Here is a 144,179-nt window from a genome sequence, read left to right on the forward strand (position 1 = left end):
GCCTGTGTACATTTATACGACATAGAGAGTCATAGTTTAAGTTGGGGTTACCTATAAGGTACAGTGAGATGGGTATATGTGACCCCTCCCAGTGGTTTTATGCACAAGTCGGCGCAAATGAAACTCCACAATTGACCAAAATACAATTTTTTTTTAATCATTTTTGGTGGTTTTCGTTTTTAGCCACATTAACACAGTTTGAATGTTAAAGAAGGTTTTTATTCCAACAGAAAGTCGTTTTAGTGTCATTAAATCGTTGCAATTACATTGCAAAAATGTCTTTGTATTTATTTATCTGCGCATTTCAGGGGTGTGAACATTCCTACACGTATTTACATAGTTGTTTCGATTGGCCGTAGCTATCTTTGTTCTCCAGTTACAGTAGCCGTGTAGTGTGTTTCTGTGACAATAGTAAACACAACATCATCATTATTATCGTTAACTTGATATGATGCTGTTGGATCTTGTAATAAAAGTATAAATTAACTGATTACCCGTCGTCGTCCACCGAAGAAAAAGCAAGTCGCTGCCAGTTTTATGTTTGTGTTTGTGGTCTCCACACCACACACAGCTGTGCGTTCTGACGAGATTGTCTTAGTTGTAAATCCATTCTTCTGCCTGGCACAGATACCATTTTTGGGTTTCTGATGCGGTGGTCCAAAGGCGAGAGCTCTCTACCGACTGTCTTTGTGGTGAACTCAAATCAAACTTTATTTATAGAGGACGTTTTAAAACAACCAAGGTTGACCAAAGTGCTGTACAACAGTGGCAAAACAGAGAACAGGCAAGAGAACACAGAATATAAATGAGAAAACACAATAAAAAATGACAAATATAAGCATGAAAGCATAAAATGCACTCAGGAGGGATTAAAAGCCAGGGAGAAAAGATGAGTCTTAAGGTGAGATTTAAAAACATTAATGGATGGGGCAGAACGAATGTGAAGGGGCAAGCTCTTCCAGAGCCTGGGAGCTGCAGCCGCGAAAGAGCGTGCGCCCCCTAGTGCTTTTGTTGATTATGCAGCCCTCTAGCAGTACCTGATCCACGGAGCGCAGAGCTCTAGCCGGGGTGTAGGGTTATATGAGATTGGAGAGGTATTCGGGGGCCAGCCCATTTAAACATTTAAAAGTAAATAAAATGTTTTTAAATCAAGGGAAATCAAAGGAAGCTGAGCGTCCGGAGCTAGCTTTAGGAGTGAGTCAGTAAATGAGTTGGGCCGCATTTATACCTATATTATATAATTGTGTGCCGGTATCGTGAAAATAGCCGAACTACAAGCTCATATATATGTGTGTGTGAGAGAGAGAGAGAGAGAGAGAGAGAGAGAGAGAGAGAGAGAGAGAGAGAGAGAAATCCTAAAGTGCGCACATGTGTGAATGTACAGTATGTGTGTGAGACAGGCAGACGGAGAATGTGTGTCTGTATGAGTATTAACACTTCAACTCCAGTTTGTGCACCTAAGCATGCTCTCCGATGACTCCCTGGCATTTGTCTGCTGCGTCATGGATCACAAAGCCCTGCTGCAGAGCAGCATTCATTTTATCTTCTGAATGTGTTTATCTGACCTGTTACTATGTACCGTGATTATACTAGGAGGAAGATTTCTTTCCAAAAAGTGTACAGAAAGTGTTAAAATTATGTTTTTAAGCCTCGCCCACAGCTGTTCTTGTATGATAATGGGGGAGAGGTTAGGGTTATGATGTCACTAAAATGGTGTTATGGTGATTGAGCCTTTTGACTCAAAGGCTTTCAGAAACCAAAAATACACACGGAAGACATTTGAATATTATAACCACACCTGGGGGTCTATTAGAGTAATGTTAACTCCATAGATACATGCAAAACAGTAAAAGTACAAAAATCACGGCACACATTTTGGGTGGGAACCCCTTTTTGTGTTTCAAGCATTCTGTTATACTTTAGCTATTGAAAAATAGCAGATCTACAAGCTCTGAACTTGTAGGTCTGCTATTTTTGAAAAATCGTAAAAATGCGGCACAAATCTTCTTTTTCTTCTTTCAGAGCGAACGTTTTTTTTATTTCGACGTCGGGCCTAAATGGGTTAATTACAGTAGCCCCCCTTTCTCTTTGTGTTTTCCTTGCAGGTTCTTCTCGTGGTCACATCCCATTCGCAGTGACGTGACAAGACGTGCCAGCGTTTTGGCGCGGGGCGGAGGAGAGGCTGCCAGGACAGGAGAGGGACGGTTGCCAACTGTAACATTCCTGTCTCAGTCATTCACATGCACCGCCAAGTCAACCCCAGTGTGAACCTGCTCAGGACTGCGGTAGGTCATGAGTAATGGATCTGAGAAGAGGCCGACCTCATGTCACCCACACTTAGTTTATAACAGTGGTACTCAAACTTTTTCATGTCAAGGACCCCCAAAATGATACTCTGTTAAGGTCCATTTGATTCCATTTGTACACTCTGAGTTACAGACCCATAAGGGTCCAAATTTGATTCCTAACTATCATTTAGCTGCATGGGGACCCCCCTGGAACTCACTCAAGGACCCCTAGGGGTCCCCGGACCCCAGTTTGGGAACCACTGGTTTATATACGTCGTACGTACGATGTCGTCGCTCTCTGAAAATAGCCGTGAGCTCGTACAGTAGATCAGCTATTCATCAGTGACAGTGATGGGCGTGCAATCAGACTGTTGCATGCCCATATATGTTGTATGAAGTATGAATCAGGCTATGAATGCTTTTTGAGTTGTTATAACCGCGGGTTACACTTATACTATATACTATATACTGTGTATATAAATGTAAATTATACGATTATTTATTTTTATTCCATCTTTCCCCCCCCTTCCTGGTAAGGCTCGGCTGCAAATTTAGCTAAGCGCTAATTTGAAGGAAAAAGCAAAGAAAATTTTAACATACTGTGTAGTATTTCTATCAGTTAATAAGTCACCTCAGCGCTTAAGACTAATGGGGTTGAGCAGGGCGGACTGTAGTGTGTGTGTGCGTGCATGCGTGCGTGCGTGAGTGCGTGCGTGCGTGTGTGTGCTGTGTGTAGTAGTGCTGTAGCCTGCAGAATAAATGAACTGTTTTGGGTGAAAGTCCCCTTTAATCATTGAAACGAGTCGATGATGAGGTCACTGGAAGCAGGACGTAAAGACCTCCGGGGTGACGAGTGACGGATGGCGTTGAGGGATGTCGGAGTCAAGTTCAAGGGTCGCTGTGGTTGATCTCTGGGTGTTGTGTGTGTATATATACACGTATGGATGGAGTTCCTGTCGGCTGCTGTGGGATTCTGGGTCAACATTCATGTGTGTGTGTGTGAGAGTGTGTTGTCGTCTTGTCGAACTCATCATGTGTGCGTTTTGGGAAGGTTTCGAGTTTTGTGATTTCACGGTTCAACTCTGGGTCGTGGTAAACATATGCAAAGCAGTGGTGGAAAGTATCTATTAAGTACAATTTGAGGTATTTGAGTATTTCCAATTTCCAACAGCCTACTTTTTTAGTTATTATTATAAGTTTTTATCCCACAATTTTGTAACCCATTTTTTCACCCAGTGTCAATTATCGAATGTAATCCTGGTCGCTACACTTCCTCTGTCAACCTGGGGACTGACCTCATGCTTCCTTCTATGCATGAGGAGTCCAAGCTGCTTCTTTTCACCTGACAGGGGGGAGTTTCCCCGGCCGGACGCAGCTCATGGAAGGAACACGTTATTCCGACCAGTTCCTTTCCCCTCCATCAGGCGCCCCGGCTGCCCAGGGGGAGGCAGTTTAGAGACCAGGATTGCTGCATGTTTTTGTGCACTAGGGGACACAGGGAGAACATGCAAACTAAATTGAACTACAATTCACTACATTGCAACAGCCTACTTTTATAGGCCTACTCCACGACACTCTGGACCCAGATATTGTACTTTTACATTTATTTGAAAACTTTTGTTACTATAGTTACTTTGTAGATTTGGATTATTATTACAAAAGATTCAGTAAACCTCTTCAGCCCTATACTGTATATACTGTACATTTCGGCCATTTTTCTAAAGATTTTGACATCTTACACATTTGGAAACTTGGGACGTTCTATACACAACGAGTACTTTTGATACTTTAAGTTTATTTGGACTCGATGCTTTTGCACTTTTCAATTTTCAAAATGTACTTGTAACTACTGTACATAGTACACATTTGAGTACTTTTTCCACCACTGATGCAAAGTGTGTTTGAGTGTAGACGTGATTGTGTAAATAGTGTATCGTGTGTAAATGTTCTCTGGAGATTGTGTGTGTCGTAATACTAGAGTAAGTGGTTTCAGGTATATGTTTTCTTTGGGGTAACTTGTGGCCTGGCAACCCACTATGACAGAAGGGCGGACGCACTAGGATTCAAAGCATTTCACATGCATGGTTTTTAGATCTGCCCAAAGGGCTCCTCATAATGAATTCTTTCTACGTTTTTAACAGACTATTAAAAACCAGAAAGCCTGCATGGTGAGGCCTATTTTTAGCTGCAATTCAGATGAACACTTAACCCACACATACCTGCAGCTAATACAGCACACATTTCACTGTGGCCTCGCATTAGCCTGGCTGGCCCAGCCAGCGTGCTTTCTGCTCTCGAGGGGTGGGCGTGCATGGAGGTTCACCGATCATTTCATTTTATGATCCGATGCAAATGAAAATAAAAGCCTGTACCCCGAGGGCTAACATTTCACTGTATGTGGCCTCGTGAACAAACCTCATAATTTCACTATATGTGGCCTCGTGAACAAACCTCATCATTTCACTGTATGTGGCCTCGTGAACAAACCTCGCATCATTTCACTGTATGTGGCCTCGTGAACAAACCTCGCATCATTTCACTGTATGTGGCCTCGTGAACAAACCTCACATTTCACTGTATGTGGCCTTGTGAACAAACCTAGCATCGTTTCACTGTATGTGGCCTCGTGAACAAACCTCATCATTTCACTGTATGTGGCCTCGTGAACAAACCTCATCATTTCACTGTATGTGGCCTCGTGAACAAACCGAAACATTTCACTGTATGTGGCCTCGTGAACAAACCGAAACATTTCACTGTATGTGGCCTTGTGAACAAACCGAAACATTTCACTGTATGTGGCCTCATGAACAAACCTCGCATCATTTCACTGTATGTGGCTTTGTGAACAAACCTCGCATCATTTCACTGTATGTGGCCTCATGAACAAACCTCATCATTTCACTGTATGTGTCCTCGTGAACAAACCTCTCATCATTTCACTGTATGTGGCCTCATGAACAAACCTCATCATTTCACTGTATGTGTCCTCGTGAACAAACCTCATCATTTCACTGTATGTGGCCTCGTGAACAAACCTCATCATTTCACTGTATGTGGCCTTGTGAACAAACCTCTCATCATTTCACTGTATGTGGCCTTGTGAACAAACCTCTCATCATTTCACTGTATGTGGCCTCGTGAACAAACCTCATCATTTCACTGTATGTGGCCTTGTGAACAAACATCTCATCATTTCACTGTATGTGGCCTCGTGAACAAACCTCTCATCATTTCACTGTATGTGGCCTTGTGAACAAACCTCTCATCATTTCACTGTATGTGGCCTTGTGAACAAACCTCTCATCATTTCACTGTATGTGGCCTCGTGAACAAACCTCATCATTTCACTGTATGTGGCCTCGTGAACAAACCGAAACATTTCACTGTATGTGGCCTCGTGAACAAACCGAAACATTTCACTGTATGTGGCCTCGTGAACAAACCGAAACATTTCACTGTATGTGGCCTCGTGAACAAACCGAAACATTTCACTGTATGTGGCTTTGTGAACAAACCGAAACATTTCACTGTATGTGGCCTCGTGAACAAACCGAATCATTTCACTGTATGTGGCCTCGTGAACAAACCTCGCATCATTTCACTGTATGTGGCCTCGTGAACAAACCTAGCATCGTTTCACTGTATGTGGCCTCGTGAACAAACCTCATCATTTCACTGTACCGTATGTGGCCTCGTGAACAAACCGAAACATTTCACTGTATGTGGCCTCGTGAACAAACCGAAACATTTCACTGTATGTGGCCTCGTGAACAAACACCTCATCATTTCACTGTATGTGGCCTTGTGAACAAACCTAGCATCATTTCACTGTATGTGGCCTCGTGAACAAACCTAGCATCATTTCACTGTATGTGGCCTCGTGAACAAACCTAGCATCATTTCACTGTATGTGGCCTCGTGAACAAACCTCATCATTTCACTGTATGTGGCCTCGTGAACAAACCTCTCATCGCTGACTTAAAAAGTATGCTTCTCAGGAATGAAGATGATGATGAACTCAGTCCTAATTATGCCTTGAAGCAGAATGATATATACTGGCCATTTGGACTCTGTAATTTACTAAATGAGTTTTATTAAGTGCAATGAAAAAAGGTAAATGGGAAACCTTTTTTTTTTTTTATCTTTGCACGATAGACATTTGAACAAGTTGTTAAAATGTGTATAGCAACACAATTCGTAGTATTCTAAGAAAACTTTCAAAATGCAATTCATGGTTTATTGTTGTAGTACTGTAGCTTAACCTTTACGAGCTTGTAGGTCTGCTATTTTTGAAAAATCTTTTCCGAAAACTGTCAGGATGTAGAAGACATTTTTAGAATGGATCTCAGGTCAAATGAGGTTAATCAGGTTTATTCAGGTAATTAACCATGCCCCACCGGGGGTCTGTTCCAGCCTCTACAACGCCTACAGTTGTGAGCTTGTAGATCTGCTATTTTCAGCATGCAACCCTGTGTACAAATGACTTATAGTGGATCTCTTCTACACTAGTCCCTTCCTAACATTTTAGTCTAGTTTTTATTTGTTGACGAAATCGTCAGTATATTTAGTCTTATAGTTTTAGTCACCATAGCTTATAGTTTTCAAAGTAGTTTCCGTTTAGTTTGCGTCAGTGGAAAAAGGTAGTTGAGTAGTTTAAATTGTCTTAGTTTTAGTCGACGAAAACAACACTGTTGCCACTGTCCGTGGCAAATGTGCATTTTTTTCTTTTCATTTATTTTGAGGGTTTTCTTTACATAGACACAAGGACAACACAGCAGACTTACATACAAGACTTAGACAGTTACTTACATAAAAACAACAATGAAGAAACAAAGAAAAAATGGAAATAAAAGAGAAAATAAATCCAAGTGGTACATGGGTTGTGTAATGCATGTGTGCACGTTAAAACCCATTCTGAACGGGAACCCATTTTGGTGTTAGCATCATGTCGTGCTTTAGCTATTTAAAAATAGCAGATCTACAAGCTCATATCGCACCACCGAGTGGCGTGATACGAGCTTGTAGGTCTGCTATTTTTGAAAAATCGACTGACATAGAAACATGGCTTTATCAGAAAACTGTCAGGATGTAGAAGACGTTTATAGAATCTGATCTCAGGTCAGAATGGGTTCGTCAGACCAGCGTGTGTCCAGTGGAAACCTCGTATGAATCTGATCTCAGGTCAGAATGGGTAAGGTGGGTTCCGTCCTACACAGAATCAAATGCGCTCTTCGATGTGATCCAAAAAGGGGGTCCATACCTCTACAAATACATCTGCCTTATTTTGTGTTTCATACTTACATACGTCTCTCCAGTGGTAGTAGTGACATTATTTGGGCCATCCACATATTATGTTCTGAGGGTATTTCATCTGTCTTCCACAAAATTAAGATATATTTCTTTGCCAAGAATCTAAATAGATCAAATAATTTCCTATGAGCAGAGCTCAAATTTTCAAAAGTGCAATTTTGACAAAAATGTCTTCCACATGCGAGCCAGCATGGCGATGACCCCTGGCCCTTGACCCCTGACCCCTGGCACAGCAGGTACTTTACAACTGAAACCACCTGCAAAACGTCTAGGCAAACATTCAGCTGACGGTGTGCTGTTCAGGTTCATTTAGGTGTTTGTCCCCGAGGGGCGATCTGGGTTACAGCAAAGCATAACAGGCAGACAACATGAATCACATAAAACGGTAAAAAAGCACATGGTACAAATGTAACAATAAAACAGGATGGCAGTTCAAGGTATCAGTGTAGCGTTGAAATTCATAACATTCACACATCAAAAACAGTTGTATAAAGAATTCCTACAAGCGAGTCAGGTGACAAGTTACCTCCTCCTATCGGCATTTAGTGTGGTGTGGTGCATTGCGATCCATTGTGAGCTTGCAGATCTCGGCTATTTCCGGCGAAGAGACTTGGTGAAGGAGAGAGAGAGAGATATAAAATGACCCCTGAGGTGACCTCTTGGCAGGGTTTAACCGATTAATGGTCAGGGATCAGCCAGAGAATCCGTGTCTGGAGGAGACAGACAGTTCAGACAAAAAGGTTCAGGAAGTGGTCGTAATCTGGTGAGGATTCAAATGTCAGCCCTATATACAGTACATTTCGGCCATTTGAAAATGGACGATCTACAAGCTCACAATGTGTCGCATTGTGAGCTTGTAGATCTGCTATTTTCAAATTAATTTGAAAATTTGTGAAATGGGACATTCTGCATAATGGGTACTTTTTATACTTTAAGTACATTTTGATTCTTTCACTCAAGTACATTTTGAATACCGGACTTTTACTTGTAACCACTGAGGTTAACCATGCTATTATCTTATCATGAGCAGGACACACATGTGGCGTGTTGGATGTACTGTATAATGTCTCCCCACGCCCTTAACGGATATATACTGTAAGCCTCACCAATTCGTTTGCTTTATATGGACTGACTGTCTGTCTGCGTTGCGGTTACGGCCATAATGTGACCTGGAGTGACTGTGACTGGAGTATGATCAGGGGTTCCTATCCTAGCTGCAGCACCGTGTGGTCCTAATGTCTGATCCCTCTGCTGTGCTGCTTGTCTGCAAGAGGCTTAACTCCTCAGTATGTATTAATATATGTATATGTCCTCTACTATTTTTCAGGCCCCGTATGGCGTCTCGGCTTGGCCAGCCTTGTACAGTATATACAGCACACAGTATACAGAATCCTCAGTGGCAGTTTAACCCGGAGGGTGTAAAAATGGACCCCTAAGGATATACTGTACTGCATGGGCAAATGGGAGTGGGGAACGGTATAAAGCAGGTGCACAGCGCTGTTGATTTGGACAACATATTTAGTTTTAGTAGATTAGAGACCAGACAGCAGCCCCCACTGGAGGGGAGGGGGAGGGATTGTGACACCCCACTCCGTGCCGCGGCAGTGTGGCGGCCGATCCAGACGCGGCAACTGCCGATTCCAGTGTACGGTGGATCCCGACATGCGTTGCCGCTGGTAAGACACATGCATGGCTGTTTCACTTTATTTTAAGCCTGACCTGAAAATAAATAAAAAATCCTGGGTCTAAAAAACACACTACATCTATCCAGGAGACTAGAAGAAGTGAACTTTCACTGTTGTCCTGGGTTTAAAACTCACACTACATCTATCCAGGAGACTATAATTAAGTGACTTTCACTGTTGTCCTGGGTCTAAAAAAACACACACTAACAAAACTAGTAGCCGGACACTCACCCGCGCCCAAACGAGAACAACTCAAATGAACACGTCTTCCCTGAAGCGAGACGATAAATCTGACCGGGGCTCTCTCTGCCTTTCAGGTCTGCTATACTATAGGAGATAAACAAAAAAATATAAGCTTTAACAAATCTAGAGCGAGAGAGCTCCACTTGGCGAGGGAGAGCGAGGCAAGCTGCTGTGCTTGCCGCTGACCGGGTTACGACCCCACTTCAACAAGGGACTAAAATAACATTATGTCACAGACTTTATGGGAACAGGAGGATCTCTGTACGGCCCTGTGTTTAAACCCAAGGCTCAAATTTCCCTCCACTTGATATATTCTCTGCGTGCGTGCGTGTGTGCCTGCGTGTGTGCGCGCACGAGTGAGTGTGTCAGGAGACATGGGAAAAGGCACTGGTAATGTAGGACATGACACTCTGCAAAAACATATCCAAGGTTTTCTTTGTCGACGACACTAACCTAGAGCCCAAGGACAAACCCATGCCACAATGGGACAGACATGCAGGGGAAGACTTGGGTATCATAACAAAGCCAAGCCAGTGGTTTTTCAACACTTTTCATATCGGGGGCCGATTATTACTTGCGCAAGCAGAGCGCGCAAGTAATAATTTCGCCCAGTCTCTTTCGCCGTGACAGCCAACCCGCCATTTGATGTTTATGCAAAAAAACATCTAATCTGTGCCTGTTTTGCTGGGACCAGATTACACAAATGACCATATTTCTTACGTCATCATTGAGAGCTAGTCATACGTATACTATATACATAATCAGTAAAAATAAAATAGCAAATTGTGCTTGATCTGCTGGGACCAGAGTACGTGGTGTGTATATGTATGACTAGCTCTCAATGATAAACACATTTCTCGAAAACATGGTAAAGTATCTATCATCTCCGATTTCTGCAATTATGATAATAGGAGATTTCAATGAAGACCATAATACTGAGAAAGATAGAAGTATAAAAACCTGCATGTCAAGATTAGGCTTTAAACAATTAAATACAAATCCAACTACAGATTACGGAAGTATTTTAGATCATGTATATTTTAACAAATGTGAAAGTATTATTACAGAAATTGAAGTTAGAGACACATATTACTCTGATCATGATTTAGTATTAATATCACTATAGTCCAAGATGAAATACATTGAAAACAATTGACAATTTACAATAAGTAATACAATAATTATACTGTATAATATATTTTAATTCAGTTTATATACATTTTTTTTCATCACATATCAATGATTTATTTTTCTTTGAAAAACTAAAAAGGGATCTAGAATATATCTACATCGATAAAACTGTATTTCTTATATAGATAGAAACTTGAACCATACTTAATAATACTAGGTGTTTACATGCATAAAGTAGATAGGTAAACGTAGCAAATAGTTACACCTAATAATTAGACATTTCAAACGTTCCTTCACAGAAATACTGAGATTCCACAGTTTACAGAATAATTACTGTATAACATATTTTAATTCAGTTTATATACCTTTTTTTTCATCACATATCAATGATTTATTTTTCTTTAAAAAACTAAAAAGGGATCCAGAATATATCTACATCGATAAAACTGTATTTCTTATATAGATAGAAACTTGAACCATACTTAATAATACTAGGTGTTTATATGCATAAAGTAGGTAGGTAGCAAATAGTTACATCTAATAATTATACATTTCAAACGTTCCTTCACAGAGATACTGAGATTTGACAGTTTACAGCGGTCGAAAGTACTTGCGCGCTCTGCTTGCGCACTAGTTGGCCATTTATGGCCTACTAGTGTGCAACAAGCAAGTATGCACTCGACAGAGTGCAGTTCTAGTTTACTCTGCATTTGAGCCACGAGGACCACCATTGAGATTTTAGCCTGTCAGACCCAAAGACTGCAGAATATGTTTTGTTATCATTCCATGCTGTATTGATATGTTGGTACCATAGGAAAGATAACAGGCACAAATAACAATTATTCTACATTCTCTAATTCTGTAGACTTCTAGTAAATTAAGTAATTACTAATGTAACTCTAGAGAGCGTAAAATCAAACAAACATTTTGGGTTTGGGTATATAGTAACACTGGTGCCTCAAAATACACGATCTCCCCTGAATTGGTTTGAAACATTGGTTTGAATAGGAAGTATCTCCATCAAATTGTATTTGTTGAACTTGGTATGGCATCAATTTAACCTTTGGGCAATGCACGGTATAGTAGTATACAGTAGTGTATCCTATCCACCATGGTGTTTGGCCATCTTTTCATTGTCTCCTGCTTAGCGTTCACTTGCACATTGTGTCTTTGTAAAATTATATCCATATAGCAGTCTTTTTTTTTTAGTACAAGTACTGAGTGGCAAAAAACGACTTTCTGGCCTTGACAGCCCATACATACATCCAAACAGAAAAGTCATATTTGATTGCATTAAATTACTTTAATCAACATTAACCCATTCTGTACGGGAACCCCTTTTGGTGTTTTAAGGCGTTACGTTAAACTTTAGCTATTGGAAAATAGCAGATCTACAAGCTCATAGCGCGCCACCGAGTGACACGCTATGAACTTGTAGGTCTGCTATTTTCTTTAAATCGTTAAAATGTGCCTCAAATCTTTTATATATTTATTTTATTTAACCTGAATGGGTTAAACTAACTTTGTCACTCACTTTGCCACTTGATTTGCCACTTCGATCTGCCATTAACTTTATGCATGCGCATACCCTCTATACTAAGCCTTCACACTGAGGGAGTGAGGGTTGCCCACATGCTCCTCCATACCCTCTATATTAAGCCTTCACACTGAGGGAGTGAGGGTTGCCCACATGCTCCTCCATACCCTCTATATTAAGCCTTCACACTGAGGGAGTGAGGGTTGCCCACATGCTCCTCCATACCCTCTATACTAAGCCTTCACACTGAGGGAGTGAGGGTTGCCCACATGCTCCTCCATACCCTCTATACTAAGCCTTCACACTGAGGGTTGCCCACATGCTCCTGGCAGGTAAACAAAACCTTCGGGCGGTTGGAGTTTGCTTTCAGGTTGCCCCGATCGACGGGCAAGTGCTCGTTTGAGAGGCTAACGCAAACCGTCTATAAACACACAGCACCAGATCTCTGACTAAACAGCTGGACGTGGCCAGAGGAATACTGGACAACTCACCCCGGTGCGTGCCCGTTTTTCCTCCCGGAATTTTCACCTGTGAGGGGGATAACTTTGTAATATGCTATTGGCTGTTATATCCTACAACAACTTCTGTGAACAGACTTCACTGTAGTAGCTTTTCATAAATTATATTTGTACTTGGGCTGTCATGAAAGTTTATAGTTAGAGAAATTTAAAGTCCAGCCGTCTGCTGTCCAGCCTCTCCCACCCCTCACTGGGGAAAATTCTGTGAGGAAAACGGAAACGGGGTGAGTTGTCTTGTTACCGGCCAGAAAGCTCTGTCAGCTTCTGAAACCTTTAGTGTCAATCTGAATACTGTATATCTTTGTTATCTGGATACTACAGTATGTCAACCAAACACCAATGAAACAAACATTTAAGTGTAAATCAGAACAGGTGAGTCATGAACTGACAAAAACAAAGCCTTGAAACAGAGTTGTATAAAACAGTCATATATTTATTTGGACATGTGAGACTTTCTGCTGGGGAGGAGAGAGAGTGTCTTTTATCATGGCTTCCTTTGGCTTTCAGAACGTAGAACTGTCCAGTGTTGATTTTGACAGCACATTTAGATTTTAGTTTTAGTCATAGTCTCTTGAATAGTTTTCATTTAGTTTTAGTCACCTGGATAAACTAGAGTTCTCAACGGGCCTGAAAATTAAGGCCCGGCCCTACCTGGGCGGCCCTACCTGGGCCCTCATCAAACCCTGTACATTCAAGACCCGGCCCCCGCTGCCACCATTGGGCGTGTTCTCAGGTCTGTGGTCCAGTGGTATTGAAGGTGGAATGGTGCCGGGCGCTATATGCTATAGCTGGGCTGCAGGCTTGTCCTTTTGCATCACGGCAGTCCCGTCAGATCCAAGCTGCAAAGGCAGAGCACTGGAGCCAGGCCAGAGGGAGACGGAGGAAGGCTGTGTGTGCGTGTGTGTGTGCGCGTGTGTGCCTGCCCCTGGCGTGCGTGCTCCAGGTGTGAATGCAAAAGGACAATGTCAATCCAATCATCTCCCTAGTACCTCCTGCGTGCACGTGCGTGTGTGTTGTAGATTCAGCGTATAATCCTGTGCGTCTATCTGTGACTGTTTGCAATGTGGCATGACCCCATTCTCAACCTGTGCCAATATCAACTTTGTTTTGTCTCCTTAACATCGACGGTGTCTTTTCAGGCTGGATTATGCGTTTGGCACCGGCTTTGTTTTTCTAATGTCTTCGGCTGTTTTTATTTTAGATCTCAGTCGGTGATAATTTGATACGAGTCGCTTGAAAGGCTTAGCGCGTGTCAGGGCCGTTTATGTACAGTACATTTTAATAGTTCTGGTTTCATGGCTCCTCAACTGCAACTACAATATTAAGACAAAACGATAACATACATCTGTGGAGAGCTGGAATGGAACAATCATGCATCATGTCTAAATTGGTTACATCTGACACACAATGATCCCACCTGCCCCTGGCAGGTAAATACAAGTTCCGGGCAGGTGGAGCTTTCTTTCAGGCTTTCATGAGATATCTGACAAAATAAGAGCACTGTTGCTACACATAAAAATACAAAAATCACACCCGTGTGAACCGAGTGGTGCAACTCCCCCCCCCCCCCCCCCCCTCCTCTCTCTCTCTCTCTCTCTCTCTCTCTCTCTCTCTCACATTAGCAGGCAACAGTGCAGCACTGTCTCTCTCTCTCTTTTTCTGGCACAACAGCGCCCCTACTGGTGCTCATACTGGTGCTCATTAACCAACACATAGGTGAACAACACATAGGTGAACACGGATATTGCTGTTCCTTGACACCTATGTGAAGTGAGGGGCGCTAATATATTATAGTCTAACTCATGTTGATTAGACCTGTAAAACAAACGATGCCAACGCAAACATTAAACGCCATTAACAATAAAGACACTTCCTCTTAAGCCCCAATCCCCCACCGGCGGGCGCAGCGGCTGTCCAACCTCATGAACAGCTCTCAGCGGGAAAATGGGGCTGGTCAAGGTTTCAGGTTCCAACGCTGACCTCCTGGACCCCCCTTGGGTTTGAGAGGTATGATGTAAACGACACTGTGTCAGCCATGCCCAAATATGGAGTGCTGGGATGACAGAACAGGCCAGCTTGTGGAGTTCTGTGCCAGGCATGCCCACATATGGACTGTTGGGATGTCGGAACAGGCCAGCTTGTGGAGTTCTGTGCCAGGCATGCCCAAATATGGACTGTTGGGATGTCTGAACAGGCCAGCTGGTGGAGTTCTGTGCCAGGCATGCCCAAATATGGACTGTTGGGATGTCAGACCAGGCCAGCTTGTGGAGTTCTGTGTCAGCCATGCCCAAATATGGAGTGTTGTTGAGGTCAGAACAGGCCAGCTCCATATATGGATGCTGGGCAATGTGGGCAGGGGCCCGGTCCAGAGCCCAGGCAGAGAGGCCTTTTGGGGCTGGTTCTGGACCACCGTGGGTCCGACTGACTCGACACTGGGCACTGCACCCCCTGCGGTGGTGCGGAACGCGTGTGTCGAATTTGAAGTCAGTGGGGCTAGTGGTTCTGGAGTTGCGTGGATTACAGACAGACAGACACTTGGTGCATTTTATATAGATATAATATATAATAATATAATTTTCGGGCAAGGGGGCATAATCTTTGGGCATGACCTGTACATGACCTGTACTTGCCCGACAGAAGCCTCTGAGACCTTTTATTTAGTGTCAACCTCTGATTACAGTACATCTGTAATTATGGGCCAAATTGCTTCAAGATTTTGGCTGTGTGTGTGTAGTACACATTTAGCTGCATGTGCCTGTAACTTATTTCCAATTTTAAATAAATAAATCCAATTGTATCAGTTGGACTGAAATGTGTTCACGTCTGTAGTAGCCTTAGGTAATAAATCAATAAACAATAATACGTCTGTAGCCTTTGGATAATAAATCAATACGTAATAATTATTTGAGTACTGTGCAGCAGTCTGCCTTCCGCTCTGTGGAGTCAGTGATGAATTAGATTTGTATTAATAACCTGGACTGGAGGAATGGCACTCACAGATTTTAAAATGTTATGGCAGGGCGTGTCCATTTATGGTGAGATGGGGTCAGTTTGCCTGTGGGAGGGCCTTATATGGAAATGTGTTTTGGAAGGTTGGGGGTTTTTTCTTCTAAAATGTCTTATAAGCATAATGGGTATTAGTAGATCTTCTGTCTTGGAATGTGTTGTGTACTGAGTTTTCACTCTTGTGGTACGTATGAACCAGACAGTGGCCACTCTGACCAGTGACTGGTTAGAGTGTCCGCCCTGAAAGTGGGAGGTCGGGGTTCGTTCGGAGAACACCTTTCACGGCGGTAACGTGTGTGACAAATCGTACGCCTTTGACTTTGAACTGGTTCTCTAGTGGCTCTCAAACCTTTTCATGTGAAGGACCCCGAAATTGACGACTGCCGAGTCGACCCCCATTAGAAAATATACGCCAAGGACCCCCATAAGAGAAGATTTCTCAACCATTTTCGTTTCAAGGACCCCCAGGTTTGACCTGAATTGGGCTACGGACGACACCCCATTTAATGGCATTTGTATCTCTTGGACCCCCAATGTATATTGTAAAATCAAAGTTAATTTAACTCTGAGAGTGTACAAATGGAACCAAATGGTCCCGTGAGGGTCCATTTGGTTCCACACTTTTAGTCATACACTCAAATAACATGCAACCCAAACCCTACAGCGGGCTACAACAATAACTAGATCCATGGCCGAGTTGGAAATCTGGGAATCTGAGGTCAGCTTCAGTGGTGGTGGGGAAAAAAAGTACTCGCATGTTTTACTTAAGTAGAGGTATCAATACTGCAATATAGAAATTCAAAATGTACTTGAGTAAAAGTACAAAAGTATTGGCATCAAAATGTTTTAACTCAACTCTTTGCTTCTGAGGGGTTCCTAGAATAACATATTTTCAGATGGGGGTCGGTGGCCAAATAAATATCATTTTTGGGGTCCTTGACATGTCCTTGACATGTCCTGAGCACCACTGATATAGAAACATGAGGTATTTCAGAAAACTGCCGTGATTTAGAAGATTTTTTTTAAATTTCGACGACAGGCCTAAAAATGGGTTAAGTAAATGTACCACCGCTGCAGAGCTCGGGGTCTGTCTGAGGCTCTGCTCCTCTCCGTAAACACAACCTGACATCTGACCTCCCACTTTTTATGACCACATGAATAAACCCAAATACCTTTGAGCCCCAGGACTCTCAATAACACAGGTCTCACGCACTGCTGTAGGCATGCAAGTAGAAAAATAAGCCTTCCCTCAAGTCTGCCCCCATATTATAGGTGTCAATACAGGATTTTGAAGAATTTAGCTTTAAAAAGGTGTGGTTCAAGGTGGCGATTCACTCTAATAACCCAATTATTATTATTATTATTATTATTATTTTGTCTGTCAAAAATTATATACTGGGGCTGGCCAAGTGGTCTGACAGCGCGTCGCGTGTTCAAGTCCCGTTCATGACGACCTTTTCTGCATGTCTCTCCCCTTCTCTCTCTCTCCCTCTTTCCTGTCCATGTTCACTTGTTACTATCAATAAAGGCAGAAAAGCAAAAAAAACAGCTATGTCTTCCCTATGTCTGTCCCTATGTTTAGAGTACCAACAGGGGGCACTGTTGCAACACTCACTTCAGACTGGTCTGATTTTCAGAAAACTGTCAGGATTTAGAAGGCATTTGTAGAATCGTCCTCAGGTCTAAATGGGTTAATGTTAATTTAGGCCTGGGCCGGCCGAACGGTCTGGGCACGTAGGCTGGTAACCCAGACTGACAACGGTCTGGGCACCTAGGCTGGTAACCCAGCCTGACAACGGTCTGGGCACCTAGGCTGGTAACCCAGCCTGACAACGGTCTGGGCACCTAGGCTGGTAACCCAGCCTGACAACGGTCTGGGCACCTAGGCTGGTAACCCAGCCTGACAACGGTATGGGCACCTAGGCTGGTAACCCAGACTGACAACTGTCTGGGCACCTAGGCTGGTAACCCAGCCTGACAACGGTCTGGGCACCTAGGCTGGTAACCCAGCCTGACAACGGTCTGGGCACCTAGGCTGGTAACCCAGCCTGACAACGGTCTGGGCACCTAGGCTGGTAACCCAGCCTGACAACGGTCTGGGCACCTAGGCTGGTAACCCAGCCTGACAACGGTCTGGGCACCTAGGCTGGTAACCCAGCCTGACAACGGTATGGGCACCTAGGCTGGTAACCCAGACTGACAACTGTCTGGGCACCTAGGCTGGTAACCCAGCCTGACAACGGTCTGGGCACCTAGGCTGGTAACCCAGCCTGACAACGGTCTGGGCACCTAGGCTGGTAACCCAGCCTGACAACGGTCTGGGCACCTAGGCTGGTAACCCAGCCTGACAACGGTCTGGGCACCTAGGCTGGTAACCCAGCCTGACAACGGTCTGGGCACCTAGGCTGATAACCCAGCCTGACAACGGTATGGGCACCTAGGCTGGTAATCCAGCCTGACAACGGTATGGGCACCTAGGCTGGTAATCCAGCCTGACAATGGTATGGGCACCTAGGCTGGTAATCCAGCCTGACAACGGTATGGGCACCTAGGCTGGTAACCCCGCCTGACAACGGTCTGGGCACCTAGGCTGGTAACCCAGCCTGACAACGGTATGGGCACCTAGGCTGGTAACCCAGCCTGACAACGGTATGGGCACCTAGGCTGGTAACCCAGACTGACAACTGTCTGGGCACCTAGGCTGGTAACCCAGCCTGACAACGGTCTGGGCACCTAGGCTGGTAACCCAGCCTGACAACGGTCTGGGCACCTAGGCTGGTAACCCAGCCTGACAACGGTCTGGGCACCTAGGCTGGTAACCCAGCCTGACAACGGTCTGGGCACCTAGGCTGGTAACCCAGCCTGACAACGGTCTGGGCACCTAGGCTGGTAACCCAGCCTGACAACGGTCTGGGCACCTAGGCTGGTAACCCAGCCTGACAACGGTCTGGGCACCTAGGCTGGTAACCCAGCCTGACAACGGTCTGGGCACCTAGGCTGGTAACCCAGCCTGACAACGGTCTGGGCACCTAGGCTGGTAACCCAGCCTGACAACGGTCTGGGCACCTAGGCTGATAACCCAGCCTGACAACGGTATGGGCACCTAGGCTGGTAATCCAGCCTGACAACGGTATGGGCACCTAGGCTGGTAATCCAGCCTGACAATGGTATGGGCACCTAGGCTGGTAATCCAGCCTGACAACGGTATGGGCACCTAGGCTGGTAACCCAGCCTGACAACGGTCTGGGCACCTAGGCTGGTAACCCAGCCTGACAACGGTATGGGCACCTAGGCTGGTAACCCAGCCTGACAACGGTCTGGGCACCTAGGCTGGTAACCCAGCCTGACGGTGTGTCGCGGGTTCGAGTTCCGATCCCGACGACGACCTATGCTGCGTGTCTCCCCCCCCTCCCCTTTTCCTGTCAAACTACTGTAAACATCCATCAATAAAGGCAAATAAAAAGACAGAAAATATCTTTAAAAAAGCCATTTCTATGTTGTAGAACAGCTACAATCAAAAGGTGTGAATTTGAACAACGCAGCTATGGGGATGCTAGTTAGTGCATGATGGGTGTTTGAGGCTTATACTAAATTGTAAATGTCCTAAAATAGTCATGCTGTCAGCTTATCTGTTGAGAAAGTCAATCCGTAGAAGGCTCTGGGAAAAGACGTTTCTGCCGCGAAAAGGATTGGTAGTAGTTAGTTTTTTTTTCTTCTGGACAGACGACAATTAGTTAACTGAAGTTCATGTGCATACAATTACCCTGGGGAATGAGTACAATTACCCTGGGGAATGAGTACAATTACCCTGGGGAATGAGTACAATTACCCTGGGGAATGAGTCGCCTCCCAAATTGATTTCCCCACTAAATCTAATTTACGCTTGATCGAAAAAGTGTTGGGTAAAAAATATGTATTTTCAAAGCACGCACGCGCGCACTCACACACACACACACACACACACACACACACACACACACACACACACACACACACACACACACAGGAACCCTTTTGGGTGTTATATTGTTATAATTTAGCTATTGAAAAATAGCAGATCTACAAGCTCATAGCGTGCCACCGAGTGGCGAGCTACGAGCTTGTAGGTCTGCTATTTTAGAAAAATTGAGCACCACTAATACAGATGTCAGAAAACTGTCCGAATTTAGAAGACAGCGAGACAAAATACAACCACCCCATCTGTGTTGATTTTGACTTGGAGACAGTAGCCAGTAACATCGCAGGAAAAGAGAGAAATATTTTTGACCTCAGGTCAGCTTGTGTGCATGGTACTGTACCTGGCCCTGCTTCAGCCGTGCACGTCTTAAGGGGGGTGACCCGTATGAACTTGGGGGAGTAATTAGGGCAGTATTTGGGCTTTTCAATCAGGCTATAGCCCACCTAAATCGGTTCAAAGCGTGGCATGTCAGCACATTGGAGGCGTACGTCGGTCGCTGATCTGCTCCCCTCTCTAGCCTGACAAGTTGGTAAGCCCCTCTCAGAGAAGGAGATTACACCCTCAAATCCCAGCTCTGTACGTATGTATGCACGTCTCCTTAAGACAGCTTTACCCCGTGTTGTAAAACCGCTGGCTCATTATAGAGATGCCGCAGCCTTCCATCACCAGCACAGATGAATTATACACAGTACAAATAAATCCGCCTTCGGTTAATCCACTGAGACCCGAGAACACATTCTACAAAAAAGTACCTAGGTGTTTCTCTGTCGGCGGTGCTCAGACGTTTTCATAGAAAGAACCCCCAGAATCATTATGTATTTGGCCGCTGACCCCCATCTGAAAATGTGTTGTTCCATATGAGTTGAAAGAATATACAGTATATATATATATTTGCACAAGTTTTCACGATTTTTTTCCCCTGTTGAAAATAATGGTTAAAGTGGTCAAAAGCTAAAAGGCGATAAGGTGACAAATGTGTACCAGGTCTTAATGGATTAACCCATTTTGACCTGAGATCAGATTAAAAAAATGTCTGTTTGAAAATGACAGTTTTCTGAAAAAGCTATGTTTCTATGTCAGTCGTTCTTCGATTTCTCTAAAATAGCAGACCTACAAGCTCGTAGATCTGCTATTTTTCAATAGCTAAAGCATAACATAATGCTAACACCAAAAGGGGTTCCCGCCCAAAATGGGTTAACTCTGATCCTATTCAAATGGAATCAAATGGATTAAATTACTTCACTGTGCACAACGCAAATCAGACACTTCTGATGCCACGTTAATGAGCTGTTGGTTAAAAAAGGGGGGTTGGCTGACGGCACTTGCCCATCCTCATGGGTGGGGTAAAAAAAAAAAAACGCATCTCCCTGACCGTGAGGAGGACACACAGGGTTAACGTGGGCCTGTGGGGGGGGGGGGGGGGGGTGAATGAATGTCATCACATTTAGTGAGAGGCTTTGGTGAGAGATAATCAGCAGCAACACATCACATGACCTCAGGACAGCCTGAACCGCTCTGCATGGAAAACAAACGCACCCACAGAGAACAGATACAGAATAGCAACATTATTATTGGCCCACATCAGGATGTTAACACATTACTGCCCAGCCCTCTGGCGAGATCCTGGCGCTATAGTGCCAGAGAAATCCGCGAAATCGCTGAATTCAGCGGTGTTATTTCTTGATAACGGACCGCTCCGCTCTATAACAGACCGCTGCCTAATCAAACCCTCTGAGCACCAGCTGAGCGGCTGCGCCCTGCTTGATTTACTGCTGTTTGACACATGACAGGCATGTAAACACTAGTAGTGACACACAATGTCATTTACAGCTAAACATTGCTCTCAAAAATGTTTTTTGAAAACATTTGAGCTAGAAATAGACTAGCAGTACCGGAAAATGGATTCTATTTGATCAACTCACTTCCTTGTTGCTCCAGCCCTGCCGCTGGGCAGACGCAGCCGGCGCGAATACTTTTTTTGTTGTGTTTTTGATCAATTTATGAATATAGGTAGCCATGTAATGAGCGGGATAATGTCTGGCTACGTGGTCATTGTCGGGAGATAATTCACCTTCAGGGTGGTCATTGTCGGGAGATAATTCACCTTCAGGGTGGTCATTGTCGGGAGATAATTCACCTTCAGGGTGGTCATTGTCGGGAGATAATTCAAACGCGGGCTCCCCCAGAGTTAGTGTCGAAGTGTCCTTGAGCAAGACACTGAACCCCTAATTTCTCCTGATGTGCTGGTTGGTGCCTTGCATGGTTTGTCAATGGGTGAATGTAATGCACAATCTATGTAAAGCGCCTTGAATAAAGGAGCTATATAAATGCACAATTTACCAAAATACGCCGGTCAACACATCAGGTCCAGATTTAACCAGCCTCCACTGGAGGGGGCAGGAGAAGGTTGTCTTTACTTATTCATTTTGTGGTTTGGGGGGAATTAATCCCCTCAAATATTTATATCGGTAAGCTACTTTGAATGAGGGACGTTATACGGTTGGAATATCAGGGCAGAGCATCGTTCAAGTCGGCCGGCTAGGTGCAGAGAGCGGTCTGACTGAGCGTTTCAGTTTTTGGATGATGAAATGGTGTTGGCTTGGTGGTGCGACAGTTGTGGTTAAAGGAGAATTCCATGCTAGAAGGCTTTCTTACCTTTCTTTGTAGTTGTTACGTCCCCACCAAAGAGGTCCAGGTGTTTTTTGTGCAAAAAATCCTTATTGGCTATTTCCCCTACCATAAGCCCTCAATTAATTGAATGGGAATTGAATGGGGCTATGGGGTGTTGTGCTAATTCGCTTATTTCCATCGAAATAAGTAGTAAAGTGTGCCGCTTGGGATATTATTTACATTATGAAGAGAGGATATATACAAAAATATAATGATTTTGAGCGATGGAAATAAGCGAATTAGCACAACAGCCCCATTCAATTCCCATTCAATTCATTTAGGGCTTATGGTAGGGGAAATAGCCAATAAGGAGGTTTTGCACAAAATAACACCTGGACCTCTTTGGTGGGGACGTAACGACTACAAATAAAGGTAAGAAAGCCTTCTAGCATGGAATTCTCCTTTAATTTGTAGTGTAACAGTGTTTCAAATAGTTTCATATATAAGCCCTTTAATTTGAAATATCTTTGAAATTTGGATTTCTTTTTGCATGCCATTTTTGCATGCCATGTTTGGTGGGGCAGTCAGGGCATCCCAACCCGTGCCCTGCATATATCCGGACCTGCACTCACTTACACGCTATAGAGACAGGAGTCTGTGAGGGAAGAAACGATGATCACACTATAATATATTTCTGGTTAAGTTTGTGCTATATGTAAATAAATACAAAACGACCATTATTGATCTTATTAGTCTATAGTTGGCTACGATACTCACAGCTAGGAATGGGAAGTGAGTCCATTATTTCCACCTTCATTGTACCAGTGTTGTTTATGGCAGCACATTTTGATTTTAGTTTTAGTCATAGTCTCTTGAATAGTTTTCATTCAGTTTTAGTCACATGGAATGTTTTAGTTTTAGTCTAGTTTTAGTCGACTAAATGTCATCAGATTTTAGTTGACTAAATCTACAGTTGATTTAGTCGACTAAAATGTATTTAGGCGGGCCTTGATGCCGTTTTACACTGAAAATACAATCTACAAGCTCAAGCTTGTAGATCTGCTATTTTCAGCATGCAACCCTTGTGTAAAATGACTTGTGTATTTTTCTTATACTGGATCTCTTGTCCACTAGTCCCGTCCTAACATTTTAGTCTAGTTTTTATTTGTTGACGAAATTGTCGATATATTTAGTCTTAGTTTTAGTCATCATAGCTTGCTTAGTTTCCATTTAGTTTTCGATAGTGAAAAAAGGTGGTCAACGAACATTTTTCATCTTGGCTTTAGTCGACGAAAACATTGCATTGTACATGAGTACAAACACATCTTTACACCATGGCGCTGTAAAATGCTTTGGATTAAAGCCCCAGGTCTAGCATATAGTGTCGTCTTAACCCCAGACTAGTTTAATCAAAAAGAAGACAGTCACAAATGGTTTTCATGCATGTCCCAGCATGTTTCTTTTTAATAATAATATTAAAATGGATGATAAAATGGATAAGCCAGCAGCACTTTCAGATGAGCCGATAGTGTAGGATTACGATGGGGTGCATGTATACGTTGGTTAGACATACTAACAGTTACTAACTATTAGTTCCGACAACTAATCCGTGGCTCCCTGTGTGTGGCGGGTTACAACTAACCCGTGGCTCCCTGTGTGTGGCGGGTTACAACTAACCCGTGGCTCCCTGTGTGGGGCGGGTTACAACTAACCCGTGGCTCCCTGTGTGTGGCCGGTTACAACTAACCCGTGGCTCCCTGTGTGTGGCGGGTTACAACTAACCCGTGGCTCCCTGTGTGTGGCGGGTTACAACTAACCCGTGGCTCCCTGTGTGTGGCCGGTTACAACTAACCCGTGGCTCCCTGTGTGTGGCCGGTTACAACTAACCCGTGGCTCCCTGTGTGTGGCCGGTTACAACTAACCCGTGGCTCCCTGTGTGTGGCGGGTTACAACTAACCCGTGGCTCCCTGTGTGTGGCGGGTTACAACTAACCCATGGCTCCCTGTGTGTGGCGGGTTACAACTAACCCGTGGCTCCCTGTGTGTGGCGGGTTACAACTAACCCGTGGCTCCCTGTGTGTGGCCGGTTACAACTAACCCGTGGCTCCCGACATTATGTGTGGCCGGTTACAACTAAACCATGTCAGGTTAAAACGAACCCGTGGCAGTTTACAACTAAACCATGTCAGGTTAAAACGAACCGGTGGCAGTTTACAACTAAACCATGTCAGGTTAAAACGAACCGGTGGCAGTTTACAACTAAACCATGTCAGGTTAAAACTAACCCGTGGCAGTTTACAACTAAACCATGTCAGGTTAAAACTAACCCGCGGCTTCCTGTGAGGTTAGTTTTAGGTTTGGGTTTTGCGTATAGGGTTTAGGGTTTGGGTTTTGGGTTTAGGGTGTCGGACTAATGCCCGTCGGACTGTTAGTGCGTCGGACCAAACACACATGCACCCGATTACGACTGGCCATAGAAATGATTTAGCAGCTCATGGTTGCAGCCATAAGATGGCAAAGTGAAAGATCCCATACTAGATGCAAACAAGATGAAGTCACGTTGAATAAGAGAATCGCATATAGACCAGAGCACATTAGACACTAGCTTAGTTTGACTGTCCAAAACAAATGGCTGTACCAACTGTATTGTACCATCAGAAAGCAGCAGCAGTTAGAAAATAAAACAACTAAATATAATCCAGTATCCTAAGAGTGTTGGTCATTGTTGAAGTATCCAGTGGTGCAAAGAGTACTCGGATGTTTTACTTAAGTAAAAGTATCAATGCTGCAGGACGGTGTAGAAATACAGAAATCTAAATTGACTTGAGTAAAAGTACAAACGTATTGGTATCAAAATGTACTTAAAAGCACAGAAGTAAAAGTACAGAATGTCCAATTTCACAAGTTTTCAATTTTCTTTTTGAAAATAGCAGTTCACAATGCGTGCACTTGAAGATCACCAAATGGCCAAAATGTATAGAGGATTGAAGTGGTTGGTGTATGTTTTGTAATAAATAGTAATCAAAATCTACAAAGTAACTAGTAACTAACGTTTGCAAATAAACGTAGTGGCCTAAAAGTACAATATTGGCCTCTGAGATGTAGTGCAATGCTTAATCATGGATCGTCCTTTTGTTTGAAATGTACCCATTCTGTATAACGGTGAAATTTAAATATTGGAAATTTGGAACTACTCAACTATACATACCTCAAAATTGTACTTAAGTAAATGCACTTAGTTAGTACTTTCCACCACTGGAAGTATCTCATTCATTTCATTCTTTAGGTACTTTCCTTTTTTGCCAGTAGTCATTTGTAAAAGAAAACATTTATTTTTTTGGAATGATTTGGTCTGATTTGTGAATTATCCTACTGCTCCTCACAGTCCACTTTTCCTCCAAAATTACTTTATATTCTAGAACTGGTTCCGTTTAGAACCTTGGAACCGCCGGCCATTTTTCTTTTTTTGGTTCCAGTTCTGAAGCAGCTTTTCAGGTATTTCTGAACCAGTTAATTTTAAGTGGAAACACTCCTGTAAAGTAAGTAAGTAGCCTTGCCGAGCCATGGGGCCCATAGGGGCAGGAGCCTATCTCCTGTTTCTGTAGCGTGAGGCAGCTTGATGTACAAGTACACCCCCTGGACATGACGCTAGTATGTCGCAGGGACTTACCCCCAATCCAACCCTTGATGCTGATTGTCAAGCAGGGAGGCACTGGGTCCCATTTATACAGTCTTTGGTATGACCCGGCCGGGAATTGAACCCCCGACCTCCCAGTCTCAGGGCGGACACTCTAAGCACAAGGCCACTGAGCTGGTACACAAACACTCCTGAACTGGTTCAATATTAGTTGGGGCAAAAAGAAGCGAACCGCTTCAACCCGGGTATTGTCTCTCGGTTCCTCTCCCGGTCGGTCTCGGATACTGTAGATAGTAATCTTAACTACTGTACGTCTCTTCACATAATATATGCTGTCTATTCTGGAGCCAACACACACGCCGCGGTGTGTTCCCTTAGCTATAGCTCCACTGTGAGGAATGTGATAATGAACGATTCCTATCTGGAAGAATAACATTGCTCAGGGGGCCAACTTCTACCTTGCTGCGCATTTTAGGATTTGCCTGTTTCAATTTACTTGGGATTTCCAACGCTGTGTGCTGATGTGATGATGTGTTTTTGACTTTAACCCATTTTGGTGTTTTAAACATTGTTATAATTTAGCTATTGAAAACTAGCAGATCTACAAGCTCAACCGAGTGGCTCACTTTTGGTGTTGTCATGTCATCATGTCATGCTTTAGCTATTGAAAAATAGCAGATCTACAGGCTCGGTGACGCACTACGAGCTTGTAGATCTGCTATTTTTTTTTTATCGAAGAACGACTGACATAGAAACATAGCTTTTTCAGAAAACTGTCAGGATGTAGAAGACATTTTTTGAATCTGATCTCAGGTCAAAATGGGTTAACCGAGTATTTCTGTATTGCAGTATTGATACTTTTGCTAAAGTAAAAAAAACTGAGTACTTTTTTCCACCACTGCAAAGTGTGAATCAGTCCTTAATGTTCAGTACATTTTGACCCATAGCAAAACGATTTGCGTTAGGTTTCCCAAAGCATCCGTATATATATCAGACGGAATCAGTTGTTTTGTCATTTAAAATAAGAATCAGCCTTTGGGAAGCAACCCCGCTGAGATGAGAAATAAATATACCTGGAATGATCGTTGGTTTCAACAGTCTGACTCCACATTGAATTGAATGGGAATTTAATGGGGCTATGGGGTGTTGTGCTAATTCACTTATTTCCATCGCTCAAAATTATAATTTCTTTGTATATATCCTCTCTTCATAATGTAAATATTATCCCAAGCGGCATACTTTACTACTTCTTTCGATGGAAATAAGCGAATTAGCATAACACCCCATAGCCCCATTCAATTCCCATTCAATGCAATGCAATTCATTGAGGGCTTATGCTAGGGAAAATAGCCAATAAGGTGTTTTTGCACAAAAAACACCTGGACCTCTTTGATGGGGACGTAACAACTACAAAGAAAGGTAAGAAAGCATTCTAGCATGGAATTCACCTTTAAATGTCAGGGTGGTAATTAGTCGCAAAGCTTTGGGAATCCCACCACACAAACCAGTGTTCCTGGGGAAAAAACAGCCCCATCCATGAATAATACAGTAAACTAAATGATAGAACAGGCATTCCTTTAGTAGTACGTTCACTTTTTAAAACAGAAGCCCAGTTTGCATAAACTATTCAGTGACACGAGATAGCTTATACATACAATGTTTATCCATTCAAAACATTTAATTGATTCCAAATCGAGTTCTAAAAGGTGATGGAAACAAGTAACTTGTGTGTGTTTTCCCTGTACGTACTGTACGGTACAGTACGCCATATCTTGCTCCTCTAACATTATGCAAGAGTGCAAGCAATGAATGAATGAATGGCTGCATGACAAAAATAACAAAGGAAGGATATCTTGAAAAAAACCTATTCGTTGGGTGTGAAGAACAGTGCTCGTTGTGTGTTTTGGTGACAGAAACCCCTTTTGATCCAATCACATCACTTGTATCCATGGAGGGTCATGATATAGCATGCCATGTTAGCATGATATTGAACGTTATACATGTCTGTAAATCAGTGGTTTTCAACCATTTCCATATCAAGGTAGAGTACATTATTCATTCGACCACCATTTGATGAGATTTGGTCTCTCAAACCCAAAACGTAGAATATGATTTAATTGTTGTTGCTGGATGAGATTTTGTCCACATTTCCATGCTGTTTTGATGTTGGTACCATTAGGAGAGGGATAACAAGGCAAACGTTGATCAAAATAACAATTATTCTATACGTTCAGATTTCTTGTAAATTAAGTAATGCGGATGTTTAACAATAATTGAACTCTTGAGGGCGTAAAATGAAACGGACCATTACTGGTCAATTTGGTTTAATTTTACGCGCTCAACAGTTAAAGATCTATGGGTCCATTTGGTTACCATCATTGATCTGGGGACCACCTGAAACCCCCCCCCAAGGACAACTGGTGGTTCCCGGACCACTGGTTGAAAACCACTGTTGTGAGACCATTGGACGGTCTTTCTAGTCCCCCCCCCCCCCCCCCCCCCACCACACTTACTGACTGACCATTGACTGTATAATTACCATAATACCATAACCTCAAAGATGTTGACACTAAAGGATACAACTTTAAAGGCTCATACATAATCTGGATATTCGGTGGTGAGGTGACCACCGAACTACAACATGACGTCACGAGACACGGTGAAGAGCAAACCACCGCCACCGCCCCTAGCCCTTCTCTCTGTTTTTTACTCGCCACCGCTCAACGTTATTTCACCACCGGAGCGGTGGTCACCTCACCACCGGAGCGGTGGTCACCTCAACACCGGAGCGGTGGTCAGCTCACCACCGCTCAAGGTTATTTCAGCTCCGGTGGTCACCTCACCACCGGAGCGGTGGTCACCTCACCACCGAAAATCCAGACTATGAGTATGAATGAGCCTTAAGGGTTGCCCACCTTCAAACTTTAAGGGGTGCCCACCTGCCCCTGCCAGGGTGCAGGTGGAGTTAGCTTTTTCAGGTTGCCCGACCGGGCAAGTGCTCGTTTGAACCGTCTATAAACACAACATGAGATATCTGTCTAAACAACCTGCAAGTGGTCAGAGTGCTCTGGTCTGTGGAATGTAAAAATAAGAGCACTATATTTAACCTACAATGTGCCATTTTCACTTTTGCTACACTTAAAAAATATGAAGTAACAAATGTAAACCCATAGGCATAACAATTGAGGTATGATTTTTTTTTATCGCAACCCCAGAAAGTAAAAAAAAAAAAAAAAAAACATTGAACAGTAAATTCAAAATTTTACCTATCATTTTATATATAATAATGGCCGATTTACTTTAAGTGAGCTGCATGACCTTTGGGCAAGTAGAACATGACCTGTACTTTCCGGACGGGCAAGTGCCTCTGAGACCTTAGTGTCAACCCCCCCCCCCCCTCTCTCTCTCTCTCTCCCTCTCTCTCTCTCTCTCTCTCCCTCTCTCTCTCTCTCTCTCTCTCTCTCTGAGCCATGTGGTCAAGGCACATGTAAAGTCTTACAACAAAGCACCTCGGTCGGGATCCCAGCACTATATTCTCAAAATGAGTCCATAATATAGGTTCTTTCTGTCCTTTTCTTTTTTTTTTATAGATTTCTTTTAACCTTTTTGATGAAGACTTCTTTTCAATAAATAACACAAATATATTCATACATCATCATATATATATATATATATATATATATAGAGAGAGAGAGAGATAGATAGATAGATGGACATGTATTATCTACATGCATTTCATATAATTTAAATAATAATTTATATGTACAACACCCCCCCCCCCCCCCCCCCCCCCACACACACACACACACACACACTTCGGTCACACACATAGCCTCTACGCACACACCCCAAACATCATCCCACCCCTCCTCCCCCCCCACCCACCCTCCCTCCCTCATCTTGTCCACTTGGGGGTCTTCTTCCACCAAAGAGTTTATTTGCGCAGATGTGTGAAATACCGATTTTTTTTTTCTTCTTTTTTTAAAGATTTGACCCGGAATCGATCACTTCAGTAGGTGTAGTGTTTGGTGGCGCGTACGGCCCACCAGTGTCACACAAAATCCCGTCCCCTCCCCTGCCTGCGGACAGGAAGGGAAGTAAAATCCCATACAGGAAAAAAAAGGGGGGTTAGTTCCTCAGTTCCTCAAGCGAGTCATTTTGGTGTGTCTGTCAGCAGCAGCCGCGCACGCGTAGCGTACACGTGTCTTATGTCCTGCGGTGCTTCCTGGACAGTGCGCAGACGCACGACGTGTCGATGCGTATCCACCGCCAGCCCACGGCGCTGCGCACCTGCGTGAGCGCGCGCACGTACGTCTGCACCGTCTTGCACTGCGAGTTCCAGTGCTTGTCGTCGATGCCGCGGCAGCTGCTCTTGAAGGGCTCCGTCCGACATCGCGTCTCGTAAAAGTACTGCTTGGCCTCCTGCATGTTGCTGGAGGAGCGGATCTGCCGCAGCACGGTGACACGCTGGCCCTTGAGGTCCGTGGCCTGCGTCTTGTCCGTCACCCACTCGCTCTCGCTGTCGCACACCGAGTACTCGCCGCGGTAGCTCTTGTGCTCGCCGGCATAGCGCTTCTTCCGCGTCTTGTTGCCGCCGCCGACCCCCCCCTCCGCCGCCGCGCTCACAAAGTCGTCCATGAGGTAGAGCGGCGGCGGCTGCAGCGGGGGCCGGTCGCTCAGCAGCACGCGCGGCGAGTTGTAGCGCTTGTGCTGCCGGAGGAGGTCCGAGTTGAGCATGGTGACGGCGGGCTGGTGAGCGCCGCCGGTGCCCGTGGCCGCCGCCCCCGCCGCCCCACGCGCCTCCTCGGGGTCCGTCTGCTGCTCCTCGAAGGACATGAGGCTGCCGGCGGACATCATGCCTAGAGAGGGCAGCAGCACGTCCCGGGAGGACTCGGCGGTCCGGCCGGCCACCCTGCTGCCGGTCCTTCCTCGGGTCAGGTCGGCTTGGAGCAGTTTGATGATGAGGGAGTTCAGAGGGTCCGGACTGGGCTGCTGCTGCTGCTGTTGCCCCTGGAAGCTGCTGTCCATGTTGGTTGCCTGGATGGTGTAGAGGTACGTGAGGACCATCACGTACAGCAAGATGGACATCACTAGATTCACCTGTAAGATCTGTGGAGACACGGAGAGACAGAGGAGACGCATCGTGTTAGTTATTGGCAGAGGTCTGAAAGATCTCGGGTAGCTGTGCCCGTTGGGCACTGGCCTACTTGGAACGACAAAAGTTTGGAAATGCTTGCCCCACCCAGAACCCAGGAGTTCTTTGTCAGGCATGCCCAAATACAGTATGGAGTCTATGCAGATGTCAGAATGATGTCATAACAGGCCAGCTTCATATATGAAGATATAACGGGTGATCAGGTGCAGAGCCCGGGCAGAGGCCTTTTGTGGCGTTTCTGGACAACCGTGGGTCCGACCGACTTGAAGAATAGCACTGCACACCTGCACACAGCAACACCAAAAGGGGTTCCCGCCCAAAATGGGTTAAGAAAAAAACAACAACCGCAAAATAAGAATAGAATGCTTAAAAACTTATTTTTTTTACTGACAAATTAAATAGACCACAGAACAGCCGAGGGTGTCACATCAGCTTATTCCTATATCAATTTGTGGTATGCTCACATTAGTTTTGGTTCACTGTACATTATTCACTGTACACATTTGTACGTTTGAGAAATACTCCAAGTATGTGTAACTAAAAACCTTTACTCTTCTTGCTAAGACGTGTGTGGTTTAGTTCAGTGTTGTAATGTGTTTCCACTGAACTCAATCAGCTTGTCAGCCGTTTGGTTTATGTTTCAATGTCAACAGGCGCTGTGGGAATCTTTGATCTGGTCTGTGTGTGTGTGTGTGTGTGTGTGTGTGTGTGTGTGTGTGTGTGTGTGTGTGTGTGTGTGTGTGTGTGTGTGTGTGTGTGTGTGTGTGTGTGTGTGTGTGTGTGTGTGTGTGTGTGTGTGTGTGTGTGTGTGTGTGTGTGTGTGTGTGTGTGTGTGTGTGTGTGTGTGTGTGTGTGTGTGTGTGTGTGTGAAGTTGTGATGTGTTGCTACATGCACAACATTGCAGGGAAAAACTCATAACTCTCTCTAATGATACAAGGGATTGCTTGGCATGAACTTTCACAAGTAGCCTATGGAGTAAAGTCTGACACACACACACACACACACACACACACACACACACTCTGTGTCTCATTGGAGGTCTGTGGACAGTTCATAAACCTGCCTACCGCCAGTGACATCATCGGTGGGAATGCCAAGCTAATGGAAACTACAGTCTTTTCTCTTCAGTAATCCACAGCAACATCAGTGCCTTTTGTGAGGGGTGTCCCATTGACAATGAATGGACGATTTTACGTCATAGTGTCTGAGCTAATTGACACAGGTCTCCATTTTCATCACCGCTAAACCCCTTATCCCTAAACTACTACTACTTTTTTTTTTTTTTTTACTATTTTGCTAAACATGTTTGAATAGTTAAAATGGCCAGTCTACAAGCTCACAACGTGTCAATGTAGATTGGCTAGTTGAACTATTCAAAAATGTTTTTCATTTTCATTTTATTTTGCACCTTTTATTTAGTTTTTCAAAATAGTAAAAAAAAAAAAAGGCAAAGAAGTTTAGGTATAAGGGGTTTAGCCGGTGATGAAAAGGCAGCCCATAGTGTCTATATTACGCCATGATGATGTACGATGATAAGAGCGCCACTCACTTCACAGTCGTGATGTTTTTTTAGGGATATCTGGATGTTACTATTGGACTATTGGACTATATAGAATCTCTTTCCTTCCTCTTCATGTCAGCAACAGTACGAGTGCCTGAAGGCCCCTTCCTTCTGCTCAGGTTCTGACACGCTGCTGCTTTGTGACGTGCATTTCTGTCCCTCGTTAGCAAGTAATTACAGTAACAAACTAGAAATGCACTCTGTCGAGGTGCCAACTGCACACAAGTAGGCCATGTATGGATTGCGCACAAGTAGGCCATGTATGGATTGCGCACAAGTTGTGTGAAGTTGGAAGTTGGTTATTGACCTTATACCAACCCTGAAACATACCTTAGTTACGCCACCATCAACAGCCAATAAGGGACCACCATTCTTACCCATGCACCGTAGTTACGTCATCAAGAATGGTGGTCCCCCATTGGTCGACGGACAACACGGACATACAGTACGCACACAGACATACGCAGCCGATTACAGCACTTGCACACTCTGCTTGCACAGGTGATGATGAAAGCATTTAAGTCCTCTTTACATGCTATCAGTACATGTGATGATGAAAGCATTTAAGTCCTCTTTACATGCTATCAGTACATGTGATGATGAAAGCATTTAAGTCCTCTTTACATGCTATCAGTGCATGTGACGGTGTGCATGCGGAACAGAGCATGCTTGCATGATACTTATAGCAACAACACACACGCACGTGCACACACGCACACACACCAGTTATGTTCTGCATGTGAGGTATAGTCGTAACAAGAAAGACTGATTTATACTCTGTTGTGCAGCGGTGTCACTCGCTGAAGAAAACAGATCCACAAGTCCACAATGTGATTCATCAAGTTTAAGGCCGAATACTTTATACTCCCAAGTGCACATTGTAAAGTTTCATCATTATGAGCCACCTGGTATGGATGTTTGTCTGCTGCAACAACTGAAGATTTGTTTGAATATTGCTGGACAACCACTTCAATGGACTGGAACTCACTTATGCTTCTTATGCATAGGCGGCGGGTGAGTTTTACCTTTGGGTATAGGCTACAGAATTGCGTTGGGGGGGGGGACCGCCGCGGATTTATTTATTTCCCAAATGGTCTAAAAATGAGTTATTTAGCATACTTTTACCAATGAATTAGCCTATACACAGACAACGACTGATCAGCCTATTTTGGACGATATGGGTCTTTTCTCGAGTCAATGTGTAGTCTCACGCCAGGGCTCCACCGGGCGCGTTGCGTCTCCGTTGTGTGACGGAAACGCGACGCTGACGCGCCCGGTGGAGCCCCGGTGTCACTAGTCTGTGTAGATTACCCGGCGGTGTTGCTGCCCCTCCCGGCTCATGGCTCTTCACAGACGGCACAGAGACAGCAGCCACTCCACTGAACGTGTCAGTGTTGCTGCAGTGGTGTGAACTGTGAACCTTGCGGGCACTGGTGGTGCTGAGTTCTGACAGACGACTCACAGGAGTCACAGCTTTTTCTTCTGAATTACTTTCTTTGCCTTGAAAAATACATTTTGCGTTTTGCTGTTTCCCAAAACAAACCAGCGCGCGCTACTGTTTGCTACAAAGCGACTGGAAGGACGAGGTTTACAGACATACCAATAGTAGCCAATCATATGCTGATTAGGCCAGTTGCTGTATAGCCTACCTACCTGATCAGCGATCACCAGGGAGCAGCGACAACACACACACACACACACACAATAGCCTTCTATATAATGCTGCGCACATATATTATATATATTTAAAAAAATACCCAGCATAATTTTTGGGAAGGCTAAGCCTAAGGCATAGGCAGCTCCCGGCAGGATCCGCCGGGAGAAACTAGGCGAAGCTGCGCAACATGAGACTAATTAATGAGAGAGAGAGAGAGAGAGAGCGAGAGAGAGAGAGAGAGAGAGAGAGAGTGAGAGTGAGAGTGTGCGTGTTTGCGTCAATTTAACAAAGGTGCAGACGATCAGAAATCAGCAGAGAGTGATCGACGTTTGCGCTACTGTATGCCGTATTGAAGTGGACTAGACCCCAGACTTTTGTTTTTTCTCCCTGGAAATAAAAAACGTCTGGGTTTCCGAGGCTACCACTTCAGAGACTCAAGGATAACAGCATCAATATAGGTTGCTGCCTTCAGGAAGGAGATATTGTGTCTCAGCATACAGTTAGGTCAGACTAAAGAGGTCCTTTGTCCATCAGTCGACTTTGAGGCTCACTCAGGAGTTTGGCCAGGACTAGACTAGACTTGTCTTTGGTTTTATGTATACGCATAGTTTTGTTTTCTGTGTTATGTCAAACGTGAGTATTATGTGTCGCAGGGTCGCAAGACAAATTTCAGTGCGACCTGACAAAGTACTAAAATATATATCGGCCATGTATCTATCTCCTGGAAGCCAACTCGTCATATGGAATGTAATGAGTTAATTAAGTAGGTGTTCTGTACGTGTGTGTGTGTGTGAGTGAGTGTGTTTTAAATTTAGTCAATTGTAAAAAGTAATCGATAATTATTATTTCAGGGATGTCCATATATGGGTATAACAGGAACACATAGTGTAGTCACTGTAGTGTGTACCTATGCTTACAATTTAGGGTATTTAGCAGATGGGAGGGATTTACAGTAAGCAAGAACAACACATGGTAATACATCAAATTACATAGAAATAGTCCTCAAGAATCATACGTAAGCTAAGAACCTAACATCCGCCTAACAGTAGAATATCTGTACAATGACACTGAGTATACACTATAGAGTGCTGTGTCTACATAACATGCTATCTAACCCATCTAGACCTGAGGACGATTCTACAAATGTCTTCTAAAAATCATGACAGTTTTCTGAAAAACCTCATGTTTCTATGTCAGTGGTTCTCAAACTATTTCATGTCAAGGACCCCCAGGATTCCATGTAATTGGCCGCCGACCCCCATCCAAAAATAGGTTGTTCCATGAAGCAAAGATTTGAGTTAAAAATGTAATATAAAAAAATAATAGCAGATCTACAAGCTCGTAGTGCGGCACTAATAATTCTAATTTAGATTCTAATGAAAATGACAGTTTTCTGAAAAATCCCATTTTCTATGTCAGTCGTTCTTCGATTTTTCAAAAAACCAAAAGGGGTTCCCGCCCAGAATGGGATAAATTGCATAAGTTGAGCCTTAGCATACGCCTGTGAGGTCGTGGAGTCCACTCAACCTTACATGCTTGCTCCCAGTCGTAATAATAATAAATGTTATTTATAAGTCGTCAGGTGCAGGTGATGCAGGGGCTGCCATGGACGTATGGTACTGTACACGCCTCGGGGGAGGAGGGGCTTTGGAACAGGAAATGAACAACATGGATCTAATAGTCATGAGTTGGAGGATTAAATGGCTGTTTTCCACGTTAACCGATTCTGGACAGGGGTTCATTTAACCCATTCTGACCTGAGATCAGATTCATACGAGGTGTCAGTCGTTCTTCGATTTTTCAAAAAATAGCAGACCTACAAGCTCATAGCGCGCCACTCGGTGGCGCGCTATGAGCTTGTAGATCTGCTATTTTTCAATAGCTAAAGCATAACATGATGCTAAACACCAAAATGGGTTCCCGTTCAGAATGGGTTAACGTCTCCTCAGGCTTCTGTGTGTGTGTCCCAGACAGTTATTGTTTTAAGTTGCTTGATGATATCATCAAATAAGATGATATCATCAAATATCAACAAATAATTCACTACAAAATCCAACTACAAAGCTCTCAATAACCTGGCCCCCCCCTACCTCTCCGATCTTCTCGAACCATATGTTTCCCCCAGCTGAGGTCTCGTTTATCCTTTTATCTTTTTAACCCTGTACTCTTGATTGTATCTGTTATGTTTTGCTTTGTTTTTTTCTTCTTAATAAAGTCTGTTCCTAGTGTTCCCATGTAAAGCGCTTTGGGTATTTAGAAAAGCGCTATATAAATTTGAGCTATTATTATTATTATCCATTTTCCGCTGCCCCTCCTATATAAACCGACTGCACTTCAAATCCCATTTTAACCACCATGTCAGCCTCATTTAACACCGGCAAGGACGGAGTTCTCCGTTCAATCAATTACAGTATAGTATCGCCCAGCGCTCAGGACGCGGTGTTAAGTGCCTTCCATAAAAAAACAAGTTGTCCTGGCCTGTCAAACGATGTTTTACTGCTCACAGCTACAGTACAACACCCATAAAAACCATGGGGTGTTTTTAATGTCGGCTGGAAGAGACTAACAATGTGGGTGAGCTGCAAGTTGCTGAGTGGGCATGGTGATAATGCTGTGCGCGCGCAAGATAATTCATGTTATAGACATTTAGAGGTTAGGTTTAGGGGTTGGAGCTTTGTCTCATTTATAGTCTAACTGTAGCTACGTGACCAGGAGTTTTGTCTCATTTGACCAGATAACACAATAGTCTACTTAGCTACGTGACCAGGGACGTGCACTATAGGTGGTGCTATAGAGCATCTGCCCCTTTTCAAGGTCAAGGTAAACTTTATTGTCCACAAGGGGAATTTGTCTTGGGGGGCTTTCACCCCACACCTTGCATGCAGCCACACATAAAACATCAATGACAAACACAAATACATTACAGAGGGAGACACACCATTACACACATGATGTTGATAATATAGCCTCACACAGTTACTGCTGTTTCAGAGCCTCGTTCAACATCTTAGTTGATGCTGGTGTACAAACGTTTTTTTTAATTTTAAATCTGACATACTTCCACTTTGGTTCTTTGTGTCTCAGAGGGGCAGAAGTACAGTTCTGTACAGCAATGTGCCCCTTTTTGAAAGTTTGTTTTTGTACAGTTTGTTCATTTAATTTTAGTTTTGTACAGTACAGTATGTGTCACATGGTGACATCGATCAATTCTGGATTAAAAGCTTCTAATATATCGTGAAGGTAAAGAAGAGGCACTCTGATCCAGTGAAGTGAAAAAGCCTATATTATATTTTACAGCATGGCAAAGATAATTTAAAAAATCACACCCGTGTGAACTGGTGGTGCAACTCCCCCCCCCCCCCCCCCCCACCTCTCTCTCTCATTAGCGGGCAACAGTGCAGCACTATCCCTCTCTGTTTCTGGCACAACAGCGCCCCTACTGGTACCCATAGTCATATACTGGTGCTCATTAACGTCACAGACACACATAGGTGAACACGGACATTGCTGTTCCTTGGAGTGGTTGCACCACTCAAAAAAAGGGGAGACCAACGCGTTTCGGCTCTACGCCGTTGTCAGGGTCCCATATTATTTATGTCCCAAAATCTATAAATCTCACACACTGTTAACCAGTTCTGACCTGAGATCAGATTCTATAGATGTCTTCTACATCCTGACAGTTTTCTGAAAAAGCTATGATTTTTCTAAAATAGCAGATCTACAAGCTCATAGCGCGCCACCGAGTGGCGCGCTAGGAGCTTGTAGATCTGCTATTTTTCAATAGCTAAAGCATAGCGTAATGCTAACACCAAAAGGGGTTCCCGGCGATTCCATGCGCCGCACTGTCAAGGTGCCCCCTTTTTTTCCACTTGAGCAACGGTGTCAGCCACCGAAAACCACTGATCTACAAGCCAAAGAGAAAGGGAGAGGGAGGAGGTGGTGAGATGAACAACGATATAAAGCAGATTTACGGAGATGCCGACAGATGTTAATGTGGTGGAAACATGAAACGTGCAGATGTTAATGTGCAGTAGGTGAAACATGAAACCACATGAATTATAACGGCGTGCTGCAGATTTAGCAGGATGTTATGATGATGAGACCAAAAAAATGTGAATCTAATTACCGCGTAAATGGTGCATTTATATAGCGCTTTCATTTTGGTACTTAACCCATTCTGGACGCCTGGACGGCCCATATGGGGATGATCTTTATGTCATTTCTAAGACGCCTTCACCAATTGATCTGGCTGCGATCGGACTCTCTCTGATTCACCCAGGGACGTCTGTCTTAAAACATTTAGACCTGAGATCAGATTCAAAAAATGTCTTCTAAATCCTGACAGTTTTCTGAAAAACCTATGTTTCTATGTCAGTGGTGCTCAAACTATTTCATGTCAAAGACCCCAAAGATTATTACCGGTATATGTAATTGGCCACCGACCCCAATCTGAAAAATATGTTATTCCAGGAACCCCTCAGAAGCAAAGATTTGAGTTAAAAACATTCGCTCTGAAATAATTTATATTCAAAGATTTGCGCCACATTTTCAAGATTTTTCAAAAATAGCAGATCTACAAGCTTGTCACAAGCTTGTAGATAGTGCTCTTATCATCACATTCCATGCTCATACACACAGAGCCCTGCATAGGAGCGGCTAGCGCCCCTCAAAACATGTGACAACTTCTTTCCACCACTACTGCCTCCAATGTGTTCAGATTCCCTCTTTGTACGCGCCTGTCTTCAGAGTCTGTTGTACCTTGTGGGCTGATATGGCCCATTTAAAAGCACACTTGTCAGACTTTTAGGAATTGTCTATCATGTCGGCTTTTAAAGCACATGTGCTATAGCCTTATCTACATTACCTGGCCATTCATCATTCTGGCTGTCATTTAGCTACACTGACAGAAAAAGCCTGAGGAAGGGAAACATGTGTACGCAGTACAAACATTGGTACTATTGGAGGAGGCATAGGACCCCTGAGGACTTTCACCACCTGTAAGAAGCTGTTTTCACTGCAGTCAATGTCCATCTCTCTGTCTGTTAGCATTCACTGGAACAACATACTTCTCTTAAACCCTACCGTATACTATAGAGGAGCGGTTCTCCAACTGTGGTGCGCGGGCACCTTCTAGGGGGTGCGCGACATGAAAAGGCTAATGGTGGTGCTATGTTTTTTTTTTTAATACATTAACACCTTGAGGGCCCGGGCCTATTTAATCCATTAATAAAATGTGCCCATCGTCAGCAAGCGCCTCTAGGCTGTAGAGTGATGCGATCATCCTCGTGGAGGATTTAATACATTCTTTTTTGTTGAGTGATGCTTGGAGTTGGAGTCATGCCTGGTAAATATATATGCACTGTCTGCAGAACCTTAAGTTTACTTGGGAAATCCAATAATTCTTTTGTTTATCTTTTCTTTTCCCTTCCGGTTGAACCCGTGCCGGAAGGGTCGGCTGTTAAACCTGTCTCCTAGGCAACGCGCAGCACGTAGAGGATTAATTTTTAGATGGTGGTGACTACCCCCCCCCCCCTTAGCGTCTAACAATTGTCACCTCACCCAATGTGAATGTGTGGGTTGCCAGTTGCCCGGACCGATATCCCCCCACAAAACAGTGCAGATAAAATATACTTTTGGAGGGCTTAAGTGTTGTTAAGAGGTGGCGCCCCTAAGATGCTTCGTCGGCCTGTACTAAGGGCCTGCATTCACACACACATTCACATGCAAGGCACCAACTAGCACAGACTGAGAATCAACCTGGGGAGCATTGTTGTGTTGGGAGGGGGGATATGGTCGTGGTGTGGGGGAAAGAAATTAACCTTCCATATTAACTCATGTTGCTGTTCATTGTAACTTATTCTATGACTCAGTAAGCAGACACTTGTGATTCATTATGGGCACATTTCCTTATAATGGTGACTCAACCAGGCAATCCGGTACAGTTTCCCTTGATATTCTAACTCACTTTTCTGTGGAAGTTCTTGACATCCGTCTTCCCAGTAACTGACATTGATGCGTCATCAATTGTCACCAGATTAATTACTGCATTGTTTCTCAACTTGTGGGCAATACAATAAATTCAAATACGAAAAAAATCACTTTCCTACATTACTAAATGCATGGTCAGGGACCACATGCAACACCTTCACGGACCACCAGTGGTCCACGGACCACCTGTTGAAAACCCATGAACTAGCACATCGGGAGCAATTAGGGATAATTCAAGCTTTCCATACAGCTCCAATGTCGGTGAGTTTACAACAGCGTTTAACATAATCAGAAAGGACTTTTCTGTCAAGGCCAGAAAGTAGTTTATTTATTTTTTTACCGCGTAACTTCCAGAGAGTCCACCAGAGCTCTATAGCAGGCTCCCTCCCAGTTTTCACTATGTCTCCAGTAAATATCTGCACAGAAAATAGCCCACATGCAAGCTCAAATGTGTTGCAGTGTAGTGTATAGATCGTCTCTTTTCACAGAATGCCTTTCAGCCCTGTGTCTTTAACCAATTTTTGGTGTTTTAAACATTATGTTATAACTTAGCTATTGCAAAATAGCAGATCTACAAGCTCATAGCACGCCACCGAGTGGCGCGCTACGAGCTTGTAGCTCTGCTATTTTTGAAAAATCATAAAAATGTAGCGCAAATCTTTGAATATATATTCTTTCAAAGTGAATGTTTTTAACTGGTCTAAATGAGTTAAGTACAATGGTAGGAGAATAAGGGCAGGTTTAGGCATGGGGATGAGTGTAGGGTTGCCTCAGGTACACAGCTGTCATAGAGGAGTACTTTAAAGATGCTATCAGAATATCAAATACCGTATGTTTACTTCTGGTATTATACCACTGACTTCTAACTTATTTGCTTTGGAGTGGGAGCACTTTTAAACAAACGTTTTCGGTATACAGTACATTTCTGGAGGAGAGTAAATTAATTGGCAGCTCCCGTTGTTGTGCCGCACGCACAGCTCCCCCGGTGAACTTTTACACAGTTAAAGTGTAGCAGCTGTTCCCCCGCGCTAAAGGATTCATTGATTGAAAATAGTATTTTTATTTTCATGTGAAATTCAGATTGTTTCATCATTATTTTTGGTTGCCTGACATTCCCACCATATCCAATAATATGACTCTGTACATGTGAGTGAGCGGTGTCTATAGTGTGTTAATTAGCACAGCAAATTAGCAGAGAGATAAAAACACACATGCAGTTCAATTTCTCAATAGTTTTACAGCAAGTTGTATCACAACACGTCGCATCACAATGCATTATGTGAGCTTGTAGATCAACTATTCTTTGCTACACTACAGTATAGGCCTATCGCCGTTAAGTTAAGCCCAGATACTTAACTCTTTTTTGCTGCTACGTAGTTGTTAGCATAATTGTAGTTAAGCTGTGGCACGGCTGCGTCCACTTTAACAGGATATGTTTCCTCCCCCCTGCAGCCCCATGCAAACCCTTTGCTATCATTAGCATTAGCGCACACTGTTTACCTGTCGCCAGAAACGTAAACATGTCGGGAGCGACGCGGTACAAAGTCACAATAAATGACATCCAAACTTTGGATGGCTGAAGATCCACCAAGGACAGCTCTCTCAGATTCCGACTTATGGAGGTTTGAAAGTTGAACCGAGGTAAACAGAGTTGTATAACATCCCATAGCTGGTGGTGACGGAGGCGTTGCCTAGCAACCGAATCAATGTTAACAGCTGCTATGGGGCTCAACCACTATACACACGTATAGAGTATACGAGGTGACTGATAACGTCCCATAGCTGGGGGTTACGGATATATATTTGTACGTCACAGAGAAATAATTAAGCAATATTACACGAGAGGTTGTGCATTACCGTCGGACGTGCTAAGACTGACGCTACGCACTCGTATAGCGTCAGTCTGACGTCCCATTAATCCGACACCCATAAATCCGACCATAGAGATTATACTAAACCCTATCCCCTAACCTTAAACCTAACCATAGAGCCCCATACTAACCCGAACCGCACGCGGACCAGCTCAGTGGCCTCGTGGTTAGAGTGTCCGCCCTGAGACTGGGAGGTCGGGGTTCAATCCCCTGGCCGGGTCATACCAAAGACTGTAAAAATAGGACCCAGTTCCTCCCTGCTTGACACTCAGCATCAAGGGTTGAATTGGGGGTATAAGTCCCTGCGACATACTAGCGTCATGTCCAGGGGGTGTACTTGTACATCAAGCTACCTCACGCTACAGAAACAGGAGATAGGCTCCTGCCCCTATGGGCCTCATGGCTCGGCAAGGCTACTTACTTACGCATGCAGAAGTCACAGGCGAGTCTTAATCGTCCATGCAGTCGGACTAACGCATACCAGTCCTCCTGAGCCACTGCCGGCCCCCGTTTGTGCAGGATAGATGTGCAGTCAACATCCGTGTTCAACCCGGCCATGCTACTTCCACTGCACCAAGACCACGTTTCATTACTACAATCATCATGATTATGTTACAAGTTTGTTTTATTCAGGACTTTAAAATGCATTAATATAACCATAACTTTAGACATCCAACATCATACATTAATTTAGCACTAAACACAACAACACATTTCCCTGAGACTCACTGAAATGACCATCTGTGCGAAAACCTTTCAGCACGCACGCACGCATGCACGCACTCTCTCTCTCTCTCTCTCTCTCTCTCTCTCTCTCTCTCTCTCTCTCTTCATGAAAATGTTAAGACTGTAGTGGCACCCAAAATACTCTCTCAAAAGCAGTAAGACGCCTGAGGGCGAGAAGCGACCTCAACCTAAAGGGCGAGGTTGCGTGCACACATCCGTCTCGTTGACGGCAGACTGCTGGCCGAGCGGTGGTGCTTTGGCATGGGGGGTCAGATCAACATGGAATGAATTCTGCACTGGCCATATAAGGAGCGTGTCTTGAGTGTACAGGGCTTGATGAGGTCAGATCAACATATGGAATGTCAGAACAGTATATGGAGATCTATGGGTGGTAGCGGGGACATTCTCTTGCGTGTACAGGTACAGGGTTTGATAATTTTCGTTCCTGTAGAGAACTATAGTTTTCCCAGCGGCACCCGCCCCTCTAGACCAGGAATCATACAGGATGGGCCAGGCTAGTAGTCTGCTAGCCTGGCCAAGCCAGCGTGCTTCCTGGTCATATTGAGAGTGACACACCTCTGCACAGTAGTTCACTCCCACCAGGAAATGTCTCTCGTTCCTCCAGGCTTTCATTTTTCATTATTCTGAAGGAGTCAGGACTACATGAGGTCAAACCACGCTCAAATGATTGCTTGCTTATTTCACTCCTAGATATTGCATTCATTCTGAAGCCGTGAGATGAGGCAGAGGCTGCCCCCCCCCCCACACACACACACACACACACACACACACACACTGATTATAGATGTTCATAAACAAGAGCTTGCTGCAGCTGGCGATCTTTGCTTTTCCTTGCTGTCTACTGTACATAACACTGTACTTTACTCTACGTCAGTGTTGAACTGCCACTCCAAACTGTGACACTGCAGATGACTCACTGGTCAATCAGACTACTAATAAGACCCTAACAGGAACACTCATTCGAGGTTACCTCATGGTACCACAGCACCTCAAAGGCCCTAAAAAACAAGGCTCCAGACGTCCCAAAACAAACTGGTCAGGTTAAAGTACTAGCCTCACTCCCAGAACCCACCTCACCTGTGCTCATTTTGATGAAATGGCTGGAATGGCTTACAATTTACAATTTAGGCATTTAGCAGACGCTCTTGATCCAGAGCGACTTACATTTAAGCAAAAACAAAAGCATTTCATACATCACATATATAAAAAGTAGTTATCATGAATCATGTATAAACTAAGAACGTAATAGTGGAGTATCTATGTCAACTATACATACTATACTATATATTAGGGTTCAAATATCTCCACTTTTCCACAAGCTGCACACGGATGACATTCTCTCCGGCGAGGGGCCCGGACTGAACATATCAAAACTTAGGATGTATGGGCCACACAAAATAGGTGGTGTGATCAATTACCCAACACCAATTGCAACACACCTGTCAATTGTGTGTGCCATAATGTTTGTGCTTCCCAAACATGGACTGTTCCCAAAGGAAGTTTTTTTATTTTCAGTCTAGCTTTTCCTCATGTAAAAGTGGCGATATTTTACATAACATATGTTTTCTAAAAGCCAAAACTTTCACATGGATATGAAACTAGAGGACAATATCTGACTCAAAGTCTTAGGAAATATTACTGGGTGAGTTAGTATACATGCAGTGCTACAAGTTTACATGCTGACGTGGTCAGTCTGCTAACTGCTCTGATAGGACTGATATATGACTGTGTATTTGGAATACATGAAATGTATGTAAGATTACAGACATTCTAGGGCTATGAACAATATTGGAAAGGTGATGATTAGGAATGCCAGACAATAATGCCAGACAATATTGTTGTTGGCTGGTATGTACTGTAAGATTTTATACTTGTCTCGGACAAGCGGACAAGCCTTAAGGTCAAGCCCTGGTACATATTATTTATTTTGATTTATAACCGTTGATATGATGTTTTTGCATAGTACTGTATTTGTATGTCATTAAGTGTTCTGATGAATTGAATATGAAGGACTGCAATGGAAACGAGCCGTAGTGCTTTCTTGGGTTTTAAATCCTAGTCTAGCAGACCTTTTATTGAACTGTACTTCGAAAAGCACGCACGCACACACACGTGCGCGCACACACACACACACACACACACACACACACACACACACACACACACACACACACACACACACACACACACACACACAACACACACACACACACACACACACACACACACACACGCACGCATGGACACACGCACGCACACACACACATACACACACGCACACCATCCCTCATTCCAAACTCAAATTCCCATGACGTCATTCCCCTCGTACTGGTGCCTAGATAAATATGATTGAATGAGTAATAACCAACAGTAGGCTGATTACAGCTGATATGCTGTCTTTAACCCTGCGGTAAAGGTCCCTGGCTGCACAGAGCGCACTTTTCGGCGACGTTTCTCCATCTTTCTTTTTCCCGAAAAATGCGTCCATTGTGCAACCACCTTTAGACCTGAAGCTGATTCTACACAATGCCTTCTAAATCAAATCAGTATTGTCACACTTTGAGGATCTGTGACAATTTTTTTTCAAAAATAACAGCAAAATAACTGCAACAAACGCATCTCCCACCTGCCTTCAGCCTGGCAGAGAGACATCTCCCACCTGCCTTCAGCCTGGCAGAGAGACATCTCCCACCTGCCTTCAGCCTGGCAGAGAGACATCTCCCACCTGCCTTCAGCCTGGCAGAGAGGGTAAATGGTGCATTTATATAGAGCGTTTATCCAAGGCGCTTTACATAGATTGTGCATTACATTCACCCATTCACACACACGCATTCACACGCCGATGACAGGGGGAACCATGCAAGGCACCAACCAGCACATCGGGAGCAATTAGAGGTTCAGAGTCTTGCTCAAGGACACTTCGACACTAACTCTGGGGGAGCCCACAGTGTTCGTACTGGCAACCTTGCGGTTACCATCCGGCCACTCTACCCCTGAGCCACCGCCGCCCGATATAACACTTATCAAGCCCTTTGGCCAAATTCAGATGACTGCTTAGTTAGTGGATCGTCGGGACTCAGTGAATAGAGCCTGTGATGTCTATTGGGGTAATTAGCAAATTTTTGGTCATGGAGTTTTTACTAGAAGCGTGCGTGCGTGTGTGTGGCGCGCGCGCGATAGAATTGTTGGCAGGGGTTGAGAAGGTGAGAAAGGAGTAAAGGAAGGAAAAATGCAAGATGAAAGCAAGGTTTGCAGGGTTTTTCTCTGCCCAGTTCGTCAGTTAATGACTTGACATGGAAGGAATGCAAACTTTAATCTTTAGTTAACCTGCGTGTGCAACCTTATTGGGTTCATTTATACAACCAAAGTTAGACACTACAGTTAGACACTCCAGAAAAAATGTACCACATAACCAGCCAAATGGCACAGAATCACATTTAAAAAATTGTGCATAATCGCACAAACTTCCCACATATTTAGCAACCTCCCGCATATTTCACTGCATGAAATCACATAAAACCCTGCGTGCTTCCCCATGGCCAGCCGGATGGCGCCTGATGGAGGGGAAAGGAACTGGTTGCATTAACGTGTTCCTTCCACACGCTACGTCCAACCAGGGAACCACCCCCCCTGTCAGGTGAAAAGAAGCAGCTTGGACTCCTCATGCATTGATTAAGCATGAGCTCAGTCTGTTGCTCTCCCCAGATTGGCAGAGGGAGTGTAGCAGGATTCTTTTCCCGTGTTTTTCTGGATAATCTATACATGTACTGTACCTTCACTAACATGAAGTATGAGTTTCTCATTGCTCTCTCCGGTATACAGTGAGAGTTTCTCATTGCTCTCTCCGGTACAGTGCGAGGAATATCGGTAGCCAAATATTGACCACCATGCATAATTTACGCCGTGCAACAAATGGAGGAAAAAGCAAAGCTTATAGATCTGCTATTTTGAACGTTTGCCCAAAGTAGTGATGTCAGGAGTATTGTGGTTAACTGTGTCGAGCTCCCTGACTACAACAAGGCTATAGTGTCAACACATTATGACCACTCTACACATCTCCAACACAACCACAACCTTAATCTGTCTGTCTGCATGTATACTGTATCTCCATAGAGAACGGAGTTCGGTACTGTATTGTGCACGTCTGCCACTCTGCCTGCCTGTCTCTCTGTCTGTCTGTCTGCCTGCCTGCCTGCCTGCCCGCCTGTCTGTCTCTCTCTGGCCTCCTCAAACCCCCACGCTGCGCACACCCCTCCTGTCCGTCATGCATGTGTCTCGGCTCAGACTGAAGGTCCATTAGGTCGAGGAGCAGGTCCTGGTGCTCTGTGATAAACCCTGCCTGTTGATCCTCCGGGTCAGACGTTCGCTCAGCTCGCCACCCCCCTCCTCTCCCTCTCTTCCTCCTTCTCTCTCTCCCTGCTTCCCTCCCTCTTGCCTTTCCTTCCTCCCTTCCTCCCTCTTGAAGCCAAGGAAACACTGGTAGTTTGGAAGAGACACGAGCCAACCTCCCGGCTTGTGGCCGGGAGGTGAGCTCTGCAGAGCGGGCAGTGGTATTTATCAACTTCTCGCTGGCCATGTCAGGTCTGACTGCATTGTTGTTGTCAGACCTGCTCCTCTCCTCTCCTCTCCTCTCCTCTCCTCTCCTCTCCTCTCCTCTCCTCTCCTCTCCTCTCCTCTCCTCTCCTATCCTCTCCTCTCCTCTCCCACTTGTTCTCAACTTCTCAACAATAAAACAAATATTGTTTAACACAAAGACACACATTCCATACAAACCTATACTAAGCTATACACAAATGATGACAACCATGTAAAGGAAGCTAAAAGGGACGAAGGGTCGAAGTGAGTGGCAACCGACCCAGTGTCTCAGGGTTAGAGTGGACTTCCCAGTTCGAACCCTGTGGGCTCCCCCACAGTTAGTGTCGAAGTGTCCTTGAGCAAGACTCTGAACCCCTAATTGCTCTTGATGAGCGCCATTGCCATAGACCAACGGCAATTACGCTTTTATAGCGCTTTCGATTGATCAAGCCATAATGCTATACTTACGTTAGCATCGGGTAGCTAGCTGTTGTTGTCATAACACTGGGTCGCCCGTCTCAGATCGTCGTCGCCATAATAATCCATTCTATCCGTTTCTTTCAATCGCCTGTATCTCCTATTCCTTGTCTCAGATGGCATTTTTTGGTCAAAACAACGTTCCTTTGACGGCACAGAGCCGACGATGTGGAGCCCTCCAGTTCACCGGCATAGATCCGTTCGGTAAACAAGACCTGTCCAGGACCCGTTTAACGTCCTAGTTTGTGTTCAGCACCGGAAGTCTGGAAATGTGGCTATCATAATTTGTCAATTAATGCTAGCGGTCTAAGTGTTAATCATTACCTCCACAGAAAGACAGTTGTTGCATAGTAACGCTCTGGACCTCGTCTCACCTCGACTGCATGTTCAACGTGTTAATCTGCCACAAGCTTGTGTGTTCACACGGACCTTAAGACGGCCGGTGCACACACACACACACACACACGCACACACACACACACACACACACAAACACACGCACGCACACAACACACAGCACATAATGTACACACGTGCTGTACTATTACAAACACATCCACGAACGAGAGCCTATATAGTAACTCATTCGTCATGTATGCCCACCGCGGTACGGCTGGTGTCGCGCCCCCGAACAAAACGGACGATCTGCAAGCTCTATAGAGCTCTTTAGCGACGCGCCATAGAGCTTGTAGATCGGCTGTTTTGCTGCCGCCTGAGGCATGAGTCACTGAGGGCTTAACCCATTCTGGGCGGGAACCCCTTTTGGTGTTTTAAGCGATATGTTATACTTTAGCTGTTGGAAAAGTGCAGATCTACAAGCTTGTACTGTAGGTCTGCTATTTTTGTAAAATCGTGAAAATGTGGCACAAATCTTTGAATGTATATTCTTTCAGAGCGAACGTTTTTTAACTCAAATCTTTGCTTCTGGGGGGGGGGGGGGGGGGGGGTCCCTGGAACAACATATTTTCAGATGGGGGTCGGCGGCCAAATGCAGATATTTTTCGGGGTCCTTGACATGAAAATGTTTGAGAATGACTGACATACAGTAGAAAGATTGTTTTTATTCAGAAAACTGATTTAGAAAACGTTTGTTAGAATCTGGTCTGGGGTCTTAATGGCTTAAGGCTTATGGCCTCTGATCTCTTAACTCCTCAGGGATTGCTTTAGGGGCTAATCTTCCTCTGTGTCCTCCAGACAGGACAGGGACACACAGACAGACAGCAGGCCGGCCGGCCGCTTGAAACGGAATGGAGGCCACATTGTGGATGAATTAATTTAAACCCATTGAAGGAGAATTCCATGCTAGAAGGCTTTCTTACCTTTATTTGTAGTCGTTGCGTCCTTTAAGACCTGAGAGCCAGTGTTGTTTTTGGCAGCAAATTCAGATTTTTAGTTTTAGTCATACATGTAGTCTCGTGAATTGTTTTTAGTTAGTCACCTGGAATGTTTTAGTCAAAGATTTTAGTAGAAGATTTTAGCCCACCAAAATGTATTTTGGTGGGCCTTGATGCCGTCGTAAATGACTGTTTTTACACCTGCTGAAAATTGCAGATCTAGAAGCCCACAACGCTTCGCGCTGCCACGCGTTGTGGGCTTGTAGATCTGCTATTTTCAGCATGCAACCAAGTGTAAAATGACTCATACCGGATCTCTTGTCCACCAGTCCCTTCCTAACATTTTAGTCTAGTTTTTATTTGTTGTTGAAATTGTCAGTATATTTAGTCTTAGTTTTAGTTTTCATTTCGTTTCCATTTTGTTTTCGTCTTAGTTTTAGTCGACGAAAACAACACTGCTGAGAGCAGATTCTACAAAATAAATTGTCTTCTAAATCATGACATGAAAAAAACCTAAAACCTATGTTTCTATTTTATGTCAACTGACCCCCAGAATTTTCTTTATTTTTGCCCCCCCCATCTGAAGATGATGTTCCAGGTTAAAAAAAACCTTCGCTGTGAAAGAGTTTATTCAAAGCTTTGCGCCACATTATATGACAGTATATCTGCTATTTCTCAACGGCTAAAGTTTAAAATAGTGTTTAAAGTAGCTAAAAGCTAAGGTGACACAGATGCTTTCCAGGTGTGCAGAAGGCAGTGTTGAGAGACTGTAGTCTGACATGGCAGGAATAATATCACCGTGTTCATATTAGCCTGGGATCTCTGTATGGAACCTGCATGTCAGAGTCCACAGAAGTGAACCTTTCAAACCTGTTTTCTCAACTCGCTGTTTCTCTGCAAGACATTACTCATTACTGTATAAGCCATATGATATCTCCAAAACTGGTGGGTCAAACTGAACAACCACTATGTCAATTTGAAGCTATATGAATCACTGACTTATCCTCCGTCAGAAACGGATCGATGCAAACTGCCCTTTTCCCCCTGGGAGATATGAAGTCATCATGGATAACCCATTTTGGGGCGGGAACCCCTTTTGATGTTAGCATTATGTTACGCTTTAGCTATTGAAAAATAGCAGATCTACAAGCTCATAGCGCGCCACCGAGTGGCGCGCTACGAGCTTGTAGGTCTGCTATTTTTGAAAAATCGAAGAACGACTGACATAGAAACATAGCTTTTTCAGAAAACTGTCAGGATGTAGAAGACATTTTTAGAATCTGATCTCAGGTCAGAATGGGTGCATAGCGGTACTACCACGCCAGGTTGTTTGGTTGGAGGTGTGTGTTCTTATAGTCAGTGTGAGTGAGTGCATGGTTTAAGTAGACTGGGGGGTTGGTTGCCAGGTTGGAGGTGTGTGTTCTTATAGTCAGTGTCAGTGCATGGTTTAAGTAGACTGGGGGGTTGGTTGCCAGGTTGGAGGTGTGTGTTCTTATAGTCAGTGTGAGTGCATGGTTTAAGTAGACTGGGGGGTTGCCAGGTTGGAGGTGTGTGTTTTTATAGTCAGTGTGAGTGCATGGTTTAAGTAGACTGGGGGGTTGGTTGCCAGGTTGGAGGTGTGTGTTCTTATAGTCAGTGTGAGTGCATGGTTTAAGTAGACTGGGGGGTTGCCAGGTTGGAGGTGTGTGTTTTTATAGTCCGTGTGAGTGCATGGTTTAAGTAGACTGGGGGGTTGGTTGCCAGGTTGGAGGTGTGTGTTCTTATAGTTGGTTGCCAGGTTGGAGGTGTGTGTTCTTATAGTCAGTGTGAGTGCATGGTTTAAGTAGACTGGGGGGTTGGTTGCCAGGTTGGAGGTGTGTGTTGTTATAGTCAGTGTCAGTGCATGGTTTAAGTAGACTGGGGGGTTGCCAGGTTGGAGGTGTGTGTTCTTATAGTCAGTGTCAGTGCATGGTTTAAGTAAAGGGTTAAAAGATTTCCCGTGGCCTAATTGTTCCTCCTGGTGCTTATCCAGCACCTGCTTCCATCTACTCTATCTCTGCTTTCTCTGTTGTTCTCTCTCACTGCCATCTGCCCTCTCTCTATCACTGTCTCTCTGTCACTGTCTCTCTCTCTCTCTCTCTCTCTCTCTCTTTCTCTGTCTCTCACTGTCTCTCTTTCTCTCACTGTCTCTCTCTCCCTCCCTCTCTTTCTGTCACTCTCTCTCTCTGTCTCTGTCTCTCTCTCTCTCTCCATCTCCCTCTCCCTCCCTCTCTCTCTCTGTGTCACTGTCTCTCTCCCTCCCTCCCTCTCTCTGTTACTGTCACTGTCTCTCTCCCTCCCCCTCCCTATCCCCCTCCCTCCCCCAGAGCAGCGAGAAGTTCAGATGGGTTGCGAGTCGTGACGACATATACCCGGAAGTTATGCAGGAACGCCTACTGAGTGGGGAAAAACTACTTTCTAGCCTTGACAGCCCATACATCCAAACAGAAAAGTCATATCTGATTGACAGCCCCTACATCCAAACAGAAAAGTCCTATCTGATTGACAGCCCCATACATCCAAACAGAAAAGTCCTGATTGCATTAAACGAGGTTAAACTCACCAACATTGCAGCTGTATTGAAAGCTTGAATTATCCTCTTTCTATAGAAACGTTATGTACTTCCTCTCAAGAAATTCCATTCAGGTGATTATATACTTCTAAGTGTCAGAGTTTGGAAGCGCTCGTTATCAACAACGCGACGTCCTGCATTATGTGACATTTAGAAACAGGTGGTATACGTTGAGTGATTTCCAAAGTCCAACCCTCCATGCTACTCAATGTTTTGTCACTCAGTCTAGATCTTACATGGGCAACTGGTGGCCCAGGGGCCACATGCCCCCACCTTCACTTAAAGGACAACTTTAGTTTTTATCAACCAAGGTTCATGTTTTAGGTTGTTATTAGAGAAACTAAAAGGTGAGAGTTCATTTTCTTTCATTTGCTGCTTTCTTTCGTTTTAGGGATTTTAGCTCTTTTTGACAGGGGGCATTCGAGCATGGGCCTAAATATGTATTTTTTTACAACATTTTATGGTGATTTATTTTTGTATTATTTACTATAGTCCTACTAGATCCCAGGAAATTACATCTGGCCACAGCAGATCACAGGATCTACTGAATGTGAAGGTAGCCTACTGGGAGAAGGCTTATACTGTGTGTATAGGCTCAATATGTCAGTTTGTCACATTCAGTAGATCCTGTGATCTTTTGTGGCCAGATGTAATTTCTTGGGGTTTATTAGGACTATGGTAAATAATAAAAAAATAAATCGCCATAATATTTTGTAAAGAAATACATATTTAGCCCCATGCTCGAATGCCCCCGCCCCCCTGTCAAAAACTGCTAAAATACTCAAAACAAAAGAAAGCAGCAAATGAAAGAAAATGAACACTCACCTTTTACTTTCTCTAATAACAGCCTAAAACATGAACCACGGTTGAAAAAAACTAAAGTTGTCCTTTAATGTGGCCCCCATGGTTAATATCAGATTTCAATTCAAATAATATAGCAAATATAGCTAATCTGTGCGACCCGTTTTGAGCCTGTAGATCGGCCTTTTTTTACCCACGACAGTAATATGAACTGTGACCCTCTGGAGTGCGTGCGGAGATATAGTGGCCCTCTCCATTGTCAAAGTTGCCCAGCCCTGCTCTAGATGGATGGGGCGGAGCATGTGCATGTAGCCATACTGTATATATATACTCTCTATTGGGAGAAGAATCTTGAAAAGTTTGCAAAACCATCATCCATGATCATCCATCACGCGTGGGTGGTGTGTGTCTGCATGCGCCACTGGAGTAATGTGGTCCTCAGCGAGGAATGTAAACCTGACACACATGGAAAGAGTCACTTGGAAACACTGGTCTGCTTCATGCTTGTTTAAACTTGTAAAGTAGCAGTGTGTGAAAAATAGAAGGGGGGTGGTGGAGAGGGAAGAGTATGCATGAGAGAAAAGCATGCAAAGAGAGAAAGAAGAGCATTCACTAGGGAATAGAGAATAGAGTAGAAGAGCATTCACTAGGGAATAGAGAATAGAGTAGAAGAGCATTCACTAGGGAATAGAGAAAAGAGTAGAAGAGCCTGTTAAAATATCATGAGAAATATCCCCTACAGTACCAAGTCGGCCAGACCACCCCATGACCAACATTAGCATTATAAAACAAAATGTGAGACATCCAGAAGGGTTTAATTACAAAATGATAGGCAATATTCGGCCTGTGGTCGAATATGACGTCACTGCTAAAGCCCTTATCCCTAAACTTCTTTGCATTTTTTTTTACTCTTTAGCAAAACATTTTCTAATAGTTAAAATCTCACAACGTGTAAAGTAAATTAAGTTACCATGTTTACCCAGGGTAACTGGACTAAGCTCAAGAACTTGTTTACAGCCAGGCTGTGCTCATAGAACATTTCATGGTAGGGGTTCAATGCCTTGTCCAAGGGCACTTCAGCGGTGGCAATTTTAACGTGCCGGTCCGGGGATACGAACTAGCGACCTTTCCGATATCAAGACCGCTCCGCAAACCGTTCGGCCACCGCTGCCCCAATGTGTCAATGTAGATTGGCTAGTTGAACTATTCAAAAATGTTTTTCAAAATAGTAAAAAAAAAAGGCAAAAACGTTTAGGGATAAGGGGTTTAGCAGTGATGGAAATGGAGCCCTAAGGCATTTAATAGAAACTTAAATAATGCGTTGCTAACCCCGTCCTGTCCCACTTAATTGTCCCTGCACAAGCCATAGTTCTGTCCCTCAAATGAACAGTTTGGATCTGGTCACCCTGTTGGAGAGAAGATCGTGCATGAGAGAGGGATCGAATACTCTGTGATCTAATTTCTAAATTTGAGCAAGAATGTGGTGCAGCATCGTTTGGCTGTCTGATTCATTTTAATTACTCTTGTATTTTTGCTCAGAGAGGTTTAAGTCAAGCACTTTGATCGATGTCTGTTTGAAGCCACAGTAGTTGGCTCCAGGTGCCACATTTTTAATGTAGCAAGACTGAGCTTCTCTTTTTGCCAGCTAAATCATGCCCTATGCGGGACCTAATTATTTCCATAGACGAGGCCTGGTAACGCCTGTCCCAACAGCCAGGAACCTTGGTGTTGTCCTGGACAGTCAGCTCTCGTTTAAAACACACATCACAGCTGTCACTCGATCCTGTAGGTTTACACTCTATAGCATACGCCGAATTAGACCGTTCCTCACCCAGGAGTCATCCCAGCTCCTAAAACTTGACTATTGTAACTCCCTCCTTACTGGCCTACCGGCATGTGCACTTAAGCCTCTCCAACTGAGCCAAAATGCCGCAGCTCACTTGGTCTTCAACCAGCCAAAATTCTCACATGTTTCCCCCCTTCTCCGCTCCCTCCACTGGCTCCCGGTCGCTGCCCGCACAGAATACAAAACTCTGATGCCGGCATTCAAAGCAACCAAAGGTATGGCTCCCCCATATCTCACAAGTATGATTGAACCCTACGAACCCTCCCGTGCACTCAGATCAGCCAACGCAGGGAAGCTGGAACTAAAAACTCCGGGACAACGCTCCACACGTCCCAAACTCTTCCCCCTTCTGGCTCCAAAACTATGGAATGCACTTCCCATTGCAGTCAGAACTGCAGCATCACTCCCAATCTTCCGCCGTAGTCTGAAAACCCACCTTTTCAGACTCCATCATGGCCCGTAGCACTTGCCCTAGCCCCTTAGATAGCACTTTATGTCGACTTAGATAGCATTTTATACAGACTTATAGCATGTTACGTATATGTATAGTATAGTATGTATAGTCTATATGTATAGTTTACTTATATAGAATAGATATTCCACGGTTAGGTTCTTAGCTTACGCATGTTTCATGATAACTACTTGTTATGTATGTGATGTATTGCCATGCTTTTTGTTCTTGCTTAATGTAAGTCGCTCTGGATTAAGAGCGTCTGCTAAATGCCTACATTGTAGTAATGTTCAGCAACTACAGACTAAAGACAATAAGTATTTTCATGGAAAACAATGAGAATCGTGTGTGAATCGTGTGAGAATCGTGATCTCAATTCGTATGGAGGGAAATCGAGATTCACATTTGAGCAAGAATCGTGCAGCACTACGAGGGAGAGCGTAAAGAGCGCGCGCGTGCGTGCGTGCGTGCGTGCGTGCGTGCGTGCGTGCGTGCGTGCGTGTGTGTGTGTGTGTGTGTGTCTATTAGTAAATCGGACCAAATGCACCCTGTGTACAGCGCTGGTGGAGTTCGAATCCTTTTATCTATCTACATGTGATCATGAACGTGTTGTAGCAAATACTCCTGCCTCAGTCAATACTCACAATAATTTTGAGGAGCTATCTCTAAGGGCAGATTGACACCGTTTGATTCAAACTGTTCCCGAATACGATTGCCTTGTCCCCCCGCTGTCCATGATTCACATTGGCCTTGATTCTTCCACACCCGAGTACACTTCATTCAACTGTTTTCAATGCTTTCACATTGCAGCGATCCGTATCCGAGTACACTTCATTCAACTGTATTCAATGCTTTCACATTGCAGCGATCCGTATTCCGAGTACACTTCAATCAACTGTATTCAATGCCTTCACATTGCACCGATCCGTATCCGAGTACACTTCATTCAACTGTTTTCAATGCTTTCACATTGCAGCGATACCATATCCGAGTACACTTCATTCAACTGTTTTCAACGCTTTCACAACGTTACGCAGCATTCAACACTAATAACCACAACATCTGCCAGTGAGTGAGTGCACCCATGCAGGACCATAGTGTGGATCTGCCCTAAGACACATTGGGTTAGTGGGGGATTTCAGAACAGAGCAACACACACAGACAAACACACACACACACACACACACACACAGTAGATTACCAGACATGGCGCTCTAATCACTCCACGGGTCACGATCACATGGGATTTTACTGGTCATCTGAAGTGCATCGCCCAGCCGGCCAATATCCTTTTTTCATCTCCTTTGTCTTTATCTTCCACCTCTCCCCCCACACCCCACCCCACGCTTTATGCCAAGTCTCTTTTTAGTCTGTTTGTCTGTCTGTCTGTCTGTGATCAGCACCTCATGCACGCTGCAAGTAGGCCAAATAAGTACCTCACTACCTGCATGCATTTCTTACCTACGTATGTTGTTCTATATCTATATGTATCTATATTTAATCTCAGAATGGAAGTCAACAGGGCTGAAACCATGCCCACATTTGGAGGTGTACGCCATAAATGTGTCATAGACATACAGTAGATTGACACTACTATACAGTAGATATAGTAGATTGACATTGGAACATTACTCTGGCCACAAGCTCATGCATTTTCCCTTTTCTCTTATCAGTCCGGACAACTCGTAAACAAATATTTTGATATTACTCCTCTAGATTCTCTCCAAAAATCCCGCAAATCGTTACACACTATCTCTATAGTCATGTGTTCAAGATGGATCTGTCCGATATTTCATATTCCATCCTAATTGGCTAACATTGGCTTTGAAAGTTTGCAGGATTGGCCCTTTTGAAATAAAAAAACCTCAAATCATGTACGGAGCGTGCAATTTACGTGAAATCTTTCACAGACTTTTCCTTCTAGGCGGAGGAATATATCCCACCCTTTTCACATTGGCCTGTTATAGCGGATTTTTGCAAAACACATTTTTGGATGCCTCAAATCATCCAATTGCCATCAATGATGTAAGAACAAATGGCACCCTTTTCACATTGGCCTATTATAGCGCCACCAGGAGGCCACAACCTGACCTGGCCTGGTGGAGACCTGTGCCCCGGGGACCCCTTCTTCTAGTTGAATATAAAATTAGCAATATATTTATTATGGTTTGGCGATGAATTGGATCTGCTTTTTAGGTACTCTGATCAAGCGCATCAACTATAGGGACGCAGCAGCAAGCAGGCAGGATGAGCAGTGCAAACTTCCACTTTAAATAGCCGGTATGAAGATGTGATGAGTGTGTGATTGGATGAAGTGAATCATGTGATGCTGAGGCGGCCCAATGAACGGCCGGCAGGGACTGCACTGAGTTTCCTGACTTAAGCCCAACACACACCGAGTGGTGTATCGGAGCGTCAGGCGAGGCGTGAACGCGCGTCGGACGCCGCTGGTGTGGGATAGGTTCATTGGAAATAACGGAGGCGGCTGTTTTGGCGCGCAGCGTTCACAGACGGTGTGTGATGGGCTTGAACTTGCTCTGCGCATGTCTGTGACAGACAGGCATTTTTCACGTTTTGTAGTGGAGTAAAAGTACAATATTTGTCTCTCTGAGATAGTGAATATTCGTCTCTGAGATTATAGAGAGTATAAGTAAAAGTATTGGAAATTGGAAATACTCAAGTACAAATCAAAGTACAGTACTTAAGTAAATGCACTTAGTTACTTTCCACCACTGGTCTCAATAAGACTTTCAAGTACGTTCCAACCGTGATTAACCACTTTATGATTTATATTACTGTTTGCTTCTGTTGGCCTGTCGCCCACCACACACACGCACGCACACACAATGCGCGCACGCTGCACGCACGCATGCGGACACACACACACACACACACACACACACTCACACTCACACGAGTGGTGTTGTTTCCAGTAATGAAAGCACTTTGTGGTTGGGTTACGTGTACGTACGGTTACATGCAGACACGCAACCCAGCCATGAAGTGGTTTCATTGGTTAGCGAGGTGAGGTGAGGCTGCTGGCATCAGTACTCATACATGTATTTGGAGATGTTAAAAAAGGGGTTGCAAACTATTATGATTGTGTTTAAAAGTTCAAGCTTTTGATTCAATGCGACCGCCAGCGGCCCTTGGGGGGGTTTCCACTAAATCTAACCCTAACCTCTGTCTTAACCGGCCACGTCAGTCCACTAACCTCATATCAGTCTTAACCGGCCACGTCAGTCCACTAACCTCATATCAGTCTTAACTGGCCACGTAAGTCCCCTAACCTCATATCAGTCTTAACCGGCCACGTCAGTCCACTAACCTCATATCAGTCTTAACCGGCCACGTAAGTCCCCTAACCTCAAATCAGTCTTAACCGGCCACGTCAGTCCACTAACCTCATATCAGTCTTAACCGGCCACGTCAGTCCACTAACCTCATATCAGTCTTAACCGGCCACGTCAGTCCACTAACCTCATATCAGTCTTAACCGGCCACGTCAGTCCACTAACCTCATATCAGTCTTAACCGGCCACGTCAGTCCACTAACCTCATATCAGTCTTAACCGGCCACGTCAGTCCACTAACCTCATATCAGTCTTAACCGGCCACGTCAGTCCACTAACCTCATATCAGTCTTAACCGGCCACGTCAGTCCACTAACCTCATATCAGTCTTAACCGGCCACGTTGTCAAAACAGTAGCCGTGATCAACTGCACAGAATGCAGTCTATACTGAGATCTGGTAGGTCAGTAGACGAATACTGAGAGCAATGCTCTGATTAATCGTGCTCGTCCTGTATCCTGAATGGATAAAGTTGATAACCTGACAGGGTGCAAAACATACTCTCCCCTGCGTGCCTTTGGCCCGGTGGAGATCATAAAGCAAGGTCTTCTTTTTTTTGTGTGCATCTGTGTGGATTATGCGTTTACTGTATCTATGTACAGTATATGCATGCACGCACGCACCAGACGGCTCCTCTACATGTTCCCTCCTGTCATAATGGCCCGTGTGTTTTGGGTTTCTGTAGTAGAGACTATAGTTTGGACCCGGTTCCACCATGTGGTGCTGATAATTCCAACTGCGGCGTTTTGGCTCTGAGGAGGCAGAAACATTTACATCCGTGCGTCTGTGCAGTAACTCTGTACACATGTGTTGTAGTTTCACCATTGTACAATGCCAAGTGGAAGCTCTTCTCATCTGGATGTGAAACACATCTTCTTTTCTCCAATTGTCTGTGACACATTGAGAGCTACATCCTGCATTGTTTCCGTGTTTTGAAGCACGTGCTTTGAAGTGATGCATGCATTGAGGTAGCGGAGGAGGTTATTCCTTAGAAACGAGAGAGAGAGAGAGAGAGGAGAAGATGAGAGGAGAGAGAGAGAAGAGAGAGAGAGAGAGAAGAGAGAGAGAGAGAGAGAGAGAGAGAGAGAGAGAGAGAGAGAGAGAGAGAGGATGAGAGAGAGAGAGAGAGAGAGAGAGAGAGAGAGAGGAGAGAGAGAGAGAGAGAGAGAGATGAGAGAGAGAGAGAGAGAGAGAGAGAGAGAGAGAGAGAGAGAGAGAGGAATCGTTTAACCGATGGACTAAAAGCAATAGGGGAAGAAAGAGAGTTGAAACTGTGTGTGCGTGTGTGCGTGCGTGTGCAAATGAGAGAGAAGACATTCAAGACAACAATTTGGATTCAAACTGCGGATGTTGGAGTTGGACAGGACTCAGGGCTTCAGAATGTAAACTCTCAAACATGTAGGCTACATCACTCACTGGAACACTGACACATGCACGCATGCAAGCACACACAGTGTCACACACGCATGCCAGCGCACGCACGCACGCACAAGACCAGATGGTATCGTAGTAGAAAAGGGAAGATAGAGGGAGAGAACGAGAGAACGAGTGATATGTTTTGAATGTGTGGGAAAAAGGTCAAGCAAGAGAGTAATCTTAAGGAAGGTATTAGTGAGTCTCCTCATGGCGGACACACCCACGCACCCACCCAGCCCCACACACACACACACACACACACACACACACACACCTCGTTTCCATTCTGTCTCTCTGCCCCCCCCCCCCCTAACTAACCCCAGCTCCACTTCTTGAACATCTGGAGACACTTGGTCAGCATTGGAGAGCCCAGACGGGTCTGGCCCGCTGCCCACCCAGAACTCACATCCCTTTATACCAACAGCATCGCCTGCACTGGGTCGCCATGGTGACCACAATGCACGCCAGACGGACACCCTAGTCCGCTGCCGTGGGCCCCAAATTTGACACATTTCGGCGTGATACTCAGCAGGTTTTATCTCTGAAAATAACAAGAAATATAACATTCTCTCAATATGCGTGCGACACCATCGTACCCGGAAGTTATGCGGGAACGCCTACTGAGTGGCAAAAATAACACTACTTTCTGGTCTTGACAGCCCATACATCCAAACAGAAAAGTAGCCTGATAGTATTAAACAACGTTAAACTCACCAACATTGCAGCTTTATATGGAAAGCTTGCAATATCATCATTCTATCTGCAAGGTTTTTTTATTTCATAGAAATCCACCATTGACATGTTATGAGCTATACTTTCTGTCACGAAATTCCGTGCAGGTGATTATTTTTCCAAGTGTCTTGGAAGAGTTTGGAAGCGCTCGTTTTTCACAACACGACAACCTGCCGCCTCCTGCATTGTGTGACATTATAGAAACAGTTGAGTGATTTCCAATCCACTTTATTTATAAAGCACATTTTTATACAACAAGGTTGAAACAAAGTGCTGTACACAAAGAAATACCAGAATATCAAAAAGCAACAACAACAACAACAGTACATAAACAGGGCAACATAAGGACACAATGCAGTGGAAGCAGCAACTCTTAATCAGTATGTTCAAATGCCAAGGAGTACAAGTGAGTTTTCAGACGTGATTTAAACACAGACAAGGACTGAGAAGCTCTGAAATGAGGTGGAAGTTCATTCCACAGTGTTGGTGCTACAACATAAAATGACCTATCCCCCCGGGATTTCAGCTTTGATTTAGGGATCTCGAGAAGTGACTGGTCAGTCCAACAAGCGCGTCCAAACTCCAGCACCCTCGGTCAAGATGAGGGGGGAGCGTGTCCCGGTGGAAAAGTGATGCATGTGCGTACTCTCTATAGTATACTGTCTATAAATGCTGCTGGTATGTTCGAAGCCACACTATATGCATGCATGTTGCCACACCAGATTCCGTATAGGAGGTTTTGGGTCGATATAATTTGCTGCTGTTGCAGAAAAAGCATTTGTTACGTGATTTTCACATTTTCAACTGGATGGATTTTTACGGGGTGCTTTATGGGCTGCGTGGCTGCTTTAACCCATTCTGACCTGGGATCAGATTCTATAAAATGTCTTCTACATCCTGACAGTTTTCATTCTGACCTGAGATCAGATTCTAAAAATGTCTTCTACATCCTGAAAGTTTTCATTCTGACCTGAGATCAGATTCTAAAAATGTCTTCTATGTCAGACGCTCTTCCGATTTTTCAAAAATAGCAGACCTACAAGCTCGTAGCGCGCCACTCGGTGGCGCGCTATGAGCTTGTAGATCTGCTATTTTTAAATAGCTAAAGCATAACGTAATGCTAACACCAAAAGGGGTTCCCGACCAAAATGGGTTAAGTTTTACGACTACTTGGGCCTGTGCAACACATTCAGAGCCTTCAGAAATGCACCCGGCCGTCCGTCTGAACACGAGGCTGTGCTTTTCCTGGTATTCCTCAGAAGCTGACATGTTTAAGGGTATATATATAGGCTGGCAGATTCACTCACAGGGCAGAGAGAGACTCACTTAAGCGTTGCCAACAACACACCTGTGTGCTGTCCATCCACTCCCGTCTCACTATAGAGACTCGGAGGCCCCGTACACACATATCAAACACATGTGCTTCTGTGTCTTTGTCTGTGTTGAATGGCCGCCAACAATGTAATTCCAATGGGAGTCACATCATGGTCTGACCAAACATTTGTGTTTGATATAGCTGTGTTCTGCCCATCAAACAAAAAATGTTTTGGGCAAAACCATGTGACTCCCATTGGAATTGTATTGTGGCAGCCATTAACCCATTCTGACCTGAGATCAGATTCATACGAGGTTTCCACTGGACAGACACTGGTCTGATTAACCCATTCTGACCTGAGATCAGATTCATACGAGGTTTCCACTGGACACACACTGGTCTGATTAAACACAGACAAGACACAGAGTGTGTATGGGGCCAGACAGTCCAGTGTCTGTCCATCCACTCTCTAGTCTCACTAGAGACTCACAGACCAGTGCCAGTGTCTCCAGACCACTCTAGTCTCACTAGAGACTCACACAGGGTTGCGCGTCATCATACCAAAACCGTTCTCACAGAAGAAATAGGCTACCCGCTGCTATAGGCCTATTATTGTTATATATCCTTGACCTAAATGGCGTTATATCATTATCAACAATGATAGTATGATTTTTTTTTTTAAAGGGTTATGTCTTTTGTGGAAAACGTAGTTGAACATGCTGAGTGACACATTAGGCATTAGGCCACTACTTTACCTGGGTAACATCATCTTTTCGTTTCGACATGAGATAATAATCCTGTAGCGTCACCGTGTAGCGTTTGGTTTCATTAGCGAGATCGTGACAAAACAGCCTACAGCTGCTGCTGCCCGCAGAGCATACATGAACGGTGAAGATACCAAGGATTGGACAGTGCTACGCAACATGGAAGTAACACTGATTCCAAGCCGTTTATAAATCAGTCAGTGAACGGACGAGTCAACTTTCCGTCAACGTTTGGTGTGTCGTCGTAGAGTAGGATACAAAGGCAGCCTGAAATGCAATCATTTGCATTCCAGTGGGTGATTGAGCGTCATCGGCCATCAGTTCTGGTGTTTGTCCTCTTTCTTTTCTCAGTCGTGTTTTCAAATGGAATTTTTATACGACGGGAAAACTTGGAATTCCCCTCTCACGTACCGGCACCGGTCCGCGTACCGGTGGTTGGGAACCTCTGCTTTACACCACTGGTTAGCGGAAACGGGTTGAATAGCAGAGTCAGAGAACTGGTTAAAACAGCAATAATTACTTTCTCTCTTCCATTCATGGAACGGAGCAGGAATTTTTGGGGGTGGGCATGTGGAAGTGATGAAACACAAACACAGGGTTGATTGACACCTTCACTGCATGCGTCATTGCACTGAAATCTAAGCCAGGTCAACTTATTGTTTTTGGTGGCGTGCAGCGACACGTGACGGCTGTCAATGTGGCTTCCATTGAAAACCACTTGTAGCCTCCAGTGTGAACGCCACGTCGGTCTCATTGAAAACCACTTGTAGCCTCCAGTGTGAACGCCACGTCGGTCTCATTGAAAACCACTTGTAGCCTATAGTGTGAACGCCACGTCGGTCTCATTGAAAACCACTTGTAGCCTCCAGTGTGAACGCCACGTCGGTCTCATTGAAAACCACTTGTAGCCTCCAGTGTGAACGCCACGTCGGTCTCATTGAAAATCACTTGTAGCCTATAGTGTGAACGCCACGTCGGTCTCATTGAAAACCACTTGTAGCCTATAGTGTGAACGCCACGTCGGTCTCATTGAAAACCACTTGTAGCCTCCAGTGTGAACGCCATGTCGGTCTCATTGAAAACCACTTGTAGCCTCCAGTGTGAACGCCACGTCGGTCTCATTGAAAACCACTTGTAGCCTATAGTGTGAACGCCACGTCGGTCTCATTGAAAACCACTTGTAGCCTCCAGTGTGAACGCCACGTCGGTCTCATTGAAAACCACTTGTAGCCTATAGTGTGAACGCCACGTCGGTCTCATTGAAAACCACTTGTAGCCTCCAGTGTGAACGCCACGTCGGTCTCATTGAAAACCACTTGTAGCCTATAGTGTGAACGCCACGTCGGTCTCTGGCAGCACAGGCTGAACTCGCTCTTTTACCTCCACACTTAAAGCTATAAGTTTCAGGTCTTACTCCAGATTCGAACCCAGTTCCCTTAACCCATTTAGACCTGAGGTCGATTCTACAAATGTCTTCTAAATCCTGACAGTTTTCTGAAAAACCCATGTCGTTCTCAAAAATGTCAAAGAGCCCCAAATCTATTATGTATTTAGCCGCCGACCCCATCTGAAAATGTGTTGTTCCAGGACCCCCCGGAAGCAAAGATTTGAGTTAAAAACATTCGCTCTGAAATAATATCTAGTCAAAGATTTGCGCCACATTTTCACGATTAAAAAAAAATAGCAGATCTACGAGCTTGTAGATCTGCTATTTTTCAATAGCTAAAGTATAACACAATGCTTTAGTAAGACTTTAATTTCATGTCTTACTCCAGATTCGACCCCAGGTCCCTTACCACTTCTTTCTGCCGGGGGATTTTTCATAATAAAGGCACTAGAGTGCCAAGCAGATGAGGCAGATTACCTCGTGCTGTCAACATCTAAACTCTCTCTAGAAACGTTTATATTCCAAACAAGATGCTTGATTAAGTGCTGAAGTTCTTACCACTGAGCCAACAGAGCCTGCCTGTTTAAGCTGCTCTAGGGAGAAAGTAAAAGTTGACCTTTAGCCGGCACACCTTTAGTAATGGTCAAACCAGACCCCACAGGTCACAGACAAGGTCAGAGTGAGAAGGATGAGGCTGGCTGGGCACTCGGTCGGAACTGGTGGCAAACAAACTGAACGAACCCGAGGTCCAGCTAGGCAGGGAAGGAGGCGTACCTACATACGTATAGACGTTGTTAGCTGAGCTGAGCTGAGTTAAAATGACTTTTCAGGATTTCAATTCAAATATAGCAAAAATAGCCAATCTACAAGTGAACTTGTAGATTGCCTATTTTTGCTACGACATGCATGCAATATGTGGCCCCTCTGGAGTGAGTATGGAAATATAATGGCCCTCTCCATCATCAAAGTTGCCCACCCCTGCCATGGCAGGATAGGAGAGTGTGTTGGAAGGCAGCGGTTCTGGAGTCCAAGTGTTAATTGACCAGTCTGCACTCTGACAACGCAACGTTTTGTGACCGTTGGTCCATTGAAAGATGTGCTCACACGAGGTGTTGAGCCAAGCACGTCATACTTATTATTTTAATTTGTTTTCAATCGAGATTATCAACAGTAGGGTTGGGAAGTATTGGATTACATGTAACGCTGTTATGTAATCAGAGTAAAAGTAAACTGTAAGTGTAACGTCTTCTCCTCATCAATTTTACAAATAAGTCACCAAACACCAAAACAAGAAAAAATAAAATAATCAAATCAGTTTGTCTGAGCATTGAGCTCAAGCGAGCAACTAGAAGAGAGAGCAGTGTCCAAGCTATTTGCAAAGCAATGCAACGTTTACGTCTTTAAGAACAATCATCATGGCAGGTTAGAGGAGCACCACTTGTATTAAGTCTGTGATGCATGATTAATTACAGCTTTGACGCTGGGTCGCACATTACAAAAGTGAAACTCCTCAGGAAAGCTCCCTTGCACATAACAAACAGAGTCTGCTAGCAAGCTGTGTGTGTGTGTGTGTGTGTGTGTGTGTGTGTGTGTGTGTGTGCGCGTGTGTGCGTGTGTGCGTGCGTGCGTGCGTGCGTGTGTGTGTGTGTGCGCTTGTGTGTGCCGCGTGCGTGCGCCTGCCTGTTTGTTTGCTTGCTCAAAAATGTAATTGTCGTGTCAAATGGAATCACTGATTTGAAGAATCGTGACACTCCTACTCTCCCAGCGCTCTCTTTGCTCTCTTCTTGGGAAGTCGCCATCTCACCGTGCATCCCTGATGTCAAACCGGCATGTTAATCATTATCCTACTCAATCAAATCATTGGCTTTGTTCTTGAGATCCTTCGGTCAAAGATTTGGCAAGACCACCTTTTCATTTACACTCCTGGAACTGGCTACAAAGCACCTTTTAAAATTGGACTCTCTGGGTCAGTTTAAGGCCAAGACCAGAGACTTCTGTGTATTTTTTTTGTTTGATTTATGCTTGATTTATGCTTATGAAACGAGACATTCTGCGTTATTTTATATTCTGTGCTTCTTCCTCCACTGCCCACAATGGTCACGTTGTTTCAGTTTGTTAACCACCGTCTCCAAATCAAGAAACGATCGTCCCTGTGGCAGAATTCAGTATTATCGTTGGATCTATTGTCTTTGTGTTTATTGTGTTGTGTTTTGACAGAGCTGCATGTGGAAACCATCAATCTCACATCCATACACGGCGTGTATGTAATCCAAGTTGAGCTTGAACTTGAGAATGGAGCTGCAGAGTTGAACACATCATATCCTATCCTACAGTTAGAATTGACGAGGCCTAATGTCTAATTTCTCGTTTTGGGTCACAGGCCAAAAAGTGCAGGAACTACTGGGCTGAACACTTTAAATACATCATTAGACTTTCTTTGTTTATCTCAGTGAGTTTGATTGATTGAATATGTTATTGGCAGTTTGTAAAAAGCACAGCGGTACGATTATACAATGACGCACGTGCGTGCGTGCCAACATGCGTGTCTCCGTTTACATGTAGGAGGACACAGGCATGCAGCGCGCCGTGGACATGCGTTGCCGTTGATCAGTAAAGCAGATTTTGGGGGAAGAGGCTGAGCCTCCGAGTCAAAACAGTTTTGACCCCCGAGTCAGGACAAACGTGGAAACGTCAGTCATCCCCTCACTTCCAAAACAATAAATCATGTGCAGACCAGTCGAAACATTTCATTAGTCTCTGCTGACGTAGCCTGGGGTCCACCTATGCTTTCTATGGCATAGGCAGCTCCCGGCAGGATCCCCCAGGGAGTATCTAGACACAGCTGTGCGACATGAGACTAATTAATTTACCGTGACAGAGAGAGAGTGTGTACGTGTGTGCGTATGTGCGTTAATTTAACAAAGGTGCAGACGATCAGAAATCAGCAGAGAGTGATCGACGTTTGCGCTACTCTATTCCGAATTGAAGCGGACTCGGTCCCAGACTTTTTTTCTCTCCCTGGAAATAAAAACCTCTGGGTTTCCGAGGCTATACTGCTGAAGTGCCAATGCAGGTATTCATTATTATTTTCTCTGGTGTAATGACCCGTGTCTGTCGGCCCAGTTTTTCAAGAGCAACAGATCACCGTAAACGTCCACCCTAAACCACCTTCTTCCACACGGAGAGGATAGCAGCATCTGAAAGTATGTTGGGATGCATCGTGCATCGACTCATGCACGATTTATCCCATTTAGGTGTTTTAAGCATTATGTTATACTTTAGCTATTGAAAAATAGCAGATCTACAAGCTCATACACATATACACACACACACACACAAGCTCATAGTGCGGCACTGGTTGTGTGCAGGTGTCACTCTCCAAAAATAGCAGATCTACAAGCTCACAACGAGCTTATAGATCTGCTATTTTCTGCACACGGCCGAGTATAAATCGGCCATTGCGACGACGCCATCAAGGCGACTTAGTCGACTAGTAGTTAGAATTAGTTATTAGGGGGGGGGGGGGGGGGGGGGGGGGGGGTTGAGTGTCTTGCTCAGACACACTTTGACACATCGCCCCATAGAGCGGTCAAGCCGGGGGCTGACCCTTGACCTTCCCATTCCCAGACGGACTCTCTGCCCACTCGGCTACAGCTGCCCTTTCACCGTCAACAGTCCCTCCTTGTCCTCTTGTCTCTCTCTCAATATCTCTCTCTCTAGTCTTCTTCTCCCACACTGCTGGGATGTCTCTCTCTCTCTCTCTCTCTCTCTCTCTCTCTCTCTCCACACACAATTCAATTCAATTCAAAGGGCTTTATTGGCATGAGAAAACATACGTTTACATTGCCAAAGCAGAAAGAACAATACAACAATACAGCAATACAATCAAAACAAAAATGATGTACATTTGAAAGTCAGAATCTTCAATAGATCAATTTCTATGTACCAAGATCACTCGATGCAGGTATAGTGCAGGAATATACACAATGATTAGTCTTTAGGGTGGTTGTGTTCCATTTGATATCCTTCTCCTATCACAGCAACTCACACATCTTGCTGCTGTGTTTGCACATTGTTGTACTTCGCCCAGAAGATATGGGAGTTTTTTGTCATTGGTCATCTTTTCAAAATCTCTGTGTGTGTGGTGGTTGTAATCTGTGGGAAGTATGTGTGGGAAGTATGGTACAATGGACAGATGGTTAGGAAGTGTAGCTCGGTTTCCACTTCATTTTGTGTGCAGTGGGTATAGTCACACACACACACACACACACACACACACACACACACACACACACACACACACACACACACATGGGGGGTACAGTGACGAGGGAAGGCAGGCAGGATTCCTCTCTTAACAGCCAGTGGTGATTTTGGCAGCAATTTCTGATTTAGTTTTAGTCATAGTCTTATGAATAAAATGTCATTGAGTGACATTCACACCTGTACTTCGGTAGACTCAATTGCAGTTGTGGGGTGGGGGTAAATTTGCATCATTGTTGCATTTGTTTAATTTTCTGCGTTTGCCTTCACACGGCGACCGCAGCAGGGAACTTCATCAATGTGTTCGATTCATAATCTACATAGTGAAATGTACCGATTATTATGGTGTTAGAATTATACTTCCAGTAATAGTTAGGCTGTAAAGTGTGTCTGTGTGTGTGTGTGTGTGTGTGTGTGTGTGTGGGTGTGTGGGTGTGTGGGTGCAACATTTACACAATCTATACCTAAGGGTACACATCTACAACATAACTAGTAACTAAAGTTTTCAAATAAATGCAATAGAAGTCGTAGGATTTGTTACAAAGCTTATCGCAGTGAAATTTGTCCTCCGCATTTGACCCACCTCTCGGAGCATTTGACCCACCTCTCGGAGCATCTCGGAATATGAGGACACAGCTGTGTCTGGGATCATTGGAACCCCAATCCAACCCACTGTCGGCTATCATGGTCTATTCTAAAAATGACTATTTACAACACAAAATTCCCCATTCCGTCTATTTTGGCCTTTTCGCTTGATTCGATAATACTAAACGCTGCATATATCTGCCAAGTAGCCGTCGCCAAAACCTCTGTGTATAATACGAAAATAAATGCAACAGAACCTGGCTGTATGAAACCAGAGAGTAACTAGAATCTCAATGAATGAGTCTCTGTATTGAAAATGTGATAAATTATATAGGCGCAAAATATGTCGAGTTGCACTCGTCCACAATTCCACCAGAGAAGTTGTATAGGCCCAGAAATTAGCCACAAAATATCAGTTGTGGAAAAATAACTCAAATGTTTTACTTTTGGGGCGGAAACGGTACTGTTTGCTTCTAGGGGGTCCCTGGAACAACATATTTTCAGATGGGGGTCGGAGGCCAATTACATATCATTTTGGGGGTCCTTAATTGACATGGAAATGTTTGAGAACGACTGACATAGAAACATGTCAGAAAACTGTCAGGATTTAGAAGGCATTTGTAGAATCGTCCTCGGGTCTAAATGGGTTAAGTAAAAGTATCAATACTGCATTATAGAAGTACTCCGTTACAACTTACAAGTAAAAGTCCAGAATTCAAAATCTGCTCGAGTAAAAGTACAAAGGTATTGGCCTCAAAATGTACATAAAGCACCAAAATCTACAAGCGACACAATGTGTCGCATTGTGAGCTTGTAGCTAGGCTATTTTCAATTGGCCAAAATGTGTACCGTGTATATACAGTAGGGCTGAAGTGGATGATGTATGTTTTGTAATAATAATAATGAAATGTAGTGGAGTAAAAGTACAATATTTGCCTCTGAGATGTAGTGGAGTAGAAGTAAAAAGTGGAAATTGGAAGTACTCGTACAAACACCTCAAAATTGTACTCGACCCATTTTGGGGCGGGAACCCCTTTTGGTGTTAGCACTATATGCTATGCTTTAGCTATTGAAAAATAGCAGATCTACAAGCTCATAGCTTGTAGGTCTGCTATTTTTGAAAAACATAGCTTTTTCAGAAAACTGTCAGGATGCAGAAGACATTTTTACAATCTGATCTGGGCTAAGTAGGCTACAGTGAGTGAGTAAATGTACCTAGTTACTTTCCACCACTTTTCCACAATTTCCACAATTCCAGCAGATAATTAGTAGGCCCAGAAATGCGTACAGTAGTAGGCGTTAAATGCTAATAATGAATGGCTGGCAGCTACAGTAGCTGCTGGCTGGAAATGGAAATCCTACAGTTAAACGTGAAGGCATAAAAAAAACCCAGCGTGCATTCCTATGTCTTACACATGTGTTACACATGTAACACTGTGTGCGGACACGTATGCAACGCATGCATCAAACTAGCTTACTAACGCTACTACTGGTGCTGTAGATGTCAATCAAAAGGCATGCCAGGTGGCAAACCTATGCCAAGCTTATTGACGCCGGGAAGTGGAAATTACGCTAGACTATAGTGTGTGCAGTTTCAACTTGTAGTGCGGGCAAAAAAAAAGGCGGAAACGCTTTGCCCAACGCTAAAAGTTAAAGCTGGGTGGAACAGGTACTCTGACAGGTTCATCGCTACAGACTCGGTGACTCTTCAGCCGGGCACCGGTCTAGTGTTACTTCTGTAAGTTCAGAAACAATAACTGCAGCGTTCCTGTTAGCATCCTTGAGAATCACAGGGAAGAGTTCCTTGTTCACGTGTTACTGTTCCTGTGGTCACAATGTCAATGTTCCAGATAATGTGACAGTGTTGAAATGATGTCAGAGTGTGCACACTGCACGCTATAGACTGACACTAACACTACACACAGCTGCACGCACGTGCGCACACACACACACACACACGCATGGCATACTGTCAGATAAATGAGATGCCTTGTTAAAGCTGCAATTCATAAGATTTATGCCGTTTTCCGAGTTTGAAGGAACTCAGTTCTCTACCTTCATGTTGTATACGTATGAACCCAGCTCTCTACCTCATGTTGTATATGAACCCAGCTCTCTACCTCATGTTGTATATGAACCCAGCTCTCTACCTCATGTACTGTATATGAACCCAGCTCTCTACCTCATGTTGTATATGAACCCAGCTCTCTACCTCATGTTGTATATGAACCCAGCTCTCTACCTCATGTTGTATATGAACCCAGCTCTCTACCTCATGTATATGAACCCAGCTCTCTACCTCATGTTGTATATGAACCCAGCTCTCTACCTCATGTTGTATATGAACCCAGCTCTCTACCTCATGTTGTATATGAACCCAGCTCTCTACCTCATGTTGTATATGAACCCAGCTCTCTACCTCATGTTGTATACGAACCCAGCTCTCTACCTCATGTTGTATATGAACCCAGCTCTCTACCTCATGTTGTATATGAACCCAGCTCTCTACCTCATGTTGTATATGAACCCAGCTCTCTACCTCATGTTGTATATGAACCCAGCTCTCTACCTCATGTTGTATATGAACCCAGCTCTCTACCTCATGTTGTATATGAACCCAGCTCTCTACCTCATGTTGTATATGAACCCAGCTCTCTACCTCATGTTGAACGAACCCAGCTCTCTACCTCATGTTGTATACGAACCCAGCTCTCTACCTCATGTTGTATATGAACCCAGCTCTCTACCTCATGTTGTATATGAACCCAGCTCTCTACCTCATGTTGTATATGAACCCAGCTCTCTACCTCATGTATATGAACCCAGCTCTCTACCTCATGTATATGAACCCAGCTCTCTACCTCATGTTGTATATGAACCCAGCTCTCTACCTCATGTTGTATATGAACCCAGCTCTCTACCTCATGTTGTATATGAACCCAGCTCTCTACCTCATGTTGTATATGAACCCAGCTCTCTACCTCATGTTGTATATGAACCCAGCTCTCTACCTCATGTTGTATATGAACCCAGCTCTCTACCTCATGTTGTATATGAACCCAGCTCTCTACCTCATGTTGTATATTAACCCAGCTCTCTACCTCATGTTGTATACGAACCCAGCTCTCTACCTCATGTTGTATATGAACCCAGCTCTCTACCTCATGTTGTATATGAACCCAGCTCTCTACCTCATGTATATGAACCCAGCTCTCTACCTCATGTATATGAACCCAGCTCTCTACCTCATGTTGTATATGAACCCAGCTCTCTACCTCATGTTGAACGAACCCAGCTCTCTACCTCATGTTGTATATGAACCCAGCTCTCTACCTCATGTTGTATATGAACCCAGCTCTCTACCTCATGTTGTATATGAACCCAGCTCTCTACCTCATGTTGTATACGAACCCAGCTCTCTACCGTTCGCCCCACAGACTTCAAATTCGAGTCGGTCGGAGTCGTCGGACCCACGGTTGTCAAGAACCGCCACCGAACAGGCTCCGAACAGGGCCCAAATTATCCAATTGATCACACCTGATCCACCTTAGATCTCCTTATATGGAGCTGTACTGTTCTAACAAAATGATTGTTCTGACATCTGCATTTGGGCATGTCTGACAAAGAACTCCATATATGGTGTTGATTACGGGCCACATACAGTATATAACTGGGTGTGGCAACTGGGCAAGCATTTCCAACTCGCATCGCTCCAAGTAGGCCAGTGCCCAATGGGCACCGCTTCTAGTATTTAATATGTGTATACAATAAATTGTGGAAATAGCTGATCTACAAGTCTATATCCAAATAGAGCCTGACAGTTCTTTACCACTCTATAACCAAATAGAGCCTGACAGTTCTTTACCACTCTATAACCAAATAGAGCCTGCCAGATCTTTACCACTCTATATCCAAATAGAGCCTGCCAGATCTTTACCACTATATATCCAAATAGAGCCTGACAGTTCTTTACCACTCTATAACCAAATAGAGCCTGCCAGATCTTTACCACTCTATATCCAAATAGAGCCTGACAGTTCTTTACCACTCTATAACCAAATAGAGCCTGACAGTTCTTTACCACTCTATAACCAAATAGAGCCTGACAGTTCTTTACCACTCTATAACCAAATAGAGCCTGACAGTTCTTTACCACTCTATAACCAAATAGAGCCTGACAGTTCTTTACCACTCTATAACCAAATAGAGCCTGACAGTTCTTTACCACTCTATAACCAAATAGAGCCTGACAGTTCTTTACCACTCTATAACCAAATAGAGCCTGACAGTTCTTTACCACTCTATAACCAAATAGAGCCTGACAGTTCTTTACCACTCTATAACCAAATAGAGCCTGACAGATCTTTACCACTCTATATCCAAATAGAGCCTGACAGTTCTTTACCACTCTATATCCAAATAGAGCCTGACAGTTCTTTACCACTCTATATCCAAATAGAGCCTGACAGTTCCATGTTGTACACTCTCTGCGTCAAACTAACACTCAGGATTTCACTATGTATTAAACATCGTGGCAGAGTCGAGAGTCAACATGCCGTTGGAGAGAATGAGTTAAGGAATAAAACGGGACACTTTCTATTAGAGCAATCGGGCAAAGTGCTGCAGACACTTACTTAGCCTGGCTGCTTTGTCTGCTGACACTGTAATCCAAGGATGGGCAGTTAAAATCGTCTGGACGGACACGGGGAGATTGTTACCGAGAATCGGATATATATCGGATATGTGACCAGATTTGACTGAGAGCCTGCCATCGCGCAAATTCCAGCTTTTCACCAGAGGAGAAAAACGTTAGTTATTTATTTTTTTTTTTTCAAAATGAGTTAATAGCACAGTCATACTCTTCACATACTAGAGCATGTCTGAAATAAGTGTCAGAGCTGAAATGTAAATATGAAATAAATGCTTAAACATGTAGCTAGGTGTAATGTTAGAGTCCACAGAGGTGAACCTTTCAAGTCTGTTTTCTCAACTCGCTGTTTCTCTGCAAGACATTACTCTATAAGCCATATCTCCAAAACTGGTGGGTCAAACTGAACAACCAACATGTCAATTTGAAGCTATGATTCCCTGCTTTCATGTGACATGAAAAAACTAAAATTCAAAAAAATCCAATGGCAGTCTCTCAGTCAAATTTGGTCACATATTTATAGTGTATATGTTTTGGAACATGAACAGGTCCTGCTCATTCCTGGACAATGGTGGAACGCGGAAACCCAGCAATGACGGAATGACCTATTGTCTCCAATGATCACTACACTATACTGATAACTGATCACTGATCACTACACTATACTGCAGGGGTGGGCAACTTTCACCATGGAGAGGGCCACTATATTTACACACTCCAGAGGGGCCACATTGCATACCGTCGTAGCAAAAATAGCTGATCTACAAGCTAAAAACGCGTCGCACTGCGGCGCGTTTTGAGCTTGAAGATCAGCACATTTTTGCTATATTTGAATTACAATCCTGAAAAGTATTTTTTTTTATATAATTTCAAATGCATTTAGTTATATGTTGACTTTATGAGCTACTAATCTGGGCTACTAATCTATAGACTGAAGTAATTAAAGCGGCTCATGTTTGCAGCTGAAATAAATGGCTGAAATTAATAATATATGGGCCGCATTAAGTGATTGTGGGGGCCGCATTTTGGCCCCGGGGCCGCCAGTTGCCCACCCCTGCTATACTGCATGTCCCGCTCTCCAACACATGCTCAATGACCAGAAGACAACATGGATAGAGGACAAACAGAAGGTGTCAGAACCCCCCTGACCACTGCAATATGTTTAATACGTTTTCAATCAATCAATCAATCAATCAATCAATCTATCATACGGTCCTAATTCTCACATGTGGATTCTCTGGAAGCAATTCAGATTCCTCCGTGATTATGTTGGAAGTAATATATTGTACACAACCTGCACATTCCTGTGCGTGCATGCGTGCGTGTGTGTGTGTGTGTCCGTGCGTGTGTGTGTGTGTGTGTTGTGTACTGTGTGTACACGTTGTAACAGGTTATTATAACCAGTCTAAATCAGTGTGTACTGTGTGTACACGTTGTAACAGGTTATTATAACCTGTGTGTGTGTGTGTGTGTGTGTGTGTTTGTGTGTTGTGTACTGTGTGTACACGTTGTATTATAACCTAGTCTAAATCAGCCCCAGAGATCAAGGAAGCTAATCCAGCGTCAAGGCTAATAGAATCACAGACAGGAATAGACTGATGGGTGGAACACGGCTTTGACCCTGTGTGTGTGTGTGTGTGTGTGTGTGTGTGTGTGTGTGTGTGTGTGTGTGTGTGTGTGTGTGTGTGTGTGTGTGTGTGTGTGTGTGTGTGTGTGTGTGTGTGTGTGTGTGTGTGTGTGTGTGTGTTGCTGGCATTGAGAGCTTTTAGCAATGTGGGGGGAAAAAAAACCCCAGTAATCTGTGCGACGCATCTGGAGCTGTATATCTTTCCCCACTCCATCACCGATTCCCCTGACCTAGCATACCTATAGCCTCAGTCCTGTAGTAACAACCAGAGGCAGGAGGAACACCCTCTGGGATAAGGCATCTGCTGTACTTGTCTTGTTATCTGTAGCTCTTTTCTCTGCCAGGAAATATTCAAGATTCCTTCATGTTTCCCAATGTCGGAAACGACCAACACATCATTCCGAGACAGAGCTGTACCTGTACGGTTCGCCTCGGTCTCCCAGCCTTGCTCGTCTGCCAGGAGAAAAGGCTGGTCACAACATAAGGCAGAGATTGCATAGCCAGAACTGTCGGAACAGGGACATCCGTCGGATATATTTACCCTCCGGATACAATGTGCTTTCGACCTGCAACTACTTCACAACACTTAATTGTTTCATTCACGGAGAATGTAAACTGATTTGTAAAGCGTCGACAACATCGTTCCCTTGAGCGGTATTGTTCTGCCAAAATCCTGCAATGCACTCTGCAGCGTCATGGGCCTGGCCCGTCGTGATGTACAGTCCAGTAAAAACAGTTAGGACATATCTTGTGAAGTCCTTTTTTACAGTGAGCCTTTTCATGCCACCTACTGTATACGACTACATGCCTGGGGCAACCAAATCAAATGAACCAGTGATACGGTTGATTATGCACGCTTAATAGAATCGCCTCATTCCAGATCCAGAAATAGTAATTAACTTTAACTCTCATCTCTCCCTGGGTGAATCTCAAAACAAAAAGTGGCTATCAAGGCTATAGGCCAGGCCCGGACGCTTAGCTCAACCGTCTGGGCACCTATGCTGCTGATCCAGCCTGACGGCGTGCCACGGGTTCGACTCCCGATCCCGACGGCCTTTGCCGCGTGTGTCCCCCCCCCCCACACCTCTCTCCCCATTTCCTGTCGGACTACTTTCAACCGTGTGAACTGAGTGGTGCAATCCCCCCCCCCCCCACCTCTCTCTCTCTCTCTCTCTCTCTCTCTCTCTCTCTCATTAGCAGGCAGCAGGCACAGCACTATCGCTCTCTCTGTTTCTGGCGCCCCCTACTGGTACTAATAAGTAATATACTCGTGCTCATGGCCAAATGCCAATGCCACATAGGTAGGTGTACACGGACATTGCTGGTTGTAGGAGTGGTTGCACCACTCAAAAAAGGCTTATAGGCCAATGCTGCATGCACTTCAGACTGGCGTGTGCCAGCCAGCGTCCCACTGGGACAGTATGCACTCACAGCACCATCAACCGCTTAAGGTAAAAGCGTCCATGCACACAGAATGGTATAACTTATGCATGTGCCCCCCTGCCGTACCGTGTGGTCACGCCAGCTTGTGTCGAGGTTGTCTCGTGGATAGCATGCGTGACGTCCCAAAGCCAGGATGGATCCAAAAAGGGATAGTATGACGTCTGATGCTCTGAGGAATGCTAAAAATGGATCTTCCAGTGGAACATATACTGCAAACTATAGTAACAGCCACTTATAGAGGCTATGCGTGTGACATCATCATCATCATACCTGGAAGTTATGCAAGAACGTGTCAGAAAACTGCTTTCTGGCCTTGACAGCCCATACATCCAAACAGAAAAGACCTATCTGATTGCATTAAACAATGTTAAACTCACCAACATTGCAGCCGTACGGAAAGCTTAAATTGTCCTCTTTCAATCTGCAATGTTTTTGCTTCATAAAAATTCCACTGTTGACATGCTATGATATACTTTCTGTCAAGAAGTTCTGTGTCAGAGTTTGGAAGCACTCGTTTTCAACAACGCAGCGTCCTGCTGCCTCCCGTATTATGTGACATTTAGAAACGGGTGGTTGATTGATTTACGAGTGCTTCCAAACTCCAAGACTCCATGCTGCTCAATGTTTTGCCACTCCCAGCCCCCAGAGCGGCTGGCCAACGGTGACGCCGCCAGGCCTACTGGTCAAAGCTGGAACGGCAGGCGGGCCCGGGCATTTAGGGGGTCCCTGGAAGGAACAACATATTTTCAGATAGTTGTCCGTGGCCAAATACAGATAATTCTGGGGGTCCTTGACATTGAAAAGGTTGAGAACCATTGACATAGAAACATAGGTTTTTCAGGCAACTGGTAGGATTTAGAAGCCATTTCTTTAAAGGATCTGCCTCAGGTCTAAATGTGATAAATGGTGATTTAGCATGTCACCCTCAATGTTCTTCTCTTTTTGTCAAAGACGTGTCACGCCTCTTCTCTGACCGCCGTGCTCGACCTTTGATGTTGGGAAGCAGTAACTTCACTTCAGACAACTCCCTTTACCAGATCTAAGGTATGTGACAGACAGCACACAAGATATTCATCTGAGCTTATTTTGTGTCTGTGTGCGTGCGTGTGTCTGTGTGTGTGTGCGTGCGTGCGTGCGTGGGTTGAAAACCATTGGTGTAAAGGTCTGGGCGACAGTCGTTGAGTGCACAGGAAGCACATAAGTACACGTTATTGAAAACCTTTGGACAGATATGTGCAATTATATATATATATATATATATATATATAATATCCAAGGCCGATTCTAATAAAAAACAAGCTTTATGTGCGGCCGATTCTGGTCGCGGTTAAAAATATCATGCCAATCATGAAGTGGTCCACGAATGGCTTGCTTCTCTCTGTGAGCTAACGCCAGTTGGACGTTGAAACGTTGAAACTAAAAGACGTATCCCGTAAATTAACTGATACGGGACATACTTTGTTCCGTATTTTACAGTTGGTGAATACAGGGGGGTTTATTTGACAATTCTGCTGTTCGAATATATATGTATTTATGAAGTCGTACAGACGGACTTAAAGGACAACTTTAGTTTTTTTCAACCAAGGTTCATGTTTTAGGTTGTTATTAGAGAAAGTAAAAGGTGAGTGTAATTTCTTTTGCATTTGCTGCTTTCTTTCGTTTTAGGGATTTTAGCAGTTTTTGACTGCGGGGGCATTCGAGCACGGGGCTAAATATGTATTTCTTTCCAAACTTTTATAGCGATTTATTTTTTTAATATTTACTATAGTCCTACTAGACCCCAAGAAATTACATCTGGCCACAAGTTCACAGGATCTACTGAATTTGAAGGTAGCCTACTACACTGTGTGTCATAGGCTCAATATGTCAGTTTGACACATTCAGTAGATCCTGTGATCTTTTGTGGCCAGATGTAATTTCTTGGGGTTTATTAGGACTATAGTAAAGAATAAATAAAAGAAAATTGCTATAACATTTTGTAAAGAAATACATATTTAGCCCCATGCTCGAATGCCCCCGCCCCCCTGTCAGAAACAGCTAAAATCCCTAAAACGAAAGAAAGCAGCAAATGAAGAAAAATTAACACTAATCTTTTAGTTTCTCTAATAACAACCTAAAACATGAACCTTGGTTGAAAAAAACTAAAGTTGTCCTTTAACCACTGACACTGTCAATATTTCCTGTTTATGCATTTTTTCAATCAATCAATCAATCAGTCAAATCGCTCACCAGCAAGGTCGAGAAGAGTCTACCAGCCTATCTGTAATGGTGCAGAGTCTAGCAGCATACCTACTGTTAATCATGAGTATATTTAATACTAGCATAGACAACGCCCGTACAGCTGGCACACAGAAACGGCTAAATGAAACATGACCACATTGTGTTATTTAATACCTTCAGCTGCACGTTGTCCGTCTGGGAACAACATTGACGCTCTGTCTCCTGTCTGTCACTCTCAAGTGGCGTCGTGCGTCACTGACTACACTGCTACCAGTGTACATTTTTTCTGAATATTTTTCATTTAGTCTTTAGTCCTATTTAGTCTTCTTTAGTCTCACACCTAAAAGACACCTGGCTTGTCTGTGTCTTGTGTCTTGTCCGTGTTTAATGGCCACCCCAATGCATTTCCAATGGAAGTCACATGGTTTGACCAAACCTTTTTGTTTGATGGGGGGGAGAGGGGCAGAAAACAGCCATCAAACAAAAATGTTTGGTTAAACCATGGAAATGCATTTCCATTAAACACGGACAAGACACAAGACACGGACGAGACAGGTGTCTTTTAGGTGTGAATGAGGCCTTAGTCAACAAAATGAACACTGACTGTTACCCTGTCGCTACCCTGCTGGCACATTCAACAATCTGATTGGCAACACCGCACACGGGAACCGGCTTCTACTTTGCATAAACTTTAGACCTGTGTCCCCTATAGGGTAGGTAGTTAGGTACCCTCACAAAAAACATGCAGTAATCCTGGTCTCTGATGGAGGGGAAAGGAACTGGTCGGAACAACGTGTTCCTTCCACGTGCTACATCCGGCCGGGGAAACTCCCCCCTATCAGGTGAAAAGAAGCAGCTTTGACTACTCATGCATAGAAGGAAGCATGAGGTCAGTCCGCTGCCCTCCCCAGATTGGCAGAGGAAGTGTAGCACCCAGGATTAAATTAGATAATTGACACTAGGTGAAAAAATGGGTTGCAAAATCGTGGGATCAGTGTGTGGCAGTGGCAGAGTGGTAGAACAGCTGGATGGGAACCGTGAGGTTCCCAGTTCCATCCCTGTGGGCTCCCCCAGAGTTAGTGTCCAAGTCTCCTTGAGCATGACTCTGAAACCCTAATTGGCCCTGATGTGCAGGTTGGTGCCTTGCATAGTTTCCTCTGCCATCAGTGTATGAATGTAATGTGTGAGTGTGAGTGTAATGCACAATCTATGTAAAGGTGTGTGAATGGATAAATGTAATGTGCTTTAGTTCGGATAAAAGCGCCATATAAATGCACCATTTACCCTTTATCAGCAATGGAGGTCATTTGAGCACACAGACCCAAATGCATTCCAACTTATTCTGGGTTTCTCCAAAGTGTTTGCAGCAGCCCACCCATCTGACCACTTAACACGGCAGGCTTTCAGCTGTGCAGAAACTCATATTGTGCTCGAGACGTCAATATAATGAGACTATTTGCAAATCAGAACACAAGGTATCCGAAAATATACCTTTACTATGTCTTATTTCATTTGTCTAAATCGATTTTTTATTTGTTTTACTAAGGTCACAGTTATTAGAAAATGATTTGACTGCCATAGAGGCCAGTGCCTTCCGTCAACTTCCGGTCGAGGACTATTGGGCTTCCCATACGTAGCCTCCCGGAGCCGCCATTGGACTGGCTCAGCCTCCCGGAGCCGCCATTGGACTGGCTCCGCCTCCCGGAGCCGCCATTGGACTGGCTCCGCCTCCCGGAGCCGCCATTGGACTGGCTCCGCCTCGCTCCGCCTCCCGGAGCCGCCATTGGACTGGCTCCGACTACCAGAGCCGCCATTGAGCTGGCTCCGCCTCCCGGAGCCACCATTAGACTGGCTCCCATACATAGCCTCGCGTGAAGTGAACGGAGTTGTCGCAAATCTCTCAACTAAATAGCTCTGGTTATCATAAGCTCACCGATGGACTTCAAACTTGGTCTGCGTATCACTGAGGGACTGACCGGGGCAGGGCAGGGCAGTGCCCTGTGAGGGACTGACCGGGGCAGGGCAGGGCAGTGCCCTGTGAGGGACTGACCGGGGCAGGGCAGTGCCCTGTGAGGGACTGACCGGGGCAGGGCAGTGCCCTGTGAGGGACTGACCGGGGCAGGGCAGTGCCCTGTGCAGGGGTGGAAAGTAACTAAGTACTTGTACTGCACTTAACCCATTTTGACCTGAGATCAGATTCTAAAAATGTCTTCTACATCCTGACAGTTTTCTGAAAACTTTGTACTTTTACTTCACTGCCTGAAGAAGGTCAGTAGACCGAAAGCTTGCTAAATAAATACATTGATTGTGCGCAGATCTGAGTGTTGCGGAGCTTCCCTTTATTTTTCTACTTTTACTTCACTACAATTATTTGAAGTAGTTACTTTGGCGATTTAAAGTTTGATTAGAAAACAAAACATACATTAACCACTTCAACCCTATACATTTCGGCCATTTGAAATTAGCCCAAATTAGCCCATCTTGTAGATAAATGGGTTATTCCCACTTTGTGTGGTCCATGAGCACAAGTCCATAAATGTACTGTGAATATATGAAAGGATACTGTGCATCTATCTCTATATGTCTTATTGCCACAGAATATATGGATGATACAGTCAACAATATATGGATGGCTAATTGGATATGTGGGACCATTTCTGAGTTTTTTTCTGTTTGCCCCACCAGTTTTGGAGTTATGGCTTATTGAGTAATGGCTTGCAGAGAAACAGTGAGTTGAGAAGGTTCACGGTGGACTAGCATTACACCTACAGTACAGTAGCTACATGTATAAGCATTTATCTCATATTTACATGTCAATTTCAGCTCTGACACTTATTTCAGACATGCTCTAGTATGTGAAGAGTCTGCCTGTGCTCATTTTATATATAAAAAAAATAAAGTTCTTCTCCTCCTGAACAGTTAGTCTTGCCGCCATGACTGTCAATCAAAAAAAGTATGTCACGTATGTCTAGTTTAACACATGTGAGTCGAGTAGAGGCTACTGTATGAATGAATGAATATATACATCTGTCTGTGAACGGTGAAATATGAGGATATATATCACTCACCCGGCACAGTAACAACAATAAAACTGTCAGAAGTCATCTTGAGCTGTCAGCCACATACTGTAACCACAACCGTTCACACACAACCGACACGAGCGTTAAACAGCATGGAGGAACTGGTTAATTAATGGCATGACTGACTGACTGACTGAGGGGGGTTTTTTCTTCTTCATTTTACAGAACAAAAAACTTGTTGGGGGAGAAAGAAAGAAAGAAAGAGCAGTGAAAATAGTAAAACGAAAACATGCGATTGATTGACGCTTCTCTGCGTCATCGGAGCGCTTATTAAAAAAAAAACGTCGAGGCCACATGCAGCTCAACGTATGTCTTTGTGGCGTGTTGTCACAACGCACGCACGCGCACGACAGACAGGTGTGTCAGTACCAACACGCGCACGACAGACAGGTGTGTCAGTACCAACACGCGCACGACAGACAGGTGTGTCAGTACCAACACGCGCACGACAGACAGGTGTGTCAGTACCAACACGCGCACGACAGACAGGTGTGTCAGTACCAACACGCGCACGACAGACAGGTGTGTCAGTACCAACACGCGCACGACAGACAGGTGTGTCAGTACCAACACGCGCACGACAGACAGGTGTGTCAGTACCAACACGCGCACGACAGACAGGTGTGTCAGTACCAACACGTGCACGACAGACAGGTGTGTCAGTACCAACACGTGCACGACAGACAGGTGTGTCAGTACCGGCACGCGCACGACAGACAGGTGTGTCGCTGCATGGCATCCTTTGAAAAACTACTTGTAGCCTGTTGCTTATACCTTTTGGTGTTTTAAGCATTTTATTATCCTTTAGCTATTGCAAAAATAGCAGATCTACAATCTCATAGTGCGGCACCGAGTGCCGCGCTACGAGCTCGTAGGTCTGCTATTTTTTTTAAATCGTGAAAATGTGACGCAAATCTTTGAATACATATGTTCTTTCACAGCGAAAGTTTTTTAACTCGAATCTTTGCTTCTGGGGGGGGGGGGGGGGTCCCTGGAACAACATATTTTCAAATGGGGGTCGGCGGCCGATTACATATAATTCTGGGCGTCCTTAACATGAAATATTGAGAACCACTGACATGAGGTTTTTCAGAAAATGATTTAGAAGACTTTCGACGTCAGGCCTAAATGGGTTCATTTGCTGCCGCCAGTGTGAACACTAGCATGATGTGACAGCTGATTTTATTTATTATCTGACATCAATCCCACTGGTTACAAATATTTCATACAAAATATACGCATCACTCCCAAGCAGAGGACCCCCGACATGTTTAAGTTGACGATTAATTGTCACGCAAATAATTGACGATTGACGATTGAATTGTGTTTATCGCGCGTTGCAAATTGAAAACATTTAATATGAACATTTCTGCATGCCTGTTGGGCCTCATGGTGAACATGTGCACAGGGCAGATATGACAAATAAGTTATTTGAAATAACTGAAATATACCAATAAATGAATGGCATTAAAAAGGTAAAACATCACACCTGTGTGAACTGAGTGGTGCAACTCCCCTCTCTCTCCCCCCCGCAGCACTATCTCTCTCTCTCTGTTTCTGGCACAACAGCGCCCCTACTGGTACTCATAGTCATACTGGTGCTCATTAACACGCATTAACGTCACATAGGTGAACACGGACATTGCTGTTCCTTGGAGTGGTTGCACCACTCAAAAATAGAAAGTGGAATAGCTGATCTACAGGCTTGTAGATCTTTCCCGCTTTTTTATGTATGATTATTATGATTAAGATTATGTCAAATAATTGCAATTAGACGATTATGTGATAATGATTTGTGACAGGCCTACTGCCAGGTGGGATACGGTATGGACTCGTTGACCCCCCCCCAACCCCATCTGACCAGTGTGTCCTGTAAAAGCCTGGACACCCCCCCCCCCCATCTGACCAGTGTGTCCTGTCAAAGCCTGGACACCCCCCCCCCCCCCCCCCATCTGACCAGTGTGTCCTGTCAAAACCTGGACACATTTACCCCGTGAAGAAAATGCACTAATGCCAGAGATTACCATGGGATTTCATGACAAATCCACATGCAGACAACCCATCCTGCAGCAGCAATCTGCAAGTGTTACCGAGTTGATTCCCTGGCAAGACATGCACTCACACAGTACAGTACAGTACAGTACAGTACAGTACAGTACGTCTCTCCCAGCCTGACGGCTTTTTACAATTTACAATTTTAGGTATTTAACCCACCCCTTTTGGTGTTTAGCTATTGAAAAATAGCAGATCTACAAGCTCATAGTGCACCACCGAGTGGCGCGTTACGAGCTTGTAGGTCTGCTATTTTTGAAAAATCGAAGAACGACTAACATAGAAACATAGCTTTTTCAGAAAACTGTCAGGATGTAGAAGACATTCTTTTAATCTGATCTCAGGTCAGAATGGATTAAGAGACGCTATCATCCATCGAGTGACTTACAGAGTGCACCGTGTCACCTTAGTCAAAAAATCGACAGGGTAAATAAATATAAATAATGAATTAGGTTTAAGTGCTACAAAGTAACTAGGTTACTAGGAGGCACATCAAACCTACAGCAGCGTCTGTCGAAAAAAACATGCTATTGAAATAACATTCTTAATATTTGCAAAAGATAATGTCTAGTGTGGTGTGAACGAATAACTAACAGCAGTATAATTAGCATTTATGGAAAATGTGTACCATTAGTGCATTTTCTGGATGTCATTTAGAAAGTAAAGTATATACAGTCACAACAGTGCAGGATTCAGGGAAGGTGCTACACACACACACACACACACACACACACACACACACACACACACACACATCAGTATGCATGTGGTTCTCAACCAGTGGTCCTTGAGAGGGTTCCAGCTAAAAGATGAAGAGTTGATCTAATCAAAATGAACTCCTTATAGATCTTTAACTCTAGAGAGCTTAAAATGAATGCGATTGACCAATCGGAATCAAGCACTCAACCAAGCCGTGGGAATAATTCTTGATAATGACCCGCTCCGCTCTATAACAGACCGCTGTCTAATCAACGGCTCAGAAGCACCTGGCTGCAGCCGCTGCGCTAAATAACGCACAATGTCATTTAACTAAACGACGTGCTTTCAAGAATGTTTTAGTAATCCTGGTCTCTAAACTGCCTCCCCCTGGCCAGCCGGGGCGCCTGATGGAGGGGAAAGGAATTGGTTGGAATAACGTGTTCCTTCCACGTGCTACGTCCAACCAGGGAAACTCCCCCCTGTCAGGTGTAAAGGAGCAACTTGGACACTCATGCATGAAGGAAGCATGAGTTCAAGTCCGTTGCTCTCCCCTTGTCCCCCATATATGGAGACTAGGTTGGTGGAGGGTGTGTAGAGCCCAGGATCACATTAGATAATTGACACAGGGGTGAAAAATGGGCTACAAAATCGTGTGATAAAATAATTCTTAAAAAAAAAAAAAATGTTTTAGGAAACATTTGAAGCGAGAAATAGACGATGCTCTGACCGAAATTTGATTCCATTCCAGTGTTGTTAATGGCAGCAAATTTCTATTTCAGTTTTAGTCATAGTCTATGGAATGAAACTTCATTTAGTTTTAGTCATATTTTAGTCACCTGGAATGTTTTAGTGTTAGTCTAGTTTTAAGTCGACTAAATATCATAAGATTTTAGTCGACTAAATCTACAGTTGATTTAGTCGACTAAATATTTTGGCGGGCCTTGATCTATAAGCTCACAACGCGTCCCAGCGTGACGTGTTGTGAGCTTGCAGATCGGCTATTTTCAGCATGCAACCAAGTGTAAAATGACTTATACTGGATATACTTGTCCACAAGTCCCTTCATAACATTTTAGTCTAGTTTGTATTTTTTTTGACGAAATTGTCAATACATTTAGTCTTAGTTTTAGTCATCATAGCTTAGTTTTTTTATTTAGTTTCGTCTTAGTTTTAGTCGACGAAAACAACACTGTTCCATTCCAACACTCACTCCCTTGTTTTCCGAGGCGACTAGTAGGCACTCTGCGGGGCCACTTGGAATTACCGCAATAAGCAAGGAAATACTTTGTTTTGTTGTCACTTTTGGGTAAATGTATTAATTTGTATCAAGTAGCCGTGTAATAAGCATGATAATGTAGGGCTGGGTGGTCATTGTTTATAAATAAACCTTCAGGGTGATTTATCTATCAACAATGACCACTCAGCCATACATTATCGCTTACGTAACTACCCAGTGAAAACCTACTATATACAGTATAGGCAGGAATTTAAACCATAACAATATTAAAATGTGCACACGCCGGCGCCGCACACACACACACACCAACAACGCCAGGCACATTGTGAGCTCGTGGATCATCTATTTTCGGCGCCTGACATTGTCACGCAACTAAGTATAATTCACAGGCTTAACTCACCTTTGACACTATATAGCCTTCTCCCCTGTCTGTTTCATTTGATTCTGCTCTTATCTTTGTGTGTACACCGTGTGCGTGCGTGTGTGCGTGCGTGTGCATGCGCATGTTTGTGTGTGTGTGTGTTGTGCACGCGCATGGTGTGCAATGTATAGTCTTACAGCCTCCAGGCCAAAGCGAACACATCTGTTTTCTCAAATATCAAAGTGGGCCACAAGGTTTGACACATGGCTCCATACTGAGGTAACCTATAGGCCTGTCTTCAATGAGGGAGGAGGGGGTGTAACCACGGAGGTGGACACTCCCATGAATTAACCCTATATGGAATATGTGGTTAATGAGTTAATATGTGGGTCGTCAGACTGACAACCACTTAAGTGGGCTTAAAATGCACGGCGTTCAATGTCACAGATCGGTCATGCACTGGCTCACTGCAGGCTCCTTAACCCATTCTGACCTGAGATCAGATTCAATGTCACAGATCGGTCATGCAGTGGCTCCTGGCTCCTTAACCCATTCTGACCTGAGATCAGATTCTAAAAAATGTCTTCTACATCCTGACAGTTTTCTGAAAAAGCTATGTTTCTATGTCAGTCCTTCTTCGATTTTTCCAGAAATAGCAGACCTACAAGCTATGAGCTTGTAGATCTGCTATTTTTCAATAGCTAAAGCATAACATAACGCTAACACCAAAAAGGGGTTCCCGCCCAAAAATGGGTACCGTTAACCTCTCCCAGAGCCATCTAACAGAAGAGTTACGATATTGAGGGGGCAGAAACCGAGCGCTCGAGCGCTGTTCATGCAGCCTGAACTGAGACAAGCAGGAGTTGGAAATACATTGTTTTCAACGAGGGCGGCGCAAACAAGAGCTATTTTACAATGTGTTGTGCAACATGACAACTGTTTTAAAGTATTGTACAGTAACAACTAAAGTCTCTTTAATGTTTATGTTGTACTATTACAAGTAAGACGCGCAAACGCGTGAAGCGAACGCAGCTTGTGTGTGTGTGGTTGTGTGTGCGTGTGCGTGTGTGTGTGTGTGTGTGTGTGTGTGCGCGTGTGCGTGTGCGTGTGCGTGTGCGTGTGTGTGTGTGTGTGTGTGTGTGTGTGCTACAGCTGCGCCCTGTGTGTGTGTGTGTGTGTGTGTGTGCTACAGCTGCGCCCTCTGGTGGCGGGCGGGTGGTGTAACAACGGGACAGACACACACATACACAGACATTCAGCCCTTGCTGTCATAGTAAGTGGCTCACTGCGTTCGCAACTACAAAACAATCTAAAATAAAAGCGATTTAAGATCATTAAAGCTGGGCTGTTGCCACCTGAGTCCAATGCATTTCTGCCTATACTTCCGGTCCAGGACTTATTGTCCCAGTTGGTTGTCCCCACGTCGCTCAATGCGTATGTCTATGTAGGAGAGCCGCCATTGGACTGAAGCCCCATGGAGTGAACGCAGTTTGCGTAACTCTGTCTATATCTAAGGCTCTGACCTCTCCACATGCGTGCGTCTTCACACATTTCACACACTGCCCCCTTCAGGCTCATTTATCTTACAGCGTTGCTCTGCAGGAGTCTAGCCGCCTGCTGACCATAATGCAGACCATGTCCATCATGCCATTTAAATCCACCTCTGTTTTATTTTACTTTATTATTCTATTACATTTTTGTTTTTAAATACGGGAAACGGACCCGGTCTACTGTATATCAGTCGATCAGTGCTGTTATGATGGCACGCCAGATACAGTTGTGTTATCAGTGAAGCACTGAGTGCCCTTCTATGTAATGTCCCCAGACAGACAGATAGGCTACTTAGACAGGAGGAGACCAGCTCAGTGGCCTTGTGGTTAGAGTGTCCGCCCTGAGACTGGGAGGTCGGGGGTTCGATCCCCGGCCGGGTCATACCAAAGACTCTAAAAATGGGACCCCTGCTTGACACTCAGCATCGTTCATGAATCTGATCAATAGAGGGTATGCGTGTGACATCATCATCAAACCAGGAAGTTATGCAGGAATGCCTACTGAGTAGCAAAAAACTACTTTCTGGCCTTGACAGCCCATACATCCACAGAGAAAAGTCATATCTGATTGCATTAAACAATGTTAAACAATGTTAAACTCACTTTGCATGTTGCTTTGCCACTCAATTTGCCACTCGATGTGCCATTCACTTTAAGCATGCGCATACCCTCTATATCTGTCTGTATAATGTGTGTGGCTTTTGAGTGCATGTATGCATGTGTGTGTGTGTGTGCAAGCGTGCCTGCGTGTGTGTGTGTGTGTGCGTGTTGTATATTTTCCCTACATTCCATACTTATATTCTGATCACAATATATGTACACTTTACAGATAGCTATGAGTCTGTAACCGTAATAGTTCTGCAAGTTACAGCTCTGAGTTGACGTGTGGTTTTGAAAGATTTTGAAAGCCACAGCTATTGAGGAATTCACATATAAGTGTCACCTGAGGGCCCGCTGGTTGAGTCTACAACCCATAACGAGCTGAGACTGTGCATATTTTGGTTTTAAGATATAAGCGGCTAGACCTTGTGATTCAATCTTTAGGACAACACAAGGTCACATGTTTTCAACGTGTTACAATACGCTGTGGTACGCTGTTGGTCGTCGTCATGTTCTTATGTAACTGCCGTTCCATATAATTGTAACTGAACCGTGGACATCTATCTGCCTATAAGGTTCTTCACATGTGTGCACGTGCGTGTGCGTGCATGCCTGGCTGTTCTGTGTAGAGATAGCCCCATGGGCTACAGAAAACCGAGCGTTCTTATAATGTAAATACGTACGGTATGGTTTGTATCTAACGAACCATAAGAATGTTCTCTTTGTAAACACTCTGCTAACATGTTGTAAACCGTGCACCTCCATCGACGCAGGGCTGCCCTCTCTTAACCCATTCTGACCTGAGATCAGATTCTAAAAATGTCTTCTACATCCTGACAGTTTTCCATTCTGACCTGAGATCAGATTCTAAAAATGTCTTCTACTGTACATCCTGACAGTTTTCCATTCTGACCTGAGATCAGATTAAAAAAATGTCTTCTATGTCAGTCGCTCTTCGATTTTTCAAAAATAGCAGACCTACAAGCTCGTAGCGCGACACTCGGTGGCGCGCTATGAGCTTGTAGATCTGCTATTTTTCAATAGCTAAAGCATAACATAATGCTAACACCACAAGGGGTTCCCACCCAAAATGGGTTAACACTCACAGTTACATGGAACACTATCTATGTGTGTGAATCTTTAGCCAAACCCAGAAGCATAAGTGTGATTAGTTTGAACTATAGAAGCCATGCATGTCTTCTATGGAAGCACGTTTGCATGGCAAAAAAATACATAATCTGCAGGCTCTCAATGACTCATTAAGATCCTGCAGAGAGCTTGTAGATGATTTGATTTGATTAGAGCACTTCTGTAAGAAGTGGTAAAACTATAGCAACGTGTCTTCCATGCCATGCCGAGACTATTATAATCCCGGACGAACGCCTCGTTCTGTGATTTATTCACCTGGTTGGCTGTACAGTATGTAGAACAGCAGTTAACTGTTACTGGAATCATTTTACATAATTGTGTAATTGCTTAGGCGTGGGGGCTCCTTTCACACTGATTCACAAATTGCACATTAGGATGTGGCCATAGTTACACAGTATACCAACATTCTCATTTGTGAGACTTTACTTTGCTTTAATCCATGGAGTATAGTGTCATCTTAGATCTCATGCTGCTGACTGTAAAAGGTCAGAATTTACGGTGCAATTTGTCTTTGATATTGTCATGTGAGCAACGATGCTATATACTGTGTATATATATCCACAGTATCCACAGTATATATATATATATATATATATATATGTCCACCAGTCGACTTTGAGGCTTAATCAGGAGTTGTAGTAGCCATGGGGTAATCTAGGCGGTGGATATTGCTCTTGTCTTCATGTATTTATGTATGTAAATTGTCTTGTTCTTTGTGTTATGTCAAATGTGTGTATGTGTGTTCTGCATACTTGGCTGCTGGGTCGCAAGACAAATTTCAGTGTGAACTGACAATAAAGTACTATTATCATATAATATCATATCATATATGTTTGCATCCAGTGACAGAGCACTTTCTCTCTCCCATCCTATAGCGCTTCCTCCAGGCTCATTGAAAACACCTCTTTCTTTGTCAGACTTAAAGGTATATTCAGTGATTTCACTCAAAAAACCTTAGGTTTCGTTTTTGGCTGTGGGACCCAGCCTTTCGTCCAATCAGGATAGAGAGTCAGAAACGAAACCTAAGGTTTTTTGACCCCCAGGGGTTAACTGGGGACAGGGAGGAACTCCTTATATGGCCAGCACACTCTATAGTAGGGAGGATTATCACAACAAACAAAAAAATAAGTGATATTTGAATTAAGTGAAATCACTGAATATACCTTTAAGTGACGTTGTAGACGTCGACACACTCCTGTTGACGAGAGCATTTTTAACCCATTCTGAACGGCAACCCATTTTGGTGTTAGCATCATGTTATGCTTTAGCTATTGAAAAATAGCAGATCTACAAGCTCATAGCGCGCCACCGAGTGGCGCGCTACGAGCTTGTAGGTCTGCTATTTTTGAAAAATCGAAGAACGACTGACATTTTTAGAATCTGATCTCAGGTCAGAATGGGTTAATCAGACCAGTGTGTGTCCAGTGGAAACCTCGTATGAATCTGATCTCAGGTCAGAATGGCAGAATGGGTTAAAGGCCGGCCGCTCTTGGAACGTCTTAGCAACACGAAACGTCACTATAGCAAAAAATGAAGAAGTTGCTTCTTTGTCCGTGTATTTTGCAGGACTGGAGATCTCAGATACTGTATAGGTATTAACCAGCCAGCCCACACTGCAGCGAGGCTATTGTCTATATATAATATAGACTGTCATAAATGTGCATCATGCGTGGTCATCTTCATTCGTTCACTAATATATCTTGTTATATTAAATCAATAGACTTTAATAATTTTTATATAGGCCTGACAGCTTGCAAGTTGCGCAGGCCTATGCGTGCGCACGTGTGTCTTTCCATATATGGTTTCCATATACGTTTGTTTGGTCGTATTGATTTCAGCCAGATTGATTTCAGCCGTCACATTTTAAATGACCTACATAGTACATACTACATACTTCACTTCACTACATACTTACTGTGCTGGCGTGAGTGTACGCTAAAGTTTTGTACTGTCTGTCTGTCTGTCTGTCTATATCCATCTCTCCATCTACCTATCTTAATTAGATTGTTTTATTATTATTATATCTACGTATGTATCATATCATAAAATATCATGTGACCATCTTCCACAAAGTTTGCTATAAATCACTTTGGCCATTTCCTTTGGGGTCCAACTTTGTACTTTGTTGTTATTTCATGTAGCCTATACCTATTTCTAACCGTGACAAATAAGACCCACTATATACATAGGCCATGTACAGTACAGTATAGGTGTTATTTCATGTACATTACAAATCGATGTTACCTCTATCTATTCATTAGGCTATAGTTCAATTAATTCGATGAAGCTTTGTTGGCACCTTGGCATGGCGATGATTGGCCCAAGCGTTATAGTGACCCACCTCTATAAACATTCAATTGAATAACAAATAGTAATATAGCAGAACAATGATGCGGCACTTAGTTTTAGTATGTTAATGAATCATATCTCCATCTCATATCTCTCTCTCTCTCTCTCTCTCTCTCTCTCTCTCTCTCTCATCCATTCCATCTATAAAAAAGGCCTACTTTAGCATGTTAACAAAAATCTGGAACCGGGGAATATTTTAGTTTTAAATACCCATTTCTGAGTTTTAATGAACCATTTCTAAATGCTCTTCAGAAAACTAACCGTATTTCTATGTTTTAATTAACCATTTCCAGATTTGACAAACGGTATTCAGAACACTGAACCGTATTCTGAATACTGTTTGTCAAATTAAATATGAAATTAGAATTCAATATTCTTCTTAACATGCTAGTACTGCCACAGTGCACTAGGCCTCCAGTACGTACAGTACAACTTTTTCTGAGGATGCGGGCCAACCTTTTTTTCCACACTGATACACTACTGTAGCCGCTTGATGTCAGCGGAGGATGAAAAATCTACTTGCATTTGCCAAATTGAAAAGACATATTGTCAAATTAAAGTACACTCAACTAGATGAATATGTTTGCACAGTAATCGTGGTGGAACGTCTGCGATGATTAGGTTTCCAGAACGCCATTGGATTCGCTGTTAATTATAAGCCTTCTGGACGTTGGCCAGCGGTCTAACGCGGCAAAGCTGTTATGACCAGAGGTGTCTAGTTGATTACATTAACGACATTAACTTTTTATCAAAGTGTTTATAGGGCTGAAGTGTTTACTGTATGTTTTGTAATAGTAATCAAAATCTACAAAGTAACTAGTAAAGTTTTCAAATAAATGTAGTGGAGTAAAAGTACACGATTTGGATGAGACGTAGTGGAGTTTAGAAGTAAAAGTATTGGAAAATAAACCACAAATACCTCAACATCCTAGCCTACTTATAAGTAAATGTACTCGCTACCCACCACTGGTATAGTGTAACGTTTTCCTGTATGCGTAGTATTTTGTGTCTATAGTTTCCTTTTAGCCAAATAAAGGACAAAGAAAATGTGTAAAAGAGTAGCGCGATACAGATACGCAGATAGAGTAAGGTTATTCCAGTCATGGGAAAGAACTGTGTGTGTGTGTGTGTGTGTGTGTGTGTGTGTGTGTGTGTGTGTGTGTGTGTGTGTGTGTGTGTGTGTGTGTGTGTGTGTGTGTGTGTGTGTGTGTGTGTGTGTGTGTGTGTGTGTGTGTGTGTGTGTGTGTGTGTGTGTGTGTGTGCAAGCAAAAAAGAGCAGGGAGCCAATACATAAAATGTGACCAAATTTGACTGAGAGACTGCCATTGGATTTTTTTTGAATTTTTGTTTTTTCATGTCATATGAAAGCAGGGAATCATAGCTTCAAATTGACATATTGGTTGTTCAGTTTGACCCACCGGTTTTGGAGATATGGAGTGATGTCTTGCAGAAAAACAGCGAGTTGAGAAAACAGGCTTGAAAATGTTCACTTCTGTGGTCTCTAACATTACACCTATAGCTACAGCATTATATCATGTTGATTTCAGCTATGAAATTTATTTCAGACATGCTCTAGTATGTGAAAAAAAAGTTATTCTCCTCTGTAAAAAGCTGGAATTTGCGCAATGGCAGGCTCTCAGTCAAATCTGGTCACAGATTTGGAAAGAAGTGGCTAAGCAACAACACACACACACACACACACACACACACAGGGACCGAGTCCAACACTTTGTGACACACGTTTTCACAACCTTAACCATCCACTTAACCATGAGGGGAGAGAGCTCTGCTGGCCACAACCCCATCTGTTGCATTCTTCTTCTAAACCCAAATCTATTCCTGTGCTTATTCACATGATCTCTGTTTGCCTTATCTTCTTCCTTCCTTCCTACGTTGTCAATCAAAACTATATAAACCAAACAAGAACAGAACGGAACAGAACGGTTACCACGCTGACCTTGAGTTGCCCAACACAACATGCTAAATCCTGGCTGTTATTTCAGCTATGTGTGTGTAGTCAGTGTGTGTGTGTGTGTGTGTGTGTGTGTGTGTGTGTGTGTATGTGTGTGTGTGTGTGTGTGGCATGTGCGTGTGTGTGTGCACGCATGCGGCCAGGTGGCCCCGAACTCTACAGATTTAAACCTAACAAACATGGAGCTTTCTTCTGCATCGGTAAAGAGATAAACTAACATTATGTCGATGTGTTAATGAATCCCTTCGTAACGCATACAGTGTGCAAAATGTAAACAACAAATGGATGGAATGGATTATGATGGGTCCATTTGGTTAGATCCCACGTTTTTATTGTAACCCTTTTTTTCCTCCTCTGCCAACCTGGGGAGAGCTCCGAACTGATCTCATGCTTCTTCCTTCAATGCATGATGGAGTGAGCAGGCCACTATATCACCTGACAGGAATGAGGGGGAGAGGGGGGGGGGGGGCACATCTACAAGCTCATAGCTATGAGCTTGTAGATCTGCTATTTTTGAAAAACCCTGAAAATGTGGCACAAATCTTTGAATATATATTAATTCAGAGCGAACATTTTTTTAACTCAAATCTTTGCTTCTGGGGGGTCCCTGGAACAACATATTTTCATATGGGGGTCCGCAGCCAAATACATATATTTCTGGGGGTCCTTGGACCTTGACGTGAAAAAGTGTGACTACCACTGATACAGAAACATGAATAGTCTCAGGTCTAAATGGGTTTCAACTTCCGGGCTACTATACTCAGCCTACTACTCAGCAGCATGAACTCATGTCCCCTTCCCTGCGTCAAAATCCCTTGTCCTATACCTCCTCCTGCCTACTTGGGCCTGCCCAGCACATCACGAGACACACACACACACACACACACACACATATACACATACACATACACATACGCACTCGCACTCACACTCTCTCACACACTTTTTCAATTATCTCTCTCGGTCCGGTCACCAATGTCAACAAGTTGTCCAAGTTCCAACGGTCATTGTTTCCGAAATATTACTAACCTAAACATAACGGCAAGCACGGGAGCAGCGCATGTTCAACAAACCAGCAGTGCATGTTCACCAACCAGCAGTGCATGTCCGCCAACCTTAATGCATGTTCACCAACCAGCATTGCATGTTCACCAACCTTAATGCATGTTCACCAACCAGCAATGCATGTTCGCCAACCTTAATGCATGTTCGCCAACCTTAATGCATGTTCGCCAACCAGCAGTGCATGTTCACCAACCAGCAGTGCATGTTTGCCAACCTTAATGCATGTTCGCCAACCAGCAGTGCATGTTCGCCAACCTTAATGCATGTTCACCAACCAGCAGTGCATGTTCACCAACCAGCAGTGCATGTTCACCAACCTTAATGCATGTTCACCAACCAGCAGTGCATGTTCACCAACCAGCAGTGCATGTTCGCCAACCAGCAGTGCATGTTCACCAACCAGCAGTGCATGTTCGCCAATCTCAATGCATGTTCACCAACCTTAATGCATGTTCACCAACCTTAATGCATGTTCGCCAACCTTAATGCATGTTCACCAACCTTAATGCATGTTCGCCAACCTTAATGCATGTTCGCCAACCTTAATGCATGTTCGCCAACCTTAATGCATGTTCGCCAACCTTAATGCATGTTCGCCAACCTTAATGCATGTTCGCCAACCGTAATGCATGTACGCCAACCTTAATGCATGTTCGCCAACCTTAATGCATGTTCGCCAACCTTAATGCATGTTCACCAACCTTAATGCCTGTTCGCCAACCTTAATGCATGTTCGCCAACCTTAATGCATGTTCGCCAACCTTAATGCATGTTCACCAACCTTAATGCATGTTCGCCAACCGTAATGCATGTTCGCCAACCTTAGTGCATGTTCGCCAACCTTAATGCATGTTCGCCAACCTTAATGCATGTTCACCAACCTTAATGCATGTTCACCAACCTTATTGCATGTTCGCCAACCTTAATGCATGTTCACCAACCTTAATGCATGTTCACCAACCTTAATGCATGTTCACCAACCTTAGTGCATGTTCACCAACCAGCAGTGCATGTTCGCCAACCTTAATGCATGTTCACCAACCTTAATGCATGTTCAGACTAACAGGCCTTGGGATCTGTATGGGCAGTGCCTGTTCCAACACTACTGCATGAGTATACCCAACCGGTGGTAGTCTGGTCCTATCCCATAACACATGTTTGTAACACACATAGTCCCACCCACGCGTTTTAGGGCACTGGGCACATTGGGAAGGTAGTATGTATTGTGTAGCCTATAGATATAGACCTTTAGGCACCTGGGCTATGTCACCATCCTTTTATTAGCGACTGTGATTCCTTCTTTACACCCCATATAGGCTATACTTAAATGTGCTCCATGTGGACATGAGTGTATTAAATACCAGCTAAATCAGTGATTTATTATCACAAGCATGGAGTCCTCGGAGTGCAGAGTTACCGGGGTAACGTCACAAAGTATAACTGCAGTCCACTCCACACATGCACACACATACCCGCAGTCTGCACGCATGCATGCACACATGCACACGCACGCGCACACACACACACACACACACACACACACACACACACACACACACACACAGGCTACATGACAGGGAAGGAATTGTCCTTTCTCTGATAACATTATATTCTGGTTCCAGCATTATAAAAGGCCAGTTATCTCAAACCTTTTTAATTTCAAGGACCCCCACATAACGCTGGGAGTTATAGGCACCTATAACAGACCTGTAAGGGTCCATTTGGTTAACTTCCGTGGACCCCGTTTTGAGCACCAGGTGGCCATGTGTCATTGTCACCATAGCTGGAGAAGTTTTGAGATACAGCAGGGGACCCAAGCATGCCATGTGCACGCACGCACACACACACACACACACACACACGCACATGCACACGTGTACACACACACATACACACGGTCTCTCTCTCTCACACACACACACACACACACGCACACCAGCGTGTGTTCTTCTCGAGCGCTCTTCTATTAAGAAGTGAACGACACAACAAACGCATGCACGCGCAGCACACATGCGCGTGGAGGCAGGCAGGCGCGCACGAGCGCACGGCAGGTCGAGGGGTGCAAGGAGGATATAGAGACAGAGGAGAGGAGGAGAGCAGAGAAAAGACGGAGAGAAAAGCAATTCAATGCATAGTCCGCCTTCATTGTGCCCGGAGTTAACCGTGACATATCGGCTTTCACTGCCGCTAAACAGCACGCTAAAGAACAATTAGTGTGTGGTAATCCACAAGGCAAAGAGGAGGCTACACAGACTAGACACCGGGTTTAGCCATTATTTTATACCTCTAAAGTTCAAATATTTCCTCCAAATGATAATGATGTCGCTCGCTGGAATAATAATAAAAAAAAAACGTTCCAAGTGCCTTTTGGAAAAGGTTAGATTTTATAATCCAGGATTCCAGGTGGCAGCTATAGGACCAACCCATGTCTATTGTATTGTCTACCTGCGCTGCTGCAACACACACACACACACACACACACACACACACACACACACACACACACACACACACACACACACACACACACACACACACAGAAAGAGAGACAGAGAGAGAGGAGAGTGAATTTGCCCGTACTGGTTTGTCTTTGCCTTGGGGCAGCGACAGCAGCGCACGAAGCATTGCATTTCACATTCCTCTTCCATAATACTATACAGTGAGTGGTGCGGTGTATGTATACAGACTATAGGGCAGGCTATAGCTTCATTTACACCCGAGAACACACACCAACCCTCAACACTAAAAGCTAGAGAATAAACAAACTGATCATATAGCCTACATAATCCTCTGAGAGAGACATGCGTAAAAGTCATATTTCTAAATGTATAATAGCGGTCGCCCCCCAATAAAAAAAAGATCTCAGTGACTATAATTCAGAGGTAAAGTATAGCCTAAGTGTGTCTCGTTTTATCAACGATCAAAAAGCTATTTTTATATATTGTCCATGAAACAACTTCAATTAATAATATGTCCACATAACAAAAGTCGTTTGAATAATATAATAATAATAATAGAACATAAAAAAACACAACTTTTTTACTAATATTTAGTTTTTCCTCCGTTTTATGTAGAACATTTTAGGAACATCTGCTGTAACTCTGATCTCCGTATTATTATAAGACGACTCCAAACACCGTATAGATAAATCCCATGCAGTCATAGACGATATAGCCTCAGATAAGACTCTATAGATTAATTTGATCGATTCTGACGAACCGATCAAACGCATCTATACCATGTAATCACATACCATAGAGTCCAAATCTTTAAGATAGGCTGTGATTAATTATAACCAAATTAATGAACGCGTAACCCTACCGTAACGAGGGTAACCATAGCATCGGCAGGGTAGTATCCAACAGGGTCGACATGAAGGTGATGAGTTGAAGACAGAATCCGTTTGGGACGAAACTTCCTTGATCCTCACTTCACTTCTCTCTCTCTCGCTCTCTCTCTCTCTCTCTCTCTCTCTCTCTCTCAATGCAACAATTGGGAGCAGAGCAAACGAACGGCCGCGGCGCGCACACTGCTGCCGCTGCGCTTTACACACACCACCAACAGTCCCACCAACACCAAACTAGCTGTGCATAGCGTGGATAGACTGGGGATAAGCCCCGGCGCAACTCTCTCTCTCTCTCTCTCTCTCTGTCTCTCTTTCGTCAGACGCTCTCTCTCTCTCTCTCTGTTTCTCTCTCGTCAGACTCCCCCTCCCTCTCTCTCTCTCTCTCTCTCTCTCTCTCTCTCTCTCTCTCTCTCTCTCTCTCTCTCTCTCTCTCTCTCCCTCTCCCTCCCTCTCTCCCTCCAGTGGTATAATCTCTGGTCTCTCTCTACACAGCGCGGAGGGACAGATGGCTCTTTAGCCTACAGTATGTTAGACAGTCTAAACTCTCTATACCAAAGTAAAGGCCTGCGCCATGCATGCTGTCACCGTGCTATCTGTAGAATAGCTATAGAATAAAATATATATATGCAGTACAGTAAATATTAGTCAGATAATCGACTATCATTATCGTTATTATTATTATTTTTTTAGTGCGGTTGCACCCCTTGCTAGTGGGGGCCTATGTATAAGAGACTGCGAAACCACACTTTGCAATTTTTCAGAATTGCGACTTTTCTAGTTAGTGTGGTTGCCCAAAGAGTAATCGAACTGCTGTGATTGGCCGAGCTTTGCATAACGTTTGTAGCAGCTAATTGGCTGTTGTTGGTTACGTAACCAATCTATGTTTTACAATCGTTTATAAAGACTTCTCATATCCATATCAAAACGTGACATTGTAATTGGCTGACAATATTAGTGGGAGGGGCCTATCTAAGCTATTATTATTGTGACCGCAGATCGCAGTTAAACGTGAAATTGTGCATTTCCCGTCAGTTGGTCACATCAGTTGTATTGGGTGATGACCTCAAAACCTTTGATCTCCATATTTGGAGCTGACCTGTTCTGGCATTCCATATGTTGATCCTTCCCCATCCATCCTTCCTCTTCCATGTCTCCCGTTTGACTGATACCTGTCCATTTAAAGTAACTCGAGAGTTCTCAACAGCCCCGGAAATGAAGGAGGCCCGACCCTACCTGAGCCCTCATCAAACCCTGTACACTCAAGACACACTTAGATCTCCATATATGGAGCTGACCTGTTCCGAGACATTCCATGTTGATCTGACCTCATTGAACCCTGTAAACTCCATATATGGCCATGCAGAACAGAATTAATTCCATATGTTGATCTGACCTCCCATGCCAAAGCGCCAGTGCTCGCCCAGCAGTCTTCTGTCACCCATGGCGGATACGTGCATGTGACCTCTGGCGTCTTACTGGTCGTTATCATGTGATCGGAAACCGGGGGCGATCACGTCAGTTTCAAATTATCGGAATCGTATTGGGTTACGGTCACGTGACAGTGAGAGTAGACATTGCGTGTGTGAGAGTGGACATTGTGTGTGTGTGTGTGTGTGTGTGTGTGTGTGTGTGTGTGTGTGTGTGTGTGTGTGTGTGTGTGTGTGTGTGTGTGTGTGTGTGTGTGTGTGTGTGTGTGACTGTGCGTGCGTGCGTGCGACTGTGCGTCCGTGTGTGCGTGCTGGTTGCACAACAACAAAACAAATACAGCAAAGGGCTTCACATCTGGTCTCGTCTTTCAAACAAGAAGTGATGCCTCTACTTACCTTGATCGCACAGCTGGTAATGATGCACTGATTGAATGTTTTGCATTGCATGCTGCCAAAATGTAACTTGCCCCGGCTCCGTAAACCGGGCCCGGGTTTGGGCCATGAGTTTGTTGATGATTCCACTATTATTATTTTTAGTTCCACAGCTGTAGACAAAAGACAAACATTTTTGAGGAATCCCCCAAACATCAGTTCAAGTGGACAGTGTTATGTTTTCACCTATTACAACATGCTGCCACTGGATGGCTCCACTCAGAGCAGTTGCCAGGAGAGTGCACGGAAATGCCCCTCTTTACAGCCATGCTTTGTTTAGACCAGTGGTTCCCAAACCTTTTCATGTCAAGGACCCCCAAATTGACACTCATTAGCCCCACGGACCCCCATTACAAAATACATGCCAGGGACCCCCATATGAGAAGATTTTTACGGCTCTAAGCAGTGATTCTCAACCCGTTTAATTTCAAGGACCCCTGGTTTGACATGCATTAGTCTATACAGACTCCTGTTTAATGGCATTTTCTATCTCTGGGACCCCCAATTTATATTGTACAATTAAAGTTAATTTAAATTTAGAGTGTACAAATGGAACCAAACCGACCCGTTCCAGACCCATAATGGTTCATTTGGTTCCAAACTATCATTTAGCTGGGGACCCCCTGGAACTCCCTGAAGGACCCCTGAGGGGTCCCCGGACCCCACTTTGGGAACCCATGCTTTAGACAGCCATGAACCAGAAGTGCTTGTGTGATGAGTCATAGCTAGACTCGGGACTCCTCTTCTCTCAAAGTAAACAATACTTTTCTACTCGTGCGGCCGGAATAAAGTTTTTATTAAGCTCTTAACATGGTCCTTCATCTCCATCTGAGCCCTAAAATGCTTTAGATTGTGTGCGTGCGTGCACATGTACGAGGAGATTTTGGATATTCAATGACGTCACACCATTGGAGCCATTCACCGGTGTGTGTGTGTGTGTGTGTGTGTGTGTGGAACATGTACAATGGAGAAAAGATGTCCCCTGGCCAATGCTTGATTGATTGTATTTATTAACAGTTTGCAGAATAGGTACATTTCACATGAAAGTACAACTCGATACAAAGGCTGTTACTGTGGACGACACCCTGATAAAGCATTACACTCGTTTACAACAGGGTCCAGTTAGTTAGTTAGTTACTTTATTGACACAAATGTATAAAACATTGGGTCCAAACAATAATAAAAAACCCATGAATCAAAAACTTTAAAAAGGTACAATACATTAAAATATACAATACACAATACAGAATCCCTTTACAACAGGAGCTTTCTATTGCTCCACAAGTGACAGGCAGGCATGTAGCATATTGCAAAGTCTCTCTGTTAGTGCCCACAAAGAGTGAGCTCAAATCAATACCCTCATGTCCTCATTTCACTCTGATATCTTGAGTGAGGGGACAAACCAGTATGTGCTGTTCGTTTTGTATACCAGTCTCACATTGGCAAAACCGCTGTTCATGTGGTATGCGGTTTCATCTTCCCATTTCCACACGCAGTCTATGAGAGGACGACTGAAACCGTGTAAAGGTTATCCTCAAATAGTCCTCAATGTAAGGTGTATACCACAATTACCAAATGTACCACAATTACTCAGCTGACTGCCATGAATAGGTGGCAGGGGCGATGCATGGATTAAACCAAGTCTGCTGGAGTAGTACTCAGAAATGATTGCATCGACCTGATCTCTCCACTCACCTCCCACATTAAGTTTAACTTGTGACCCACATTATGTGTGTGTCTCGTGACGTCACTATACTGTAGACTGTAAGGGGTTTATTGCAAATTGTGAAATGCGGTGTTTCTGTGTATCTGTTTTAGAGCGGTACCAGTGGTTTCCCCCACTCCGCCTTTCATAGAACTAGACCTGTACGTGCCCGTAGGCCACTGGCCTACTTGAGAACGATGCAACTTGGGAACCTAGTAATACCCGTTGTCAACTTGTCATAGCACCCGTTTTAATGATCGGTCCCTTTTGTGCCCATACTGTATATGGAGATCTCTATCTGTCTGTTTCAAAGTCAAAGTCAAAGTCATACGATTTGTCACACACGTTACCGCAGTGAAATTTGTTATCCGCATTTGACCCATCTCTTGGAGCGGTGAGCCACAGCGAAGGAGCGGTGAGCTGCAGCGTGCACCACGCTCGGGAATCATTTGATTAGTATTTTGACCCCCAATCCAACCCTTTGATGTGTCAAGCAGGGAGGCATTGGGTCCCATTTTTACAGTCTGTGGTATGACCCGGCCGGGGATCGAACCCCGACCTCCCAGTTTCAGGGCGGACACTCTAACCACAAGGCCACTGCGCTGGTTTGCCTGCATGTGCTTGAAGAGTGCAAACTGACTGTGAAAAGTGGAGTGGTAATCATGGCCATCAATTGGCTGAGGCAGAGGCTGGAAATTGGACAGGTGAGGGGACATTGGCTCATTAGCTTCACTGGCAGAGCCTGACCAGAGCCTTTTGTGGTCTTTCTGGACAACGGTGTGTCCCACAGACCCGATACCGGGCACTGCACTCCCATGTGGTGGTTTGGAACGCGCGTGTCGAATTTGAAGTCGGTGGGGCGAACGATTCTCGAGTTACGTACATTACAACCGTACACACACACACACACACACACAGAGACGTCATGCATTTATAGTAGGATACTGCAGTGCACATTTGCATTATTTCACCTCTAATCCATTCCTGAATACTCCAAAAAGGGAGTCTATTTTGGAGAGCATGCTCTATATATTTACTGCTCCATATAGTTAAGCCTCCACGGAAATGGAAGTTCACCTTAGTGCTTAGTCAGTGGTTGTTTTCACCTTGACCTACAACAAGCCTAGCCTCGGTTCCAGGCTTACTTATCTGCGAAAATAAAAGCCTGGTCACAACGTAAGGCAGAGAAGCTATCGGCGGACGTATCCTCCGGAACATCCGTCAAATGTATTTCTCCCGGATACGATATTTTCCCGACCAATCACAACACTTGTTTCATTCGCGGAGAATGTAAACTGATTTGTAAAGCATCAACGTAATTTCCTTGGGGCGATACTTCCGCTAAAATCCCGCAACTTCCGCTGATAGTCTTTTCAGCGTAGGTCTTGCCCAGGGTGCAACAAGCCTAATGTTTTCAGTTGTGCTTAGCCGAGAGTAGTGATATAGAGCCGTGACATAGTGGTATATGTTTTGTTTATTATACCACACCTAAGTAATCTGATTGCATGATTTTCCCAACCCATATATATATAAATGTCGCGAACCAAACATAAAATGATCTCTTCTCCACCAGTTCTTCCCCCATAACGTGTTACGGTAGTCTACTTCTTGTTTGATGAAATTGTCGGACAATTTAGTCATCATCGTTTAGTATAAAGTTTTCGCCTGTGAAAAAAGGTAGTCAACGGAAATGTCTCGTCATAGTTTTAGTCAACGAAATCAACACTGGATCAGACCATGCGTGCGTGTGTGTGTGTGTGTGTGTGCGCAAGGAACAGTATGTGTGTAGTTCCCTTCATGACTCAGCATTAGTCATCCGTCATATATAATAAAAAGATTCAGTAATCCATGTTCAGCATCACCTCTCTAAAGGACGGCTTGAATATTTTATAAAGAAACAACACAATTCACCCTTTGTCAGGTCCCGCCCGTGGTTGTGCCCCTCTTCGCACCCATTGGTTGCCGTTTCGTGGTTGGAAAATAATCCTTTCTCCATCCACTACCATTGAAATAACGTGTTTTTCAGTTGCTTCGTATTGATATTCTGTGAACTCAATTCTTATTTTAAACATGGTGTCAGTAAAAAAAAAGGAACATCACAGGTGCAGCACGGTGACTGGGCATATCATGTTTGTTTTTAGTTTTTTTTCCAAAAATGATGTTTTAGCAAATTCAACATAAACAAGGCGGCGGAACCAGGGGGCGGAACAAGGCGGAAAGAGCCTGCTGGTTAGTCAGTCAGGGACCAATCAGAAGGCTGACAAAGGGTGAATTCCCCCTGCATGTCATGAGTGAACTGATGTCACTCAATATGGTGACGTCAGTTCTCTCCGCTGTTTTCTACCAGGGAGGGGAGGGGAGGGGCAGGGCGGTGTGGGCTCTGATCGGTGGACCAATATTCTCCAGCGCTTGCTCCAAGCATGCCCGGCCCTCTATGGACCAGAAAGCACGCTGGCTTGGCCAGGCTACTGGTTGACAGACAAGTAGTGCTGCCTGAAGCTCATGAACGCAACATCCACACGTCCCAGACTCTTCCCCCTTCTGGCTCCAAAACTATGGAATGAACTTCCCATTGCAATCAGAACTGCAGACTCACTCCCAACTCTGAAAACTCACCTCTTCAGACTCCATGTTAGACCGTATGCACTAGCCTCGACGACAAAGGTTAAATTCATGTAATTTAGATAGCATTTTTTGTAGACATAGCACTCTATAGTGCTTACGTATAGTTTCATTATATAGATATTCCACTGTTAGTTTCTTAGCTTATGTATGATTCTTGATGACTATTTTGTATGTATTTTATGTATTACCTTGTGTTGTTCTTGCTTACTGTAAATCGCTCTGGATTAAAAGCATTTGCTAAATGCCTAAATTGTAATATATAATAATAATAAAACTTTATTTATATAGCACCTTTCAAATTGCATTACAAAGTGCTTTACAACAACAACAAACAGAAAATATACAGCAAAGACATTTCAATAGAAAACAAAAGCAGGAAAATATATATATAAAATGTTAGATTGGCAGTCATTTAAAAGTGATTTAAAAGAGGACACTGATTGTAAGGGCAGTGTGTTCCAGAGTTTTGGGGCTAGGGAGCTGAAAGCCAGCATGGTCTCCTCAAATTTGAGGGTTGAGAAAGTCTCTGGATGACTGAGGATCTCAGGGAGCGGGTTGGGACATAGGGGGAAATCAGATCGGAGATGTAGGGTGTAGCGAGACCGGACCTGGCTTTGAATATGGTGAGAAGGAGTTTAAAATTGATTCTGAAGGAGATTGGGAGCCAGTGCAGGGACGCTAGAACGGGGTGATGTGGTCAGATTTCCTGGAGCCAGTTAGCAGGCGATATCCCTGCAGGGCCAAGCAGAGATTGCCTCTTGGCCGTACAAAAGATTATATTTGGTCTCTCACTCGGAGGCTCGGGTTCGAAAACATTTGTGGATACGTATATGGATACTTCATTTTGGTGGATGTTCCTGTGTGTGTATATGTTTCGCCAGTGTCACAGTGTGAGTAAAAAACAGTTCCCTCCCAAACCCCAGTGCCAGACAGACAGCAGGCTTGTGGCACAATGTCTGAACAGGCAAAACATATACTGCGCTGCCTGCGACGCGCCAGAGAGAAACTTGCGCAACGTGAGAGAGACTGAGTAGTGTTTTGGCAGGCCCAAATCCAACCACATGTTCTGATTACACCGCACGGCTTAGACGCGCTTTCACCGTGAATGCCACGTACTTTGCACGGATAACTTTCTCTCTTGAACAAAGCTCGCTCAAAAGAGCAGTGCGGTTGTTTCCCGTGTTTGCGCTGCGATATATAGGTATCAGAAAACGGCCCCCAGAGCGGCAACGCGAATCACTACCCTGACATGTTTCTTTTTCTTTTTGACGCGTCACCGTCGGTTTCCATCAAAGCACGACAGAGTTATATCTGCTATAGCCAGGACAGACGTGAACGCATAGTAAACAAACTGTACGCATGCACGCCAACACGCAAATGCACGCACACACACAAAGGAACGCTCCGGGTACACGATAAACAGAAGGGGACCATCCATCATTGTAGACAACGTACTACGTACACAAATACACACGCACGCACGCACGTGCACGCGCACATTCAGTTGACAAACATGAGGGAGTCGTCTCGTATACGAGCAGCCGTGCGCACGCGCTGATAAAACAAACAGACGAGGGAGGAGGAGAGAAAGTGAAATGTGCAGCGGTAATGAGAGAGAGACAGAGAGAGAGAGTTGAATCTAAGCAAAGGAGGAAGGAAGCCAGGAGAAATGGAAGAGAGGAAACTGCTAAATGATGATGGTGTGTGCGTGTGTGCGTTTGCGCGTGCATTGGGGGGGGGGGGGGGGGGGGTAGCTCTGCTCTGCTGCCTACCAGACATCTGAACAAACAAACATAGGTGAAGAAGTTGGTAGGTTTATGGTGTGTGTGTGTGCGTGTGTGTGTGTGTGTGTGTGTGTGTGTGTGTGTGCACGCGTGCGTGCGTGCACTGTGCAAGCAAGACGAGCCTGAGTCTTAAGACAGCCAGGAAGCTTTTTTCACAGTATGGGTGAGATTGGAAAACACATGTACAAACGCACCCACATGCACGCACGGACGCACGCACGCACGCGCTTGCACACACACACACACACACACACACACACACACACACACACACACACACACACACGCACACGCACACGCACACGCACTGTCAGACCTCACAGGGAGAAACAAGCTCCTGGTGACAGCACATTAAAGACGGTGTAATTGTATTGACACAGTCAGTGTAGCACAGACAGCTTGTGGTCAACAGGCACGGTCCTAATTGCTGATTCCTCACACAAGGGCCTCTTCAGTAGCCATGCGTGCGCACGTGCGTTGTGTGCGTGCGTGCGTGCATACGTGCACGCACACCATGCAGGGTCCATTCCACGGCAGGCATGAATCTGTCGTCACGCAGGGAACAGATATCGTTCACACGCGTGTAAACTATATGCGTGTGGTGTAGTCACATTTAATAATAATGACATGTTTCTGGAGAAAGAAAACTGAAATGTAGACTATAGTCAACTTGATGAATTCACCACCAGTCAACATATTGTTCCCCTTTGAACCATGTATAGTGGACATGTAGAAAAACATGACGTTGCTGTCGGGAGGAAACCTCATAACTCATTTTTTTGCATAAATCAGTGCTATTGAACACCACATATTGAACGCAACATTTTCGAAACACAGACGTAAAGTCTGTGTTTCGAAAATGTTGAACCAATGGAAAGTAGTAAAAAGTGCTTTGGACAAAACCTCTTAACTCCATTGGACCCTCAAACTGTCTGCTAAAGCAGCTAACTCCACCACCTCTCCCCCTGCAAGTAATTGACTTGCAGCCTATAGACAGAACATGTCCCCATGCAGTCTATAGACACAGAAAATGATGGAGAGTAAAAGTGAGAGAGAGTGAAATGGACGAGAGAATAGTGATGATGAAGATGACCATCAGAGCAGAACGCTGCATTATTCATCATCCTCTCTCTCTCTCTCTCTCTCTCTCTCTCTCTCTCTGGAGAGGAGGAGGAGGAGGGGGAGGGAGGGAGGGTATGCGTGAGTGCGTGTGTGCTTTAAATTTGAGTGAGGATGATGGATGCAAAGTGGAGGTTGGAGGACAGTAGGTGATGATGCAAAAAAAAGGGAGAACTAGAGCAGAGCAGTGGTGTAAAGTAGTGCAGTACATGTACTTAGGTCCCATACGTACTGTAGCCTACTTAAGTACAATTTAGACCTGAGGACGACTCTACAAATGTCTTGACAGTTTTCTGAAAAACCCATGTTTCTATGTCAGTCGTTCTCAAACATTTTCATGTCAAGGACCCTCAAAAATATATGTAATTGGCAGCCGACCCCATCTGAAAATAATAAATATGTAGTTCCAGGGACCCTCAGAAGCAAAGATTTGAGTTGAAAACGTTCGCCCAGAAAGAATATATATTCAAAGATTCACGCCACATTTTGAGCTTGTAGATATGCTATTTTTCAATAGCTAAAGTATAACAATGCAACAATTTTGAGGTAGGCTATTTGGTACTGTATTGAGTATTTCCAATTGCCAATACGTTTACTTCTACTCCAGCTATACGTCTCGAATCCAAACAATTGTACTTTTACTCCAGTACATTTATTTGAAAACTTTAGGCCTAACTTATTTGCCTATTTTCTTTTTACTATTTTTGAACAACATTTCAAACTAGTCGATCTACATCGACACGTTGTGACTTGTGAGCTTCTAGATCAATTGTCACATTATGCACGTCATGCTCCTCTCCTCTCTCTATCTTTTTAACTCTATCTCTACCGCTAGCTGTTAGCATAAACCCCAGTTCTAGCATACACGTTCACTTTAAAAGACGGTGTTTGCCCCACCCCCCCACATACACTCGCTACACACACACTAGCAGCATTGGAACACGCACACACCGTTTACCTCTCGTCAGAAGCTTTCACGCGGCCAAATGCATATAATTCTTTGGGTCCTTGACATGAAATAGTTTGAAAACCACTGATATAGAAACATCGTTTGACCTCAGGTCAAAATGGGTTAATTAATTATGTTATTACACTTCCGTCTCCATAGCAACGTAAACGGAGGCAGAGCATGTAATCTGCTGTTGACAACAGCCGCGGTCGGGGCTCGCCGCCAGGGAAATAACAGACGAATGTAACACGCAACACAACGTAACAGTTGTCGCTGCTTGGAAGTGCTTATTAGACCCATTATCTGTTGGCAGGCTTCCAAAGTAGGGCTAAAGTTTGGGAACATGTCAGTTGTAATAATTCCACTCAGAACTATATGGATAGGTACGGTGCAAGTCGCTACATGAGTGACTGGAAAGAAGAGGCGCTCTGCGGAGCACAGATCTCTGCCAGGCTGGGTTGCACATGCATTCAATGTTACATGCTTGTGTGGGTTGCACCTGTCAGGACCCTACAGTGTTTAATAATATTATGGGTAAAAAAAAGTGCAATGGGCAGAACTTACTGAAAGAGCTTTTGTATGTGCAATCTGTGATTACAATTTGGGGATGTTGTGTTCATAGCGCATTTTATAAGAAATCGGCCCCTCCCACGACTCGACCCTGGTGGAGAGAAACGCACAGAGCGTGGGGTCACAGCGCCCCCTGCTGGAGGAAAACGCACAGCGTGGAGTCACAGCGCCCCCTGGTGGAGGAAATCGCATAGAGCGTGGAGTCACAGCGCCCCCTGGTGGAGAGAAACGCACAGAGCGTGGGGTCACAGCGCCCCCTGCTGGAGGAAAACGCACAGAGCGTGGAGTCACAGCGCCCCCTGGTGGAGGAAAACGCACAGAGCGTGGAGTCACAGCGCCCCCTGCTGGAGGAAAACGCACAGAGCGTGGAGTCACAGCGCCCCCTGCCGGAGGAAAACGCACAGAGCGTGGAGTCACAGCGCCCCCTGCTGGAGGAAAACGCACAGAGCGTGGAGTCACAGCGCCCCCTGGTGGAGAGAAACTCACAGAGCGTGAAGTCACAGCGCCCCCTGGTGGAGGAAAACTCACAGAGCGTGAAGTCACAGCGTCCCCTGGTGGAGAAAAAATCACAGAGCATGAAGTCACAGCGTCCCCTGGTGGAGTTGAAATCTCAGAGCATGATGTCACAGCGTCCCCTGGTGGAGAAGAAATCTCAGAACATGATGTCACAGCGTCCCCTGGTGGAGAAGAAATCTCAGAGCATGAAGTCACAGCGTCCCCTGGTGGAGAAGAAATCTCAGAACATGATGTCACAGCGTCCCCTGGTGGAGAAGAAATCTCAGAGCATGAAGTCACAGCGTCCCCTGGTGGAGAAGAAATCTCAGAGCATGATGTCACAGCGTCCCCTGGTGGAGAAGAAATCTCAGAGCATGAAGTCACAGCGTCCCCTGGTGGAGAAGAAATCTCAGCGCATGATGTCACAGCGTCCCCTGGTGGAGAAGAAATCTCAGAGCATGATGTCACAGCGTCCCCTGGTGGAGAAGAAATCTCAGAGCATGATGTCACAGCGTCCCCTGGTGGAGAAGAAATCTCAGAGCATGAAGTCACAGCGTCCCCTGGTGGAGAAGAAATCTCAGAGCATGAAGTCACAGCGTCCCCTGGTGGAGAAGAAATCTCAGAGCATGAAGTCACAACGTCCCCTGGTGGAGAAGAAATCACAGAGCATGAAGTCACAGCGTCCCCTGATGGAGAAGATACTGAGGCCACCGAGAGGTCCATCAATGAAGAATTTCTAACTCCCTCACCAATACGTCTCCTCTCATTCACCCCGGGCATGGTGGACCTGATAAACATTGGAATAAAGTCGACCCCCCTTACCAGACGATGTCACAGACTGATGGCGTCCCATATGTTAAGCCCAGCTCCAGATAGCCTAGAAAATACATTTGATAACTGATATGAACAGGGTCCATTATGCGCAGCAACAAACATGTATGGACCCCATGCTTCTAGAAAGCCTGGTGTTTCAATCACTGCACAGGTTGAGGTTCACAACATCTCTACTGTTATTTCAAATAGAGTGTCCAACACAAGGAGTGGTCTGGAGAGAGAATGCTGTTTGGTTACTGTACCTCTCAGGCATCACAGCCCCCAAAAATGTGATAACAAGCTTAAACTTGCCTTGTTTAACATCAGGTCACTAACAAATAAGTCCTCCTCTGTAAATGATATAATCTGCAAAGAGAAGCTAGATATAATCTTTCTAACAGAGACATGGCTTGGCTCGGATGGAGCTGTTCTCCTAGCGCCAGCCTGTCCCGCAAACTACAGTTTCATTCACTCTGTTCACGAAGCTAAGAAAGGAGGTGGACTGGCAATAATTTTTTCAGACACGTTAAAATTCAAGGCTCTGACCCTTGGCAGCTTTACATCCTTTGAATACCAGGCCACTATACTACATGGTCAATCCTCTATGCCAATGATTAGCATTTATCGCCCGCCAAAATGCAGTAAAGCAACATTTCTAACAGATATATCAGAACTTTTATCTATCTGCTCCACGAACTATGACAGAACTCTTATCTCAGGTGATCTTAATCTTCACCTGGATGATGCTACAGATGCTGTGGCTATGGGTTTCTTAGAGTTACTGCACTCCTTTGAGTTTATCCAACATGTTGTTGGGCCTACACATAAACATGGGCACACTCTGGACCTGGTGATTTCTAGAGGGCTGAACATCACTGTGGAAAGGACTATTGAAAGGCCTGAGCTATCAGACCACTATTTGCTGTGTTTTAATATGACTGTCTCTGATCTAGAGAAAAACATCACTGAATATACCATAAAAAATAGTTTTTTTAGCTCTTGTGCAGCCGACGAGTTCTCTCGTCATCTGGGCCCCCCCCCCTGCCCGATACTCCCCCAGTGAATGATATGGTTCAAATTTTTTATCTTAAACTAGAGTCAGCTCTTGATATAGTGGCTCCCATGAAAACAAAAAAGAAACATAACACCCTGGATAAACGAGCATACACGCTCACTGAAGCAAGAATGTCGTAGAGCTGAGCGAGCTTGGAGAAAAAATAAACTCACCATCCACCTAGAGATTCTTAAAAAGTCAACAGTTGCCTATAACAAAGCCCTGCGTCTAGCAAGGCAGGCATATTTCTCTGGCATTATTAATGAGAACAAGAAAAATGCCAGAGTCCTATTCTCTACCATTGAACGACTTTTAAACCCCCCCCAGTCCTACAAGCAGTCATTCCCGGCCTCTAAAGCTAAGTGTAATGAGTTTGCATGCTTTTTTGACAACACATTTTTTAACATTAGAGCTGATATTATGAATGGTGCTGCTGCTAGCGCAAACCTTCAAACAGCAGCTAATGGTCCCAGGGTAGATCTCTCCACAGATGACATCATCCTCCTGTTCATTGGATACAATTCCCACCACCTTTCTCAAAGAGGTCTTAGACAGTGTGATTGGAGATATCCTAAAAATTGTAAACAGCTCTCTACAATCAGGCATCTTCCCAGACTCACTGAAGACTGCTGTAGTTAGGCCCCTACTCAAGAAACACAATCTTGATCCCGCTGTTTTGGGTAACTATCGACCCATTTCAAATCTACCCTTTCTGGGCAAGGTTTTAGAAAAATGCATCTTCCATCAATTGGATGTGTTTCTACAGAACAATAATGTCCACAATAAATTCCAATCTGGCTTTAGGAAAGGTCACAGCACAGAAACAGCACTTGTAAAAGTAATGAATGATCTTAGGGTGTCTGCTGACAAGAAACATGTATCCGTTCTCTTACTTCTAGATCTAACGGCTGCATTTGACACGATTGACCATTCAATTTTAATACAGCGTCTAGAGCACTGGATAGGCCTGTCTGGTACGGCCCTGTCCTGGTTGTCCTCCTACCTATCAAACAGAAGTTACTTTGTCAATCTAGCCGAGTTTGACTCAGACAAACATGACATCAGTTCTGGTATTCCACAGGGCTCGATTCTTGGCCCTCTGCTTTTCTCCTTGTACATACTGCCATTGGGCGAACTCATTACCAATCACAGAGTCAATTTTCATTTCTATGCTGATGATACCCAACTATATCTTTCTGTGGCTCCAGATGATCCCTGTGCTTTAGACCCGCTGTTGACCTGCCTGTATAGCATCAAATGTTGGATGAGTGAGAACTTTCTCAAGCTAAATGAGGATAAGACAGAAGTTCTCATACTCGGTTCTAGTGAGCAGAAAGAATCAATAATAAGCAGACTTGGCAACCTAACTGTAGAAACTAACAGTACAGTAAAGAACCTGGGGGTTATTATTGATTCTGAATTGAACTTTAATTCACACATTAATCATGTCACCAAGATTGCCTTTTTTCACCTTAGAAATATTGCACGAATCAGAGCCTATTTGTCCTTGGACGATGCAAAAACGCTAATCCACGCCTTTGTTTTTTCTCGGCTTGATTACTGCAATGCACTTTTTTCAGGACTGCCTAAGAAAACAACTGACAGATTACAACTTGTCCAAAATGCAGCAGCCAGAGTTTTAACTAGAACTAAGATGAGAGAACATATTACTCCAGTTTTGGCATCACTGCACTGGCTTCCGGTTGTTTTTAGGATTGATTTTAACCCATTCTGACCGGGCACCCATTTTGGTGTTGGCATCATGTTATGCTTTAGCTATTGAAAAATAGCAGATCTACAAGCTCATATCGCGCCACCGAGTGGCGCGATACGAGCTTGTAGGTCTGCTATTTTTTGAAAAATCGAAGAACGACTGACATTTTTAGAATCTGATCTCAGGTCAGAATGGGTTAATCAGACCAGTGTGTGTCCAGTGGAAAACTCGTATGAATCTGATCTCAGGTCAGAATGGGTTAAAATTATTTTACTTGTCTATAAAGCTCTCAATGGTCTCGCACCTTCCTACCTACATGACTGCCTGCCTAAATATGTCCCAAACCGCCCCCTAAGGTCTTCCACCGCCGGCTTGCTCGCTTTGCCCAAAAAAATGGCAACTAAAAAATACGGGGAAGCAGCTTTTTGCTTCTACGGGCCGTCGGCTTGGAACAAGCTCCCGCTGTACCTTCGTCAGGCAGCCTCTGTAGCATAGACTGTAAAAAATATGGACAAAGCGTTCGCCGGGTCTAACATGAACGTAAAATGAAGCCTGTAATAATATGGTAATTCCTGATGTAAGTCGCCATCTTTCTAGATCCGTTTGGTACCAGCTGGCCATTGGCTGGCTCCGTTTTGGACCAGCTGGCCATTGGCTGCCCAGACAACGAGGCGGGACTTCCCCCCTTCTTCTCCGTTGGTTTTTATTTTGACTCGAGTGGGAGGGGAATCCCGATCATAGACTGTAACGGTAGCCACGCCCCTCAGAACATACGCGATGTTTTTTTTTCTTTATGGTCATTTTTTAAATTAATGGGACCATAATTTTCCAAAAAGAATATTATGACATTAGAAATGAGACTTTAAACTAGTGACTGGAAGAAGAAAGTATTCATGACCATGTTTATTAAGGTAATACAGTCTAGGTGAAGTTGGGCCAAAATACATGGGCCTCTATGGAGCTATGGGGCTTTTTGGGTCCAGTCCAGCGCCACAACAGGCCATTATATGAACTACCGATTTCAAATGAGGCTTCACGAAATATCTGGCTGACTGCCCCCCTGCTCTGTAGACATTTTTAAAGCTCAGCTCAAGACCCACTTCTACAACATTGCCTTTAATTGAACTTTTATTTTTTATTTTTCATGTCCTCACTGTAACTGCTTGTTTTTTTTTAATGTCGTTGCCTTGCTTTTCTTTTATTCTCCATTGTTCTGTAAAGCACTTTGAGCTGCATTTCATGTCATGAAAGGTGCTATACAAATAAAGTTTTATTATTATTATTATTATTATTATCTCCATATCTCTCTCACAGAAGGGGACGTTCGGTAGGCCAATCAGAAGCAATGTAAACGTTTGTTTTCTCATGCCAATAAAGCTCCCTTGGATTGAATTGTTAAGTCCCGGAAAAGATGTGCTGTCATTGGCCAGTATTCACTTGAGTGTCAGCGACGCAGCGTGCCTTCCGTACTTCCACTTGACTTACGCCTTACATTGCGATACGTGCATGTCGCACCACTGAACTGCAGCAGCCAATGAGGTCGCTCCAATGAACTGCAGCGGCCAATGAGGCATCTAGGTTTTTATATCTATATGCTTTGGAAGGTCCAAAGCATATCTTTTGTTTCTGTAATTGGAGACTAGAGAACTGTTCTGCACTAGACGTGATTATTGCGAATCAGTGAGCACTAACTATGAGACCCTGCAGATCATGTCTGTGTGTCTGTCCCGCTGTTACACCACCCGCCCGCCACCAGAGGGCGCAGCTGTATCACACAAAACACACGCACGCACGCACGCATGCACTCACTCACACACACACACACACACACACACACACACACACACACACGCACACAACTTAACTTAACTAAAAACTTAACTTAAAAGGGAGGTTATCTCCAGACAAGCAATTGCACACACGCCATTACAGGCTGTAGTGTGTGTGTGTGTGTGTGTGTGTGTGTGTGTGTGTGTGTGTGTGTGTGTGTGTGATGAAAGAGTTTGGCTTCTGTATAGTATACTAAATGTAACGGCACCATAATATTTTGACAACAGGTCTTTTGAGTGCATCGCTTACTCACTGTGTACGCAGCATGTCTAGATATGCTGGTGTGATGCTTCAAAAGAACCCTCATACTGTATCACTTCAAAGGCTCTACTGTACAGCCTTGAAAGTTCATTGTGACCAAAACTAGTCACCACCACCCGGGGCAAGGAAGGACACAACACAGGGCAGCTTTCTTAAGTAGACTGGTTTATTCCTCTCAGTTCAGGGAATCATTCACAGTAATATTACTGTACACAGGAAAGCAGGTAGCTCTCCTCTGTCCGGACGGACAGAGGCTCTCTCTTGAGTGTCTGTGGAGATGACTGATTTATCCGGTTGTGCCCTTGATCAAGTCCATGTACAACAGGTGCGCAGCCTGCAGCTCTGAGACCAGTTCTAGTTTGACTCAGGCCAGGTGTGACTGCTTAAAGGGGCATTCCACTCATTTTCAACATTTTACTATGTCATTAATATACCTTAGCACTGTTGTGTGGAAATAATAAAAAAGTCCCCCCATTCTGTGTTTCATCTTGATTATATCAAGATATGTTTCACCATGTTAATGATTTTTTAAGACCTCCAGTTCTAGGAAACATAGAATGGGGTGACCTTTTTATTATTTCCACACAACAACTTGAAGGTATAATAATGACAATGTTGAAAATGAGTGGTATTCCCCTTTTAAATCAGTCATCAGTGAATCACATTCACATGCGCTCGGAAATGTGCACCGGGAATGTGGTCAGTTTGTTGAGTGTGGTGGGCGGTGACGTCGCAGAGTGCGTTCAGTGTGCCTTATTTACGAACGACACACAGCTGTGACGCAATCACACCGATTCACACCGGACAACCCCAGCTTCAGGGTAGGGTGGCTCAGTGCGGGCACTCGGCACACCCGGTGAGCAGCACACTGGATTTTCGAACGACAACGCATCGAGTGCACTGAATAAACAGACTACAAGAGAGCACACCAGTGCGTTCAGGGCGCATTTCCGAACGCACCCATAGTCAGCAAGATGGTTCTCTGTGGTCGGTCCCACACTATGGAATGCCCTGCCTCTTCCCATTTGCTTTTCCCAGTCAGGTTCAGGTTTATTTGTCATGTGTATAGATACAGAGTATAAATACAATGAAAATTATTTAGCTCAGAGCACTCTCAGTCTTACATACATAGGACATAAACAAACATCTATAGTGCAAGAAAGAAAAGTGCAAGAAAGTGAAGTGACAAAACAGTGCAATACAGTTCAAGGTCAGCTGTTCAGCAGCCTGACTGCCTGGGGGTAGAAACTGTTACTGAGACGAGTGGTGCGAGATTTGATGCTCTGGTAGCGTTTTTTGGAAGTCCCTGGGTATTTTTAAATCTCTTCTAAAGACCCACTTTTTCTCCCTGGCTTTTAATATTGTTTGATTAGTACGCATATACCCTTCTTATGTAGGCTACTTCTGCTTTAACTTTTTTACTACTTTTACTTGTTTGCTATTCTTTTTGTCACTTATTGTTTTTTTTTTGCATGTTCTTGTTCAGCACTTTGGTTTGTCTTCGGTCTATGTAAATGTTCTCTATGAATAAACTTTGATTTAATGGTTTTTAAAGGTTACATTTTTAAAGGATCCTTAATTTCTGTCTTGAGAAGAACCAATTAATGTGGAAAGGAAACGGCAAAGTGTAGGTTGATATCGTCGACTAAGAACTAAGAATGAAAAATGTTCGTCGACTATACCTTTTTTACTGACGAAAATAAATACTACGATGACTAAAACAAAGACTAAATATACTGACAATTTTGTCAACAAATAAAAACTAGACAAACATTTTGAGGGATGGACTAGTGCTTGTACAGTATAGGTCTGCTATTTTCAACCACCGAGTTCAACGGTGTTGCCTGATGACTAAAATGTGAATGGAATTTTATTCAAAAGAATTTGCTGTCAAAATCAACACTAGCAGCAGGCCCTAAACACGAAGGCCTGGATAACATCTGGAAGTGGACTGATGCCTGGAAGGTCATACCGTTCAGCATGTCCAGGAAAGAGGAATCATCTCGTCCAGATCTCTTCTTTGGGAGCAGTAAAGTCAAGCTCAGCGAGTGAAACGTTAGAGAGACTATATATGCATCGACACACACAACCGAAAGTGGACCCGCAGGTGCACTATATGCTGTATGTACAGTATATGTCTAACATCTGTACGCACGCTGGACATCTCGGCGCATTGCGAAAGCCAGGCCCGGATTAACAGTGGAACTCGGTGGCACTTGTTGTAGTATTGTTGTAATGTAAGTACTGGACCCTCGTCTGGTTCTGACAGACCGGTCTTGTGTGTGTAGGCTGAGGTTGGTGTGTGACGACCCGGTTGAATCATTCCTTGGTCCGGCGGCGGACAGACGGACGGACGGGCCCGGGAGAACATAACATAACATGACACGAGACAGTATCACGCTAAGACGTTCACAAAGTTTATTACATACATACAGAACATGTATAGCTTTTGGATCCTCATGTACTAATGACGTCACTGACTAGACATCACAATCTAGCTGCCTGCAGCACGCTGACCTTGCTGCTGTCTAACTAACTGTCTCCACTCCAGGAGCCGCTATAAAGTATGTCACAGTTCAGGCAGTACACAATACATATCAAGTACATTGTATATTCACGTACAAGTACATTGTACAAGTACACAGCATAGGCACATGTTGTATACTACAACAGCACTTAACCCATTTTGCGCGGGAACCCATTTTGGTGTTAGCATCATGTCGTGCTTTAGATATTGAAAAATAGCAGATCTACAAGCTCATAGCGCGCCACCAAGTGGCGCGCTACGAGCTTGTAGGTCTGCTATTTTTGAAAAATCTAAGAATGACTGACATTTTTTGAATCTGATCTCAGGTCAGAATGGGTTAATCAGACCAGTGTGTGTCCAGTGGAAACCTCGTATGAATCTGATCTCAGGTCAGAATGGGTTGACAGTGGAACTTAGTGGCGCTTAAGCCCAATGCATGTGTATGCAATGTGTGTGCGAGAGTATCCCATACAGCTGTCGCTTCCGTTCGAAACCGTATTCATGCTTGCTTTTATTGTTCTCCTTTATTGTTCTAGACTTTATCTAATTGTTCCCCCACAGAAGAACTAACTTGAACCGGGATTGACCTTGTCAGCCTGACGTATGTCTTTATGTGAAATGCATGCCAACAAGTAAACATTGCTGATTGTCTGTCATGGGAGTTTTTTTTAATAATTATATTCACTATTTATAACCATTTTATCCTCTGCTAATCCCCCAATTCATAGTGATACAAATCAAAAGGGCGTTTCTCCACATCCTGTGTCGGATAATATTGAGCATGATGCCTGATGTGCAAACATATGTTTTTTAGCCAATGACACCTCGAAGGTTTCAGCTGGTCCAAGATAACAGCTCTTGAGCAATCACGTGAACATGGGCTCTGTGGTCAGATTTGCATACACGATGGATTTGTCCTGCCTGAGTCAGAGACCGTCAGGAGCCGCTGTCAGTCGACCCCAAGTGATCACGATGATCACGATGATCACAATGACAGTTTAATGGGAGGAAAGCAGGACTCAGGAGAATGGAATGTACAGTATATCATACTGTGGGTGAACCTTAGGGAAGGTGGAGGAAAGGCAGGAACACACAACAAACACTGAGTCATGGGATTAGTGGCAAGTGAAAGTGTTGCCGACTTGAATGGACAGAATTAATACATTTTGGGCGGAAACCCCTTTTGGTGTTTTAAGCATTATGTTATGCTTTAGCTATTGAAAAATAGCAGATCTACAAGCTCACCGAGTGGCACGCTACGAGCTTGTAGGTCTGCTATTTCTGGAAAAATTGTTAAATTGTGGCGCAAATCATTGAATATATATTTCAGAGCAAACATTTTTAACTAAAATATTTGCTTCTGGGGGGTCCCTGGAACTACATATTTTCAGATGGGGGTCCGTGACCCAATAGAGATCATTCTGGGGTCCTTGACATGAAAAAGGTTGAGCACAACTGACATAGAAACAGGTTTTTCAGAAAAAAGTTAGGATTTAGAAGCCTTTTTTTTTATCGACCTCAGTCCAAAAAATGCACAATCAATGTATTTATTTAGCAAGCTTTCGGTCTACTGGCCTTCTTCAGGCATCCTGGACCTCAGTCCAAAATGGGTTAAGAGCGGAAGAGATGGTTAGTAGAAAGAGAAAGTGAAGGATATAGAGAGAGTGGTGAACTGGTGTTGAAAGATGTAGCTATATTATAGACATGGTGAAACATTCTGTCTATAGTAAGCTCTCGGCCCGGTGGCGGGCTGCCGGGGCTACAGTGCGCCCCTGGCTTCCTGGAGATACTGGGCTTCTCCCCCCTGTCCCCTCAGAGGGGGGAGAACCAAGGAGATACTGGGCTTCTCCCCCTTGTCCCCTCAGAGGGGGGAGAACCAAGGAGATACTGGGCTTCTCCCCCTTGTCCCCTCAGAGGGGGGAGAACCAAGGAGATACTGGGCTTCTCCCCCCTTGTCCCCTCAAAGGGGGGAGAACCAAGGAGATACTGGGCTTCTCCCCCCTTGTCCCCTCAGAGCGGGGAGAACCAAGGAGATACTGGGCTTCTCCCCCTTGTCCCCTCAGAGGGGGAAGAACCAAGGAGATACTGGGCTTCTCCCCCCTTGTCCCCTCAGAGGGGGGAGAACCAAGGAGATACTGGGCTTCTCCCCCCTTGTCCCCTCAGAGCGGGGAGAACCAAGGAGATACTGGGCTTCTCCCCCCTTGTCCCCTCAGAGGGGGGAGAACCAAGGAGATACTGGGCTTCTCCCCCTTGTCCCCTCAGAGGGGGGGGAACCAAGGAGATACTGGGCTTCTCCCCCTTGTCCCCTCAGAGGGGGGAGAACCAAGGAGATACTGGGCTTCTCCCCCCTTGTCCCCTCAGAGGGGGGAGAACCAAGGAGATACTGGGCTTCTCCCCCCTTGTCCCCTCAGAGCGGGGAGAACCAAGGAGATACTGGGCTTCTCCCCCCTTGTCCCCTCAGAGGGGGGAGAACCAAGGAGATACTGGGCTTCTCCCCCTTGTCCCCTCAGAGGGGGGGGAACCAAGGAGATACTGGGCTTCTCCCCCTTGTCCCCTCAGAGGGGGGAGAACCAAGGAGATACTGGGCTTCTCCCCCTTGTCCCCTCAGAGGGGGGAGAACCAAGGAGATACTGGGCTTCTCCCCCTTGTCCCCTCAGAGGGGGGAGAACCAAGGAGATGCTGGGCTTCTCCCCCTTGTCCCCTCAGAGGGGGGAGAACCAAGGAGATGCTGGGCTTCTCCCCCCTTGAACGATGATATTCAAAGTATGAATTGTGTTGTTGAATTGTTTATTTGGTAAGTCAGCTTACCAACTGTCCCGATACTGTTTTGAATCTTTAAAATAAAAATAAAGATGTTCTCCATTATATATCATTGTATTATGATACACTTATACAATCGAAAGGTCACCAAATAAATAAGATGCCGTCTTTATACCGCCAAGTCTGGCAGCTCATCATGTGACCTCATACAGGGGTTGGGTCAACAGAATACTTTAGTTTAACTCAACTGGGGAATATTGTTCTGCTGTGAATATCAGGATCACACGCACACACACACACACACACACACACACACACACACAGCTGTGTATTAGTAGGCTACAGGTGTTTGTGGGTGATATATTGTAATAAGACTATAACTTCTGACTTCAGTTTCAGTAAAAAATAAAATAAAATAAAAACATGATCCTCAGGTACTATGATTATACTAGGAGGAAGATTTCTTTCAATAAAGTGTACAGAAAGTGTTAAAATTATGTTTTTATTTGTTCGATTGGGCCTTTTTACTCAAAGGCTTTCAGGAAGAAACCGAAAATACACAGGGAAGACATATTTGAATACTGAACCACACCTGGGGGTCTATTAGAGTAACGTTAACTCCATAGACACATGCGCAACAGAGACACCTTTAAAGGGACACTTCACCCTTTTTGCAAAAAAATATATGTTAATGACGTTTAGAAGCTTTAGAACACTTTCCTGGGGGTCTTTATGTGTGTAATATGTGGTTTTAGCTATTTTAGATTGTAGCAGTGAGCCCAGTGTCTCTGATGTCATGGACACTGGGCTCACTTCCTTCCTGGACTACAATTCCCATAATACTTTGTTGCACTGCTCCTCCTTGTGGATAGGGCAGGTCTGTCTTACTGAGACCAGGAAGTAAGTGATCCCAGTGTCCATGACATCAGAGACACTGGGCTCACTGCTACAATCTAAAATATCTAAAACCACATATTACACACATAAAGACCCCCAGGAAAGTGTTCTAAAGCTCCTAAATGTCATTACCATATATTTTTTAGCAAAAAGGGTGAAGTGTCCCTTTAATACACTATACAACCTGATATGCACACAAATACTGCACAGTAAAGCACACACACACACACACACACACACGGTATAATACAGTCAACACACACTAACTGTTCAGTGAGCGACGTGCACCTGCAAACGCGTAACGTACGTGACTTTAACACTTCAACAAGAACAATAGGCGAGGGACACTCCTTTTTTGGGGGGGGTTTGAGGAACAAAAAAAGGAAATTACATCACCACTGTCATTCACGGTGTTTCATCTGCCGGGAAGTAACATAAAAGTGTGCGTGCGTGCGTGCATGCGTATGTGCGTGCGTCTCTGCACGTATGAGTGTGTATAGCCTACATGTGCGGCCCGCCAGGCTCGCCTATAACTGTTCAGATGAGACAGAATTGCAGCAGTCAGTGTCCTGGCTTGCATTAAGCTCCCCACAGCTGTAATGGATTACGCGTGTATATGGCTGTGTGTATAAGTGCGTGTCAGACAGCTAACAAGGCTGCATGCCTGCTGTTATACGCTCTGCGTGCGTGACGTGTCTGTCCAAGTTGTTGCTAGTCGTGTTGATTGCCATAATGCCGCCGGCCGCGTTGCGTTGGCGTGGTTTCGTGTAATGCACATTGCAGTGTTTTTACCCGTTCTGTACTACAGAAGATTGGTGTTCGGCAAGTCAAAACAACAAAAAGGACAGGTTCAAAGTGTTTGTTCTCAACCACTACCTGAGATCAGATTCTAAAAAATGTCTTGTATACATCCTGACAGTTGTCTAAAAAAAGCTATGTTTCTATGTCAGTCGTTCTTCGATTTTTCAAAAATAGCAGACCTACAAGCTCGTAGCGCGCCACTCGGTGGCACGCTATGAGCTTGTAGATCTGCTATTTTTCAATAGCTATAAAGCATAACATAATGCTAGCACCAAAATTGGTTCCCGACCCAATGGGTTAAAGATATATACATTAAAAAAATAATAATAATATCATATCATCCAGTTCTTGGAAAACTGCACTAATCCTCCCGATATTGTTTGAAGTCAAATCAAACAGAGCTGCCAGTCTTTGTGTTCATCATCGATTCCTTAACATGTTCCGTGTTATTTACGACTTAGCAGACGTCTTGAACAAATGTTTTCCACGAGGCTAAGTTGGTATAGGAGGGCTTTGCCATTCAGCAAGCAGGTTTTGCTAAATCTGTGTGTTGACATATGTCACACACACACACACACACACACACACGCACACACATGCATGCACGCAAACACGCACGCACACGAGTGTTTGGATGTCTCTTAGACACACACACCCATGCAGCCTCAAATGTATACGTACATGCAACGGACACATGCAAATACATGTAGCATTTGAAGGTGCGCGCGAGCGCACACACACACACACACACACACACACACACACACAAAGCCATGCACAAAGCCTATCTGACATCCTGTCTATTCTCCTCTGTAGAAAGATTTCTTGTGAATATGGAGCTGCTTGTCTTAAACCAACTTTGTGTGTGTCTGTGTGTGTCTGTGTGTGCGTGTGTGTGTGTGTGTGTGTGTGTGTGTGTGTGTGTGTGTGTCCACATAGTTTGTTCAACATTTGTCTTTCTTTCCTTTCTTCTTTTAGCTGTAAGGTTAAAGTTGTTAAACTGTCATCGATGTTAATTTAACTCATTTCAACAGCCTCAAGGACCCCCGGGGGTCCCCGGAACCCCATGGAGCCCCCCCTGCAACAACATCAAGGACCCCCGGGGGTCCCCGGAACCCCACTTTGAGAACCACTGCCGTATAATGCACCCCAATATTGATTGATTTATATTGAACATGAATGTGAAAACAGCAACAGAGTACAGTCAAACACTCAGTTCATTTGGGATAGCACCAAAAAAAAAGTCTTCAAGTTTCCATTTGGGCCCTACACAATCAAGAATAACACCATGTACAGATTTTGAGGCCTGTGTTAAAAGCCTGTAAGTGATCTGCATTTCTTTGAGGTAGGGAGTCCGGGCATTCCGCGACTGGGTGGCCGTGTTGTAGAAGGAGAATTTATTTACCCATCTTTGTTTTGAAAGTGGGTGGTACCAGGTCTTTGTTCACGCTCCCTCTGGTATTGTGGCTGTGGGCGTCACTCACTTTTTTGAGGTAGTCGTAACAGCCTACAGTAGTAATCCATTTTCGAATGAAAAGCTCAAATTAAACAAGAATGACTCTGAGTCATAACTGCCAGGTGCAACAAGTTCTTGTAGTGGCCGGTTTCGTTCTTTTCTGACTTGTGCTGGTGCTTTTCTGACTTGTGCTGGTGCTGGTTCACTCGCTGTGATTTGTTACGGTTGTCCTCTAGCCCCAGTTAGCTAGTAGCCTATGTGACAGAGCAGCCTCTGTCAGAGTAATGCAAGCTGTTCAAACAATATACATTCATTGTATTGTTGCTGTATATTTGTAACAGGTTGATTCTCAGTCCCACAGAAGGTGCACATTCTGCTGTGAATCTAATATACTTGTGTTTATCTATGCAGATGCTGTAATTGGGGAGCTGCCTTGATTGCCTGAAGAGAGCTCTGATTGATTGCTTTAGGGGGAGCGTCTTGAGTGTTGCTAAATGCTTTGTGACTTGCTGACTGTTTAGCCAGGGGTGGAGTCAGGACTCAGGAGTCTATATAAAGGGGAAATGGTTCAGTAGAGAATGGGCTGCCATGGGGAGAGGTTGACACCAGTACCTCTCTCTGTTTAAGTTATGTTGAGTTCTGTTTGAGTTCTTTCTTTTCTTCAGTTATTTCACTTATGTTGTCCAGGCCTGGAAGACATTCAACTTTATTTCTCACCTGCAAGTCTGCCTCATGTCCAGTATGTCATTGTAAAGGTTTTATTACTGACAAACAGCCGATCTACAATCCCACTTGGTAACAGCCTAATCATGACTACGTAGGTCGCTATAGAGCGTACCAAAATCACCTTGAGGGGGCGTCAACATATGTGTCACGTGGTGAGCGGCCGCCATACTTCTGGGATTGTCTGGTTTGTTTACACGGTGAGCGACTATCCTGTGTGCGTTCTTTTTTTAAACACCAGAGGGAGTTCAATAAACGACAATGGTGTTTAAGGTATGTCGAAACCGACCTTTTTTTCTTTCCATTCTGGTGTCGGCTCACTGTGTTGTCGCCAGGAACGAGCTCAATGTTTACAGAAACAGACCACCGTCACTCTATTCTGAGTCATGTGGGCTAGAGTTTAAATCCCACAAAAATGGCACCGCTAGCTTTTCAGACACCGCCCTCCTTTTGGTGATGCAGCCAATCATGACTATAGGTCGTTACTAAAGTCGTCACTAAAGTTGCCTTCGAGGTCGTCAGTAGTGGTGCGTGCAAAAGGTGGTCCAGGCGCTCTTCAAGCACCTGGCAAAAAGAACAACTCTTGAGCATCTTGGCTTTGTAAGCATGGCAAGAGGCAGGCCTGTGGTTAGAGGCTGACATGAGAGAGAGAGAAGACATCCTAAACATATTTTTTTTCCCACCCTGCATCATGTTAGGACATCACATCAAAGGCACAGCGGCAGTGTTCTGTGTGCCGGGTATTAGAATGATCAGACAAGACGTGTCTGGATTAAGTCCTGACGGCGTGCGTCTGTGCGTGCGTGTGTACGCGCGCCTCCCTTCTTGTCTTGATTTGTATCTGATTCATTCCAACTTCCAAGTATATTGCACTTAACAAGATGCTGTCCAATGTCAACTATTAGAGAGAGAGAGAAGGAAAACCTCTCCAAGGAAAACAGCTGTGCATGGTCTGTCTGCACTCCCCTTCCTCAACTCAAAGTGGACAAGATTTAAATAACAGGGAGGGGGTGGAGGGGAAGATGAACAGAATGGCAAATGCCGGCATAGTGAATATGAAAACATAATGACCATTAGCACACATCTGATGAACTGTTTAAAGTGCAAAAAAATGTTTTGAACATGCTCTTCTCTTCTCTTCTCTTCTCTGCTTCCACCCTGTAGAGTGCTATGTCTACATAAAATGTTATCTAAATTACATATTTAGCCTTTGCATACGCCTGTAAGGTCGTCGAGGCTGGGGCAATTGCAATTGTATATTTTGTGTAACAATGCACTCTGTTAAACTGAATAAAACCTCTTCTTCACAGAAGCCAGGCCTGCAGAGAGAGATGGTCGTGCCTACCGAGCGACTGCACAAGACTCTGACACCTGTTTGGCGATGACATCCTCCAGACGTCACCTCCTATTGCGAGGTATGGTTACCGGGTTTAAAATAATATTTGAAAATCAACTCAGTCATCTGTGGGATGACAGGTACGCAAAGTCACATGCTATAGTATGTGCACTTGAAGTGGCCGGAACACACATCACGTTAAATGATCTATACATTATTGCTTGTCATTGACACATTATGTCAAGCAGTGGTTTTCAACCAGTGGTCCAGGGGACCACCAGTGGTCCTTGAGGGGGTTCCAGGTGGTCCACCAGCTAAATGATGGAGAGTTGGTAACCAAAATGGACCCTTACAGATCTATGAAACCAAATGGCCTGTACGCTCTCAAGAGTTAAACTATTGTGAAACATCTGCATTAATTAATTAACAAGAAGTCTACACAATTAGAGAAATGTAGAATAATTGTTATTTTGGTCAATGTTTGCCTGTTATCTCTCCAAATGGTACCACAAACCACATCAATACGGCATGAAAATATTATGTTTTCATGGGTCTGAAAGGCTAAATGTCATCAAACGGTGGTCCGTGGCTCAAACGCGTCGGAGTAACGGTGCTGTCTATGGTGCTGAAGCACTGTGGCCTGTTTGCTTTTGTGGAGGCGGAGCTTAAGCCAAGTCATATAGTCCTGCGAGGGGTTAAGACCTTTTCAGACGGGCAGCGTCTGACGCTCATTATCAATGAGAGGTGTGTGTTTATTTTGGACGTGCGGCGATGTTTGAGGGCCGATTACGCAAGGGTATTTCCAGGCTGTCGGCCAACGCAGGGAATCTTCTTCTTCCGCGTAGTCTGAAAACCCACCTTTTCGGACTCCATCATGGCCCATAGCACTTACCCTACCCCCTTAGATACCATTTCTGTAGACTTAGATAGCATTTGATACAGACTTATAGCATGTTATGTAGACAGCACTATAATTGCATTGTATGTATTCATAGCACGTCATAGTACATATATGTATAGCATAGTATAGTATATATGTATAGTTTATATGTATATAGATATTCCACTGTTACGTTCTTAGCTTACGCATGTTTCATGATGAATGCTTTTTATGTGATGTATTCCCATGTTTTTTTGTTCTTGCTTAATGTAAATCGCTCTGGATTAAGAGCGTCTGCTAAATGCCTAAATTGTAAATTGTAGAAGCAGAAAGCTGCCTCACCGTATAGTCCTGTTTAAATATTATTCAGTTGGAAAGCTTCGGCGGTCAGTGCATATACTTTTCCAACAACAGAACAGTAGGTATACCTGTAGGCTATTCACGGGACCCAGCATCCTGCAAGCAGGTGCAATTACTCTATGTACAATTACATTCCTGTTGGCAACTTATAATAGGTATTTGTTCATTATCCCATTCTGACCTGAGATCAGATTCTAAAAATGTCTATTACATCCTGACAGTTTCATTATTAACCCATTCTGACCTGAGATCAGATTTTAAAAATGTCTTCGATTTTTCAAAAATAGCAGACCTACAAGCTCGTAGCGCGCCACCGAGTGGCGTCCTACGAGCTTGTAGCTTGTAGGTCTGAATATCAAATGTCTATACTCAATCAAGACGGTCCAGGGTGTTCACAAAAGCTTGAGTCGACAATACAATTACCCAAAACATTTTGGAAAGTGAAATATCCCTTCAACTAAAATGGGTTTTAGTAATGTTTCTGTTAAAGTGGCAGCGGTGGCCGAACGGTTTGCGGAGCGGTCTTGATATTGGAAGGTCGCTAGTTCGTATCCCTGGACCGGCACGTTAAAATTACCACCGCTGAAGTGCCCTTGGACAAGGCATTGAGCCTCTACCATGAAATGTTCTATGAGCAGGGCCTGGCTGTAAACAAGTTCTTGAGCTTAGTCCAGTTACCCTGGGTAAACATATACCTTTCCTTTCCAACTATATATGATAATGTTGCTAAATACACACCTGAAGGACGAACAAGATGGTTTATACCGACATAGTAGTTCATGTTTCCGTATACGACTGTGTGTGTGTGTGTGTGTGTGTGTGTGTGTGTGTGTGTGTGTGTGTGTGTGTTTGCAAATGCAGTCCCCATGACTAACAAATCCTTGTTGCAATCCCAAAAGACTGATTCCAGACACGTTTTAAGGCACTGTTTCATCCAAGGGTTATTTGTGTTAATTAACAAAAGATGAAGTGATTTATTTATTTTATTGTTTGGCCCTGTGGGGTGTCCTTCCTGGACAAGCGCATTCCATGATGTAATACAGACGTGTGTGTGTGTGTGTGTGTGTGTGTGTGTGTGTGTGTGTGTGTGTGTGTGTGTGTGTGTGTGTGTGTGTGTGTGTGTGTGTGTGTGTGTGTGTGTGTGTGTGTGTGTGTGTGTGTGTGTGTGTGTGATTGCCAAAAAATTACGGGGATAGTCCAAAAGGAACAACTATTATTTTTTAATTAAACACAAAAGCGTATATATATATATATATATATATATATATATTCAAGAAACAAACAAAGACAATAATATACAACACTGATACTCCTGGGAAACACAGACCCCAGACCAGCCAGGTTACCTGTCAACCTGTTGAAATGATTTAGTCCAACTCCAGAAGAGAGGAACTAGGAGCGAGTGAGAAGCAGACGGATCAGATGTCTGGCCGGTTTCACGGGTCAGGGCTGGGTTCTTTGCTTTACACACGCACGCACACACACACACACACACACACGCAGGCAAGCAAGCAAGCATGCATGCAGGCAGGCAGGCACACACACACAGTCACACACACATACAGCCGTTATGCAGTACTAGGCCGGTGCCCGTTGGAGATCTATGCAATACCTGTTGTACCCGTGTCAGAGTACCCGTTCCACCCATCTGTCTGTGTCCCTTTTATTGAGATTTCTGTATCTGTCTCTCTGTGTCCCTTTATTCCTGTATATGGAGTTCTGTCTCAGGCATGCCCAAATATGGAGTGTTGTGATGTCAGAACAGTCCAGCTCCATATATGGACCATGGGCAGGGGCCCTGTTGTCCAGAGCCCGGGCAGAGGCCTTTTGTGGACCGTTCTGGACCACCGTGGGTCCGACCGACTCGACACCGGGCACTGTGGGGGTGTGGAACGCGTGTGTCGAATTTGAGGTCAATGGGGCGGACCGCAAGGAATTAACTAAGCTGTATGAAACATACCACAAATAATACAAATATAATAATAATACCTAAAAAATAAATTAAAGAGTCTCTAACATCCATAAAACTCTGCAGACAGCAAATATGGGCAATGTAAAGCCCAACACACACCGTCTGTGAACGCTGCGCGCCAAAACAGCCGCCTCTGTTATTTGCAATGAACCTATCCCACACCGGCGGCGTCCGACGCACGCTGGCGTGCGTTCACGCCTCGCCTGACGCTCCGATACGCCACTGTTCTATTTTCCAGGCGTTGCTGCTCACCCGCTTCACAGACGGTGTGTGTTGGGGCTTTACACTAAACACACACGCATGACACACACAACAAAACCAACAGAGGAAACGTTCCCAGTGGTAGGTTAGCGAGCTCTCCCTCGAGAGCCTCCCTCACTAACCTTGGCTCCAACTCTTGTTTACTCCGACCGACGCCATAGTCTCTCTCTCTCTCTCTCTCTCTCTCTCTCTCTCTCTTTCTTCTTTCTTACACACACGTTCTCTTGCTTCCGTACACAACCCTTAATCCCAGAAGGAAAACACACCGCTGCTGCTGCTGCTGCTTGCACACACTTTGTCAAAGAATGAACATGAACTTTTTGCACGTGTCTTGTTTACACTACCAACATTTGCTGAATACAAACGCGCACGCACGCATGCTCGCGCACCGAAGGTCTTCCTGGTTTGTAATGGTCAGTGGTGGAAAGTAACTAAGTACATAAACTTAAGTACTGTAGCCTACTTAAGTACAATTTGGAGATATTTGTAGGCCTACTTTCCAATACTTTTACTTCTACTCCGCTACATCTCGGATCCAAATATTATTGCATGTGGTCCTCCGCTACAATTATTTTAAAACTTGAGTTGCTATACTGTAGTTACTTTGTAGATTTTGATTATTATTACATTAACCACATCGGCCCTATATACATTTCAGACATTTGAAAACAGCCGATCTACAAGCTCACGATTGCGACGCATCGTATTCCACCGCACCGTACGGGCGTGGCGCGTCTTTCTTCACATGGTAAATAGTTTTGGCAACCGCAGCCAAGCTGCTCTGCTCACGTTTTAATGATAATAATTAGTTTGTCTTGGACCTCGGCCCAGCATTATGAGCTCGTGTTGAATCTGGCAACAAAAAACCCGGTAGTTCTGCATGCAAGTAATTGGGCGGCATGCAGCCCTATTATAATATCTGTTAAATGGATGGCGTGTCGAGATAAAAAAGATGTGACGGGTGACTTTTGAAAATACGTCTGGCCAACTCATGACCAGCACATATTTCACACAGCGAGCCTAACAAAACAATGACGTGAGCAGTAAGAATAGAAAGCGTGAGATGTCCGAAAATAAAGACATATACGTAAAAGCAATGAGAGGTCACAGAGGTCTCGCTGCAGCGACATAGACTCACCAAAAAATATCCGATCTACAAGCTCACACGTGTCGCAGTGTGAATTTAACGCGGATGTGGAACAAAATGTGAATGGACACACACACACACACATCATCATCATTTTATCGACCGCGGTCGAGATCATGGATTTCACAATGCCACTCCAGACTTCCCGGTCCTTCATTGCCATCCCCGGTTCCTGCTTACTGATGCATATGTGTCCCTATAGCGATTCAGGTCTGCTTTGAGGCAGGACTCCAGAGAAGAAGGGTAGATATAACCTCATGAGATCAACTCTGTATAGCAGTGGCCGGCAAACTGTGTTCTTCTGGATCGGACTAGTGAAGAAACACGGGGAAGGTTGCCGACCGTATATTAGATCAGTCGATGGGTGGCTCTTCCAAGAGAGATTTTGCGCTCTCATTAGAAGGCGGGTTTAAGTGCAAGTGCCATCCAGCCGTTTCTCTAATTTCTTTGAAAGTGTTCATGTCTCACACACACACACACTCACACACACACACGCAAGCACTCACACATGCGCGTTTCACTGCCTTATTAAGACACAACAGGAGAAAGGACAGGGCAGAATATAGAGAGAGAGAGAGAGAGAGAGAGAGAGAGAGAGAGAGAGAGAGAGAGAGAGAGAGAGAGAGAGAGAGAGAGAGAGAGAGAGAGAGAGAGAGAGAGAGAGAGAGAGCAAAACAAACACTGAGTGGAAGAAAAGAACGGAGTGAGTTGGACTAGGGAGGGAGGAGAGGGTGGGAGGAAGGAAGGGGGATTCAAGCCAAGGCCACAGGTTTAAGTTTACCTGGCATGGCAGCCAGACAGCAGCTTAGATTGACCTGGCAGATAGAGGAGAGGAGCATAGTACTTCTGAGGTACTTTTACATGAGTATTTTCCAACTTCCAATACTTTTACTTCTAGCATGACATCTCTGATATTTGAAAACTATACTGTAGAGTGTGATTACAAAACATATATTGACCACTTAATTTCGGGCCATTTGAAAATACCAAATCTATCTGTATTGCTTTATTGATACTTTTACTTAAGTAAAACAAAAATCTGAGAACTTTTTCCACCACTGTGCACAGGTGTGCATGCATCATGTATCGCGTGTGTGCGTGCGAGCGTTCGTGCGTGCGAGCGTGCGTGCGAGCGAGAGAGAGTTGATGGGTCAGATTGCCCAGTCAGATAGCGTCTCAGTTCCCATATGGGACAAGGTGGGTAGAAGGTAACACTAGTATAAGTGGCCCTCCTGGAATAAATAAAGGCTTTTCTTCAATGGACTGGAAGGAGGGGGGGGGACGACGTTTAGGTATACAGTTTGAGGTCTGACCACTGAATGGGGCTTCCATTTTATAGGACAGGAGTTCCCAAAGAGAAAAAGTAACAAATACCACAATTCACGGTATTTATGAAACTGCAGTTAATTTTCACGTTGATTGGTGCATTATTAAAGGACCAATTGGCCCTTTATAGTTTTTGTTCGTTTTTTTCTTCTCCTTCTCCGCCTTCCGCCAAAAATAGCAGTTCTGGTTGAACCGTGCAGTCGGTTTTTTCGTGAAACTCGGTAGAGGTATGGTAGAGGGCCTTGCCAAACGGTGAGGATGCGAAGCCCACAACCATTGGCCAAAGGGTGGCGCTATAGCACTCAATTGAAAATGGAAACTTTGAACGTGCATAGCTCATGAACCGTTTGACCGTCGGCAATGAAACCTCGACGCACATATGCGTCTCCTCATACCGAACAAGTTTTGACCTTTTGACCTCTGACCTCTAGATCACCCGTTTTTAATTATATGAAAATCAGTTAAAATGCATCTCCTCCCAGGATCTTTGATCAAAATGCACGAAAAGTACGGACATGGGGAAGTATAGTACTTTTTTTACTTTTTTTATTTTTTATTTTTATGAGCCAATGAAAATTGCTTAGCTTATACCTGATTTTCTGCCTGTTTTTTTTAGCAATTTGCGTGAAATGTCCTACACAAAAGCTATGGACCATTATCTGAAATCCCAGTTGAAGAGAAGTTTGTACGTGAAAACATTGTTTTCACTGATTGTTTTCAGTGTAATAATGACATGCCTAAAGGCAGGACACTCATAATTGTCATCAAAAATTTAACCCAGCCAACATGGCAACCCTATCCCCAAACCATAACCCTAACCCTAATCGCGAGCGGAAACCACGGGTGAGTCTTAACCGTCCCATGTGGTCAGACTAACGATCGAATGAATGAATAATTTCGGTGCTTTGCAGTTAAAGTACATGTTAAAACACTTCAGTTGTGTTTACATTTAATCAGGGGTGGCACTGAAAAGGTGTAGGTCTGAAGGCTGCCTATAACCTTATTTTGCCTACCTTTTTAGAGTAAAACTCAGTTACTGACAAAACAAAACAGAAAACAGAAAAAATAGAACTTAGCTTAACAAAATGAAACAAACAAATTGAAGACAATAAGATGAGAACAACGATCAAAGCTCGATCCAAGCGAGGAATAAATAAGTTATTGATCTTATAATGTTTTATTAAATACCCTAGTTTTAAGCAACTTTTTTATTGTTACAGTATGCGTGACGTATGTAGTTTTAGCTCTTTATCTGTATGCTATTCCATCAATCCCTATTTTAAATATACATCTGGCTATTTCTTTGCGATTAAATTAAACTAAGATCGTTTATATGGCGCGCTCCGCCACACGTGCATGCCATTTACGTTTACATTAGTCCTTTTGGGGGTGAATGAATGATTCATTGTTCGATAAAGACAAGTGTCAATATTCTCTTGGCAAAGTGAGTTGAAGTACGACGGCTGGAATGCAAGTGTGAGCTAATAATGTGTCTTTGTTTCTGTGTGTGTGTGTGTGTGTGTGTGTGTGTGTGTGTGTGTGTGTGTGTGTGGGTGGGTGTGTGTGGGTGGGTGGGTACGTGTGTCCGTATGACATGTAGAGGAAAACAGACGTCAATCTTGGGGGAAAACGTAATATTTATCCCACACGCATGAATGACGGGCTGCGCGCCAGTGGCGTCAACTCAGCGAAAAAGCCACAGCGTTCAGCCGAGGGTTCGATCAACACGGCTGGTCAGGAAACGCTCATTTCTGACATACATACAGTACGCTATTGATAGGGAAAGGTACAATAGTGTCACGTGACAAACGGCATCATCGACATCGACTCCAAGACACGTATACAAAGTAAACATCCAGTGGTGTCTGAACCCTCTCGTAGGTAGCTTATAAAATATAAATCTTTGCTCCCGATCAGATTCCAATCGTTTGATTTTGAGTATCTGCCGATAACGATTTTTTCCCCCCGATCCGGTATTTTTATAGAACACTTACGCCATATCACAATCATATACAATATCCAAAATCACTGACAATGTCTAATATCATGATATGGATATAATATTGATACTAGGGATGTTTTTTTTGTTTGTTTTTTTTGCTTCCAATCCGATTCCGATCATTTGAAAATTATATCGGACAACCCCGATATAAATATAAAAATAACACAACAAACACTGGAATGGAGCTTAAACGACTCCACTCAACACATATATTTTCAATGTTCAACTTTAAGACAAATTATAAGCTAAGCTTTGAAATGCAGTCTCACGCTATAGTGTCTATTATGATAAGACACGTAGGCTACAACAACACAATGTGTAAATGAATAATTGATATTCTCTCTGATTTGCGCCATTCAGCACCACGGACAGCGTCGTCATCATTGAGGTGATGATGCCTGTTCCCGCTGTGACTGATGTGTGTTTCAGTTGCAACCAAATTAAACAATAAATATAAAATAATGTAGAACACAAATTGAAAATCCACTGTCATTTAAGAGTGTGCAAACATGTATATGGGCAAAGTATCGGGGTTGCCACGGTCATGAAATTCCTGGAAAAGTTTTTAAATTAGAAATAAATTTTATGAAGGGGTCCTGGAAAAAATATTTGACTATGCATTTTTTTGGCCAAATACAGATTACACAAAATATGTAACATAAGTAGTTTTTTCTCTGAACGGACTGCGTGATTATAAAAATATAAAGAAGCGAGAAGAGGACCCAAATTGAGCTGGCTGCAAATTATGCATCAAAACATTTGTTGTTAGGAACATGGGGGAATCCGCGCCCATGCGAAAAGCAGAAACAAACGTTGAGCTCAAAAAGACTGCTAAACAGACTGTGGGTGTCGGTGTGTATTTCACGGCTGATGTAATGCCATCAGACTCATTATTGCGCTGACTGATGGTTATATAGTCCTGGAAATTGGGTAAATATCCTGGAAAAGTTTTGGAAAAGTTGTGAATTTTCATTGGAAAAAATGTGTGGGAACCCTGACGTTTCAGACTTTGAGTCTGGCCGACAGTTAGGGAACTGTGCCAGACTCTCAATTAATTTCCTCCAGTTTATGACGGTCTTCCACAACCTTATCCAGTCCTTTTAGCCCTGCATTGTATGGGTGTCTAGAGCAGCGTCTGGATTAGCTCTTGCAGAAACTTATATTAACGCAGATTATACATGTCGCTACTGATGCTACTATACTGCATCATCTCCATAACGGATTATTGAATCAGCACATTTCAAACAAAAGCCACCGTTCTTCAAGTGAATGTTGACAATATGGTTCCTCTCATGCCGCAGGAGGTGAAACCTGTTTGTTTATACGTGGCAGATTTACAACACATACCTTTCCTGGAATGGAAGTGATTCATTACCGTGCCTGGCAGACTGTTGGCAGAGGCTGTTGGCAAAGCCGTGCAACTCAGATTTTTAAAGCAAGCATGAATATGTATATATGAATATGTTGTGGCTCAGGAGGTAGAGCAGGTCGTCCGATGATCCTCAGGTCGGCGGTTCGAATCCCGGCTCCTCTCTAAATGTTGTCGAAGTGTCCTATTGGGTGAGACACTGAACCCCACATCGCCTCCAATGAGTCTGTCGGTGTGAGCTATAGCCACCATCGGTGTGTGAATGTGGGAAGTGAGGACGCTGGCGTCGACGGTTCGCCGCTTCACCTCCCAACGTATGAATGAATGGACCATTGTAAAGCGCTCTGAGCACTTGGAAAAGCACTACAAAAACACAGTGGTTTTGCTGTTTTGTCCCGGACCTCGTACCCTAAACAAGCTCTAGAACACGCCTGAGGTATACAGTACCTGCCTACAGTAAACATTTACAATCTTTGAGCATTTTAAATGTGCACCGTGTAGCGTTTTTGCTGCGTGCCACCAGTAAAAACAACTCGCAAAGAGCTGTGTTTACAGGCAACATCGTTCCCATAACCCCAAGGGATGACGGGGTAGTTCCTGAGCATAAAATGTCCAGCGCGACCCTGGGAGTGGCTGGCCTTCCCGACCGTGGGAGTGGCTGCCTGGCCTTCTCGACCGTGGGAGTGGCAGGCCTTCCCGCCTCTCATCTCGTAAATCCGTCCAACATGGAGGCTCACAGTCCAGTCCAAGACATGTGTGGATATACGGAGCTGTTCTCAGACAGCAACATGTCTGGATAGTTGAAATGCATAGACATTATTATTAGTATTAGTATTAGTATTAGTATTAGTATTAGTATTATTATATAATTGTGACAGAATTCTAATAGCATGACATCAAGATTTATGTTTAATTTCACAATGTCACAATTCTTTTTAATAAAGAATCAAGAGTGGTTGGTTTGTCACTCCCCTGCAGGCATTAACAGTGTTGATGTTCCACAAAGACTGTGCCACAAAGACCATGGGCTCAAAGTGTCCTCGTGCTAAACCCTGAACCAGGCTCCAGGTGCCTTGCAAGGGCTTGCATGTGGTGTTGTTTTTGTCGACTAAAACTAAGACGAAAAATGTTCGTCGACTACCTTTCACTGACGAAAACTGAATGGAAACTAAATGAAAACTGAAGCTATTATGACTAAAACTAAGCTAAATGTATTGACGATTTCGTCAACAGATTAGACTAAAACTAGACTAAAATGTTAGGAAGGGACTAGTGGACAAGACATCCAGTATAACTCATTTTACACTTGGTTGCATGCTGAAAATAGCAGATCTACGAGCTTGTAGAATTGTATGCTATTTAGTCGACTAAAGCTAGACTAACACTAAAACATTCCAGGGTGACTAAAATGTGACAAAAATAAGTGAAAACTATTCAAGAGACTATGACAAACTAAAATAAAATAAAAATCAGGTGCCTTGCAAGGGGTTGCATGGTTTCCTCCAACAGGGGTGCATATATGGTTAGACATACAGTACATACATACAATTCAATTCAATTCAAAGGGCTTTATTGGCATGAGAAAACATACATTTACATTGCCAAAGCAGAAATAACAATACAACAATACAGCAATACAATCAAAACAAAATTTATTTGAAAGTCAGACTCTTCAATAGATCGATTTCTATGTACCAAGATCACTCGATGCAGGTATAGTGCAGGAATATACACAATGATTAGTCTTTAGGGTGGTTGTGTTCCGTTTGATATACATGCATGGCTTCCGACATGTGTGGCAGGTTAAAACTCACCCGTGGCTTCCTGTGAGGTGAGGTTAGGTTCAGTGTTGGGTTTTGGGTAAGGTGTAGGCAGGGGCGGCCTTAAGAATCTGGAGGCCCGTTTCAAGACCAAATATGAGGCCCCCATATACCTATGACATCATTATTTTGTTGATACAGCCGTATATTGATACGAATAGTTTGACTGTTCAATATCACACGCAGCCATTACTCTCGACAATTAGCAACAACACCTTTCCTCATCCTGTCGTCCCTTCACAATTAAAGTGTCTCCCCTTTACCTCCCAATGCTGCACATTTTACCATGTTATTTACATAAAATAGGTGTAACTTTACTAACTTAACATTAACATTGTGGGAGAGAGCAAGGCAGTGAGTGAGCGAGAGAGATAGGGCCAAGAGTGGGGCGGTTGACTGAGGGGACTTCAGTGCACTGTACACTCTTGCTTTGTGTCCCAGGTTGGCTTGGTGTGGAATGTGCTAATTTGTCCCCTATATTCAAAGTCTGATTTCCATTGATTGTTGGCTGTGTTTAGCATGTATATGGCTGTGGAGTTTTGGTACAAAATCAAAACAACTTGTCTAATATTTTGGCATGTTTAAACCTCCAGGAAAATCCGTGTTGTTTTCCATTAAAACGTCTTTGTCCTACTGTCCAGTTGGGATTGTGTTGAAGTCCAGATACTTTTAGAGCTTCAATGCCATGTGCCATGTAATGTTGAACAATCCTTTTAGTTGTCTTTTTTGCATTGTTAATATTGTATTTGTGTTGTCTCAGCCTTGCAGCTATTGTTTTACTCGTTTCTCCCGACATATTGTAAGCCACATTTTTCACATGTGATTAAATAAACACAGTTGCTGGTGCTGGCTATTATCTGTTGTTTAATCTCCAGCATGCATTTTGTTGTTCTATTTTTAACTTTTTGTTTGGGTTTGAAGTATTCTGGTCTCTGGCGTGCTGGTGTGTTGATTCCTTTTAGCTTGCTGTGTACCAGATAGTCTTTAAGATTTTAGTTTTTTCTGTAGGCCGAGTTTCGCGATTATTATTTTTTTGGCAGAAGGAGAAGGAAAAAAAAACTAACAATAACAATAAAGGACCAAGTACTTTCAGGACTGCTTGGTCCTTTAAATAAAAAAAGATCATAGAAATAAATTACAATAAAGAGAGTTCCACCGTGTTCAGTTTGGAATATACAGACACAGGTTTGTGTTTCCACCGCATTGTGTTGGACGGAAACAATTGTCATTGTTTGATGCCTAGCTGAATGGTTGGAGAGCCTGTCTGGAGAGAAGGAGTCTCCTGAGGTTTGAATCTCAGTAAGTGATGCTGAGAGGTGGCTCACCATCAGGTGGGATGAGATGTTGATCCAACATTTCTTGATCTTTCTGCTGTTCCTTCATCTGGAATGTTGTCTCGGTTGTTATTGTTGTCGTCTGTTGTCGTTGGTTGCCATGGCTGCCAGTTCCCACCTGATGTCTTGTGGGAGTTCTGATTGGTCCAGAGCGTACTGAATAACTTCTAGCTTACATAACGTCTTAAGACAAGGACTGAAGTCTAAGATGAACAGCTCATCAGAGATATTGTGATCTCCTTCCCTTCCTCCAAAGAGGATGATACAATCTCCCACAATGCAACAGCACATACCAGACATTGGACATCCTCTCCCCTTGGGCTCAACCTTCTTCCAGGAGAAGGTCTCTGGACTGAATTTCCACACATCATTGAAGTTCTGGTTACCGTTCCAGCCACCAAATATGTACAGCTCTCCATTGTAGGTAAATGCTGAATGACACTAGCGTCCTTCTGGTAGAAGTTGAACAGACGGTGTGTTCAGCCAGTCGATGGTCTCTGTGTCAAACACTCTGATGGTTTTGAAGACCACATTGTACCCCATGAATACAAATGTACCCCCGTTTATTTTCTTAGCCCATGGAGTCCAGAGAAAGTTCCCCTTGCATGACTTTGTCTAAATATTCGATTGAAATCATCTCTGTTTTTTCCCCCATTTGAAACGTTTTGTAAATATGATTTTAGGCATATATCTCTTACTCAGTCTGACTATATCGGCACAATCGACCGCCGTCCCCCTTTCTCCCCCACTCGTCTGTCACCTCCGACAGCTGGAGATGGCATTGTTCAAGCCTGCATTCCATGTCCAATGAATTAAATCATATACGTTTGGCTGGTTAATTAACTTAGAATTTGTTTATTATTTTGATAAGATAATAGGAATATGAATACAATGATTATTATCATTGTTATTATTATTATTATTGAATGCTCGGTTAGACTCGACCGACATTTACTTTCCATGAAGCGAGAATGCTTGCCGATGCGCGATACAAAATAAAAAGTGTTTGAAATAATAATAATAATAATTCCCGAACCTCTAAATGTTTTGTCAGTCAAAAGAACAGTTCTTTCTGCAAGCGACGTGGAACTGATCTGCAAGTGTGCCTGCCCTGCACGCAAGGCAATTTTTTCCCCCTCCTCCTCCCTCTCTCAACTGCTGCTGCTGTTGCTAGTGTGCAAGGCTTACATCCGGTCTAAAGCCCACCCACTGTATGCGCTGATTTCCATACACAATACATACACGATCCGTATCCTCCCCTCACCGGATGTTGAATTAACAGTACTAACGGCCGTATTTGAAAAGACGTATCCAATCTTTTACACAATAAACCGATTTCCCGACATTTCCTTTTCACTTGATACCATTTCGTAGATAGGGCCTACACAACCGATCTATATACCAAATGAAAGCCCAAATGTCGTAGTTTACATAGTATTTTGAGTTTTTTTAAATGAGCAAAAAATGAGCGAGTTATGATTTAAAGAAAAGAGGGGTGGAGGGGAAAAAAAGAACACACAACTACACACAACACAGCTAACTAGGTGATTATTTGGCACAATCAATCAAATATATATTAATTACATCGATAACACGCGTAGCCTATAATGTTTCCCCCTCTATATAAAAATGACAATATATAACTTTATATATATTTATATAACTTTTTCGTTTGCATGGCCGGTTTGACCCGACGCGATTCTTTGGCACAATCAATCAAATATAATAGTAGGCTACTAAGCCCGTTTTCAGCTAAATGCGGAAAGGTCCAGGCTAAATAACTTATCGACGGGAGTCGTGTTAATATTTATTACTCGTCATTGTCATGTTCACTCCAAATAAACAAGTATTATGCACTTATGATGCGGAGAGCCATCTTATAAAATATTTGGGTTGCGACATTGAGGGGGCAGAAAACAGCCCGGTCACGTGGTTCATGTACTTGCAAGTTGGGACAAAGAAATGCGATTTTTATTAATTAAACTGATAACAACATAACGTGGCTAATAATTGTTTATTTGGAATGTACTTTGGCTGGTAATTTAGGTAAATATATCGCGACTCACTTGTATAAGTAATTTACCACGGACATGCCGCATTCACAATACATTGGCTTTTAATGTTGTTAGCTTATAATATTAGCAAATGTAAGCTAACACACAAGAAAAGAGTGATCTTGGCTCTTTTGGAAGGAAAAAAAGAACAACAAAAGGCAGCAACGCGACACTCTTCCATGGCTATGTTGCAATATATGCCTATATAATCCGTGAAGTGTACATTTTCATTGGCTGTATAATAATGTATTTATAAGAGAGGGAAGGAAAAAAAAGAAAAGTGTGTGCGTGTAGGCAACAATGACGTCTCCAGCTGAAGAGGTGTGAACGAGTGGTGCGGGGGAGAAAGGGGGAGATCGGGCCGGAATAGTCAGACTGAGTAGTAGTGAAATTTTTTCAGACTTCCCAGTGTTAACGACGCCAATTAGTGCAGCTGTTCTTCATCTGCACCCTTTGAACTCTATTGCTATATTTATTACTTCATTGCGGCTACCTTGGGGTCTATGGATCTATGGGTCTTCCACACGTATAGCATAGTATAGTATATATGTATAGTTTATAATATAGTTTCATTATATAGATATTCCACTTTTACGTTCTTAGCTTACGCATGTTTCATGATAAATGCTTTTTATGTGATGCATTCCCATGCTTTTTTGTTCTTTCTTAATGTAAGGATTAAGAGCGTCTGCTAAATGCCTAAATTGTAAATTGCTACAGCGTTCCCTAACACTGAGTTGTATTTTGTGTGTGTGTGTGTGTGTGTGTGTGTGTGTGTGTGTGTGTGGGTGTGTGTGTGTGTGTGTGTGTGTGTGTGTGTGTGTGTGTGTGTGTGTGTGTGTGTGTGTGTCTGTGTGTGTGTGTGTGTGTGTGTGTGTGTGTGTGCACGTGCGTGGAATGTGCTCAAGCTGACTGGCTGAGCACGGAATGTGATGTATGGTGATAACAGTGCCTCTCACGTCACGCGGGTGTGATATTTTTCTCCATATCGCTGTGTGAGAGACAGTCCACTGAGCAACTCAAAGTGAGGCTGAATGACAAGCATTTTGCATTCTGGCTCTTTGAGGGGAGCTAGCGCCCCTATGGCCAGCTTGGTGTGTTTGTGTGTTCCAAGGGGCGGTGTTCCTTAGGAATCTGGAGGCCCGTTTCAAGACCAAATATGAGGCCCCCATATACCTATGACATCATTATTTTGTTGAGGCCCCCCTGAGGGTGGAGCCCCCCCCTTAGATAGCATTTGACACAGACTTATAGCATGTTATGTAGACAGCACTATAATTGCATTGTATATAGTCATAGCACGCCATAGTACATATGTATAGCATAGTAGTAAATATGTATAGTTTATATGTATAGTGTATGTATAGTTTCATTATATAGATATTCCACTGTTACTTTCTTAGCTTACGCATGTTTCATGATAAATGCTTTTATGTGATGTATTCCCATGCTTTTTGTTCTTGCTTAATGTAAGTCGCTCTGGATTAAGAGCGTCTGCTAAATGCCTAAATTGTAAATTGTAATTGTAATTGAGGGTGGAGGCCCGTTTCAATTGAAACTGGTGAAACATACTTAAGGCCTCCTATGGGTGTAGGGTAGGGTGTAGGGTGTAGGGTAGGGTGGTTCTGGATAGGGTGTCGGACTCATGACTGCACTGTCGGTCCAAACACATGCATGCATCCTCTCCAACATGGGTGTGTGTGTGAATGTCAGGGATGAGAATCAACACAACTGACTATAGGACCCACAAAAGCAAGCTATTTTCTGAAGATTTGGAAACTTATGAAATGGGACATTCTGCATAATGGGAACTTTTACTTTTCGTACTTTAAGTACACTATATTTTTATGACTATACCTTTGTATTTTTACTAAAGTACATTATGAATTACGTATTTTTTTTACAGAGTACTTCTTCATTGCAGTATTGATACTTTTACTTGAGTAAAACCAACCACCGCTGTATGTGTGTCCTATAGTCTATAGATAAGGGCCCTCATTTATCAACCGTGCGTACGCCAAAATATGGGTGCACGCCGAAATTACCGACATTTTCGGCATTTACCATTTCCGCCAAAGCTTGAAATTGAACTTGAGTAGGACAAAAAGTCACGTCTGGTCGGAAACTGTCATACGCTTTGTCCTCGGCTGTTTTTCTGTCGTACACACGCGGAGCAGCATTGTCTGAACTGCTGACACGCTGTCACAGGCATCTAAACATATGTTTTCACTCCTAAAATGTTAATATAAAACTATGTATATACATGTAAAAAAAAAGAAAAAGAGAGATTTCCAACTTTACAAGTAATTCAATTTGCGCAATTAAAAACAATATAACATGTTTACAATGTATTAGTTTGTGCTTAATCTACAGTGCTTTACTGGCCTTGTTATGCGAGCGCACTTGTGAGATGATTTGAGAGCGCATGTGGCATGACATCAGATGCCTATATCACTGTACTGTCTGTGATATTATAAAAAAAGGCATTAATGGACTGCACGCCTTTATTTCCAAGTGACAATGACAAGCATACAGCTTGCCTATTTGCAAGTAGCAGGCTATTGGCGTAAGGGACTTAATCATTCACCATTTAAATAAGTGCTTTGACAGTTCAGATAAAAGCGAGATCATTTTCGGGGGTCGGGAGGACGGGACCGCGGCGTGCGTCGCCAACACATACCAGCACACATGCAAGCGGCAAGCCTTCATCCATATGTTTATGATTCGTTCATCAATGATCAAATCACTACATAAACGTTGATTATGACTGACTGCCTTGACGACATGATAGCCTATCTCTCATGCAGGCATCACTCACCCACAGGAATTTAATATCACAGCAGTGCGCAGTCTCACGCCTTCGCCGTGCACTGCGCACAAATGGGTAAAATTAATATAGGCCAGCCTGCAAACTAATTCCATTCATGGCGATGCGATGCGATGTCGATGTGTCATGTAGGCAAGCGAGGTGAGAGGGAAACAGACAGGGTAGGCCTACAACTTTATTTAATTCATTCAGGTGTTCGTTCTTTATTTATTTAACAAGACACCAGTTAGTTGGTCTTGCAAGTGCGTCTGTGTGAGAGAGGGGGGTGAGGCGGGCAGCAAGGCACGGGAGAAACTTTTTTTCCCCTGTAACCATGGTTTCCACAGGTCGTATTGCATGTGTTCATGTCGCAAAAACGAGGGCGAGGCTTGATTTCATAGGGCGTGCCAGATAGATTTCAGCCGTCACATTTATTAACGTCGGAACGAAATTAAGGAAGGACCAGCTGTTTGCGATCACTTTATAAATGCCGTGGCGACGTGGGTGTGCTACGAAACCTGCACTCGAATCTGTGGCAGATTTTACACTCAATTGATAAATGAGGGCCAAGGTGTTTGTAGAGTGAATGACGTTTACGTGGAGGACACACCCAGGAGGTGCATGTGATATGTGTGTGTGTGCTGTGCGTACAGTACGTGCGTGCATGTGTGCGTGCTTATAATATAATATAATATGCCTGCTTGCCCGCCCGCCCGCCCACCTGCATGCGTGTTCGTGCCTGGGTGCACGTGTTGCGTGCGTGCGTGTGTATGGGCATGTTTGTGCATGTGTCTTGTTGTGCATTTAGGGATTCCCAGATGGTATGTACAGTAATGTGTTGTGTACTTTCTGGGGATTCCTGTTATGTAGCCAGCTTGGGGGGGGGGGGTGTGTGTGTGTGTGTGTGTGTGTGTGTGTGTGTGATTTGTGTGGCGTGCCGTGCAGTGCACACACACACACACACACACACACACACACACACAAACACAGTCACACACACACGCACCAGGTGACTAAACAGCCAAGCCTTTGAACTGTAATCTTTAGCATTGAGAGGTGATTTCTCTGAGCCTCATTCACTAATGTTTTCTTAGTGGTGCTTTGGCGAGCCGGGGTTATCGGGAGGCCTGCCGGGCTGCACACGTCTACACTTCCCCTGGATCAGTGGTTCCCAAAGTGGGGTATCATTTAGCTGGGGTCGAAATGTATAAAATGTCTTCTAAATCCTGACAGTTTTCTGTCAGGATTTGCGCCACATTTTCACGACTTTTTCCAAAAAATAGCAGATCTACAAGCTCGTATAGCGCGCCACTCGGTGGTGTAGATCTGCTATTTTTTCAATAGCTAAAATAACATAATGTTTAAAACACCAAAAGGGG

General features: G+C 44.0%; 1 protein-coding gene across 1 annotated transcript; it reads right to left on the minus strand.

The window, feature by feature from the left end:
• Positions 1-30,131: 30,131 nt before the first annotated feature.
• ntf3 (neurotrophin 3) lies at positions 30,132-98,258 on the minus strand (the record flags this gene model as incomplete). The annotated part of the gene is made up of 2 exons (XM_083794492.1): positions 98,167-98,258; positions 30,132-31,034 (listed from the first exon to the last, which is right to left on the minus strand). The coding sequence occupies exons 1-2, from the start codon at positions 98,182-98,184 to the stop codon at positions 30,132-30,134; spliced, it is 921 nt and encodes a 306-aa protein (XP_083650618.1). The 5' UTR covers positions 98,185-98,258.
• Positions 98,259-144,179: the final 45,921 nt, after the last annotated feature.

The sequence above is a fragment of the Protomyctophum parallelum genome, assembly GCF_964188405.1.
Source record: "Protomyctophum parallelum genome assembly, chromosome: 22".
Classification (NCBI taxonomy): domain Eukaryota; kingdom Metazoa; phylum Chordata; class Actinopteri; order Myctophiformes; family Myctophidae; genus Protomyctophum; species Protomyctophum parallelum.